The sequence below is a fragment of the Trichomycterus rosablanca genome, chromosome 10 (genome assembly GCF_030014385.1).
Source record: "Trichomycterus rosablanca isolate fTriRos1 chromosome 10, fTriRos1.hap1, whole genome shotgun sequence".
NCBI classification, from domain to species: Eukaryota; Metazoa; Chordata; class Actinopteri; order Siluriformes; family Trichomycteridae; genus Trichomycterus; species Trichomycterus rosablanca.
Window position 1 is genome coordinate 6623651 of NC_085997.1, and position 117140 is coordinate 6740790.

Consider the following 117140-nt stretch of genomic DNA (forward strand, 5'->3'; position numbering starts at 1 on the left):
AATCACACGCACACTACACACACACACAACAGAACCACACACATAAACACACACTCGCACGCATGCACACTCATACACGCACACTCACAAACTCCTTTGCATGCATGGTCACACATGCACAAACTAATACTCAACTCTAACATGCATGCATACATACACACACACTTAGACTGTGACACGTAACTACTTGCATACACACTTATACACTAACTTACATGCACATACACTAACATACACACACTCACAAACACAGATTCTGACACACAATCACGCTTCTCACACACACAGGCGCATGCTCACACACACATACACACTTAACTGCACACATACTTACACTGGCACAAAATTACTCACATTTTATATATATACGCACTCACACGCACTCACATGCACATACACTCACTCACACCCACATGCACACAGAATACACACACTTGTACACATGCACAGGCACTTGCTCACACACGCACTTGCACATGCACAACACGACCACACACACACACACACACGATCAACACAGTTTGTTCGCTGGACTCTTGACAACTTAAATACATACAACTACTGTATTGTACTACTGTGAGTGTATTACTTGCATCTTCGCACAATAATGAATTTGCACAAGTTTGTGCATTTTTGCATCTTACTCCTGTTAAAGCTCTGCTGCTATAACAAACCCTACGCTGCTAACTGCATATCAGAAGATGTCATCTTCCTCACCTACCACTTACTTACTTAGTACCATGTAGTGACCAATACTTGTGTCTAGTCTCGTCTCCCCTAATTACTTTTTAGTACAACCTCTGGCAAACAAAATGGAGGAGCTGCGACTGTGGACCATAACACGTGGGTGGATGGCGGAGTGTAACATCATGATTGAGACGGAGACGTGGCTGAACTGTAACGTGGAGCTGGATGGACGAAGCATGTTCAGAGCGGACAGAGTGGCAGTAAACTCCGGTAGGAATCGAGGAGGAGGTCTGTGCATTCATGTAAATAAATCAAGGTTTACAGACTCAACTGTAACTGAAAGTCATTGATCTGCCAATCTAGAGTATCTGATGATTAGGTGTAGACCGTCTGATCACCTTTCATTGTTCCAGGTGTGTGGCACACACACTCCTAAATACACCTAATCATCAGAGTGTGGCACACTCAGCAAACGTGTGAAAACAAAGAGAGTTAAAGTGTGGCCAGACGGAGCCATCTCCTCTCTACCACTTTCATAACACTGATTGGAGCATTTGAAAAAGTTAAAAAGTGTTTCTTCAGCAACTGTTTCTAACCATTCATTATTTATTTTTTTACTAAAAATGATTCATGTACAGTGTATCACAAAAGTGAGTACACCCCTCACATTTCTGCAAATATTTCATTATATCTTTTCATGGGACAACACTATAGACATGAAACTTGGATATAACTTAGAGTAGTCAGTGTACAGCTTGTATAGCAGTGTAGATTTACTGTCTTCTGAAAATAACTCAACACACAGCCATTAATGTCTAAATAGCTGGCAACATAAGTGAGTACACCCCACAGTGAACATGTCCAAATTGTGCCCAAATGTGTCGTTGTCCCTCCCTGGTGTCATGTGTCAAGGTCCCAGGTGTAAATGGGGAGCAGGGCTGTTAAATTTGGTGTTTTGGGTACAATTCTCTCATACTGGCCACTGGATATTCAACATGGCACCTCATGGCAAAGAACTCTCTGAGGATGTGAGAAATAGAATTGTTGCTCTCCACAAAGATGGCCTGGGCTATAAGAAGATTGCTAACACCCTGAAACTGAGCTACAGCATGGTGGCCAAGGTCATACAGCGGTTTTCCAGGACAGGTTCCACTCGGAACAGGCTTCGCCAGGGTCGACCAAAGAAGTTGAGTCCACGTGTTCGGCGTCATATCCAGAGGTTGGCTTTAAAAAATAGACACATGAGTGCTGCCAGCATTGCTGCAGAGGTTGAAGACGTAGGAGGTCAGCCTGTCAGTGCTCAGACCATACGCCGCACACTGCATCAACTCGGTCTGCATGGTCGTCATCCCAGAAGGAAGCTGACGCACAAGAAAGCCAGCAAACAGTTTGCTGAAGACAAGCAGTCCAAGAACATGGATTACTGGAATGCCCTGTGGTCTGACGAGACCAAGATAAACTTGTTTGGCTCAGATGGTGTCCAGCATGTGTGGCGGCGCCCTGGTGAGAAGTACCAAGACAACTGTATCTTGCCTACAGTCAAGCATGGTGGTGGTAGCATCATGGTCTTGGGCTGCATGAGTGTTGCTGGCACTGGGGAGCTGCAGTTCATTGAGGGAAACATGAATTCCAACATGTACTGTGACATTCTGAAACAGAGCATGATCCCCTCCCTTCGAAAACTGGGCCTCATGGCAGTTTTCCAACAGGATAACGACCCCAAACACAACCTCCAAGATGACAACTGCCTTGCTGAGGAAGCTGAAGGTAAAGGTGATGGACTAAACCCAATTGAGCACCTGTGGCGCATCCTCAAGTGGAAGGTGGAGGAGTTCAAGGTGTCTAACATCCACCAGCTCCGTGATGTCATCATGGAGGAGTGGAAGAGGATTCCAGTAGCAACCTGTGCAGCTCTGGTGAATTCCATGCCCAGGAGGGTTAAGGCAGTGCTGGATAATAATGGTGGTCACACAAAATCTTGACTCTTTGGGCTCAATTTGGACATGTTCACTGTGGGGTGTACTCACTTATGTTGCCAGCCATTTAAACATTAATGGCTGTGTGTTGAGTTATTTTCAAAAGACAGTAAATCTACACTGCTATACAAGCTGTACACTGACTACTCTAAGTTATATCCAAGTTTCATGTCTATAGTGTTGTCCCATGAAAAGATATAATGAAATATTTGCAGAAATGTGAGGGGTGTACTCACTTTTGTGATACACTGTATATATATATATATATATATATATATATATATATATATATATATATATATATATATATATATATATAATGTGAGTAATTTTGTGCCAGTGTAAGTATGTGTGCAGTTAAGTGTGAGTGTGTATGTATGATGTATGTGTGTGTGAGCATGCGCCTGTGTGTGTGAGAAGCGTGATTGTGTGTCAGAATCTGTGTGTTGGTGTATATATGTCTATGTGCAAGTGTTTGTGGATTTATGTGTGTGTGTGTGTGTGTTTGTGAGTGTGTGTATGTTAGTGTATGTGCATGTAAGTTAGTGTATAAGTGTGTGTGTGTGTGTATGCAAGTAGTTACGTGTCACAGTCTAAGTGTGTGTGTATGTATGCATGCATGTTAGAGTTGAGTATTAGTTTGTGTACATGTGTGACCATGCATGCAAAGGAGTTTGTGAGTGTGCGTGAATGAGTGTGCATGCGTGCGAGTGTGTGTTTATGTGTGTGGTTCTGTTGTGTGTGTGTGTGTAGTGTGCGTGTGATTGTGTTGGTGCGTGTGTGTATTTGTTTGTGGTGTGCATATAATTTAGTGTTAGTGTATGTGTGTGTGCATGTGTGTGTGTTTGCATGAGTGTAACTGTGTTGGTGTGTGTATGTATGTGTGTGTGTCAAAGTCAATCCTGTGTGTGTGTGTGCCAGAGTCCATCATGTGTGTGTGTGTAACACACACAGACACAATAAAGACTCAGGAACATGAGAAATCTGCAAACCCAATTAGAATAAACCAAATTGCACAAAGACTCAGAACTAAATAGCTGAATGATTGGGAAACTGAAACTAATGTCCAGAGTAAAATGCAGTGTTATTTGGCCCTTAGCAGACACTACAGTACAGCACATTATCTGAGCACAGTATCCGACCCTAAATTAAGAAACACCCTGACGAGGTACAGACTGAGTGCACACGACCTGGCCGTGGAGACGGGGCGACACACCCGGTCCTGGCTGCCCCGGGAGGAGAGGCTGTGCCAGCACTGCACTCTCAGTACAGTAGAGATGGAGCTGCACTTCCTCACCCAATGCACCAAATACCACCACATCCGGTCCCAATTCTTCCCCTACTTCAACTCCCTCCCAGACCCCGACAAACTGCCCCACCTTCTGGGGGAGCACAGAGAGAGCTGCACTCTTTTATCCTGGATTAGGCCATCTACCAGTAAAGCAAATGAGGGAGATGTATCAGTATCAGTTGTTTGGTTATTAAAAAGCGTGCACAATATGGCCTTGTTTTTGCCTGTTTTTCATTTATTTATGCAATTTGATAATTTGAGTTATTTGATTAGATGTGTATTGATTGTGTTAACAAAAAAATATACAAGTTAAATATCCTACTGTGTTTTTTTTTTTTTTTTTTTTTTATTAATAATTTTGGTGATGGGTGCCCTTTTTTTTGCTTGAGCACCTGCCCCCAAAAATGTCTGTGCACGTGCCTGCTAATCAGCCATAACATTAAAACCACCTCCTTGTTTCTACACTCACTGTCCATTTTATCAGCTCCATTTACCATATAAAAGCACTTTATAGTTCTACAATTACTGACTGTAGACTGCTCACTCTGTTTTTCAATGGTCATGACCCCCACAGGACCACCACAGAGCAGGTATTATTTAGATAGTGGATGATTCTCAGAACTGAGAATCAGGGCAGTGGTTCATTATTCCTGGTTCAGTCGATTAAGACTCCCATGAAGTCATCCAAATATCAAAGCATCCCCACACAATCACACTTCCACCACCTGGTGGAATGATGGATGTTCTTATTGTTTCTTATTATGGAATACATTCATTCATTCACTGCCTGTTTTATCCTGGTAATGATCACTGTGAGTCTTTTTTGTTATCAAAAAAACTTCAAAAAGTAAATAAAAAAGATAACAATAATATCATTTCAGTTATATCAATAGCAGCGATCAAACTAAGAAATAAAACTCTGATGCATTTTAATACTGTAGCATTATAAGTTCATGCGTTTCTGTCAAAACAAAACAAAAAAGGTATGTAAATAAAACAGTTTGAGAGTAAATAGGGCGTTAATGACATGGTAACACTGACAGACTGGCCTAAAGATTGATGCTGCAAAGAATTTCGCCTTAATTTTATCTTTTCAGATTCTGAGTTGCTGCCAAATGATCATAATGTTTCTGCACTGGAGAATGCCGGCATCGATCCCACTACCTCTCGCATGCTAAGCGAGTGCGCTACCATTTGAGCTAATTCCCCTTACGAAGACCCCACCTTTACTAATGTACTAACAGAGCGTTGATGCTGCATTATAAAGTCAGGGTGCAAGTGTTTAAGCTCAGACTCAGCTTTATAGTCATTCTATTATATAATATTACAGTTTTTCTCAATTGCTTTGGTGCATTTCTCTGATCAGAATTAAAATTCTCATAACTGTTAGTTCAGCCTCCACAAGATTTAGTCATTTGTGCACATCATAGTAGCAGTTTCTCATTCCTTCCAACAAATTGCAAATGCTTTTGGACATGCATCAATTGCTTCCATACAATTCTCTGCTGTTTTATAACATTATCATTTGCTATGTCATGTCAGTCAAAATGAACTATACTTATGAATGCTGAATAGTCATTCCTTATGAAACTAATAGTCCTCATTTCATTGCTTGAATCATTACATACAAAAATGTTGAACTAGTTGTCAAAATCAGTATGTTGTATGTTCCAATTCAGTTCCAATATGTACTGCAAATTGTTTACAGTTGTGCACAGCTCTACCCAAAGGGTGTTTCTTATGTTTGTTGTAAATAAGTTTGTACTTTGCTTTAGCACAATGCTGTGAACAAATTAGAATTGCAAAGAGCATATGCAGTAAAAATGTGAAACATACGTATTGAGTGTCTTGTACTCATTTACCTCACTAAATACAGTAATGTGTAACTTAACTGTAGATTTCAAATGGGTGTGCTAATAGTGTATAGTGCTGTCTTGAGCATTTTCAGGTAGTGTCACCATGATCTGACTTTTTTGCATTGGAAAACACTTACAGAGTGAACTGTCACAATGAAAACATGACAAAGCCATTTGACTATCTTGTTCGTAAACAATGGTGTCAGGACTATTTATTTTGATGACACTGACACTTTCATTGTCTATCCATTTTGACTATCCATTTTGAGCAAGTGACACGCTTTTGCAGGTTATAAACTAGGTTTTGCAGTTTGTACTAATTGTTTTGAGAAATGCACTTACTGTTGTGCAAATGTTAATAGTAATGTGAGAAATGCACCAAAGCGACTGAGAAAAACTGTAACTGTATTCATATTATGCCGTCTAGTGGACGATTGAATAGCCTACAACAAGCACAAACCGGGTTTGAGTTCGTAACAAATAATTCAGTCAGTTAAAATGCCTGGACCTAATACACTCATACCAGAGAAGACACACTCTAACACGCTAGTGACGTTACAGTGCTAAGAATGGTCCACCCAAAAAACATTATTTGGTCAGTTGGAGTGCTCATATGGGGCTCCCTTTCTATTGCTATATGGTTTACAGCCTAGTGACAAAGTGTACAGTGCAGCAAATGGGTTACAGATTAAGGAGGTCGTACAAATCTTAGTACGTGGTGTGGGGTGAGGATGGTATTATTCCTACCGTGGCTAGTCAGGATGGCCGAGCGGTCTAAGGCGCTGCGTTCAGGTCGCAGTCTCCTCTGGAGGCGTGGGTTCGAATCCCACTTCTGACAGCACATACTTCATACAAATTTATGTCATTAACCCTCTACCATACATAATAATGTGAAAAGATATAACAGTTCGTACAAATCTTAGTCCTAGTTTGTCTTAGTTTTCTATTACAAAAACATCCTTTACCCTTTGTAAATTTTAATGGATTAACAGAGCGTTGATGCTGCATTAAGTAAGAGTGCAACGTGTTTAATCTCACGTACTCTTTTCTATATTATTTGGTGCTTTTATACCATCACAAACTCAGTTTATTTAAAACGTTCATCCCAGCTTTTAGGACAAACTGAAAAAAGATCAGCAGTTCAGCAGATGAAAAACCAACAAAACGTCACGTACCGCTACTTAAAAAAAAAAAAAAAAAAGTCGTTTCAGATAAAATTCCGAGACACAAATTACAAGTTATTGCGTGTTTGCCAATTTCAAAATCAAAAATTATTTTTAAAAAATCTAAAAAAAAATTAAAAAATTATTTGAGTGAAAATTTAGCGTAAATGTCGTTGTAACATTCTAAATTTTGATGCTGTGTTTCAGTGAGCAATGACGCAACAAGCTTCATATTACGTGATGCCTTAAATGATCATAACATTTCTGCATTGGAGAATGCGGGAATCGATCCCGCTACTTTTTGCATGTTAAGCGAACGCTCTACCATTTGAGCTAATTCCCTCTTCTATGAACCCATTTTACCCTTTGCAAATTGTAATGTACTGACAGAGCAGAGCGTTAATGCTGCATAACTGTCTGTACCACTGACAGACGGACTTAAGGGTTGATGCTGCTTTATATAAGGGCCAAAATAGTGCAGGATATACCAAATGTTTAGTGCAGTTAAAAAAGTCTCAGTCAGCCGACAGTGCCAACATGCAGCCATATTTGGGGATGAGATCTTTTATGAAGCGCATTCTCTTGTAGGAGATTCTTCTGTTCTTCTTGCAGTGCTGCTGAAGGGTTTTCTTTTTGATGGTTGGGGGGGGGGGTGTTTGTGATTATATGTAACTGTAATAGCTTACGTGCCTTTGCATCTTTGATCCCATTTTGAAGGTATAAAGCATGAGCTGTCAGAATGGGAATTCGAACCCACGGCTCCAGGGGAGACTGCGAGCTGAACCATCCTGACTTGCTTGCACATTACCAATGCCAATTTTCCTCAACACCCCCACATGGCCTAAGATTTGAACTGCAAGCTGCTTGAGTCACAGCAACAAGGCGCCGAGCAACTAATAGGCAAAGTTTTGCTCGAGTCCAATCATAAAGACCAATTCCCATTCCGGGAGTCAAACCCAGGCCACCTGGGTGAAAACCAGGAATCCTGACCGCTAGACCATATGGGAAACTGCAAGGCTCAGCACCGGCTGACGCCAGCATCAGCCACTTCATTCCGCTCTGCCAAGTCTTTGTCACCTTGACAAGACCTGCATTGTTGGATCTGGGGTACAGAGAACCATACACAAGGAGTTTGAGAGAAAAAAATTGAAAGAGAATAGAAACCTTCGAAGCACGGCATACAAAACGACATTGCCGTGATCCGGATTCGAACCGGGGTTGCTGCGGCCACGGCTTCCCAGCGGTCTGCCACTGGTGGCTCACGTCAACTGCTTCCTGATAGACTGCAGTCATAGTTCCAACAGGACAAGCTGCTTGAGCTACAGCAACAAGGCGCCGAGAAACTAACAGGCAAAGTTTTGCTCGAGTCGGGAGAAAACCAGGAATCCTGACCGCTAGACCATATGGGAACTTCTGGCACATGTGAGTCTGCGGTCGTGACTTTCCTGAAACTCCGGCCTCATTTCTGTCTCTTGACTGAAGAGAGAATAAAAACCTTCGAAGCACGGCATACAAAAAGACAGTGCCGTGACCCGGATTTGCTGCGGCCACAACGCAGAGTACTAACCACTATACGATCACGGCTTCCCTGCAGTCTGCCAGCGGTGCCTCACGACTGCTGCCCCCTGATAGACTGCAGTCATAGTTCCAACAGAACAATGTGCTTGAGCTACAGCAACAAGGCGCCGAGGAACTAACACGCAGAGTTTTGCTCAAGTCCAATTCCCATAGCCTGGTGCCAGCATCAGCCACTTCCTGCTCCCTGGTAGACTGCAGTCATAGTTCCAACAGAACAAGCTGCTTGAGCTACAGCAACAAGGCACCAAGGAACTATTCGGCAAAGTTTTGTTCGAGTCCAATCATAAAGACCAATTCCCACACCAGGAGGTGAACCCGGGCCGCCTGGGTGAAAACCAGGAATCCTGACTAGACCATATGGGAAACCGCAAGGCTCTACACCGGTTGACGCCAGCATCAGCCACTTCTTTCCACTCTGACAAGCCTTTGTCACCTTGACAAGACCTGCATTATTGGATCTGGGGTACAGAGAACCATACACAAGGAGTTAGAGAGACAAAAAAAAGCCATAAGGTAACCGAGCCAGCCAGGAGTGGAACCTATAATCTTCTGATCCGTAGTCAGACACGTTATCCATTGCACCACTGCTTAGACCAATTCCCATACCGGGAGTCGAACATGGGCTGTCTAGGTAAAAACCAGGAATCCTGAGCGCTGGACCGTATGGGGAACTGCAAGGCACAGCACTGGCAAAGACAAAGAAAGGGAAGCGCTTCAGTCCGATTTAAACACTTTTGAACCAACGGTCGCTGTGTCGCGGCGCCTGGGATTAGTTCTGCTGGCAGACAAAGCTATTTCTCCATAAATCAGGGCCTGAACAGAGAAACCGACCGACGTTGAGGTGATTCGGCTCTGGACACTCCCCTGCAGTTTTCCTTCAGTGGACAGGTACATGTTTTTCAGGTGCTCACTTGTTGGCTTCGCTACCCTGTTTAATTCGTTTCTACTAATAATTGATAGTGTAGCACCTAAGCTTGCTAATAACAGTAACAAAAAGGCACTAACATTTAACTAGGTTTGAATAGCAGTATACCTTGAAATCATGAGAGATGTTAAGGTGAAGTTAAACAGCTAACACATTTATTGCCACACAAGCAATGAAATATCACATATAGCGCTGCAAAAAAACCTTAGAAATAAAGAAATAAATAAGCTCTTACAAATAGGAATTATGTTAAGAGATCTTTAATTCAATACCACTCCTTATATTTAAAGAGGTATAGATTCAAAAATTAAGTTCTAGTCCTTGAATGTGTGTATTAAAGGTATTTTCCTATGGCTGTTTTACCCAGGTAGAGTAAATAGTGTGAGTAGGTTCTTATCTGGTCCTGGGCAAAAACTGTTATATATCCGGAGTCTTCTGTAAACAGTCTTAACGGTAGGCCACACTGCTTCTACGACCATCAACAGTTTCACAGGGCTGGGCTCGCCATCACAATTCTCCAAGTTTTTCTGTGCGTCTAAGAAAAACCAATCTACACAGATAGTGCAGAACAATGAATGCTCCTATTCTTTTATGTTCCCTAAAATGAGATCTCTAAGTTATTTTCTTCATTTCAGAACATCTTATGACATGTACAAAAACTAAGGATGCACCTTGACTACAAATGATTAATTAACATTCATACATCACAGCAACATTGACATTTAACATGTAAGGAATTACTGTACATCACTTCAGTATTGGTATTTTAGCACTGACTAATGAATTACTACTCTTTTCCAACTTTTTAGCTGTAACATGTGCAATTATCCCTTTAACATGAATTTGAATTGAACCATCACTAAACTCCATTAATATGTACATTATGATAACCAAAATATGTTCAATCATAGCACAGTTGTGCTGTAAATAATTAAGATGTATCAATCTAACCAAACTGAATGACTTAACAGAATATGTGCACTGTGCCTTTACAGCTCCACCACGCTATTAGTAATTCTAGCTAGCGATTAGCATAGCTATACTTTTAAATCATTTCCACAAGCATTAAAGAACATTCTCATAACTCCAATTGGTTTTTTATTCCTTCCATTTCTAATGAAAAGCGTATGAACTCAAAAGAAAGGTGTACTCTCCCTTTACAGAAGCTAGCTAGGCTATCAGAACAAACTCACGGAAGTTTCAAACACTTATTACTTGACAGAAAACCGCCTCCCTCACGTTCATAGCTGGAATTCTGGTTAAAAAAAAATCCAGTTCATTAGCTCTAATATATGCTAAAAGTCAATATTTGAAACCATTATGTAGTAATTTTTACCGAATATTGCTCAGCTGGTCTGCAGCAACCTCTCAAGATCTCTCAAGCCAAAAAGGGAAAAACTAACGAAGGTAAAGTCTTTTTCTACCACTGCGCCCTCTTTTGGGGACGACAAGTAATTACACCTCTTAAAGGACTTTTGAGGTTTTAGTAGCTCCATATTTCATATGGGTTACAATAGCATACGCTTCAATCAGGCTCTAAATCTCTGGTTTCCACCTACCATTCAATCATACGCTAATTTTATGTTATAGTTCGCCTACAGATTTATACTTCTATCATTACCACTTAGTTATGCCATTTACTTTTTAACTGTCATTGTATCAGTGGCGATTTATCTAAGACTAAAATGTCAAAAATTAAATGGTCAAATATGTACAGTTGTGTTAACATTTCATTGACTACAAATGCACGTTCATCTTGAAGACGAGTTTGTTCGGAATCAGCTACTTATCACAAATCGACTGACTCGATTTTGTTAACTCCCGGAGCGTCAATGCATTTGCCCGTAGAAGCTGAGCGTCTCTTCACTTCAATGGGGCTGCATGGAACGTTTTTTTTTCATTGCTTCGAAACTCGCCGGTCATTGGATAAATGCCACGATTTTGTCCCGCCCCCGGACGCTGAGCGTCTCTGGGGGTGAATGGAGCTGTGGGCGGGTCTGGACACTGAGCTTCTGCAAGATGATTGGAGGATCAGTCGAATGGCTGAATCCCGTTTTGATTGACAGCTATTTTGAGATCTACACGTCACTTAATCACTGGGAGCTTCAGTCCCATCGTGGATTTTGCGAGTGAAGTCGAAAGATAAACTGCAACCCATTTCTTGGTATTTGCTTGGTGAAATTACTTGACCATTTCCGTTGTTCATTGTGTAAATAATACACACTCATAGTATCTGTTTCAGGACACTGGTCAAGTCCCTGAAAAAGACGCCTACTTGGTACGATAGGATCACAGGCCATTTTCTTGAAAAGGAACGGAGGGCAGAATTTAAGTATAAATAAATTGACAAATTTTATGATGTAAGCCGACAATGAGCTTCCCCTCTTTGAAAGACCAGCAGCCGCCACTGCATTGTATGTGTTATGTTTTGTTAGTTTAAGAAACATTACAACGATTCAAAACTTAGCGCTGTGGTTTTAATTACCTCGGTGAGAAAAATAATCGGCTTTATGTACTTACCCCAACAGAAAGGGACTGATATGTTATGAATTAGGTTTTTTAAAACAATTTAGCCTAACCAAACAACTAAATGTTGGTTGTGCCTCGTGAAGCTATTAATTATAAAAAAAAATAATTACATGCAAATCTCTCTTTTACGCTACAATAAAGACCACTTCCCATACCCATAGAGAGACCAAAAAGGCATAAGGTAACCAAGTCAGCCAGTAGTCGAACCTAGACTGACCTGATTTTTGATGCTGAGTTTCAGTGAGCAATGACGCAACGAGTTCATATTTCGTTTTGCCTTCAAGTGTTTCAGCTCATGTACTCTTTTCTGTATTATGTGTTGCTTTTAAACCATCACAGACTCAGTTTATTTAAAACATTTATCTCAGCCTTTAGGATGCTGTGTTTCAGTGAGCAATGACGCAACGAGTTTCATATTATGTGATGCCCTTAAATAATCATAATGTTTCTGTACTGGAGAATGCGGGCATCGATCCCGCTACCTCTCGCATGCTAAGCGAGCGCTCTACCATTTGAGCTAATTCCCCTGACGAACAAACCACCTTTACCCTTTGTAATGTACTAACAGGGCAGAGCGTTGATGCTGCATTATGTAAGGGCCAAAATAGTGCAGGATATACCAACTGTTTAGTGCAGTGCAAGAACTGAAATTATTATGTATGTAATTTAACATAAAATATGTGCCTATTAATATCTAAAACTCAGTGCATTATTAGGCTGCACATAAATATAGATTTAAACTGTCCTCTATTTACTACAGTCTGTATCTAGTTGGTGTGGAGAACATGTTACACATACAGTGTGCTATTATTTCAAGCTGATCAAGTACATGCTATTTCACTTAGAAACATCTCACAAAGTACAAATTCTTCAACCTTCTAAACAAAACCATGTAGTATGGGACATAATGCAGTAATAAACTACTCGCCCGAACAGGGACTTGAACCCTGGACCCTCAGATTAAAAGTCTGATGCTCTACCGACTGAGCTATCCAGGCTCCTCACAAGAATATGAATTGAATTACAAACTTTAACATAAGTTGTCCCGTAGAACTTCAATTAATATCAAATGTTTTATACCTGTTTCGGCTCTCTTGAAGGCGATTATATAAAGTTTTAGGTGAAGTATGTTGCTGTTTACACACACAAAGAAAAACATCTGTGGAGGAGAATTTTGCAGGTAGATTACAAACAGAATCCTTTCTTTCACCTTTTCCCTGTATCAATTGCACGATTGTTTTTCAGTTCTTAAATGTTATGCGCCATAAAAAATCCATAAAAATCAAATTGAGTTAGCCAAGAACCTTGAATTATACTAAAGAGTTCTTCAAGTAGAAACAGTTCTAGCAAGAACACAAAAAACCCTAAAGAAACACTTCTTAAGACTTCTTAGTCTTAGTTTTTTATTAATTCAAATGCCATTCATTATTTCAAATGCCATTAATAATTTATAATCACTGATTTGTGAGATATCAGCAGTAGTAGGTCATGTTTAACTGGTTTAATATTGTTTAAGCGCTGATTATCGGCTGTTTTTCGTGAGTATGTTGGGCGGTTTTCCATGCATTTTGGCGGACTTTGAAATGCGCAATCTGGCAACCCTGGCTGAACCGTTCATTCATATGTTGGAGCGATGTATGTTTGTATGCTAGAATATAAATAACATCTTTTACAAACTGCTGTCTATTTACATTGACATTTTCCCTTCTGTCTAAACCTTGAAATTGGGTTTGTAAAAGTAAGCGATACTGTGGATAATATATTTAATGAGCTGAACTAACTGAGAGAAGCGCGTATAACCACAATTTCTAAACAAACACAGTATCCGCTGCTGCAGTCTCTACACAAACTTTTCTGCACTGAAATCGCAAGGACACATTTTATGGATATTACGGTAATGCGCTGAAAAACGCGTCCTACAGTCATGCAAGTACATACAAAGCACATACAACAGTGTGTGAGTTTACACTAATCAGCCATAACATTAAAACCACCTTCTTGTTTCTACACTCACTGTCTATTTTATCAGCTCCACTCACCATATAGGAGCACTTTGTAGTTCTACAATTATTGACAGGACCACCACAGAGCAGGTATTATTTGGATGGTGGATCATTCTCAGTACTGCAGTGACACTGACATGGTGGTGGTGTGTTAGTGTGTGTTGTGCTGGCATGAGTGGATCAGACACAGCAGCGCTGCTGGAGTTTTTAAATACCGTGTCCACTCTATTAGACGGTCCTACCTAGTTGGTCCACCTTGTAGATGTAAAGTCAGAAACGATTGCTCATCTATTGCTGCTGTTTGAGTTGGTCATCTTCTAGACCTTCATCAGTGGACATAGGACGCTTCCCACTGGGTGCTGATGGCTGGATGTTTTTGGTTGGTGGACTATTCTCAGTCTAGCAGCACTGCTGTGTCTTATCCAGTCATACCAGCACAACACACACTAACACACCACCACCTGAATTTCCTGCATAAATCTGTTCCATAAAATATTTTCTGCCTTACTCAGCTCTCTGCTTCCTTGTATAGAAATAGGCTAAAAACCGGGTGTAGTAAGTCCTGCTGTCCACAACAAAGGACATTGGATAAATGTTTTGTAGAGAAAGGGTTAAAATTGCTGTACATTTCTGTAATCTTTATAAACTGAAGTTACGACTCATATTGAACGAAACTGATCTCTTACTTTGCTTATTTCCATGAAATGTGAAATATGACATGGCAGCCATTTTTAAAAGAAAGTTCATGAGCTGCTTGCCACACACCCACAAATGTGACATTAATAAAAAGCTCAGGATGTACTCTATAAAATACAGTACTACTCAAATGGATTGCATAAACGGTGCTTGAGTTAGAGATCTCGGACACATGTCAAGTCAAATTTATTTATATAGCGCTTTTTCCAATGAACATTGTCTCAAAGCAACTTTACAGAATCCAGGCCGAAGGGCGAGAGTGGCAAGGAAAAACTCAGGAAGAAACCTTGAGAGGAACCAGACTCAGCAGGGACCCATCCTTCTTGGGTGGCCTGGAGGATACTTTAAATAAAAAGGATTTACACAAATCATACAAACACAAAATTAAATTGAACTGAAAGTTGTAACTAGCAAAAAAATAATGTAAGTTCTTCATTGTTCAGTCCAGTCTGTGATAAAGTCTGTTGTACGTTCTGGACATTTTTGGTGCAAACACGCCAGGTCCCTGTCACATCTAGTAGGAGCAGCATTGTTGGCACTGCAGTCTTTAACCTCGAGAGGGTGAACAGGTTTCCGTCAGAACCACCTCGGGTTAAAACAACAGAAGATGTTGTTACAATGTGAAATCGTTAGGAGTAAAATATCAGAGAGTTTTACAGGTTTAGACTCTAGCACCCCTAACTATTACAGCATAACTAGGTTTGCTTGTTTAGTTTGAAAAGACCAATCAACAGTCTGAGTAAATAAACACAGCATAACTAGGTTTGCTTGTTTAGTTTGAAAAGACCAATCAACAGTCTGAGTAAATAAACACAGCATAACTAGGTTTGCTTGTTTAGTTTGAAAAGACCAATCAACAGTCTGAGTAAATAAACACAGCATAACTAGGTTTGCTTGTTTAGTTTGAAAAGACCAATCAACAGCCTGAGTAAATAAACATGTTTTCAATCTAGACTTGAACATAGAGACTGTGTCCGAGTTCTGACAGCGGATCTCCCTAAGTTTGAAGCAGATCTGTGATGGAAATGTTGTGTTTCAATAAACAATAAAAGTTATCAGGAGCAATTTCTTGGAAAGACTCCAAAAGGGGTTACCAAAAGTACAGTTGTTTTACATCAGGGCTGCCCAATACGTCGATCACGATCTTATAGTCAATCGCACAGTGCATCCCTAAGTAAAAACTGTCATTACTTCAACATGCCATTACCAACACATAACTTGTTGTGATGGTAAAGACACTTAGTGATGGTAAAAACAGGTTATTAGTTTCACCATCACTATCTTATTAACTGTTTAATAATTAAAGCTAATTAAAGCTAAATAAGCATAATGGTTTTATTATACAAGGCAGCGCATTAATTTTCACTGATTAGTCAATATGGCCCACAAGATATCAGCAGAGATCCAGTAAAATATCAGTAATTACATGAAAAAGAAAAATTAAGCTTAAAGCAATATCACAACCTTCAAAATGGGAACAAGGGAGCATCGTAAGGGGAATTAGCTCAAACGGTAGAGCGCTCGCTTAGCATGTGAGAGGTAGCGGGATCGATGCCCGCATTCTCCAGTGCAGATACATTATGATTATTTAAGGGTATCATGTAATATGAAACTCGTTGCGGCATCGCTTAATAAAATGCGGCATCAAAAATTTGATCAGGATTTAAGTGAGTCTTTAAGGCAACAAAAAGTATGTGGGAATTAATATCTAAAACTCAGCGCATTATTAGGCTACACATGAATATAGATTTAAACTGTCCTCTATTTACTACAGTCTGTTAGAAACAACTAGTTGGTGTGGAGAACATGTTACACACACAGAGTGCTATTATTTCAAGCTTATCAAGTACATGATATTTCACTTAATAACATCTCACAAAGTACAAATTCTTCAACTTCGTAAATACAGCATGTAGTACAGGACATTACCGCTTACCTAATGCAGTAATAAACAACTTTTAGATTAAAAGTCTGATGCTCTACCGACTGAGCTATCCAGGCTCTGCAAGCTGCTTTAATCCTCACAAGGATGTGACTTGAATTACATACATTAGTTGTATTCCACACAGGTCAGCATGCGACATCGTTTTAATTTATAACTGTATTCATATTATGCCATCTAGTGATCGATTGAATAGCCTACAACGAGCACAAACAGGGTTTGAGTTCTTAACACATAATCCAGTCAGTTAAAAACCCAACAAGAAGGCTGTACCTAATACATTCATACCAGAGAAAACACACCCTAACATGCTAGTGGCGTTACAGTGCTAATAATGGTTCACAAATGGTCCAAAATCATTATTTGGTCAGTTGGAGTGCTCATATGGGGCTCCCTTTCTATTGATATATGGTGTGGTGTCAACGGTACCCAAGCTAGTCAGGATGCGGTCTAAGGTGTTGCGTTCATGTCACAGTCTCCCCTGGAGGCGTGGGTTCAAATCCCACTTCTGACAGCGCATGCTATACACAAATTTACATCTTTAACCCTCTACCATACATAACAATCTGAAAAAATATAGCTTCAGTGAGCAATGAGGCATTGACTTTCGTATTACATGATGCCATTAAATTATCACAATGTTTGTACACTGGAGAATGCGGGCATAGATCCCGCTACCTCTCACATGCTAAGCAAGCGCTCTACCATATAAGCTAATTCCCCTTACGAAGGACCCTTTGTAAATTGTAATGTTCTAACAGTGTTGATGCTGCATTATGTAAGGGCCACAATAGTGCAGGATATACCAACTGTTTAATGTAGTGCAATTACTACAGTCTGTTTGAAACAGCTGGGCTTACAACTAGTTGGGGTGGAGAACATGTTGCACATACAGTGTGCTATTATTTCAAGCTGATCAAGTACATGCTATTTCACTTAGAAATATCTCACAAGGTACAAATTCTTCAACTTTCTAAATAAACCATGTAGTACAGGACATTATCTCTTACCTAATGCAGTAAGAAACAAATCGCCCGAACAGGGACTTGAACCCTGGACCCTCAGATTAAAAGTCTGATGCGCTACCGACTGAGCTACCCGGGCTGTAAAGATCCGTGCTGTCTCTCTTGAAGGTGATTATATAAAGTTTTAAGTGAAGTATGTTGCTGCTTACACACACAAAGAAAAACATCTCGGGAGGAGAATTTTGCAGGTAGATTACAAACAGATTCCTTTCTTTCACCTTTTTCCTTTTTTCCTGTATCAATTGCACGATTGTTTTCCAGTCATTAAAATGTTATGTGCATTTATATGTGGCAAGAGAAAAAAAAATCCATAAAACTCAAACTGAGTTAGCAAAGAACCTTAAATTATACTAAAGGGTTCTTCAAGTAGAAACAGTTCTACCAAGAACACAAAAAGAACCCTTAAGAAACACTTCTTAGTGCTACATACATTAGTTGTATTCTAGAGGTCAGCATGCGATGAAACTGTGATAGAAACAGACATCGTTTTACTTTATACAACAGTTAGTTCCTTACAATCTGATTGGTTGAGAAGCGTTCTAACCGTGCTGATATTCGTGATAACAGCACAGCCTTTTCACACCACAACTGTATTACTCTGCTGACGCGTTGCCAGTAACGACAAGCTTCATGCACACAAACGCGCACGCAGGCGACACAGACCTTTTTCCCGATCGCGTTTTAAATCCGTTATCTGATATACAATCTAGCGCACTGTGTAGGGAACATAAATCAGTTGTCTAATTTACTGTCTAGTGCACTATGTAGGGAACATAAATCCGTGATCTGATACACAATCTGGTGCACTATGTAGGGAACATTAATGTGTTTGTAACGCGAACAGTTAGTTTAATAGCCCAGTTAGCAGCTCCTAAAAGTTCTGTTATCACCAATATCCTTTGGTGTGTGCAAGAGGTTTTTTTTTTTTTTTTTTTCCCTTCGGAGGTTCTTGCCTTTTTCTTCTTGTTGTTCTTACCTCCCTGAAATGAGTTTTTGCAACTTGGGATGTCTGCTTTGTAGTGTTAAACTTTACATTCGTTGTGGAACTACTTTTTGGCGGAAGGTATTGTCAATATTAAAGCATATTTATTATGAAATTCAGGGCTTCTTTGATTTATTTTCTTTCTTTATTTTGTAAAAACTGTTGTATAAAAGCAATAGAACACTTGAGGTCGTGTGTTATCGCGAATAACACGCGTGCCTGCGACCGAATCACAGCCGTGATGTTATTCGCGATAACACACTCCCTCTCGTGTTCTATTGCTTGAGTCTAACGCAATATTAACTGTATTCATATTATGCCATCTAGTGATCGATTTAATAGCCTACAACAAGCACAAACAGGGTTTGAGTTCTTAACAAATAATCCAGTCAGTTAAAAACCCAACAAGAAGGCTGTACCTAATACACTCATACCAGAGAAAACACACCCTAACATGCTAGTGCCGTACAGTGCTAACAATGGTCCACCCAAAAACATTATTTGGTCAGTTGGAGATCTCATATGGGGCTCCCTTTCGATTGATATATGATTTACAACCTAGTGACAAAGTGTACAGTGCAGCAAATGGGTTACAGTCAGTACATTTACTATACATAATAATGTGAAAAGATTAAGCAGTTCGTACAAATATTAGTCCGTGTGGGGCGAGAGGTGGTGGTGATGGTACCCAAGCTAGTCAGGATGAGGTCTAAAACGCTGAGTTCAGGTCACAGTGTCCCATGGAGGTGTGGGTTTGAATCCCACTTCTGACTGCTAGTGCTTTATACACATTATGTCTTTAACCCTCTAAGACACATAATAATGTGAAAAGATTCAGCACTTTGTACAAATCTTTGGCCATGTGGGGGTGTTGTTGGTAATTGGCATTAAGAACTTGCAAGCATGTCAGGATGGCCGAGCGGTCTAAGGCGCTGCGTTCAGGTCGCATTCTCCCCTGGAGGCGTGGGTTCGAATCCCACTTCTGACATCTCATGCTTTATGCAAGTTTACTTCTTTAGAGGACACAGCCATCAGGGAATACAGTTTGCATGAACTTGGTGTACATGGTCTATGACAATGCTGAGGTAGGTGGTATGTGTCAAAGTAACATCCGCATGGATGCCAGGACCCTGGTTTCTGATTTCTAAAAATGTGAGAAATTTAAACGTATTCATTCTGATCATGAAGTATGTTTATTCAGCGTCTATTTACATTGTTACAGCAGTATTTTACAATTGAAATGTTCACATTATTTAAATGTATGTAAAGTACATTGTATACTAGCTGTTTACTTTTTTCCTAAGTAAAAACTGTCATTACCTCAACATGTCATTACCAACACATATCTTCTTGTGAGGGTAAAGACACTTAGTGATGGTAATAACAGGTTTTTAGTTTCACCATCACTATTTTATTAACTCTTTAATAATTAAAGCTAATTAAAGCTAAATAAGCATAATGGTTTTATTATACAAGGAAACATAAATTTTCACTGATTAGTCAATATGGCCCACAAGATATCAGCAGAGATCCAGTAAAATATCAGTAATTACATGAAAAAGAAAAGTTAAGCTTAAAGTAATATCACAACCTTCAAAATGGGAACAAAGACGCAAATGCACATAAGGTAGTAAAGTTACATATAATCACAACCCCCTTCCCCTAACCACCACCACCACAAGTCCAACAAAATCAAAGAGAGAATGCACTTCATAAAAGACCTCACATTGTTCATCCTAAATGCTAAGATCAACATTTAAATAAAGTGAGTCTTAGATCGTTTAAAAGCAACGCATAATATAAACAAGAGTACGTGAGTTTAAACACGTTGCACCCTCACTTTATAATGCAGCATCAACGCTCTGTTAGTACATTATACAGTTTGGTGGGTTCTTTGAAAGGGGAATTAGCTCAAATGGTAGAATGCTTGCTTAGCACGTGAGAGGTAGCGGGATCGATGCCCACATTCTCCAGAAACATTATGATTATTTAAGGGTAACATGTAATATGAAACTTGTTGCGGCATTGCTTAATGAAACACAGCATCAAAAATTTGGTCAGGATTTAAGTGAGTCTTTAAGGCAACATAAAATACGTGGGTATTAATATGTAAAACTCAGTGCATTATTAGGCTGCACATAAATATAGATTTAAACTGGGCGTAAGGCAAGGCAAGGCAAGGCAAGTTTATTTATATAGCACCTTTCATACACAGTGGCAATTCAAAGTGCTTTACATAAGGAAAAATTAAAAGCATTAAAACATTCCTGAGATCTAGAACCTCAGAAAGACTTCTTGCAAACATTTAGTTACAATTAAGACAACATGAAATTCAAACAAGAGAGATAAAAATTAAGAACATGAAAAATTAAAAGAAAATATTGTAAAATATACCCTACAATTTGGGAAATACGAAATTAAAACAAGAGAGATAAGCAATTAAAACATGAAAACTAAAAGAAAATATAGTAAAATATACACTACAATTTAGAATGTACACTACTCTATAAAAAGAATTATTAAGAGCATGAAAAACTAAAAGAAATAGGGTAATAGCAAAAATTTCGAGCTCAATCATAGGCACAAGAAAAAAGAAAAGTTTTTAACCTGGATTTAAACATTTCTACATTTGCGGAACATCTAATATCTCCTGGCAGTCTGTTCCAGTTATATGCAGCCCAACAGCTAAATGCTGCTTCACCATGTTTAGTTTGGACTCTGAGCTCAACTAGCTGACCTGAGTCCATGGATCTAAGAGATCTACTAGGTTTATATTCTCTAAACATATCTGAGATGTATTCTGGGCCGAACCCATTCAGTGATTTATAGACCAGTAGCAGCACTTTAAATTCTATTCTGTAACTAACCGGAAGCCAGTGTAGAGATTTTAGAACTGGAGTGATGTGCTCAGTTCTCTTCGTCTTAGTTAAAACTCTAGCAGCAACGTTCTGAATGAGCTGTAACTGTTTAATTGTCTTTTTGGGAAGTCCAGTTAAGTGACTATTACAATAGTCCACCCTACTGGAGATAAAAGCATGGATCAGCTTCTCTAGGTCTTGTTGGCACACTAGACCCTTGATTTTGGCTATATTTCTAAGATGGTAGAAGGCTGTTTTGGTGATGGTTTTAATATGGCTGGTGAATGTAAGATCTGAGTCTATTAGCACGCCAAGATTTCGGACTTGGTCTTTGGTTTTTAGAGCCCGGGAACTGAGGTGCTCACTGACACTAGACCTCTTTTCTTTGCTGCCAAACACCACAATCTCTGTTTTGTCCTTATTTAACTGTAAAAAATTCTGGCTCATCCAGTTATTGATGTCCTCCAGACACTGACACAGTGAATCTATTGGGCTGTAATCATCTGGTGAGAGAGCCAGATATATCTGTGTGTCATCTGCATAACTATGGTAATCAATGTTGTTAGCCTGTAGCATTTGGCCTAATGGCAGCATATAAAGATTGAACAGAAGAGGTCCGAGAACCGATCCCTGGGGGATTCCACATGTCATAGCCACCCTGTCAGATTCACAGCTGCCAATAGTGACGAAGTAACTCCGGTCTTCTAAATAAGACTTGAACCAATTAAGGACTGTTCCGGAAAGTCCAACACAGTTTTCCAACCTATCCAGCAGTATTCTATGATCTACAGTGTCAAAGGCAGCACTAAGATCCAGTAAAACCAGAACTGATATTTTACCTGAGTCAGTATTCAGCCGTAGATCATTTAACACTTTTATGAGAGCCGTTTCAGTGCTGTGGTGAGCTCGAAAGCCTGACTGAAATTTGTCAAAATAACCACTGGAATTCAAAAAACTGCTGACTTGATTGTAAACAACTTTCTCAATGATCTTAGCTATGAAAGGAAGATTTGAGATCGGCCTGTAGTTGTTTAACACAGACGCATCCAGAGTTCTCTTTTTTTAGGAGTGGCTTAATGGCAGCTGTTTTCAGTGACTTTGGGAAAACGCCTGATGCTAGTGAGCCATTAACTATTTGTTGCAAATCAGTTTTTACAGAGTTAAAAATAGTTTTAAAAAATTCAGATGGCAGTATGTCGAGACAACATGTCGATGATTTAAGATGCTGAACTGTTTTCTCCAGAGTTTTTTGGTCTATTGTATTAAATTGTGACATAATAGTCATGTTATTTTTAGGTGTCTGTAGGGGCGGCATGGTAAACGTATGCACGTATGCGTACAACTAGTTGGTGTGGAGAACATGTAACACATACAGTGTGCAATTATTTCAAGCTTATCAAGTACATGATATTTCACTCAATGATATCTCACAAAGTACAAATTTTTCAACTTTCTAATTAAACCACGTAGTACGGGACATTACCGCTTACCTAATGCGGAAACAACTCGCCCGAACAGGGACTTGAACCCTGGACCCTCAGAATAAAAGTCTGATGCTCTACCGACTGAGCTATCCAGACTCTGCAAGTGGTTGTAACTTTAACAAATGTTGTCCTGTAGAACAGTTCCAGAAAGAACACCCAAAAAACCTTTAAGAAACACTTCTTAGTACTACATACATTAGTTGTATTCCACACAGATCAGCATGCGACATCGTTTTAATTTATAACTGTATTCATATTATGCCATCTAATGGACGATTGAATAGCCTACAACGAGCACAAACAGGGTTTGAGTTCTTAATAAATAATCCAGTCAGTTAAAAACCCAACAAGAAGGCTGTACCTAATACAATCATACCAGAGAAAACACACCCTAACATGCTAGTGCCGTACAGTGCTAACAATAGTCCACCCAAAAACATTATTTGGTCAGTTGGAGATCTTATATGGGGCTCCCTTTCTATTGATCTATGATTTACAGCCTAGTGACAAAGTGTACAGTGCAGCAAATGGGTTACAGTCAGTACATTTACTATACATAATAATGTGAAAAGATTAAGCAGTTCGTACAAATCTTAGTCCGCGTGGGGCGAGGGTGGTGGTGATGGTACCCAAGCTAGTCAGGATGAGGTCTAAAACGCTGTGTTCAGGTCACAGTGTCCCATGGAGGCGTGGGTTTGACTGCTAGTACTTAATACAAATTTATGTCTTTAACCCTCTAACATACATAATAATGTGAAAAGATTCAGCACTTTGTACAAATCTTTGACCATGTGGGGGTGTTGTTGGTAATTGGCATTAGGACCTTGCAAGAGTGTCAGGATGGCCGAGCGGTCTAAGGCGCTGCGTTCAGGTCGCAGTCTCCCCTGGAGGCGTGGGTTCGAATCCCACTTCTGACATCTCATGCTTTATACGAAGTTACTTCTTTAGAGTCAACAGCCATCAGGGAATACAGTTTTCATCAAAGGGTGTACATGGTCTGCAACAATGCTGAGGTAGGTGGTACGTGTCAAAGTAACATCCACATGGATGCCAGGACCTTGGTTTTTCATCTCTAAAAATGTGAGAAATTTAATCATGTATTTATACTGATCATAAAGTATGTTTATTCAGCGTCTATTTACATTGTTACAGCAGTATTTTACTATTTAAATGTTCACATTATTTTAATTTATGTAAAGTACATCGTATACTAGCTGTTTACTTTTTTCCCTAAGTAAAAACTGTCATTACCTCAACATGTCATTACCAACACATAACTTGTTGTGATGGTAAAGACACTTAGTGATGGTAATAACAGGTTTTTAGTTTCACCATCACTATCTTATTAACTGTTTAATAATGAAAGCTAATTAAAGCTAAATAAGCATAATGGTTTTATTATACAAGGAAATGCATAAATTTTTACTGATTAGTCAATATGGCCCACAAGATATCAGCAGAGATCTAGTAAAATATCAGTAATTACATGAAAAAGAAAAGGTAAGTTTAAAGCAACATCAAAACCTTCAAAATGGGAGCAAAAGTGCATCGTAAGGGGAATTAGCTCAAATGGTAGAGCGCTCGCTTAGCGTGCGAGGTAGCGGTATCGATGCCCGCATTCTCCAGTGCAGATACCTTATGATTATTTAAGGGTATCATGTAATATGAAACTCATTGCGGCATCGCTTAATCGCAGCTTCAAAAATTAGATCATGATTTAAGTGAGTCTTTAAGGCAACAAAAAATATGTGGGTATTAATATGTAAAACTCAGCGCATTATTAGGCTGCACATAAATATAGATTTAAACTGTCCTCTATTTACTACAGTCTGTTTGAAACAACTGGACGTACAACTAGTTGGTGTGGAGAACATGTTACACATACAGTGTGCTATTATTTCAAGCTTATTGAAATACATGATATTTCACTTAGAAATATCTCACAAAGTACAAATTCTTCAACTTTCTAAATAAACCATGTAGTACGTGACATTACCGCTTACCCAACACAGTAAGAAACAACTTGGCCAAACAGGGACTTGAACCCTGGACCCTCAGATTAAAAGTCTGATGCTCTACCGACTGAGCTATCCAGAATCTGCAAGCAGCTTTAATCCTCACAAGGATGTGACTTGAGAGGCCGTGCGTTACTGTGATTTTAGCACGGGGATGACGTTTTTGGCACGACGCGAAGCGGAGCCAATCAGATTTTAGGACCGGAACTATCCGTTTTATAATACAAATTATAAAACGGATAGTTCCGGTCCTAAAATCTGATTGGCTGAGCCGCGTTCGAAGCCGTTGTAAAATCCCCGATAAACGCACACCTATGACCACCTCACATCATTCCATATTAATACTCCACTGAAAAGAAAAAATTGTTATGTTCGCCCTCATGTTGCCTAGCAACACTGTTAATCGAACTACCTTGCGTCGCGGAAGAATGCTTTATTGTAAGTTTATACTCAATAAATACATTTATGAATTAAACATTGTTGTATTTATTGTATTTTATAGTGACCGCCGTTTTATAAAAGCAATAAGCCACTCGAGACCGTGCGTTACTGCTATGATTTTAGCACGGGAAAGAAGTTTTAGGCACTCCGCTTCGCAAAAACGCCATTCCCCGTGCTAAAATCACAGTAACGCACGGCCTCTCGTGGCTTATTGCTTTACTTTAACATACGTTGTCCTGTAGAACAGTTCCAGCAAGAACACAAAAAAAAAACCCTTAAGAAACACTTCTTAGTACTACATACATTAGTTGTATTCCACACAGGTCAGCATGCGACATCGTTTTACATTTACATTTTACATTTTCAGCATTTAGCAGATGCTCTTATCCAGAGCGACTTACAGAAGTGCTTCCAAAGTGAAAATTTAATTTCGTTTAGTTAGGTAAACAAGTTTAGTTAACTAAATTAAGTTTAGGTAAACAACAGTCGAAGAACACAAATCTGCTAAAACCTGTTAGAACCAAAGTGTTTTTTTTTTTTTTTTTTTTTGGAAATGGAAAAGGATGGAACAAGATGTTAGTAAATAAGTACAAGTCAGCTTAAATGCTTAGTAAAGAGGTGGGTTTTTAATCGCTTTTTAAAGACAGCAAGAGACTCAGATGTTCGGACGGACAGAGGAAGTTCATTCCACCACTTGGGCACTAGAACAGAGAAGAGCCTTGATGCTTGTCTTCCTTTAGTCCTGGATGGAGGCTCAAGTCGAGCGAGACTGGTAACTCGGAGGTTGCGTGGTACAGAGCGGGGTTTGATTAGACCACGAAGGTAGCTTGGGGCTGGTCCATTTTTGGCTTTGTAGGCGAGCATCAGTGTTTTAAACTGAATGCGTTCAGCTACAGGAAGCCAGTGAAGAGAACGCAGCAGTGGGGTGATGTGGCAGTGTTTGGGCTGGTTAAAAACCAGACGGGCAGCTGCATTTTGAATGAGCTGCAAGGGTTTAATAGTGGACATGGGAGCTCCTGCCAGAAGGGAGTTGCAGTAGTCCAACCGTGAGATTACAAGTGATTGCACCAGAATCTGGGTAGCTTTCCTGGAGAGAAATGGCCGAATCTTCCTGATGTTGTACAGGAGGAACCGGCACGATCTTGTCATGTTGGCTAAATAAGGAGAGAAGGTCAGCTGGTTATCCAGGACAGCACCAAGACTTCTTACCTTATCAGATGGTCTGATCTGGGAGTCATCCAGAGAAATGACTAGGTCCTGGGTTGGAGACTGATCTCCAGGAATAAGCAACACCTCTGTCTTGCTGGGATTAAGTTTTAGATGATGAGCTGACATCCATTGTGAGATATCTCGCAGACATGCTGAGATGCGAGCTGAGACTTGTGTGTCTGAAGGAGGAAATGACAGAACGAGCTGAGTGTCATCTGCATAGGAGTGGTAGGAGAAGCCATGGGAGGCTATGACCTTACCCAGAGAGCGGGTGTAGATAGAGAAAAGAAGTGGGCCAAGTACAGAGCCCTGAGGAACACCGGTTGAGAGAGTGCATGGGGGAGATATGGATCCCCTCCATGACACTTGGTAGGAGCGCCCTTCGAGGTAGAAGGCCATCCATTGCCATGCTGAACCTGTTACACCAAGGTTTGAGAGTGTGGACAAGAGAATGCTGTGATTCACGGTGTCGAAGGCTGCGGAGAGGTCAAGAAGAATAAGGACAGATGACAGTTTGGCTGCTTTGGCTGCATGAAGCTTCTCAGTGCTGTTTCCGTAGAATGCGCTGCCTTGAAGCCAGACTGGTACGGATCGTGGAGGTCATTCTGAGTGAGAAAGGCAGATAGTTGGTTATAGACAGCACGTTCAAGAATCTTTGACAGAAAAGAGAGGAGTGAGACAGGTCTGTAGTTGTTAATGTCTGTAGTGTCTAGTGTAGGTTTCTTAAGAAGGGGAATGACCTGAGCCTTCTTAAAAGCAGTAGGGACGGCACCTGATGTCAGGGAGTTGTTGATGATGGGTGTGATGAAGGGGATTAGGTCCTGTGAGATGTCTTTGAGGATGGTGGATGGTATAGGGTCGAGTGTGCATGTAGTGGGATTGCTGGATGAGAGGAGCTGTGCAACCTCATCCATGGTGAGTGGGGTGAAGCTGGTGAGTGTGTTGGTGGGTTGAGGGTCAGTTGAAAGTGGGTCAGTCGGAGAGAAGGATTGATTGATTTTGTCAATCTTGTCCTGAAAGAATGTTGCAAAGTCAGTAGCAGTAAGAGGGGCAGATGGGGGAGGAGGAAGAGGGTTCAGAAGAGAGGAAAAGATAGCATGAAGCTTACGTGGGTCAGCAGAAGATTGTTCAAGCTTGGCTTTGTAAAAAGATGTTTTTGAAGCAGTCACGTCAGATGAGAACCTGGACAGCAGATCGTGGTAGGAGTGGAGATCAACACCAAGCTTAGATTTTCTCCACTTTCTCTCAGCTGCCCTTAATTCTCTTCTGTTGCTGCGCAATGCATCTGAAAGCCAAGGAGCAGGGTGAGAAGGTTTTCCTTGTTTAAGGGTAAGAGGACAGAGCTGATCGAGGACAATATTAAACCAGTTAAACATGGCCTACTACTGCTGATATCTCACAAATCAGTGATTATAAATAATGAATGGCATTTGAAATAATAAAAAACTAAGACTAAGATTTGTACTAACTTTTGTATCTTTTCACATTATTATGTATGGTAGAGGGTTAAAGAAGTAGATTTGTATAAATCATGAGCTGTCAGAAATGGAATTCGAACCCACGCCTCCAGGAGAGACTGCGACCTGAACACAGCGCCTTAGACCACTCGGCCATCCTGACCTGAATGCACATTATGAAAGACAATTTTCCTCAACACCCCCACATGGCCACAGATTCGTACGAACTGCTGAATCTTTTTACATTATTATGTATGTTAGAGGGTTAAAGACATAAGTTTGTATAAAGCACTAGCAGTCAGAAGTTCAAACCCACGCCTCAATGAGAGACTGTGACCTGAACGCAGCTCGTTAGACCGCATCCTGACTAGCTTGGGTACCATCGACACCACCCTCGCCCCACACGGACTAATATTTGTACGAACTTTTCACATTATTATGTACAGTATATGTACTGACTGTAACCCATTTGCTGCACTGTACACTTTGTCACTAGGCTGTAAACCATATTTCAATAGAAAGGGAGCCCCATATGAGATCTCCAACTGACCAAATAATGTTTTTTGGATGGACCATTGTTAGCACTGTAACGGCACTTGCATGTTAGGGTGTGTTTTCTCTGGTATGAGTGTATTAGGTACAGCCTTCTTGTTGGGTTTTTAACTGACTGGATTATTTATTAAGATTATTTATTATTTTTTAAGAACTCAAACCCTGTTGTGCTCGTTGTTTGCCTATTAGTTCCTCGTTGCCTTGTTGCTGTAGCTCAAGCAGCTTGTTCTGTTGAAACTGTGACTGTAGTCTGTCAGGGAGCAGTGGCTGAGCATTGGGAAGCCATGCTCATATAGTGGTTAGTACTCTGCGTTGTGGCCGTAGGAACCCCGGTTCGAATCCAAGTCACGGCACTGTCTTTTTGTATGCCGTGCTTCAAAGGTTTCTATTCTCTCCTCTGGCAAGAGACCGAAATGAAAGTAATGAAAGCTTCAGGAAAGTCAGAACCATAGTCAAACAGGGGCCAGTGGCGCAATGGATAACGCGTCTGACTACGGATCAGAAGATTCTAGTTTCGACTCCTGGCTGACTTGGTTACCTTATGCCTTTTTTTTGTCTCTCTAACTCCTTGTGTATGGAGCACCAACAATGCATCCAACAATGGAGGTCTTGTCAAAGTGAAAAAGACTTGTCAGAGCGGAAAGAAGTGGCTGATGCTGTTGGAACTATGACTGCAGTCTATCAGGGAGCAGCCGACATAAGCCACCAGTGGCAGACTGCTGGGAAGCCGTGATCGTATAGTGGTTAGTACTCTGCGTTGTGGCCACAGCAATCCAGGTTCGAATCCGGGTCACGGCACTGTCCTTTCGTATGCCGTGCTTCGAAGGTTTCTATTCTCACCTTGTTCTAACTCCTTGTGTATGGTTCTCTGTACCCCAGATCCAACAATGCAGGTCTTGTCAAGGTGACAAAGACTTGGTAGAGCGGAAAGAAGTGGCTGATGCTGGCACCAGCCGATACTGAGCTTTGCAGATTCTGGCGTCAGCCGGTCAGGATTCCTGATTTTTACCCAGGTTTTTGACTTCCGGTATGGGAATTGGCCTTTATAATTGGACTCGAGCAAAACTCTGTGTATTAGTTCCTCGGCGCCTTGTTGCTGTAGCTCAAGTAGCTTGCAGTTCAAATCTTAGGCCATGTGGGGGTGTTGAGGAAAATTGGCATTGGTAACGTGCAAGCAAGTCAAGATGGCCAAGCAGTCGTTCAGCTCGCAGTCTCCCCTGGAGCCGTGGGTTAGAATCCCCCTTCTGACAGCTCATGCTTTATACCTTCAAAATGGGAACAAAGATGCAAATGCACATAAGGTATTACAGTTACAAATAATCACAAACACCCCACCACCACCATTAAAAAGAAAACCCTCCAGCAGCACTGCAACAAGAACAGAAGAATCTCCTACAAGTCCAACCAAATCAAAGAGAATGCACTTCATAAAAGACCTCATCTCCGAATATGGCTGCATGTTAGCACTGTCGGCTGACTGAGACTTTTTGAAGACTTACATAAAGCAGCATCAACCCTTAAGTCTGTCTGTCAGTGGTACAAAGACAGTTATGCAGCATTAACGCTCTGCTCTGTCAGTACATTACAATTTGCAAAGGGTAAAGCAGGTTCATAGTAGGGGGAATTAGCTCAAATGATAGAGCGCTCGCTTAGCATGTGAGAGGTAGCGGTATCGATGCCTGCATTCTCCAGTGCAGAAACATTATAATCATTTAAGGCATCACGTAATATGAAACTTGTTGCGTCAATGCTCACTGAAACGCAGCATCAACATTTACAATGTTACAATGACATTTATGCTCTATTTTCACTCAAATCATTTTTTAATTTTTTTAAAGATTTTTTAAAAATCATTTTTGATTTTTAAATTGCCAAACGCAATAACTTGTAATTTTTCAATTTTGAAATGTTTTTGGTTAAAGCAGCGGTACGTGACATTTTGTTGGTTTTTCATCTGGTGAACTGCTTTGTAAAAGATGAACAGCTGAAACTCACGACATCCCCTTTAAATGCAGCATCAACCCTTAAGTCAGTCTGTCAGTGGTACAAAGACAGTTATTATTTTTTTCAGTTCGTCCTAAAAGCTGGGATGAACATTTTAAATAAACTGAGTCTGTGATGATATAAAAGCACCGCATAATATAGAAAAGAGTACGTGAGATTAAACACGTTGCACTCCTACTTAATGCAGCATCAATGCTCTGTTAATCCATTAAAATTTACAAAGGGTAAAGGATAGTTTTTGTAATAGAAAACTAAGACTAACTAGGACTAAGATTTGTACGAACTGTAATATCTTTTCACATTAGTATGTATGGTAGTGGGTTAATGACATAAATTTGTATCAAGTATGTGCTGTCAGAAGTGGGATTCGAACCCACATCTCCAGGAGGGACTGCAATCTGAACACAGTGCCTTAGACCGCTCAGCCATCCTGACTAGCCAGGAAATGATTAATACCACTCTCACCCCACACGGATTGAGATTTGTACTAACTCCTTAATCTGTAACCTATTTGCTGCACTGTACACTTTGTCACTAGGCTGTAAATCATATATCAATAGAAAGGGAGCCCCACTTCAGCTGACCAAATAATGTTTTTTGGGTGGACCATTCTTAGCACTGTAACGGCACTAGCATGTTAGGGTGTGTTTTCTCTGGTATGAGTGTAGTAGGTACAGCCTTCTTGTTGGCTTTTTAACTGACTGGATTATTTGTTACGAACTCAAACCCGGTTTGTGCTTGTTGTAGGCTATTCAATCGTCCACAAGATTGAATAATATGAATACAGTTAATATTGTATTATATAATAGAATGATTATAAAGCTGAGTCTGAGCTTAAACACTTGCACCCTGACTTTATAATGCAGCATCAACACTGTCAGTACATTACAATTTCCAATCAAAGCCCACATTCTCCAATGCCGAAACATTATGATCACTTAAAGGCAACACATAATATGAAAGTCGTTGCTCACTGAAACGCTGCATCAAACATTAGGTCAGTCTGTAAGTTCTACAGTGACAGTTATGCTCTATTTTTACTCAAATCCTTTGGTTTAAAGACCTTTTTTGACTTGTTTAAATTGACAAATGTAGCGCCCCCTAGCACCCCTGGCTGTATTTGGAAAGCGCTGCCTGACTTCTTTTAATTGTTTAAGAAATCTCTTTCTTTGTGGTAATGTAAGGATTTAAAAGGGCCACTACTTATCAGTACTTACGGTTATTTTATATTTAAGCTATACTCTTATTTAAACCAAAAAAACTACTTCAATTACCCTATATATATGTGGTACTAACCTTGCACAAAAAAACCTGCGACTAACACCATTTACAGTAGCTGTATTAACATTATCCCTGACTCACATACCAAACTTGTATACGTTAATAATACTTAAACAAATTAACTATTTACTCATTTACACAATCATTAATATGCATTTCAAACCCCAATATATTTTACAAAAATGTTATAATACAATAAAAAAAAGGGTACCCAAAATTACCGTTGCAGGCCTGATCCAACCTAATAGTCCCAATCAGCACAGATCACGAAGTATATTTGGTCGGTTGTGGTGGAGCTGTCCACGTTCTTTGTTTACATGGATGAAACAGAAAAAATCCACCAGCCTTTCTCCTTTTGATCTTGGATGAATCAATCAGAGTTTATCCGATGCTTTTAATCCACTGTAATCGGCACAGCTGCTGAGGAAGCGTACTGCCTTCAATGTCCATGCGCGTAAACTCAAGAGACGAAGTTCACGGCTGATACAGCATAAACAATGTCACTAATCGACTGCAAGATGTTAATATAAGACTCACTGTCTGTTTGTCTTTACGCATCAAGAGAGATAAATCCTAAACAGGTGTTTTACCCGCTTCCATGACACTTTTTTCTTCTTTTCCACCCACTTTCTCCCACTCTTTTCCCGACCTGTGACAGTTCATGCTGATTGGCTTAAAATAAATCAAGGGAGGGCTATACATACACTTTACTTTAAACAGCATAAAACAGCCAGAACATTATTTACAGAACAAATAAGAACAACTTATTTACTAGTTATAAATTAACATAAACAAAATATTAGTAATCTCCAAATTTTAATTGGGCTACACAAACACACAATAACTTATAATTCTCCAATTTTGAAATGTCTCAGAGTTTTATCTAAAATGACTTTTTGTTAAAGTAGCGGTACGTGACTTTTGAATGGTTTTTCATCTGGTGAAACTACTTCATAGAAGATGAACAGCTGAAACTCACGACATCCCCTTTAAAATGCTGAAAAATGACATCCCCTTTAAAAAGCACGAATGCTGTTTTTTTACTTCAGCTCAGCATTTAATACCGTAATCCCTTCCAAGTTAGTCACTAAACTTGGAGATCTGGGTATTAACACCTCCGTTTGTCACTGGATTATGGACTTTCTTACCAACAGACCTCAGCATGTTAGGTCAGGCCACACCTACTCCATCACCATCTCACTCAATACAGGCGTACCACAGGGCTGTGTGCTGAGCCCATTCCTCTACTCCCTTTTCACCCACGACTGCAGGCCTGTGCATGGATCCAACTCCATCATTAAGTTTGCTGACGACACCACGGTGATTGGACTCATCAGTAACAACGATGAGACAGCCTACAGGGAGGAGGTACAGCATCTGGCCACATGGTGTGAGGACAACAATCTGCTCCTCAACAACAACAAAACTAAAGAGCTCATCGTGGACTTCAGGAGGGAAGGAGGAGGCACGCATGACCCCATCCACATAGACGGAATAGCTGTTGAACGTGTCTCCAGCTTCAAGTTTTTGGGGACCCACATTTCGGAGGACCTGTCCTGGACCACCAACACCTCCAGCTTGGCCAAGAAGGCTCACCAGTGCCTCTTTTTCCTGAGGACACTCAGGAAACACCATCTGTCTTCGGCCATCCTGGTGAACTTTTACCAATGTGCAATAGAAAGTATCCTGACCAGCAGTATCACAGTCTGGTATGGAAACTGCACTGTTGCAAACCGCAAGGCACTGCAACGAGTGGTGAAAACGGCCCAGCGCATCACAGGGACTTCACTTCCACCCATTGAGGACGTCCAGAGGAAACGCTGTCTGCGTCGAGCTCGCAGCATTCTTAAGGACTCCTCCCACACTGCACACAGACTATTTGCCCTTCTGCCCTCTGGCAGGCGCTTTAGGAGCCTCCGGACAAGGACTACTAGACTGAGGAACAGCTTTTTCCCCAGAGCTGTCTCCATATTGAACTCTGTCCCCCGTTAACCCCCCTGCCCCCCCCCCCCACACACACTACAAACATGATAATTTTTATCCTTTTTCCGCTTTGTATTTCACTGGTACATACCTCATTTGTACATAAATCTCATAAATACTGTATATATCTGTTTATTATGTTTTTACGTACTCATTCCTTGATCGTGTCCATAGCACCTTAATCACTTTAACCTGCATAGCACCTTAATATTAATCTGCACCTTAATATGTATATTGTTTATTCTGCACTTTCTGCTTATTGCACTTCTGGTTAGATGCTAAACTGCATTTCGTTGCATTGTACTTGTACATGTGTAATGACAATAAAGTTGAATCTAATCTAATCTAATCTAAAAAAATGCAGCATCAACCCTTAAGTCAGTCTATCAGTGGTACAAAGACAGTTTTGATTGGGTTTCGATCGTCCTAAAGGCTGCGATAAACAGAGTCTGTGATGGTTTAAAAGCAAGGCATAATACAGAAAAGAGTATGTGAGCTTAAACACGTTGCACCCTCACTTTATAATGCAGCATCAACGCTCTGATAGTACATTACAATTTACAAAAGGCTAAAGGGGGTTCATCGTAAGGGGAATTAGCTCAAACGGTATCGTGCTCGCTTAGCATGCGAGAGGTAGCTGGATCGATGCTCGCATTCTCCAATGCAGAAGCATTGCAAACTTTTAAGCACATTTTCCCGTGAGCTAAGTAGGGACTTGTAAATAACATTTAGACTTGTAACGCACTGTAGTTAAAAACATGGTCTTCATACTATTTATTTTGTTCTTCTGTCTGTGTAGGGTTTTTACCATGAAGTAAAATCGAGGGAATCTAAATGCAATTATCCATCCAACAATCCATTCAGTAGCTTTTAACTATTCATGCAAACGAATGACTTTTTATATTTCTATATTGCTCATTGTAGTACTTGTGTCTGCATGGACTTGAACATCACATGACTAAACATTAGGTAGAACTATAGAGACTTATTTACTGTCTTGCCCAAAAACAAACTGGCATAAAGTACTCGACGAGTACAACACACTGAACAATAAAATATAGATGACATACTATAGGCCAGTGAGGTGACTGCTGCTTCTGGGTGTGTAGTTTCTAAATGATCAAGTCAGCACAGGCACAAGCACTACAAGTATTTATAATAAAGTTTATGTTTAATATTGTGTATATACTGTATCCTTTCCCTCCGCCCAGAAATTCCCAGTAAAAAATGACCCACCACAACCCCGTCCAAGATAAAATGTTTGATGAAAATTAAATAAAATAAAAGAATATGCTGCACTTACACGCACCTGAGATAAATCTACTTTTGGTTTAAACTAGACTGTGCTGGTGTTATGTTGGGTTAGTCTGTAACTGAGCAACAGTGTATGCTACAATGACAACTATAACAATGGTTATCACTGCACACTAAGCTATTCAGTTTTTTGTGATTGTCATTTTAAGATAATACTGAATCAGTCATCAATAAGAGGTCAGTCAGGACACAGAAATAACTCATTATGTAAGGGCCAAAATAGTGCAGGATTTACCAACTGTTTAGTGCAGTGCAGTAACAAAACGGCTTTGTAAGGCAAGAACTGAACAAAAAAAAAAAAAGCATTTAATTTGACATAAAATATGTGGGTATTAATATGTACAACTCAGTGCATTATTAGGCTGCACATAATTATAGTTTCAAACGGTCCTCTTTTTACTACAGTGTGTTTGAAACGGCTGGGGGTACAATTTGTTGCTGTTGCTGTTTACACACACAAAGAAAAACATCTCTGGAGGAGAATTTTGCAGGTAGATTACAAACAGATTCCTTTCTTTCACCTTTTTCCTTTTTTTCTATATCAACTGCACGACTGTTTTCCAGTCCTTAAATGTTATGTGCATTTATATGTGGCAAGAGAAAAAAAAATCCATAAAAATCTAATTGAGTTAGCAAAGAACCTTGAATTATACTAAAGGGTTCTTCAAGTAAAAACAGTTCTACCAAGAACACAAAAAGAACCCTTTCAAAAAAACATTATTTGGTCAGTTGGAGTGCTCATATGGGGCTCCCTTTCGATTGATATATGATTTACAACCTAGTGACAAAGTGTACAGTGCAGCAAATGGGTTACAGTCAGTAAATTTATCATACATAATCATGTGAAAAGATTAAGCAGTTTGTACAAATCTTAGTCCGTGTAGGGCGAGGGTGGTGTTGATACTAACTCAGGTAGTTAGGATGGCCGAGCGGTCTAAGGCACTGCGATCAGGTCGCAGTCTCCCCTGGAGGCGTGGGTTTGAATACCACTTCTGACAGCTCATGCTTAATACAAATTTACATCTTTAACCCAATAAGATACATAACAAACTGAAAATATATAGTTTCAGTGAGCAATGACGCATTGACTTTGGTATTACGTGATGCCATTAAATGATCGCAATGTTTGTACACTGGAGAATGCGGGAATTAATCCCGCTACCTCTCGCATGCTAAGCAAACGCGATACCATTTGAGCTAATTCCCCCTACAAAGGACGCTTTGTAAATTGTAATGTACTAACAGAGTGTTGATGCTGCATTATGTAAGGTCCAAAATAGTGCAGGATACACCAACTGTTTAATGTAGTGCAATTACTACAGTCTGTTTGAAACAGCTGGGCGTACAACAAGTTGGTGTGGAGAACATGTTACACATACAGTGTGCTATTATTTCAAGCTGATCAAGTACATGCTATTTCACTTAGAAACATCTCACAAAGTACAAATTCTTTAACTTTCTAAATAAACCATGTAGTACGGGACATTACTGCTCTACCGACTGAGCTATTCGGGCTCTGCAACCTGCTTTAATCCCACAAGGATGTGACATAAATTACAAACTTTAACATACGTTGTCCTGTAAAACTTTCAAGAATTTTAACAATTAATATAAAAAGGTTTTATTGCCAAAAGTATTCACTCGTCTGCCTTCACACGCATATGAACTTGAGTTCACCCTAACACGCTAGTGACGTTACAGTGCTAAGAATGGTCCACCCAAAAAAACATTATTTGGTCAGTTGGAGTGCTTATATGGGGCTTTCTTTCCATTGATATATGATTTACAGCCTAGTGACAAAGTGTACAGTGCAGCAGATGGGTTACAGTCAGTAAATTTACCATACATGATAATGTGAAAAGATTCAGGAGTTTGTACAAATCTTAGTCCGTGTGGGGCGAGGGTGGTATCTGGGGTACTCCAGATAGTCAGGATGGCCGAGCGGTCTAAGGTACTGCGTTCAGGTCGCAGTCTCCCCTGGAGGCGTGGGTTCGAATCCCACTTCTGACAGCTCATGCTTTATACAAATTTACATCTTTAACCCTCTACCATACATAATAATGTGAAAAGATATAACAGTTAGTACTAGTTAGTCTTAGTTTTTTATTATTTCAAATGCCATTAATAATTTATAATCACTGATTTGTGAGATATCAGCAGTAGTAGATCATGTTTAACTGGTTTAATATTGTTTAAGCGCTGATTATCGGCTGTTTTTCGTGAGTATGTTGGGCGGTTTTCCATGCATTTTGGCGGACTTTGAGATGCGCAATCTGGCAACCCTGACTGAAGCGTTCATTCATATTTTGGAGCGATGTATGTTTGTATGATAGAATATAAATAACATCTTTTACAAACTGCTGTCTATTTACATTGACATTTTCTCTTCTGTCTAAACATTTTTGGAATTGGGTTTGTAAAGATAAGGGATACAGTAGATAATATATGTAAAGAGCTAAACTAACCGAGAGAAGCGCTAACGGTGTTGGAAGAGTCTAAAAGAGTTTGGAACATAGTCGTATCATCATAGCAGTACCACACAGTTTTGTCCGTAGCATCCGAAAATATCCAGAAGCTAATATACACAAACTTTTCTTTACAAAATAAACTTACCTTGTTAATAAAGTATGACCACAATTTCTAAACAAACACAGTATCCGCTGCTGCAGTCTCTACACAAACTTTTCTGCACTGAAATCGCAAGGACACATTTTATGGATATTACGGTAATGCACTGAAAACGCGTCCTACAGTCATGCAAGCACATACAACAGTGTGTGAGTTTACACTAATCAACCATAACATTAAAACCACCTCCTTGTTTCTACACTCGCTGTCTATTTTAGTGAGGTGAATTGGAATGTGGAGTTTGCATGTTCTCCCCGTGTCTGCATGGGTTTACTTCGGTGCTCCGGTTTCCTCCCACAGTACAAAGACGTGCAAGTGAGGTGAATTGGAGACACTGAATTGTCCATGACTGTGTTGGATATAAACTTGTGAACTGATGAGTCTTGTGTAATGAGTAACTACTGTTCCTGTCATGAATGTAACCAAAGTGTAAAACATGACGTTATAATCCTAATAAACAAACAGACATTTGATTTGACAGCCAGTTATTGATTACATGCAGATGTTGATACAACTACTAGGCTACTTATATATAATATATATCAATATATATATTATATGTTATGCAGTGATAGCTCAGTGGTTAAGGTACTGGACAAATAAACAAAAGGTTGCTGGTTCAAGCCCCACCACCACCAAGTTGCCACTGTTGGGTCCCTGAGTAAGGCCCTTAACCCTCAGTTGCTCATTGTGTAAGTTGCTTTGGATAAAAGTGTCTGCTAAATGCTATATATATATACTGTATATATAGTTAAACATTCCGGACCTTTGCTTCAAGAAATTTTCCCTAACTGGACCTCTTCAAATTTTAGTTGAATACCCCTGTTCTAGACCTTCATCAGTGGTCAGAGGACACTGCCCACAGGGTGCTGTTGGCTAGATGTTTTTGGTTGGTGGACTGTTCTCGGTCCAGCAGTGACAATGAGGTGTTTAAAAACCTGCAGCGCTGCTATGTCTTATCCACTCATACCAGCACAACACACTAAGACACCACCACCATGTCAGTGTCACTGCAGTGTTGAGAATGATCCACCACCCAAATAATACCTGCTCTGTAGTGGTCCTGGGAGAGTCCTGACCATTGAAGAACAGCATAAAAGGGGGATAAAAAAGCATGTAGAGAAACAGATGGATTACAGTCAGTAATTGTAGAACTACAAAGTGCTTCTATATGGTGGAGCTGATAAAATGGACAGTCAGTGCAGAAACAAGGAGGTGGTTTTAATGTTATGGCTGATCGGTGTATACTCACCATGTATGCGTGGCTTTCCTCCGGGTTTGAAAACGTGCCAGTAGGTGTAATTGCTGCTCTAAATTGCACCTGTATGTGTGAGTGAGTGGATAAATTAGTGTGTGATGCTTTGCGATGGTTTGACGCGCCCTGTCCAGGGTGTATTTTTGTCTTGAGCCCCGTGTTCGTGACACTGGACCCACGCTTGCCCTGTAATGCTGAATATCAATACAGGCAAATGAAGCGCATTTAAAAAAGCTTTAAAGCATTCTTGAAAAATGATGAGACCAACCTTTTTAAAAAGTAGATCCCGATGACCTGTTGACTGAAATAGTAGATCCCAAGCCACAGAAGTGTGGGCACCAGTTTTCCATTGGCTACGTTTTAACAAGACGTACCAAGAATGGCCTGTAGATGGCGCACTGTGGTCGTTTTTAAAAGCAAGCCAATTATGCCACCGAACTTAAATATGTACAATACTTTATAATGTATCAATTGTAACAGTATCAAATAATAAAACATTATAAAAAATTATAAGTTTATGCGTTTCTGTCAAAACAAAACAAAAAAGGTATGTAAACAAAACAGTTTGAGCGTAAATAGGGCGTTACTGACATTGTAACACGGACAGACTAGCCTTATGGTTGATGCTGCAACGAATTTTACCGTAATTTCATCTTTTCAGATTGCAAAATGATCATAATGTTTGTGAACTGGAGAATGTGGGCATCGATCCCACTACCTCTCGCATGCTAAGCGAGCGCTCTACCATTTGAGCTAATTCCCCTTACACAAAACTTTCCTTTACCCTTTGTAAATTGTAATGTACTAACAGAGTGTTAATGCTGCATTATAAAGTGAGGGTGCAACATGTTTAAGCTCACGTACTCTTTTCTATATTATGCGTTGCTTTTCATTTAAATGTTATGTGCATTTATATGTGGCAAAATAAAAAAATCCATAAAAATCAAATTGAGTTAGCAGAGAACCTTAAATTATGCTAAATGGTTCTTCAAGTAGAAACAGTTCTACCACCCAGCTAGCAGTGTACTATCGGGCCACATGTGGGTGAGGTGCGGGACATCTGGCGTACTGTCGGACTCGGGTGACGTCATTAGGGCCGAGTCTGGGCTGATATCTGTAGTAAGAGAAGCGGCTGAGTTCTGTATAACCGAACTCGGGCCACGTTCAGCATGAGGTATGTGGCCCACTATAAATATCAGAGACTCGGACCGATACCGGTAACTGTCTGGAAAACGATAATTGATAATTGATATGCTCTAATGACTGAGACATGAACGACAAAAATGATTAGGGGAAATAGTGCAGGTTAATACGGAGACAGAAGAGATTAAATAAGTAATGTTTTAAAGACGACTGGACTGGAATAAACTTTATAATGAATAAACTCTGAATGAGGAACATGAAGGGGTGAAAGTAAGCTGAGGTAAAAACCACCGAAGAAGAAGACGATGAAGATTCCCGCTCTTTTCTCTCACCGCCGTGCGCGAGCTCTCACCCGCCTCAGTGTCCTGCTTCATTCTGTAAGTATTTCAATTTAATCTTATATTTTTGTATATATATATATCACTCAGGTGTAGTTAAAACTGTTAATTATATATAAGTTTTTCTATCGAATGCTATAGTAAAATGTAATTGTATTTTTACAATATAAAAATTATTTTTATGCTTACTTTAGCTAGCTAACTAGCTACACTTTTTCTCACATAGCTAACATTCTTTAATGATAAACGTAGCCCTCATACAATCGCTCTGACATACCTAAGTATTTTAATATTAGTAATGCGCGTTGTTTGGCGTATTTTACAAGCCGATGTGAGTAACTGTGTTTGTAAATGGCGCGGCAGGTCTTCGGTACTGATACTGCCAATGGTAAGAAAATTTTATTTTAGTATGGTGAAACCTAACAAGCACAAACTAATCGTTTATTGATACGTTAATATTAACCTTGGAACGTCTCCAGAGTTAATGGGTCAATTTGGTGCTTTTTTTTTTTTTTTACCTAAATCCTTATAATTATACATAAAACTTGCTAACGTGTTCTGTGCATCAAGAGCTTGTCCATATTGGCCTCTGATAATGACACTCAGCAGAGAACACAACTGCAGACAGTATTTCATGAACTGTAGTAAGCCCAACTCCAGGAAAGTTATTGCTGATGCATATAAAACAACTTGCCTCTTGTAGATTTAAATTCAAAGTATGCATATGTTGATAAACTGAAGATTTTTGTACTGATGTTGTTAACCTCCAGCTACTAGACAACCAACTAATGCGACATCACCACCCAATGTGCCAGAAAGAACTCTAGGTACATTCTTGTTAAACATTTTCTGTTTTCTAAATAAATGCATATTTCACGTGTTATGCCTTGCTTGAATATGATGTAGAAATTCTGATCTATCGACTACACTGCAGCGTAAACAGGAAATGTTCATCTTTCTTTAGGCATCACACCACCACCCCTGTTTCCACCACCTCAGCTCCGAACAACATTGATGGTAAATACCCCAGCAACCCGACAAATGCAGAGCGAGGCAGATGCATGTAAGCAGCTTTAAATTCAAACGAATGCAAGAAAAGTTGGTAAAATGCTATTATTATTATTATTATTGTTATTGTTATACTCCAGCTACTAGTCAAGCCACTGATGCTGGGACAATACCACCCAATGTGCCTGAAAGAACTCTAGGTACATCATTCTTGTTAATCATTTTAAATTAAATTATAATATACTGACTATATTGCAGTGTTAACAGGTTAATTGTTTATCTTTCTATAGGCATCACAGCACAAACACCTCAGCTACCGACATCACTTAGGTTAAATACCCCAGCAAGGAGACAACTGCAGATCGAGACAACCACACGTAAGTAGTTCTAATTGAAAATAGATTCTAAAGAATGTGTAACATTCAGGAGTGAGCAAGCTTTTTTCTTTTTGCTTAAAATATAATACACTAGTTTGTTAGAGAGTAATGTTTGCTGACACACCAGTCTCCATCAGGCCTAAATGTGGGGTCAGCACTGATTACATTCTTGAATCCATTCCTTTTTGGGACATAGGGACATGTGCTAACAGTCTTAATATTTAATAGCTGTGCAGATCGAAATTCTCACTCAGCTTGAAATAATCAAGCAGCAACAGGCCCAAATCCTGCTGTTACTACAAAAACAAAACTCTATGGGTGCTATGGGTACAGACCAGACAGAAGTGGTGGCGATAGCAGCAAAGTTTCCCATTAAGGACAGGAGTGGTCTTACCACACTAGAGCAGGAGCTTCGTGAAAGCCCAGCCATCAAAGAGAAAGCAGTAAGTAAATACAGTACGAAAGTGATTTATTTGCCACTATGCTTGTACACAGCAGAATTGGTCCATTCGCATTCGACCCATCCATGTAATGAAACACACACATTGTGTGTGTGTGTGTGTGTGTGTGTGTGTATATGTATGTGTGTGTGTGTGTTTATATATATATCTACATATTACAATATATATATACCGTACCACCGTGCCGTCCTATATACAGTGTATCACAAAAGTGAGTACACCCCTCACTTTTCTGCAAATATTTTATTATATCTTTTCATGGGACAACACTATAGACATGAAACTTGGATATAACTTAGAGTAGTCAGTGTACAACTTGTATAGCAGTGTAGATTTACTGTCTTCTGAAAATAACTCAACACACAGCCATTAATGTCTAAATGGCTGGCAACATAAGTGAGTACACCCCACAGTGAACATGTCCAAATTGTGCCCAAAGTGTCAATATTTTGTGTGACCACCATTATTATCCAGCACTGCCTTAACCCTCCTGGGCATGGAATTCACCAGAGCTGCACAGGTTGCTACTGGAATCCTCTTCCACTCCTCCATGATGACATCACGGAGCTGGTGGATGTTAGACACCTTGAACTCCTCCACCTTCCACTTGAGGATGCGCCACAGGTGCTCAATTGGGTTTAGTCCATCACCTTTACCTTCAGCTTCCTCAGCAAGGCAGTTGTCATCTTGGAGGTTGTGTTTGGGGTCGTTATCCTGTTGGAAAACTGCCATGAGGCCCAGTTTTCGAAGGGAGGGGATCATGCTCTGTTTCAGAATGTCACAGTACATGTTGGAATTCATGTTTCCCTCAATGAACTGCAGCTCCCCAGTGCCAGCAACACTCATGCAGCCCAAGACCATGATGCTACCACCACCATGCTTGACTGTAGGCAAGATACAGTTGTCTTGGTACTTCTCACCAGGGCGCCGCCACACATGCTGGACACCATCTGAGCCAAACAAGTTTATCTTGGTCTCGTCAGACCACAGGGCATTCCAGTAATCCATGTTCTTGGACTGCTTGTTTTCAGCAAACTGTTTGTTGGCTTTCTTGTGCGTCAGCTTCCTTCTGGGATGACGACCATGCAGACCGAGTTGATGCAGTGTGCGGCGTATGGTCTGAGCACTGACAGGCTGACCTCCCACGTCTTCAACCTCTGCAGCAATGCTGGCAGCACTCATGTGTCTATTTTTTAAAGCCAACCTCTGGATATGACGCCGAACACGTGGACTCAACTTCTTTGGTCGACCCTGGCGAAGCCTGTTCCGAGTGGAACCTGTCCTGGAAAACCGCTGTATGACCTTGGCCACCATGCTGTAGCTCAGTTTCAGGGTGTTAGCAATCTTCTTATAGCCCAGGCCATCTTTGTGGAGAGCAACAATTCTATTTCTCACATCCCCAGAGAGTTCTTTGCCATGAGGTGCCATGTTGAATATCCAGTGGCCAGTATGAGAGAATTGTACCCAAAACACCAAATTTAACAGCCCTGCTCCCCATTTACACCTGGGACCTTGACACATGACACCAGGGAGGGACAACGACACATTTGGGCACAATTTGTACATGTTCACTGTGGGGTGTACTCACTTATGTTGCCAGCCATTTAGACATTAATGGCTGTGTGTTGAGTTGTTTTCAGAAGACAGTAAATCTACACTGCTATACAAGCTGTACACTGACTACTCTTAGTTATATCCAAGTTTCATGTCTATAGTGTTGTCCCATGAAAAGATATAATGAAATATCTGCAGAAATGTGAGGGGTGTACTCACTTTTGTGATACACTGTATATATATACAGGTCCTTCTCAGAAAATTAGCATATTGTGATAAAGTTCATTATTTTCCATAATGTAATGATAAAAATTAAACTTTCATATATTTTAGATTCATTGCACACCAACTGAAATATTTCAGGTCTTTTATTGTTTTAATACTGATGATTTTGGCATACAGCTCATGAAAACCCAAAATTCCTATCTCAAAAAATTAGCATATCATGAAAAGGTTCTCTAAACGAGCTATTAACCTAATCATCTGAATCAACGAATTAACTCTAAACACCTGCAAAAGATTCCTGAGGCTTTTAAAAACTCCCAGCCTGGTTCATTACTCAAAACTGCAATCATGGGTAAGACTGCCGACCTGACTGCTGTCCAGAAGGCCATCATTGACACCCTCAAGCAAGAGGGTAAGACACAGAAAGAAATTTCTGAACGAATAGGCTGTTCCCAGAGTGCTGTATCAAGGCACCTCAGTGGGAAGTCTGTGGGAAGGAAAAAGTGTGGCAGAAAACGCTGCACAACGAGAAGAGGTGACCGGACCCTGAGGAAGATTGTGGAGAAGGGCCGATTCCAAACCTTGGGGGACCTGCGGAAGCAGTGGACTGAGTCTGGAGTAGAAACATCCAGAGCCACCGTGCACAGGCGTGTGCAGGAAATGGGCTACAGGTGCCGCATTCCCCAGGTCAAGCCACTTTTGAACCAGAAACAGCGGCAGAAGCGCCTGACCTGGGCTACAGAGAAGCAGCACTGGACTGTTGCTCAGTGGTCCAAAGTACTGTTTTCGGAAATCAAGGTGCCAGAGTCTGGAGGAAGACTGGGGAGAAGGAAATGCCAAAATGCCTGAAGTCCAGTGTCAAGTACCCACAGTCAGTGATGGTCTGGGGTGCCATGTCAGCTGCTGGTGTTGGTCCACTGTGTTTTATCAAGGGCAGGGTCAATGCAGCTAGCTATCAGGAGATTTTGGAGCACTTCATGCTTCCATCTGCTGAAAAGCTTTATGGAGATGAAGATTTCATTTTTCAGCACGACCTGGCACCTGCTCACAGTGCCAAAACCACTGGTGAATGGTTTACTGACCATGGTATTACTGTGCTCAATTGGCCTGCCAACTCTCCTGACCTGAACCCCATAGAGAATCTGTGGGATATTGTGAAGAGAAAGTTGAGAGACACAAGACCCAACACTCTGGATGAGCTTAAGGCCGCTATCGAAGCATCCTGGGCCTCCATAACACCTCAGCAGTGCCACAGGCTGATTGCCTCCATGCCACGCCGCATTGAAGCAGTCATTTCTGCAAAAGGATTCCCGACCAAGTATTGAGTGCATAACTGAACATAATTATTTGAAGGTTGACTTTTTTTGTATTAAAAACACTTTTCTTTTATTGGTCGGATGAAATATGCTAATTTTTTGAGATAGGAATTTTGGGTTTTCATGAGCTGTATGCCAAAATCATCAGTATTAAAACAATAAAAGACCTGAAATATTTCAGTTGGTGTGCAATGAATCTAAAATATATGAAAGTTTAATTTTTATCATTACATTATGGAAAATAATGAACTTTATCACAATATGCTAATTTTTTGAGAAGGACCTGTTTATATATTATAATATAATATATAATATATATATTATAATATGCACACACACACATACACTAGTGAAGTGAACACAAATGCCTAGAGTGATGAGCAGCCTCCACAGCACCCAGGGAACAATTCGGAGTAAGGTGCCTTGCCCAAGGGCACTTCAGCCGTATCATGACTGGGCTTTACCGGGAATCGAACCGGGGACCTTCAGATCACAATGCCGGTTCCTTAAGCCCATGACTGCCCTAATATCAGGGGTGGGAAGCCTTTTTTGTTCGTATTATGATTGTGTTCTAGTGCTTCTTTTTTTTAGATTTCACATCTGATCACTACTTTTATCTTTTTTAAAAGAATTGTAAATTAGCTTACACAATGTCAACTTATTGCTGTTTTGCTTCAGATAAACTATTTTGGCATCATCGGGGGTACAAATGTAAGAGATACGACATGGCGTACTCTTCAGAAGATGATTTCAAATGACCTCGCTAGATCAATGAACTGGAAAGGGGCCAATGGAAAGGTCTCATTCAGCGACTCATGTTTACGAGAAATAGTCAATCGTAAGTACACTGATTAATAATCACATAAAAGACAGTGTCATGTTCAGGAGGGACAAACTACATAACATATTGTAGATCTCAGTTTTCCTGAGGGACAGGTGGGATCTATAGCACTTTCTTACCCAGGGGCCCTTTACTGTCATAATCTGACCATGAGGACTCTCCTAATTTCAAGTACTGTTTTTAAGTGATAGATATTTGCCTAACATGTCATGTTTCTCTATTTTAGAGTCAGTGAGAAAAAATGTTGTGTGCGCAGAAGCCACAGATGTAGCCATTGAGTCAGTGGTAAAAAGATGGCTACATCTGGCTCCAGATAGAGATGGAGGGAGAAAGGAGAGGGCAAGGAGACAATAGGAGGTAATTTCTGCATTACATACCTCTCTACTATATTTCAAACAGTTGAATGGGTAGCTGATTTGTAGAGGCATGCAGTCGATGTCGATGTATAGTGACCTGTTTTCTTAAACAACAACAACAAAAAAACATTTTAAAAAAAATTAAAAAGGGGAAGCTTGCCACCAGTCAAAAGTCAGTGTAGACTTGTGTCTGTACTCTCACTGTACAACCACAATTGAATTATAGATTAGATGAGATTTATGTCCATTAGAAAACTGATTCACTGCTCCTGCATTTTACAGCTCCAGTGAAAGACTAGAAGAACTGGTAAGATATGGAAGATACGGCCTGATGTGGAAGAGGAAATGCAGCTCTACAAACAGGAAAAGTCATTCCATTTGATTCTAATTTACAGCACATGGTAGCGGTCACTAAAAAGGAAATGGTTTAGTCCCCATGGTTTAGTAATCCATTCTCTGTTTATAAACTGTACCCGTTAATTTGTAATCCGTACTCCTGATTTTGTAAAATACCCGTGGATTTGTGAAATATAATCTCAAATTTAAAATTAGAAACCTTATTTTGTAAACTTTACCCAGGTTTATATATGTTTGTTATAGCATAGCATGCTCTAAGTTTATACTAGTACAGGTTTTTATTATACACACATATGGCTCTGCTCTCATAAATTATAATTAATGTGGAATAAAATCTGTTTTCTACTTAGTAAACATAATATATGTATAATGTGATATCTATCTGTCTGTCTGTCTCTATCTATCTATCTCTCCATCTATCTATATATATGTCTATATATATCCATCTATCTATATATCTGTCTATCTTATCTCTCTATCTATAGATATCTAACTATTTCTAACTCTGTCTCTATATCTGTCTATCTATATATTTGTCTATATATCTATTTCTATATCTATCTCTAACGCTATCTATCTATCTCTCCATCTATCTAGATATGTATGTCTATATATCTGTCTATATATCTGTCTATATATCTAGATCTATCTCTCTATCTATTTGTATATGTACAGGTCCTTCTCAAAAAATTAGCATATTGTGATAAAGTTCATTATTTTCCATAATGTAATGATAAAAATTAAACTTTCATATATTTTAGATTCATTGCACACCAACTGAAATATTTCAGGTCTTTTATTGTTTTAATACTGATGATTTTGGCATACAGCTCATGAAAACCCAAAATTCCTATCTAAAAAAATTAGCATATTTCATCCGACCAATAAAAGAAAAGTGTTTTTAATACAAAAAAAGTCAACCTTCAAATAATTATGTTCAGTTATGCACTCAATACTTGGTCGGGAATCCTTTTGCAGAAATGACTGCTTCAATGCGGCGTGGCATGGAGGCAATCAGCCTGTGGCACTGCTGAGGTGTTATGGAGGCCCAGGATGCTTCGATAGCGGCCTTAAGCTCATCCAGAGTGTTGGGTCTTGTGTCTCTCAACTTTCTCTTCACAATATCCCACAGATTCTCTATGGGGTTCAGGTCAGGAGAGTTGGCAGGCCAATTGAGCACAGTAATACCATGGTCAGTAAACCATTCACCAGTGGTTTTGGCACTGTGAGCAGGTGCCAGGTCGTGCTGAAAAATGAAATCTTCATCTCCATAAAGCTTTTCAGCAGATGGAAGCATGAAGTGCTCCAAAATCTCCTGATAGCTAGCTGCATTGACCCTGCCCTTGATAAAACACAGTGGACCAACACCAGCAGCTGACATGGCACCCCAGACCATCACTGACTGTGGGTACTTGACACTGGACTTCAGGCATTTTGGCATTTCCTTCTCCCCAGTCTTCCTCCAGACTCTGGCACCTTGATTTCCGAAAACAGTACTTTGGACCACTGAGCAACAGTCCAGTGCTGCTTCTCTGTAGCCCAGGTCAGGCGCTTCTGCCGCTGTTTCTGGTTCAAAAGTGGCTTGACCTGGGGAATGCGGCACCTGTAGCCCATTTCCTGCACACGCCTGTGCACGGTGGCTCTGGATGTTTCTACTCCAGACTCAGTCCACTGCTTCCGCAGGTCCCCCAAGGTCTGGAATCGGCCCTTCTCCACAATCTTCCTCAGGGTCCGGTCACCTCTTCTCGTTGTGCAGCGTTTTCTGCCACACTTTTTCCTTCCCACAGACTTTCCACTGAGGTGCCTTGATACAGCACTCTGGGAACAGCCTATTCGTTCAGAAATTTCTTTCTGTGTCTTACCCTCTTGCTTGAGGGTGTCAATGATGGCCTTCTGGACAGCAGTCAGGTCGGCAGTCTTACCCATGATTGCAGTTTTGAGTAATGAACCAGGCTGGGAGTTTTTAAAAGCCTCAGGAATCTTTTGCAGGTGTTTAGAGTTAATTTGTTGATTCAAATGATTAGGTTAATAGCTCGTTTAGAGAACCTTTTCATGATATGCTAATTTTTTGAGATAGGAATTTTGGGTTTTCATGAGCTGTATGCCAAAATCATCAGTATTAAAACAATAAAAGACCTGAAATATTTCAGTTGGTGTGCAATGAATCTAAAATATATGAAAGTTTAATTTTTATCATTACATTATGGAAAATAATGAACTTTATCACAATATGCTAATTTTTTGAGAAGGACCTGTATATATATGTGTGTGTGTGTGTGTGTGTATATATATTGTGGCGCCGGCGAGCAGGAAGGATAGCGTCAGGGCCGCGAGTGAGCTGCCCTTGGCAGTTCTCTCAGTGGTTTAGGACAGACACTCATTCACACACACATACATTCATACAACAGACAAACATTTAAGCTGCCTATCCAGCCCTCACCGCAGCCACGCAGGCCCCTTCACTGGGATACACGCTGACGGTAAGCCTGGATACCACGGCCGCAAGGCTTTCTGGGTAAAGCCCGTGCCGGCCCCTCCCACTGGCGACGCTACACAATATATATATACAGGGGTTGGACAAAATAACTGAAACACCTATCATTTTAGTGTGGGAGGTTTCATGGCTAAATTGGACCAGTCTGGTGGCCAATCTTCATTAATTGCACATTGCACCAGTAAGAGCAGAGTGTGAAGGTTCAATTAGCAGGGTAAGAGCACAGTTTTGCTCAAAATATTGCAATGCACACAACATTATGGGTGACATACCAGAGTTCAAAAGAGGACAAATTGTTGGTGCACGTCTTGCTGGCGCATCTGTGACCAAGACAGCAAGTCTTTGTGATGTATCAAGAGCCACGGTATCCAGGGTAATGTCAGCATACCACCAAGAAGGACAAACCACATCCAACAGGATTAACTGTGGACGCAAGAGGAAGCTGTCTGAAAGGGATGTTCGGGTGCTAACCCGGATTGTATCCAAAAAACATAAAACCACGGCTGCCCAAATCACGGCAGAATTAAATGTGCACCTCAACTCTCCTGTTTCCACCAGAACTGTCCGTCGGGAGCTCCACAGGGTCAATATACACGGCCGGGCTGCTATAGCCAAACCTTTGGTCACTCGTGCCAATGCCAAACGTCGGTTTCAATGGTGCAAGGAGCGCAAATCTTGGGCTGTGGACAATGTGAAACATGTATTGTTCTCTGATGAGTCCACCTTTACTGTTTTCCCCACATCCGGGAGAGTTACGGTGTGGAGAAGCCCCAAAGAAGCGTACCACCCAGACTGTTGCATGCCCAGAGTGAAGCATGGGGGTGGATCAGTGATGGTTTGGGCTGCCATATCATGGCATTCCCTTGGCCCAATACTTGTGCTAGATGGGCGCGTCACTGCCAAGGACTACCGAACCATTCTGTAGGACCATGTGCATCCAATGGCGGTGCCGTGTATCAGGATGACAATGCACCAATACACACAGCAAGACTGGTGAAAGATTGGTTTGATGAACATGAAAGTGAAGTTGAACATCTCCCATGGCCTGCACAGTCACCAGATCTAAATATTATTGAGCCACTTTGGGGTGTTTTGGAGAAGCGAGTCAGGAAACGTTTTCCTCCACCAGCCCTACACCATACTAATAAATTATTGTGGTCTAAAACCAGGTGTTTCAGTTATTTTGTCCAACCCCTGTATATATATATATATATATATATATATATGTATATATATATATGTATATGTATATATATATATACATATAAATATATATATATCGTGATTTAGGTTTGTGTATACTGCAGTTGCCATTTTTTTATAGAGACATTGTATTGTAATGTATGTAAATCGTTATTTAATAAAAGCAGTCATTTTCCATGTAACCTGATTCTGTTTTCTGAGGGAAGGATTGGCAGACAGGGTGGGATAGGATGGGGGGATACTGGTAATAAGCCGAAACTGGGCCGAGTCAGGTACTTACGGCATACATCTGGCTCAAACTAGGCCGTATTATGGCTTGCCGGTCGAGGGCCGACTCATTTGAGCCGTATCTCAGCCGTAACACTCGGCCGAGTCCGGGCCGAGTTATTCCCAGACTCGGGCCAGAAATATCGGGCCGCGCTGCGGCCGTGATTCACAACCGAGACAACGCCGACTCGGCGCGCCGGCATCGGGCCGACTGGTTTTTTTCCGGCATGCGCGATTCGGGCCGCTTGTGGGCCGATACAATTTTGCTAGCTGGGCAAGAACACCTAAAGGAACCCTTAAGAAACACTTCTTAGTGCTACATACTGTACATCAGTTGTATTCCACACAGGTCAGCATGCGATTAAACTTTGCTCGAAACAGACATCGTTTTACTTTGTTACTGTATTCATATTATGTCATCTAGTGGACAATTGAAAAGCCTACAACCAGCACAAACAGGGTTTGAGTTCTTAATGAATAATAATTAATCTTAATAAATAATCCAGTCAGTTAAAAACCCAACAAGAAGGCTGTACCTAATACACTCAGACTAGAGAAAACACACCCTGACATGCTAGTGCTGTTACAGTGCTAAGAATGGTCCACCCAAAAACATTATTTGGTCAGTTGGAGATCTCATATGGGGCTCCCTTTCTATTGATTTTTGGTTTACAGCCTAGTGACAAAGTGTACAGTGCAGCAGATGGGTTACAGTCAGTACATTTACAATACATAATAATGTGAAAAGATTAAGCAGTTTACGGGTTCGAATCCCACTTCTGACAGCTCATGATTTAAACAAATCTACTTCTTTAGAGGACACAGTCATCAGGGAATACAGTTTTCATCAAAGGGTGTACATGGTCTGCAACAATGCTTAGGTAGGTGGTACGTGCCAAAGTAACATCCACATGGATGCCAGGACCCAGGCTTTTGATCTCTGAGAAACTGAATCATGTATTCATCCTGATCTTGCTCTGATTATTGTTGCAGCTCTGCTGTAGGGTTATTTTTTTGGTGTTTGTGGTGGTGGGGTCTTTGTTCCCATTTTGGTTTATTTAGTATATGATGTACTTTACATCCATTTAAATATGTACTTAAATACTTAAATATCCATTTAAGTATGTTTATTCAGCGTCCATTTACATTGTTACAGCAGTATTTTACGACAAAAATTGAAATGTTCACATTATTTAAATGGATGTAAAGTACATCATTTACTAAATAAACCAAAATGGGAACAAAGACCCCACCACCACCACAAACACCAAGAAAATAACCCTCCAGCAGAGCTGCAACAAGAACAGGACAATCTCCTACAGGTCCAACAAAATCAAAGAAAAAATGCACTTCATAAAAGACCTCACATTGTTCGTCCTAAAGGCTAAGATCAACGTTTTAAATAAACTGAGTCTGTGATGGTTTAAAAACAACGCGTAATATAGAAAACAGTACGTGAGCTTAAACACGTTGCACTCTCACTTTATAATGCAGCATCAACGCTCTGTTAGTACATTACAATTTACAAATCCTAAAGGAAGGTTCTGTGTAAGGGGAATTAGCTCAAATGGTAGAGCGCTCGCTTAGCATGCGAGAAGTAGTGGGATCGATGCCCACATTCTCCAATGCCGAAACATTATGATCACTTAAAGGCAACACATAATATGAAAGTTGTTGCTCACTGAAACGCTGCATCAAACATTAGGTCAGTCTGTAAGTTCTACAGTGACAGTTATGCTCTATTTTTACTCAAATCGTTTGGTTTAAAGACCTTTTTTGACTTGTTTAAATTGACAAATGTAGCGCCCCCTAGCACACCTGGCTGTATTTGGAAAGCGCTCCCTGACTTCTTTTATTTGTTTAAGAAATCTCTTTCTTTGTGGTAATGTAAGGATTTAAAAGGGCCACTACTTATCAGTACTTACGATTATTTTATATTTAAGCTATACTCTTATTTAAACCGAAAAAACTACTTCAATTACCCTATATACAGTATATATGTGGTACTAACCTTGCACAAAAAAACCTGCGACTAACACCATTTACAGTAGCTGTATTAACATTATCCCTGACTCACATACCAAACTTGTATACGTTAATAATACTTAAACAAATTAACTCTTTACTCATTTACACAATCATTAATATGCATTTCAAACCCCAATATATTTTACAAAAATGTTATAATACAGATTCACTCAAATTGCCATCAGTAATATTCAAAACATTATCAATCTCTCCTAAGTTAGGTAAATAACTAACTAAAAAAAGGGTACCCAAAATTACCGTTGCAGGCCTGATCCAACCTAATAGTCCCAATCAGCACAGATCACGAAGTAGCCTATATTTGGTCGGTTGTGGTGGAGCTGTCCACGTTCTTTGTTTACATGGATGAAACAGAAAAAATCCACCAGTCTTTTTCCTTTTGATCTTGGATGAAACAATCAGAGTTTATCCGATGCTTTTAATCCACTGTAATCATCACAGTTGCTGAGGAAGCGTACTGCCTTCAATGTCCATGCGCGTAAACTCAAGAGACGAAGTTCACGGCTGATACAGCATAAACAATGTCACTAATCGACTGCAAGATGTTAACATAAGACTCACTGTCCGTTTGTCTTAACGCATCAAGAGAGATAAATCCTAAACAGGTGTTTTACCCGCTTACATGACACTTTTTTCTTCTTTTCCACCCACTTTCTCTCGCTCTTTTCCCGACCTGTGACAGTTCATGCTGATTGGCTTAAAAATAAATCAAGGGAGGGCTATACATACACTTTACTTTAAACAGCATAAAACAACCAGAACATTATTTACAGAACAAATAAGAACAACTTATTTACTAGTTATAAATTAACATATTAGTTATGCCCAAATTTTAATTGGGCTACACAAACACACAATAACTTATAATTCTCCAATTTTGAAATGTCTCGGAGTTTTATCTGAAATGACTTTTTATTAAAGTAGAGGTACGTGACTTTTTAATGGTTTTTATTCTGGTGAAACTGCTTCATAGAAGATGAACAGCTGAAACTCACGACATTCCCTTTAAAATGCAGCATCAACCCTTAAGTCAGTCTATCAGTGGTACAAAGACAGTTTTGATTGGGTTTAGATCGTCCGAAAGGCTGCGAGTCTGTGATTGTTTAAAAGCAAGGTATAATACAGAAAAGAGTATGTGAGCTTAAACACGTTGCACCCTCACTTTATAATGCAGCATCAACGCTCTGATAGTAAATTACAATTTACAAAAGGCTAAAGGGGGTTTTAAAGGTGCTTTAAAGGTGAAGGCTGTTGCTGTTTACACACAAAGAAAAACATCTCTGGAGGAGAATTTTGCACGATTGTTTTCCAGTCATTAAAATGTAATGTGCATTTATATGTGGCAAGAGAAAAAAAAATCCATAAAAATCAAATTGAGTTAGCAAAGAACCTTGAATTCTACTAAAGGGTTCTTCAAGTAGCAACAGTTCTACCAAGAACACAAAAAGAATCCTTAAGAAACACTTCTTAGTGCTACATACATCAGTTGTATTCTAGAGGCGACCGAATCACAGCCGTGATGTTATTCACGATAACACACTCCCTCTCGTGTTCTATTGCTTGATTCTAACGCAATATTAACTGTATTCATATTATTCCATCTAATGGACGATTGAATAGCCTACAACAAGCACAAACAGGGTTTGAGTTCTTAATAAATAATCCAGTCAGTTAAAAACCCAAAAAGAAGGCTGTACCTAATACACTCATACCAGAGAAAACACACCCTAACATGCTAGTGCCGTTACAGTGCTAACAATGGTCCACCCAAAATCATTATTTGGTCAGTTGGAGTGCTCATATGGGGCTCCCTTTCTATTGATATATGATTTACAACCTAGTGACAAAGTGTACAGTGCAGCAAATGGGTTACAATCAGTAAATTTACCATACATAATAATGTGAAAAGATTAAGCAGTTCGTACAAATGGTGGTGTCGATGGTACCCAAGCTAGTCAGGATGAGGTCTAAAACGCTAAGTTCAGGTCACAGTGTCCCATGAGGCGTGGGTTTGAATCCCACTTCTGACTGCTAGTGCTTTATACAAATTTATGTCTTGAACCCTCTAACATACATAACAATGTGAAAAGATTCAGCACTTTGTACAAATCTTTGGCCATGTGGGGGTGTTGTTGGTAATTGGCATTAGGACCTCGTAAGCATGTCAGGATGGCCGAGCGGTCTAAGGCGCTGCGTTCAGGTCGCAGTCTCCCCTGGCGGCGTGAGTTCGTATCCCACTTCTGACATCTCAAGCTTTATACAAAGTTACTTCTTCAGAGTCAACAGCCATCAGAGAATACAGTTTGCATGAAAGGGTGTACATGGTCTGCAACAATGCTGAGGTAGGTGGTACGTGTCAAAGTAACATCCACATGGATGCCAGGACCTTGGTTTTTGATCTCTAAAAATGTGAGAAATTTAAACATGTATTCATCCTGATCATAAAGTATGTTTATTCAGCGTCTATTTACATTGTTACAGAAGTATTTTACAATTGAAATGTTCACATTATTTAAATGTATGTAAAGTACATTGTATACTAGCTGTTTACTTTTTTCCCTAAGTAAAAACTGTCATTACCTCAACATGTCATTACCAACACATAACTTCTTGTGATGGTAAAGACACTTAGTGATGGTAATAACAGGTTTTTAGTTTCACCATCACTATCTTATTATCTCTTTAATAATTAAAGCTAATTAAAGCTAAATAAGCATAATGGTTTTATTATACAAGGAAACATTAATTTTCACTGATTAGTCAATATGGCCCACAAGATATCAGCAGAGATCCAGTAAAATATCAGTAATTACATGAAAAAGAAAAGGTAAGTTTAAAGTAATATCACAACCTTCAAAATGGGAACAAGGGAGCATCGTAAGGGGAATTAGCTCAAATGGTAGAGCGCTCGCTTAGCATGTGAGAGGTAGCGGGATCAATGCCTGCATTCTCCAGTGCAGATACATTATGATTATTTAAGGGTATCATGTAATATGAAACTCGTCGCGGCATCGCTTAATGAAACGCAGCATCAAAAATTATGATCAGGATTTAAGTGAGTCTTTAAGGCAACAAAAAATATGTGGGTATTAATATCTAAAACTATCTAAGCCTATTATTAGGCTACACATAAATATAGATTTAAACTGTCCTCTATTTACTACAGTCTGTTTGAAACAACTAGTTGGTGTGGAGAACATGTTACACACACAGAGCGCTATTATTTCAAGCTTATCAAGTACATGGTATTTCACTTAATAACATCTCACAAAGTACAAATTCTTCAACTTTCTAATTAAACCATGTTGTACGGGACATTACCGCTTACCTAATGCAGTAATAAACAACTCGCCCAAACAGGGACTTGAACCCTGGACCCTCAGATTAAAAGTCTGACGCTCTACCGACTGAGCTACCCGGGCTCTGCAAGTTGCTTTAACCCTCACAAGGACGTGACTTGAATTACAAACTTTAACATACGTTGTCCTGTAGAACAGTTCCAGCAAGAACACCAAAAAAAACCCTTAAGAAACACTTCTTAGTACTACATACATTAGTTGTATTCCACACAGGTCAGCATGCGACATCGTTTTACTTTCTAACTGTATTCATATTATGCCATCTATATTACGGTGGCCCGCTGAGTTAAAACACAATAACATTTACAAAACAAACAAAAGCTGACAACACAACAACAATAAGGAAAAACGCAAATATATTAAGAGACAACACAAATTCTTTAAGGTGGAACGCAATTACATTAAGGGAGAACACAACGAAATTAAGGAAACACGAATACACACTACACTACATCTAGTGGTCGATTGAATAGCCTACAACCAGCACAAACAGGGTTTGAGTTATTAACAAATAATCCAGTCAGTTAAAAACCCAACAAGAAGGCTGTACCTAATACACTCATACCAGAGAAAACACACCCTAACATGCTAGTGCCGTTACAGTGCTAAGAATGGTCCACCCAAAATCATTATTTGGTCAGTTGGAGTGCTCATATGGGGCTCCCTTTCTATTGATATATGATGTGGTGTCAACGGTACCCAAGCAAGTCAGGATGCGGTCTAAGCTGCTGCGTTCAGGTCACAGTCTCTCATTGAGGCGTGGGTTTGAATCTCACTTCTGACAGCTCATGCTTTATACAAATTTACATCTTTAACCCTCTACCATACATAATAATACGAAAAGATACTTCTAACATTTTACATTTACATTTTCTGCATTTAGCAGACGCTCTCATCCAGAGCGACTTACAGAAGTGCTTCCATAGTAAACATTTTATTTCTCAAGTTTTAGTAAACAACAGTCAAAGAACACAAATCTGCTGAAACATGTTAGAACCAAAGTGTTTTTTTTTGGAAATGGAAAAAAAATGTTAGTAAATAAGTACAAGTCAGCTTAAGTGCTTAGTAAAAAGGTGGGTTTTTAATCATTTTTTAAAGACAGCAAGAGACTCAGATGTTCGGACAGACAGAGGAAGTTCATTCCACCACTTGGGTGCTAGAACAGAGAAGAGCCTTGATGCTTGTCTTCCTTTAGTCCTGGGTGGGGGCTCAAGTCGAGCGAGACTAGTGGCTCGGAGGTTGCGTGGTACAGAGCGGGGTTTGATTAGACCGCGATGGTAGCTTGGGGCTGGTCCATTTTTGGCTTTGTAGGCGAGCATCAGTGTTTTAAACTGAATGCGTGCAGCTACAGCTCATGCTTTATACAAATTAACATCTTTAACCCTCTACCATACATAATAATGTAAAAAGATTTGTTTCAAGATTGTTTCAAAGTTATTGCATGTTTGTCAATTAAAAAAATTAATAAAGGTCTTTAAACTAAACGATGAATGAAAATAGAGCGTAAACTGACCTCATTTTTGACGCAGCGTTTCAGTGAGCAATGACGAAACAAGTCTTACATTACGTGTTGCCTTTAAACGATCATAATGTTTCTGCATTGGAGAATGCGGGCATCGATCCCACTACCTCTCGCACGCGAAGCAAGCGCTCTACCAATTGAGCTAATTTCCCTTATAACAAATTCTCCTTTACCCTTTGTAAATTGTAATGTACTAACAGATCATTGATGCTGCATTATAAAGTGGGGGTTCAACGTGTTTAAGCTCACGTACTCACGTTTATCGCAGCCTTTAGGACGAACTGAACCAAATCGTAACTTTGTACCACTGACAGACTGTCTTAAGGGTTGATGCTGCATTATGTAGGGGCCAAAATAGTGCAGGATATACCAACTGTTTAGTGCAGTGCAATAACAAAGCAGCTCTGTGAAGCAAGTACTAAAATTATGATGCATGTCATTTAACATAAAATACGTGGGTATTAATATCTAAAACTCAGTGCATTATTAGGCTGCACATAAATATAGATTTAAACGGTCCTCTATTTACTACAGTCTGTTTAAAACAACTAGTTGGTATGGAGAACATGTTACACACACAGAGTGCTATTATTTCAAGCTCATCAAGTACATGCTATTTTACTTAGAAATATCTCACAAAGTACAAATTCTTCATCATTCTAAACAAAGCACGTAGTACGGGACATTACCGCTCACCTAATGCAGTAAGAAACAACTCGCCCGAACAGGGACTTGAACCCTGGACCCTCAGATTAAAAGTCTGATGCTCTACCGACTGAGCTATCACAAGTGTGACAATTGCACTTGCAACCTCTTTGACTTCTATTGGAAAATGCAGGTAGAAATTGCATAGGTAGTTGCTCGTTTCGATCTGCACCTTAACTAGTGGTAGCGTGGCCGAGTGGTCTAAGGCGCTGTATTAAGGCTCCAGCCTCTTCAGGGGCTCGAGTCCCACCACTGCCAACTCATGCTTTTCATTTTTAAAAGAAAGTTCGTGAGCTGCAATCAAATGGATTGCATAAACGGTGCTTGAGTTAGAGATCTCAGACACATGTCAAGTCAAATTTATTTATATAGCGCTTTTTACAATGAACATTGTCTCAAAGCAACTTTACAAAATCCAGGACCAACAGACCAAAAACCCCTATTGAGCAAGCCGAGGGCGACTGTGGCAGGGAAAAACTCAGGAAGAAACCTTGAGAGGAACCAGACTCAGCAGGGACCCGTCCTTCTTGGGTGGCTTGGAGGATACTTTAAATTAATAGGATTTACACAAATCATACAAACACAAAATTAAATTGAACTGAAAGTTGTAACTAGCAAAAAAATAATGTAAGTTCTTCATTGTTCAGTCCAGTCTGTGATAAAGTCCGTTTTAAGTTCTGGACATTTTTGGTGCAAACACGCCAGGTTGCCGTCACATCTAGTAGGAGCAGCATTGTTGGCACTGCAGTCTCGACTTGCAGTCTTTAACCTCGAGAGGGTGAACAGGTTTCCGTCAGAGCCACCTCGGGTTAAAACAACAGAAGATGTTGTTACAATGTGAAATCGTTAAGAGTAAAATATCAGAGAGTTTTACAGGTTTAGACTCCAGCACTTTAACAGGTCAACGTGATTGACATGAAATGTGGCCACTGTTTTTGTAAATTTGCAGATTGCCTCCACCTAGTGGACATTTTAAGAAATGCAATATATTACAGGTTAGAACAGGGGTGGGGAACCTCCGGCCCGTGGGCCGTATACGGCCCCCCCGCTCAATCAAATGTGGCCCGCCATATATTTCCTAGATTTTATTGTCTGGGCTTTATGCAATTAATTAAACTTTAGACGATACAACAGACATAACAAATACGAGTTATGTTGCCACATACTGGTTGCGTGTTGCCACGACATCATTGCCCCAAGATATTCCACAGCTGGTCAAGACCAAACATTCACAACCGTCACATTGAAATTATGATAAGGTAAGTCTGAGATCAAATATAAACACTACATACCATCAGCATCATGTATTTATAAAGCCTATATTAATTTGGCTCTATGTTGCGTCATTGTAGTCTGTGGCCCGTGACCAGATATGTAATTATTAATCTGGCCCTCAGTGGGTATAAGGTTCCCCACCCCTGGGTTAGAACATGACATTAAAACAACCTCTTTGTTTCTAAACTCACTGTCCATTTTATCAGCTCCACTTACCATATTGAAGCACTTTGTAGTTCTACAATTACTGACTGTAGTCCATCTGTTTCTCTACATAATTTTAAAACCTGGAGAACGAGGGCATTGATCTCACTACCTCTTGCATGCTAAGCGAGCACTCTACCATTTGAGCTAATTCCCCTTACAAAGAGCCGAGTAGGCACATTTTTGCTCAAGTCCAATCATAAAGACCAATTCCAATACCAGGAGTCGAACTCCGCCGCCTGGGTGAAAACCAGGAATCCTGACCGCTAGACCATATGGGAAACTGCAAGGCTCTGCACCGGCTGACACCAGCATCAGCCACTTCTTTTCGCTCTGCCAAGCCTTTGTCACCTTAACAAGACCTGCATTGTTGGATCTGGGGTACAGAGAACCACACACAAGGAGTTAGAGAGAAAAAAAGGCATAAGGTAACCGAGCCAGCCAGGAGTCGAACCTAGAATCTTCTGATCCGTAGTCAGACGCGTTATCCATTGCGCCACTGGCCCCTGCATGAGTGTGGTCATGACCTCCCTGAAGCTCCAGCCCCATTTCTGTCTCTTGACCGAGGAGAGAAGCACGGCATACAAAAAGACAGTGCCATGACCTGGATTCGAAACGGGGTTGCTGCGGCCACAACGCAGAGTACTAACCACTATACAATCAAGCTTCCCAGTGGTCAGCCACTGGTGGCTCATGTTGACTGCTCCTTGATAGACTCCCTCATATACCGGGAGTCGAATGCAGGCCACCTGGCTAAAAGCAGTTTAGAGTCAAGTGTATTATGCTAGCAGGGGCCCCCAAGGGGGATAGGTCTCAACTGAGGTGCCAGACTAAACGTACAGCCCAATGTCGGCAGCAGGACGTTGCGTGATGGAAGCAAATTATCAATCTCTTATCAATCTCGTATTGACAAAGGCTACAACACTGATCCAGTGTGGCTCCTCACAGGTACCACATTACTGCGCAGGAGAAAGGCCTGGCAATCTACTTCCGTACTATGCCAAGAAAACTTGATGTAGCGTACAACTAAAGGAATGCGATATAGTGCTGGAAGATGCGCCCCTAGGTCGAAAGGCACTCAACAAGCTACTGGGGAAGAGCCGATGGTCGTCTTGAGTAGGATCAATGCTTATGATGCGCCAGAATCAAAGCCGCAAGGTCGTCTTGGTGCTGATGTCGCTTGGTCGAAAGGGAAGATCAAATCAGATATATCATCAGACTAGGAACTTGGAATGTACGAACCATGAACCAAGGCAAACTCGACATTGTCAAAGCCAAAATGGACAGAACAGGACTTGATTTACTCAGAATTAGTGAACTAAAGTGGACTCAATCCGGACATTTCCAGTCAAACGAACATTGGGTCTACTATTCTGGAAATGATAACCAAAGACAAAATGGCGTTGCCTTTATTCTTAATCGAAGACTGGCCAATACTGTCCTGAAGTACAACACAGTCAGCGATAGAGTCATCTCGATACGACTACAAGGAGCACCAATCCATGTCACAGTCATACAAGTCTACTCACCAACAACAGATGCCAAGGAGGAGGACGTTGAACTATTCTATGAACAAGTTCAAGAGGAAATTGACAGGACGCAAAATCAAGACTTACTCATTATCATGGGAGATTTTAATGCCAAAGTGGGCCATGGCAACGAGGAACTGTTGTTGGAAAGTTTGGACTTAGCAAACGAAATGAAGCTGGAGAAAGATTAATTGACTTTTGTACAAAAAATCAACTGTCCATCATGAACACTTTCTTTCAACATCACAAAAGGAGACTCTACACATGGACATCACCAAATGGGGCCTATAAGAATCAGATTGACTACATATGTGTTTGCCAAAGATGGAGGTCGTCTATCATTACCGTGAAAACACAGCCAGGAGCTGACTGTGGAACTGATCATGAACTTTTAACATCAAAAATTAGAGTCAAGCTGCACAAACGGACTAGACAACAGGCTGTTCCTAACTTTGACTTGACCAAAATACCTGAAGTTTTCTGGAATAGTCTGCACAACCGGTTCACATCTCTGGACACGGATGAAAATAAGCCTGAGGAACACATATAAAGACTATTATTACCGAAGAAGCTAGCAAGTCAATAAACAAGAGACAGAAAAGACCCCAGCAGCCGTGGATAACAGAAGAGACTCTAAAGATCATTGAAGAAAGACGAAGGGCAAAGGCAAAAGGTAACAAGCAGGCCAGGGACAACATCAGTAAAAGACTAAAGAGAGCCATTCGAACAGACAAAGAACTTTATTACCAAAAGATATGTACAGAGACAGAAAGTGAACATCTGAAGGGAAAGACCAGGAAGGTATACCTAAAGATCAAAAAGATACGACGAAAGTTTCAACCAAGAGTGGGCATGCTAAAAGACGCCAATGGGAACAAACTAACTGAGCCAGAACAGATCAAGAAAAGATGGAAAGAGTACACGGAGCACCTCTATAAGAACGACTCAGTGATATGGGAAGAAATGGAGACTGGCAATGATAGAGAGCCAAACATCCTGAAAGATGAAGTCATCGCTGCGATTACACTTCTGTCAAACAACAAAGCGCCTGGATGTGACAATATTCCACTGGAGCTAATAAAGTTTTCTGAAGCAGCAATTGATGTAATCACATGCCTGTGTCAACAGATATGGACAACTGGTAAATGGCCCAAGGACTGGACAAGATCAGTGTTTATTCCTATTCCGAAGAAGGGAGATGTTACTGACTGTGGAAACTATCGTACTATTGCGCTCATACTTCATGCCAGCAAAATACTACTGAAGATCTTACAAAGACGGTTGCAGCCTTACTTTGACAGAGAGCTGCCGGAGGAACAAGCAGGATTCAGGAGGGGCAGAGGTACAAGAGATGTGATTGCTAACATTAGGTGGATAATGGAAAAGGCCAAAGAATACAACAAGGAGATTTATTTTTGCTTCATTGATTACAGTAAAGCCTTTGACTGTGTTGATCACCAGAAACTTTGGATTACCATGAAGGATATGGGTGTGCCGAGCCATCTGATCAGCCTCATTAGGAACCTTTATACCGACCAAGAAGCAACAGTCTGAACAGAACACGGCGACACAGAATGGTTCAAAGTAGAGCAGGGCGTCAGACAAGGATGCATCCTGTCGCCATTTCTCTTCAATTTGTAGAGACTGCAGTCATAGTTCCAACAGAACAAGACGCTTGAGCAACAGCAACAAGGCGCCGAGGAACTAATAGGCAAAGTTTTGCTCAAGTCCAATTCCCATACCTGGAGTCAAACCCGGGCTGCCTGGGTGAAAACCAGGAATCCTGACTGCTGGACCATATGGGAAACTGCAAGCACAGCACTGGCAAAGACAAAGAAAGGGAAGCGCTTCAGTCCGATTTGAACAACTTTGAACCAACGGTCGCTGTGTCGCAGAGCCTGGGATTAGTTCTGCTGGCAGACAAAGCTATTTGTTCATGAATCAGGGCCTGAACAGAGAAACCGATCGACGTTGAGGTGATTCGGCTCCGGACCCTCCCCTGCAGTTTTCCTGGTACGCAGAAGCCATTTTCAGGAAGGCTGGACTAACTGAAAAAGAAGAAGGAATTAAAATTGCTGGACGAATCATCAACAATCTTAGATATGCAGATGATACAACTCTGATAACAACAAGTGCAGATGGAATGAAGGACTTATTACGGAGCATCAAGCTGGAAAGCTCGAACATGGGGCTGTTACTCAACACAAAGAAGACAAAGATATTGACTACTGCCAGATACGACCGGGACACATTTGAGATGGATGGCGACGAACTGGAATTTGTAAAGGACTACAACCTACTCGGAGCGTTGATCACTCAAGATGCGGAAACGACACCGGAAATCAGACGGAGAATAGGTATGGGGAAATCAACAATGAAGTCACTGGACAAGGTCTTCAAATCGAGGAACATTTCACAATTGACGAAAATACGCCTTGTACATAGTTTAGTCTTCTCTGTGGTAACGTACGGATGTGAAACCTGGACGATAAAGAAACAAGACAGAAGAAGAATCAACGCCTTCGAAATGTGGTGTTGGAGAAGGATGTTATCAATACCTTGGACGGTCAGAAGAACAAACAAATCAATTTTGGAACAAATCAAGCCAGACATGTCACTTGAATCAAGGATCACTAAGCTACGACTTGCCTACTTTGGACACATCATACGAAGAGAGCGATCACTGGAGAAGGACATCATGGTCGGAAGAATAGAAGGAACAAGGCGAAGAGGAAGACCAGCAACTCGATGGCTCGACACAATCACAGTAACGGCAGAGAAGACCCTGGCGGACCTATCGTTCATCCATCAAGTCGCCATGGATCGAGATCGAGCCGAAGGCCAATAAAAAAAAAAAAAGACCATATGGGAAACAGCAAGGCTAAGCACCAGCTGACGCCAGCATCAGCCACTTCTTTCCACTCTGACAAGCCTTTGTCACCTTGACCAGAGCTGCATTGTTGGATCTGGGGTACAGAGAACCACACACAAGGAGTTAGAGAGACAAAAAAAAAGGCACAAGGTAACCAAGCCAGCCAGGAGTAAAACCTAGAATCCCCTGATCCGTAGTCAGACGCGTTATCCATTGCACCACTGGCCCTTGTGGAACCGCGGTCATGACTTTCCTGAAGCTTCGGCCCCATTTCTGTCTCTTGCCTGAGGAGAGCATAGAAACCTTCCAAGCATGGCATACAAAAGGACAGTGCTGCGACCCGGATTCGAATCGGGGTTGCTGCGGCCACAACGCAGAGTACTAACCACTATACGATCACGGCTTACCAGCGGTCAGTCACTGGTGGCTCATGTCGGCTGCTCCCTGGTAGACTGCAGTCATAGTTCCAACAGAACAAGACGCTTGAGCAACAGCAACAAGGCGCCGAGGAACTAATAGGCAAAGTTTTGCTCAAGTCCAATTCCCATACCTGGAGTCAAACCCGGGCTGCCTGAGTGAAAACCAGGAATCCTGACTGCTGGACCATATGGGAAACTGCAAGCACAGCACTGGCAAAGACAAAGAAAGGGAAGCGCTTCAGTCCGATTTGAACACCTTTGAACCAACGGTCGCTGTGTCGCAGAGCCTGGGATTAGTTCTGCTGGCAGACAAAGCTATTTGTTCATGAATCAGAAACTGAACAGAGAAACCGATCGACGTTGAGGTGATTCGGCTCCGGACCCTCCCCTGCAGTTTTCCTTCAGCGGACAGGTACACGTTTTTCAGGTGCTCACGATGAATTGTTGGCTTCGCTACCCTGTTTAATTTGTTTCTACTAATAATTGATAGTGTAGCACCTACGCTTGCTAATAACAGTAACAAAAAGGCAGATTGGATTGGAATGTTTGTTGGGTTGATTGGAATGTTTGTTGGGTTGTTCGGTGAGAGACGTCGTTTCTAAAGAAGATAAAAAAGTTTCACCCTTATCTTTAGAGTCTTTTATGTCGTCTTCTTCCTCCACTTCTTGTGTTCCACAAGACGACGGAAAAGACTCTAAAGATAAGGGTGAAACTTTTTTATCTTCTTTAGAAAATGTATCAAATACAGGGACACAGGAACACCCTACAGTTATGCAGCCTAAAAAAAGACGTAAAAGTACAGAATCGTCAGAAAAAAGTGTAAATAAAAAAGCAAAAAGTAAAAGGTCACAAAAAAACAAACAAACAAAAAATGTTTATTAAATTAACAAAACATAACATATAATACAACACAACATATAACATATAATACAACACATATACCTGGTGTTCATGTGAATTGCACATATAACATTGCTGCGATTGTCCTTGATATGTTATTTTGCCGTTGTAGGGTCCCATTGATATCGAGTTTGGAATCTGCATTAAACTTCCATTCGGGTTCAATTTCAGTTTAACTTTGTATCGCCGTATCCCATACCAAAGTCCGAACTGGTCAAGTGGTTTAAAGACAGGTTGTATGATTACACAAAACCTTGAGATATACTGTTCAATGTCTTCATCGGAAACTCTCCCTGTCCAGAACTTAACATATATATTTTAATGTTCAGTGGGGTTGCACAATCCAGCTCCCAATCCTTCCAAAATCCTTGGCTTCCTCCATTGTTAAAGATTTAAACAAAGTGTTGTAGAGCACACTCTTGGTGAAAGATCAACTCGTAGTCTTTTTTATTGGGAAGTGAGATAAATGAATAAATGTCTGTGACGTTTAGCCATTGACTTTGCATTAGATGAGCACCGATAGTTGATCTGTTTGGAGCTTCATCTTAGCCTACATACCGGATTATGGCCCAATATTTTCCCGTTTGAGAAGTAAAAGTTCCAGTTGATCCCATAGTGGCCTTTATTTAGGTATTTCTCACAGTTTTGACGAAAAGGTGTCAAAGAAACAGCGTAATGCCACCTTGCCTCTTCCTGACATTGTTACTGCTCTCGTCGAGATGAAGCAAGTCAATCTAAAGCATGTGCTGTCAGAAGTGAGATTTCAACCCACACCTCCAGTGGACTATGAACTGAACACAGCGCCTTAGACTGCTCGGCCATCCTGACTCAGTACATTTACCATACATAATAATGTGAAAATTTTAAGCGGGTCGTACAAATATTAGTCCGTGTGGAGTGAGGGTGGTGTTGATTGTAACTCAGCTAGTCAGGATGGCTGAGCGGTCTAAGGCGCTGTGTTCAGGTCATAGTCTCCACTGGAGGAGTGGGTTCAAATCCCACTTCTGACAGTACTTGCTTTATACAAATTCATGTCTTTAACCCATCATGTCAATTGAAAAAAATAAAAACTTTGGATGCTGTGTTTCAGTGAGCAATGAGTTTCGTGTTACGCGATGCCCTTAAATGATCACAATATTTCTGCACTGGAGAATGCGGGCATCAACCCGGCACGCTAAGCGAGCGCTCTATTATTTCAGCTAATTCCCCTTACAAAGAACCCAACTGGAAAATTTTTGCTCAAGTCCAATCATAAAGACCAATTCCAATACCAGGAGCCGAACTCTGGCAGCCTGGGTGAAAACCAGGAATCCTGACCGCTAGACGATATGGGAAACCGCAAGGCTCTGCACCGGCTGACACCAGCATCAGCCACTTCTTTCTGCTCTGCCAAGTCTTTGTCACCTTAACAAGACCTGCATTGTTGGATCTGGGGTACAGAGAACCACACACAAGGAGTTAGAGAGAAAAAAAGGCATAAGGTAACCAAGCCAGCCAGGAGTCAAACCTAGAATCTGCTGATCCGTAGTCAGATGCGTTATCCATTGCGCCACTGGTCCCTGCATGATCGCGGTCGTGACCTCCCTAAAGCTCCAGCCCCATTTCTCTTGACCGAGGAGAGAAGCACAGCATACAAAAAGACAGTGCCATGACCTGGATTCGAACCGGGGTTGCTGCGGCCACAACGCAGAGTATTAACCACCATACAATCACAGCTTTCCAGCGGTCAGCCACTGGTGGCTCACGTTGGCTGCTCCCTGATAGACTTCCTCATACACCGGGAGTCAGGCGCAGGCTACCTGGCTAAAAACGAGGAATCCTAACCGCTAGACCATATGGGAAACCGCAAGGCTCAGCACCCGCTGACACCAGCATCAGCCACTTCTTTCCGCTCTGACAAGCCTTTGTCACCTTGACCAGAGCTGCATTGTTGAATGTGTGGTACAGAGAATCCTACACTCATCCAACTTATTTCCTCTGACAAGCCTTTGTCACCTTGACAAGACCTGCATTGTTGAATCTGGGGTACAGAGAACCATACACAAAGAGTTAGAGAGACAAAAAAAGGCACAAGGTAACCAAGCCAGCCAGGAGTCAAACCTAGAATCCTCTGACCCGTAGTCAGACGCATTATCCATTGCGCCACTGGCCCCTGTGGAACCACGGTCATGACTTTCCTGAAGCTTCAGCCTCATTTCTGTCTCTTGCCTGAGAAGAGCATAGAAACCTTCCAAACATGGCATACAAAAGGACAGTGCCATGACCGGGGTTGCTGCGGCCACAACGCAGAGTACTATACGACCACGGCTTCCCAGCGGTCAGTCACTGGTGGCTCACGTCGGCTGCTCCCTGGTACACTGCAGTCATAGTTCCAACAGAACAAGACACTTGAGCAACAGCAACAAGGCGCCGAGGAACTAATAGGCAAAGTTTTGCTCAAGTCCAATCATAAAGACCAATTCCCATACCGGGAGTTGAACCCGGGCCGCCTGGGTGAAAACCAGGAATCCTGACCGCTAGACCACATGGGAAACTGCAAGCACAGCACTGGCAAAGACAAAGAAAGGGAAGCGCTTCAGTCCGATTTGAACAACTTTGAACCAACGGTCGCTGTGTCACGGAGCCTGGGATTAATTCTGCTGGCAGACAAAGCCATTTGTTCATGAATCAGGGCCTGAACAGAGAAAACGACCGACGTTGAGGTGATTCGGCTCCGGACCCTCCCTTGCAGTTTTTCTTCAGCGGACAGGTACACGTTTTTCAGGTGCTCACGGTGAATTGTTGGCTTCGCTACCCTGTTTAATTTGTTTCTACTAATAATTGATAGTGTAGCACCTACGCTTGCTAATAACAGTAACAAAAAGGCACTAACATTTAACTAGGTTCGAACAGCGGTATACTTTGAAATCATAAGAGGAGTTAAGGTGAAGTTAAACAGCTAACACATTTATTGCCACACAAGCAATGAAATATCACATACAGTGCTGCAAAAAAAACCTTAGAAATAAAGAAATAAAATAGCTCTTACAAATAGGAATTATGTTAAGTGCAAGAGATCTTCAATTCAATACCACTCCTTATATTTAAAGAGGTATAGATTCAGAAATTAAGTTCTAGTCCTTGAATGTGTGTATTAAAGGTATTTTCCTATGGCTGTTTTACCCAGGTAGAGTAAATAGTGTGAGTAGGTTCTTATCTGGTCCTGGGCAAAAACTCTGATATATCCGGAGTCTTCTGTAAACGGTAGGCCACACCGCTTCTACGACCATCAACAGTTTCACAGGGCTGGGCTCGCCATCACAATTCTCTACGTCTTTCTGTATCTGTGTACAATTCTGTGTCTTTCCTTGCCACAGTCGCCCTCGGCTTGCTCAACAGGGGTTTTTGTATCTGTTGGTCCTGGATTTTGTAAAGTTGCTTTGAGACAATGTATATTGTAAAAAGCGCTATATAAATAAAGTTGACTTGACTTGACTTCTGTGCGTCTAAGAAAAACCAATCTACACAGATTGCAGAACAATGAATGCTCCTATTATTTTATGTTCCCTAAAATGAGATCTCATTAAGTTCTTTTCTTCATTTCAGAACATCTTATAACATGTACAAAAACTAAGGATGCACCTTGACTACAATTGATTAATTAACATTCATACATCACAGCAACATTGACATTTAACATGAACATCCCTTCAGTATTGGTATTTTAGCACTGACCAATGAATTACTACTCTTTTCCAACTTTTTAGCTGTAACGTGCAATTATCCCTTTAACATGAATTTGAATTGAACCATCACTAAACTCCATTAATATGTACATTATGATAACCAAAATATGTTCAATCATAGCACAGTTGTGCTGTAAATAATTAAGATGTATCAATCTAACCAAACTGAATGACTTAACAGAATATGTGCACTGTGCCTTTGAGGCTCCACCACGCTATTAGTAATTCTACTTGCTAACTAGCCACTAGCAAGCGATTAGTATAGCTATACTTTTAAATCATTTCGACAAGCATTAAAGAACATTCTCATAACTCCAATTGGTTTTTTATTCCTTCCATTTCTAATGAAAAGCGTATGAACTCAAAAGAAAGGTGTACTCTCCTTTTACAGTGGCTAGCTAGGCTATCAGAACAAACTCACGGAAGTTTCAAACATTTATTACTTGACAGAAAACCGCCTCCCTCACGTTCATAGCTGGAACTCTGGTAAAAAAAAAAAAAAAAAACAGTTTATCAGCTCTAATATATGCTAAAAGTCAATATTTTAAACCATTATGTATTATTTTGTAGCGAATATTGCTCAGTTGGTCTGCAGCAACCTCTCAAGATCTCTCAAGCCAAAAAGGGAAAAACTAACGAAGGTAAAGTCTTTTTCTACCACTGCGCCCTGTTTTGGGGACGACAAGTAATTACACCTCTTAAATGACTTTTGAGGTTTTAGTAGCTCCATATTTCATATGGGTTACAATAGCATACGTTTCAATCAGGCTCTAAATCTTGTTATAATCTAAATTATTATTGGGCATTACAATATTGGTCTAAAACATTTTGGTATTCAAGGAATGTGATTGGAGTTGTGCCAAACCGCCACGTGGCATAAAACCGGTTAGAACTGGCTGAGTGGAAGCCTGGAACAAAAGGCATACCTTATATGGAGTAGTACTACACCTGGCCACTAGGGGGTGGTGGTAAACTATAAATAACAACTGTGCGCTCTACTCGAGGTCTGTTGTATTCTTCACTTAGACGGAGAGGCTTCAGAACGCAGCTGCTTGTGACCTGGAAGACGAACCAACCTTTTCTGAATAAAACTTTTAAAGAACGTCACCTTGCCTTCTGATGAATTCGGATCGATTCTAACAAAAGATCCACGACAATAAATGGTAGCAGAGGATGGTTTAAAATCGATTAATTAGTGTTCATTGGAGAAATCAGGAGGACTGCAGAGGTCGACGGGACCAGATTGGGTCCAGGATCGTGAGAATTCGAAATCTGCCAGACTCAAAAGGGTACCCGACTAAAAAGGTAAGGGCGATTTAAGTCCTCATTTAGATGCAATCAAATATTTAGTTCTGAGTCTGGTATGTTGAGAATTCTCTCGTAGATAATTAGAAATAATTACTGATAGGCGTGGTTCCTCTTTCACTAGCAAAGGTATGGTGGGCATGCCCTGACTCCAGGTGAGTCTAAAGGATCCAGTGTGGTTAGAGTCCATGCCCGTTTGGTTAGAGTCCAAACGCAAAGCCTGGTACCAGGTCAGTTGGTTCGAGTCCAACTGTGAAAGCCTGGATGGGTCCAGGTCGGTTGGTTAAAGTTCAACCGTTTGTGTGGCAAGTTTCTTCTGGTCAGTTTTGAGCAGTCGGTCCTGAAAACCAATATAGCAATTGCTTTGTGGAATAATCATTGGAATTGATTAAGTTTCCTATTGCATTGTTAGTAATTGGTTAGTAAAGTCAGTGAGGCTAGAACTGGTCAGGGAAACTATTTACCAGTGTCTTGGTTATGGGTATGTTGTTTTAGTTGTTGTATAGGATTTGTATAGTTTCCTGTTTCTGTGTGCTCTGTTCTATTTTCTCTATTTTTCTATTCTTCTAACTCTCTCTAAAAAAAAAGGTGGTGACCCAACCCCCGACACAAATACTAGATTGGCGTATGTGAAAATTGCTAAACAGGGTGTAAGCGATGCAAAAACTGAATTGAAGAAAGCTAAAGGGTTGAAAAAAATGTACTGTTAAAAGGGTTTTAATATCTGCTGAAAATGATTTAGCTCTGACACAGATTATAGTCCAACATATGAATCATATTTGTTTAAGCGTGAGTTCTGCCCCCGCTGAGAATCACACACACACACCCACTGAGGAGAAACAGGAAGTAACCAATTCAGCACAGATGGCTCCGCCCGACACAGCTGTGCTGGACTGCGCCCCTCCCCCATATGTAGCGTCAGCCATTCCTGAGCAGACGACTACCCCCCTCCCGTCTCTCACTCTCACACATACCTCAAATACCACAGGAACAGGTGAGACTGGCCATGAAGAGCCAAAATGTACTAGAACTGGTAGCCCTGTGTCTAGGGGGAAACTACAATGTTGGGACGAACTAGAACCCCTAGTGGACATGGGCTTTACTAATGAACAGAGTAATGAGCTTGGGGTAGGACAATTCCCTGTGGTAGTGACAGGAAATGGATTGATTACGTTCCATGGTCGCACAGAGACATGCAAGCTCTAGCAGAGGACTTACCTCCTCTGTCTAAAGGGGCATCTCCATGGATCAGTACCTTTGAAAAGTTAACGGCAGCGGACACATTAGCCCTAGGGGACATAAGGGCTATCATAAAAAGGACGAGTAATGACTCAACCCGGCAGGCTATAGAGGTAGCTCTGAGATTGGGAGCTGTACCAGATGATAGGTTGTTCAATCAACACAGGAATGCAGCATGGGGACAGTTAAGACAATTGTTGCCAGCTTCAGTGGACTATCAGGCGCTCAAGGGAATGGCTAGGAAGGAGAATGAGGATCCTAGGGAATTTTTGGAGCGTGCTGCTAGGACTTGGAGATCTTCTACTGGAACTAGACCTGATTGCAATCATGCTACACAGACCCTTTTTAGACAAGGAGTAATGGGATGCTTACCAAAGCCTGTACAAGAAAAGCTAGAGGATGTGGTAGGGTTAGATCAGATGGATGAGCAGATGTGGAGCACACAGGTTGTTCATTATTTGACAAAACATGACAGAAAAATTAAAGACTCCGAAAATGTTGATAAAAATGTACTCATGAAACTGAATAAGCTTAAAGAAGCAGATGGTGTCAAGTGAAACTCCTGAAAGTTGCAGCACTCAAGACATTTCTAGGACGGAGGGTTTCCAGCAAGGGTCACTCCCTGACTGCTGACACCAGAGTTTGCATCCTGAATCACCCGAAGCCAACTACCGTGAGTCTTTTTCTGTCTTTTCTTGGCTTGACAGGTTATTCCAGGAATTACATTCCTAATTACTCAGGCTTGGTTGCACCTTTGAGGGCTGAAATTACCAGGTTAGGTCAAAGAAACCTAACAGCCAAAGTAGAGTGGAATTTATTGAATTAAAACAGCAGCTGACCTTAGCCAGTGACCTACAACAACCGAAATACTCTGACCCTTTCTATTTGGATGTTTCTGAAAAGAATGGCATTGTAAATGCAGTTCTTTTTCAGAAAAGGGGGAGTGGTGTCAGAGCTGTACTCTTGTACCATAGCTCAAGATTGGACCATGTGGTAACAGGTCAACCAGGTTGTGTCAGATACCTAGCAGCATTGTCTACAGCAATTACCAAAACAGCACATTTGGTCATGTGTCATCCTCTTATTGTCAATACAAGTCATGGTGTGACTGCATTTTTGATTTCCACAGCCTTTACCCTGTCAAGAGCGAGAAAAGACAGAATCAATAGTATTCTCACTCAACCTCATATCTCATACACTACAGGGAAAATGGTGAACATGACTGAAGGTCTGAATTCCGACCCTGATGCAGAACCACATTGCTGTGAGCAAATTACACAAAAACTGTTGAAGTGTAGGGAAGATTTGGAAGACACTCCTTTAGAGGACCCTGACTTGACTCTATTCTGTGACGGATGCTGTTACAAAGGGGACAAGGGACTTGTAGCCTCATATGCAGTAGTCAAGCAGACTAATGAGGGTTTCATCCCTGTGGACTCAGGAATCATTAAACAACCAGCGTCTGCCCAATTGGCTGAGTTAGTAGCAATCACCAAAGCATTGGAGAAAGCTGCTGATCAAACAGTTAACATCTACACAGACTCAGCTTATGCCCATTCTGCGTTGCATCTAGATGGGCCGCAGTGGATAAGGAGAGGACTAGTGACTGCACAAGGGACACCCATCAAGCATGCAACACAGATTTTTCAGCTGTTGAAAGCAGTAAATAAACCAAAGAGAGTGGCTGTGATTAAGTGTAAGGGTCATTCAAAAGAGCCTGGACTAGTGACACTAGGTAATGATGCAGCAGATCAGGCAGCAAATAAAGCGGCAGGATACATTAGCCAAATAGTGGTGTTGGCGTCAGAAAACTTGCCTGAGCTAAAAGAAGAGCAGGTAAGGGAAATGCAGGAAAAGGCAGGAGCTAGTGTAGTGGAAGGACTGTGGAAAAGTAAGGAAGGATTGATTGTGGCACCATCACATTTGCTCACACTGTTGATGAAAGAAGCACATGGTCCAACACATGTAGGTACGTCCAACATGCTTGACAGTCTGATGCAAAATTGGTGGCATCCACACATTAGGGATATGGTGAAGAGGTTCGTGGTTGACTGTGAGGTGTGTCAGAGCTACAATCCAAAACCAGGGTATAGAGTGACTGCAGGACGGTTTCCTGTCCCTGAAGGACCCTTTAAAGAAATTTGCATCGATTTCACTGATATGGGGGTGGAACACCGAGTGAACGGCTATCGTTACATCCTAGTCATGGTAGATAGATTCACTAGGTGGGTTGAAGCAATCCCAGCCAAAAAGGAAGACTCTAAAACGGTGGTGAAATGGTTAAAAACAGAACTAATACCCAGATATGGAGTTCCCACTGTGATTCGTTCAGATAATGGGGTTCAGTTTAATAATGCCAAATTGCAGGAGGTGGAAAAAGCTTTGGGGATAACACACAGATTTGGAGCTGTGTACCATCCCCAGTCCCAAGGGCTGGTGGAAAGGGCCAATAACACCATCAAGACTAAACTGGCCAAAACTTGTCAAGGCTCCAAATTAAATTGGGTTGAGGCTTTGCCCCTGGTGTTGATGTCCATGAGAGCATCGCCCAGGAGTGACACTCACTTCTCCCCACACCAATTGTTAACTGGCAGACCCATGTCAGGGCCACCTAGAGACAGGGTGGTGAACAAGGCACTGGATTTGTGGGATGAAGAATTGGACAGCTACATGAAAGCCTTAACCAAGCTTATTTCCAGCATTAATCAACAGGTTAGGCCCAAGGACAAGAAGAAGGAGCCAGAACCAGAACCAAAGGTAAAGGTTGGACAGTGGGTAAGAACCAAGGTTCACAAAAGGAAGTGGGACAGCCCAAGGTGGACCGGTCCGTGGCAAGTGACAGAGGTCACCTCACATGCTGTGAAAGTCAAGGGTAAGAAAGGAAATCTGTGGCACCACATCACACATTGTACCCCTGCAGATCCACCAAGCAGAACCAGTGAAGAGACCAGAGAAGACCTGAGCAAGAATCTGCCCCTTTTCTGGCATGAGACAGAATTACCAGAGAAACTTGGAGTGAAGGACTTGACAACAGCTCCTGTGGGTAAATGCACAATACACAGTGAAAAGGGAGTGACAGTGTTTAATTTGGTGACTAAAACTCACTCAAAGGACAAACCAACATTGCAGAACTTCATCTTAGCTGTGCAACACCTGGCCGACTTACTTAAAACCCTAGAAGTACCTGAATTAGGCATTCCTAAATTGGGTGGTGGCCTGGACAGACTTGATTGGCGTACAGTCCGACCAATTTTGCAGGCTTTACTACAGGACACAGGCACTAAGGTTACTATTTTCTATAGGGAATAGAGAACTAACTGCCTGACTAACACAATGCCTTTTTATCCACTAACAGATCCGTTTAATCAGGCTTTGAAACGATCAGGATGTGGATGGATTACCATGACCATTTTAGCAATATTGACCATATTATTGGTGGGTTTCATATTCCCACTCAGTACAAAGGGGGATCAAGCACTAAAACTAAAACAAGATAACGATAATCTAGCTAGAGTCAGGAGAGCCCGACAGGTACCACCCATAAGGCAAGATGGGAACAACAAGGTAGCAACCATTCCATATGGGAATTCCAGCACTGCAAATATACCGATGAAAGATGATGGGGAAAAGGTAGTAGTGGTGGCAAGAGCAGAGTTGACTTGGAGGGACCAGCTGGCTATTGAAACAGGTTATGAAGAGACCAATACTTGGCTGGAGTGGATAAGGTACACAATAGGGGAACTGGGAGTGAAAAACTGTTTTGTATGTGCGGCAGCAAAACCCACATTAGCTACTCGCCCTGTTAAATCGGAAAACCTGACGTGTCTGACTTCTCTATTCACCGATGAGCCCAGGAATGACACAAATTGTAGAGAACAGGGTAAACTATTCCCAATCACGGAGCAACCAACTCCCACTAGCATAAAGGCATACAAAGGTGAGTATATTTGCTTTAAATCAGACAAAACCGGTGAAATAATTCATAGGGGCAATTTCCCTGGGGGTTGGTGCAATGAAACAATTCCCCTAGGGGATGATGGCATATATAATGATTACAAACTGTTCAATCAAACTTCTGCAAGAGCTGACCTTTTGTGGTTATGTGGGGACATGAAGGTCAGAAAAAGGCTGTCTGGCGTCTGGAGAGGGGAGTGCGCTTTGGTGTATTTGATTATGCCTTTCAAAATCTATCATCAAGAAGGCGTGGAGGACCCTGCAGATGTGATGAGACATCACCGCCAGACCAGAGAGGAGGATCTTTTGACAAAACTGTCTGGATAGATGGAATTGGAGTGCCGAGAGGAGTTCCTGATGAGTTCAAGGCTAGAGACCAGATTGCTGCAGGCTTTGAGAGTGTATTCTTCTGGTGGTCCACAATAAACAAAAATGTAGATTGGATTAACTATTTGTATTATAACCAGCAGAGATTTGTGAATTTCACTGTCCAGGCAGTGGAAGGACTTAGAGATCAATTGGACAAAACCTCACTAATGACTGTCCAAAATAGAATGGCACTATATATGTTGCTGGCAGATAAAGGAGGTGTCTGTCACATGATTGGAACCACCTGCTGCACCTTCATACCCAACAATACTGCCCCAGATGGAACTGTTTCCAGAGCCTTGGAGGGGCTGAAGGCTCTCTCAAAGGAATGGAAAGAGAACTCTGGTATCGAAAATTGGTTCACTAAGTGGATGGAGAATTTCTTTGGCTCATGGAAAGGAGTAATAACTCAATTGGCTATGGCAGTTTGTGTGGGATTGGCTATCCTAGTGGTGTGTGGATGTTGTTGTGTGCCATGCATAAAGACCCTGATTGTGAGATTCATCAACACCGTGATTCAAAAGGGGGCAGCAGCAGGCGAAGTCCAGGAAACTGTACTCTACATACAAACCGATGGGCCAAAAGAAAACTTAAAGAATGAGGAAGATCAGGAGTACTGGATTTAACTTCAATGTTGAGTGTTTGTCTGTCTCGTTTGTAAATATTCTTCTGTCTAGATTGCTGATCGATGGATGACACCAAAGGGGGACCCCAAGAAGCAAGAATAGAAGAAAATGTCGTAAATTAATGTTTTGTGTGTATTTAGCTACAATACAACATATATAGGGTAAAGGACATATTGATAGTTTAAGTAAATAGTAATGTTAAGTTGCAAAATACATAGGCACATATTTGATTAATGTAATCCTTGCATGATTGGTGATGGTTCAAGTTGTCCAAAAGGAGATCACTGAGATCAAAAGGGGGACCATGGATTTCCTGTCAACAAAAAGATATCATCATCAACACATAAGGGAATTTAGCTTACTTTGAAGATGTAACACATATAGGGAAGTCTCTAAAGGACTATACATTTTGAATTTCTTTCCTATCCGGTTGCTGAAAGGTCCAAGTAAGCTTTGATTGTGTAACTATAGCCTTCTGAAGCTCTTTGTTGAAGTGAATGCAATGTTTTGCATTCAAAGGGGGAATTGTTATAATCTAAATTATTATTGGGCATTACAATATTGGTCTAAAACATTTTGGTATTCAAGGAATGTGATTGGAGTTGTGCCAAACCGCCACGTGGCATAAAACCGGTTAGAACTGGCTGAGTGGAAGCCTGGAACAAAAGGCATACCTTATATGGAGTAGTACTACACCTGGCCACTAGGGGGTGGGGGTAAACTATAAATAACAACTGCGCGCTCTACTCGAGGTCTGTTGTATTCTTCACTTAGACGGAGAGGCTTCAGAACGCAGCTGCTTGTGACCTGGAAGACGAACCAACCTTTTCTGAATAAAACTTTTAAAGAACGTCACCTTGCCTTCTGATAAATTCGGATCGATTCTAACAAAAGATCCACGACAATCTCTTGAATCATATGCTAATTTCATGTTATAGTTCGCCTACAGATTTATACTTCTATCATTACCACTTAGTTATGCCACTTACTTATTAACTGTCATTATATGTGTTATGTTTTGTTAGTTTAAGAAACATTACAACGATTCAAAACTTAGCGCTGTGGTTTTAATTACCTCGGTGAGAAAAATAATCTGCTTTATTTATTTACCCCAACAGAAAGGGACTGATATGTTATGAATTAGGTTTTTTGAAACAATTTAGCCTAACCAAACAACTAAATGTTGGTGGTGCCTCGTGAAGCTATTAATTATAAAAAAATAATTAAATGCAAATCTCTCTTTTACGCTACAATAAAGACCACTTCCCATACCCATAAAGAGACCGAAAAGCCATAAGGTAACCAAGTCAGCCAGTAGTCGAACCTAGACTGACCTGATTTTTGATTCTGCATTTCAGTGAGCAATGACGCAACGAGTTCATATTTCGTGTTGCCTTCAAGTGTTTCAGCTCATGTACTCTTTTCTATATTATGTGTTGCTCTTAAACCATCACAGACTCAGTTTATTTAAAACGTTCATCTCAGCCTTTAGGACGAACTGAAAAAAACAGTCTTTGTAACACTGACAGACTTAAGTGTTGATGCATTTTAAAAGGGAATGTTGTGAATATCAGCGGTTCATCTTTTACCAAGCAGTTCACTTAATAAAGAATCAAAAGGTCACGTAACGATACAAAAAAGTGGTGTTAAAAATCCAAGACATTACAAATTTCGAAAATTAAAAGTTATTGCATGTTTGTCAATTTAAAAGTCAAACAAAACGATTACTTACAGAGCCTAAATGTCTTTGTAACACTTACTGACTGACCTGATTTTTGATGCTGCGTTTCAGTAAGCAATGACGCAACGAGTTTCATATTACGTGATGCCCTTAAATGATCATAATGTTTCTGCCTTGGAGAATGCGGGCATCGATTCCGCTACCTCTCGCATGCTAAGCGAGCGCCCTACCATTTAAGAAGAAACCACCTTTACCCTTTGTAATGTACTAACAGAGCAGAGCGTTGATGCTGCATTATGTAGACAAAATAGTGCAGGATATACCAACTGTTTAGTGCAGTGCAATAACAAAGCAGCTCTGTGAAGCAAGGACTGAAATAATAATGCATGTAATTCAACATAAAATATGTGGGTATTAATATCTAAAACTCTTAGATATTGCATTATTAGCATTATTAGGCTGCACATGAATATAGATTTAAACGGTCCTCTATTTACTACAGTCTGTTTGCAACAGCTGGGCGTACAACTACTTGGGGTGGAGAACATGATACACATATAGCGAGCTATTATTTCAAGCTGATCAAGTACATATTTCACTTGAAAATATCTCACAAAGTACAAATTCTTCAACTTTCTAAATAAACCATGTAGTACAGAACATTACCGCTTACACAACGCATTAATAAATGACTTGCCCAAACAGGGACTTGAACCCTGGACCCTGATGCTCTACCGACTGAGCTATCCGGACTCTGCAACCTGCTTTAATCCTCACAAGGACGTGACATAAATTACAAACTTTAACATACGTTGTCCTGTAAAACTTCAATTAATATAAAAAGGTTTTATTGCCAAAAGTATTTACTCATCTGCCTTCACATGCATATGAACTTGAGTGAAATCCCATTCTTAATCCAAAGGGTTTAATATGATGTCGGCCCACCCTTTGCAGCTATAACAGCTTCAACTCTTCTGAAAAGGCGTTCCACTTCTTAGTGCTACATACATCAGTTGTATTCCACACAGATCAGCACGCAATGAAACTTTCCAACGCAATATTAACTGGATTCATATTATGCCATCTAGTGGACGATTGAATAGCCTACAACAAGCAAAAACAGGGTTTGAGTTCTTAAGAAATAATCCAGTCAGTTTAAAACCCAACAAGAAGGCTGTACCTAATACACTCATACCAGAGAAAACACATCCTAACATGCTAGTGCCGTTACCATTACAAGAATGGTCCACCCAAAAAACTTAATTTGGTCAGTTGGAGTGCTCATATGGGGATCCCTTTCGATTGATATATGATTTACAGCCTAGTGACAAAGTGTACAGTGCAGCAAATGGGTTACAGTCAGTACATTTACCATACATAATAATGTGAAAAGATTCAGGAGTTCGTACAAATATTAGTTCGTGTGGGGCGGGAGTGGTGTCAACAGTGTCCAAGTTAGACAGAATGGTTTAGCAGTCTAAGGCACTGTGTTCAGTATGCAGTATTCGCTGGAGGGGTGGGTTCAAATCCCACTTCTGATAGCTCATGCTTTATACAAATTTATGTCTTTAACCCTCTACCATACATAATAATGTGAAAAGATTAAGCAGTTTGCACAAATCTTAGTCGGTGTGGGCGAAAGTGGTATCAATGAAATCCCAGCTAGTCAGGATGGCCGAGTGGTCTAAGGCGCTGCGTTCAGGTCGCAGTCTCCCCTGGAGGCGTGAGTTCGAATCCCACTTCTGACAGCTCTTGCTTTATACAAATTTACTTCTTTAACCCTCTACCACACATAATAATGTGAAAAGATACAAAAGTTCGTACAAATCTTAGTCCTAGTTAGTCTTAGTCTTAGTTTTTTATTATTTCAAATGCCATTCATAATTTATAATCACTGATTTGTGAGATATCAGCAGTAGTAGGTCATGTTTAACTGGTTTAATATTGTTTAAGCGCTGATTATCGGCTGTTTTTCGTGAGTATGTTGGGAGTTTTTCCATGCATTTTGACAGACTTTGAAATGAGCAATCTGGCAACCCTGGCTGAAGCGTTTATTCACATGTTAGAGAGATGTATGTTTGTATGCTATCTTTTACAAACTGCTGTCTATTTACATTGACATTTTCTCTTCTGTCTAAACATTTTTGAAATTGGGTTTGTAAAAGTAAGCGATACTGTGGATAATATATTTAATGAGCTGAACTAACTGAGAGAAGCGCTAACGGTGGTGAAAGAGTCTTAAAGGATTTGGAACATAGTCGTATCATCATAGCAGTACAACACAGTTTTGTCCGTAGCATCCGAAAATATCCAGAAGCTAATATAAAAAAAACGTTTATTTTAATAAACTTACCTTGTTGAAAAAAGTATGACCACAATTTCTAAACAAACACAGTATCCGCTGCTGCAGTCTCTACACAAACTTTGCTGCACTGAAATCGCAAGGACACATTTTACGGATATTACGGTAATGCACTGAAAACACGTCCTACAGTCATGCAAGCACATACAACAGTGTGTGAGTTTACACTAATCAACCATAACATTAAAACCACCTCCTTGTTTCTACACTCACTGTCTATTTCATCAGCTCCACTTACCATATTGGAGCACTTTGTAGTTCTACAATTATTGACATGAGCACCACAGAGCAGGTATTATTTAGGTGGTGGATGATTCTCAGCACTGCAGTGACATGGTAGATATAAAGATATAGACATACTTTATTTGTCATATATACATAGTACAATGAAATTCTTTCTTCGCATATCCCAGCTTGTTTGGAAGCTGGGGTCAGAGTACAGGGTCAACCATCGTACAGCACCCCTGGAGCAGACAGGGGCCTTGCTCAAGGACCCAACAGTGGCTGCATAGCAGAGCCTGGATTTGAACCGCCAATTCTGGGTAATAGCCCAAAGCTCTACCCACTAGGCTACCACTGTGGTGGTCATCTTCTAGACCTTCATCAGTGGTCATAGGACGCTTCCCACAGGGTGCTGTTTGCTGGATGTTTTTGGTTGGTGGACTATTCTCAGTCCAGCAGTAACAGTGTTTAAAAACTCCAGAAGCGCTGCTGTGTGTGTCTTATTGCAGGGAAGACACACACACCCATAGGGCAATTCAGTGTCTCCAATTAACCCCAGGAAACCCACACAGACACTGGAAGAACATGCAAACTCCACACAGAAAGGACGCAGAGCGGCCCGCCTGGGGATTGAACCCAGGACCTTCTTGCTGTGAGGTGACAGTGCTACCCACCAAGCCACCCCTTAAATCTGACTCTCTTGCATACATTTGTAATAAAATCTTGTCTTACTTAGCCTTCTGCTTCCTTGTATAGAAATAGGCTAAAAACAGGGGGTAGAAAGTCCTGCTGTCCACTGCAAAGGACATTGAATGAAATTGCTGTACATTTTTAAATATTTTGAAACAATTTGATTATTAGGAAAAGATTACAAGAAAGATCATGAGCTGCCACACACCCACAAATGTGACATTACTAAAAAGCCCAGGGTGTACTCTATAAAGTACAGTAGTACTCAAATGGATTGCATCAATGGTGCTTGTGTTAGAGATCTCGGACACATGTTCCCACAGGGGACAAAAATTAATTGCTCTGTCTCAGAAGGATATGTTAATTAAAGCTCATAATGTCACTCATTACAGTTTAATTTAGAAATACAAGATCTGATAACTGACCTTACAAATTTTGAAGCAGATCTGTGATGGAAATGTTGTGTTTCAATAAACAATAAAAGTTATCAGGAGCAATTCCTTAGAAGGACACCAAAGGGGTTACCAAAAGTACAGTTGTTATACATCAGGTGTGCCCATTACGTCGATCGCGATCTACCAGTTGTTCGCACAGTGCATACTGGTAGATCGCACCTCATTCTAACAGGTCAGCGTGATTTACATGAAATGTGGCCACTGTTTTTCTAATTTGCGGTTTGCCTCCACCTCCACCTAATTTATTACAGGTTAGAACATAACATTAAAAAAACCTCTTTGTTTCTAAACTCACTGTCCATTTTATCAGCTCCACTTACCATATAGAAGCACTTTGTAGTTCTACAATTACTGACTGTAGTCCATCTGTTTCTCTACATAAATTTAAAATCTGGAGAATGCGGGCATCGATCCCGCTACCTCTCGCATGCTAAGCGAGCGCTCTACCATTTGAGCTAATTCCCCTGATGAAGGACCTTGTAATGTACTAACAGAGCATTGCTGCGTCATTATGAAAGGGCCAAAATAGTGCAGGATATGCCAACTGTTTAGTGTAGTGCAATAACAAAGCGGCTCCGTGAAGCAAGAACTAAAATTAAGATGCATGTAATTCAACATAAAATATGTGGGTATTAATATCTAAAACTCAGTGCATTATTAGGCTGCACATAAATATAGATTTAAACTGTCCTCTATTTACTACAGTCTGTTTGAAACAGCTGGACGTACAACTAGATGGTGTGGAGAACATGTTACACATACAGTGTGCTATTATTTCAAGCTGATCAAGTACATGCTATTTCACTTACAAACATCTCACAAAGTACAAATTCTTCATCATTCTAAATAAACCATGTAGTACGGGACATTACCGCTTACCTAATGCAGTAAGAAGCAACTCGCCCAAACAGGGACTTGAACCCTGGACCCTCAGATTAAAAGTCTGATGCTCTACCGACTGAGCTATCCAGGATCTGGAACCTGTTTTAATCCTCACAAGAATGTGACTTATATTACAAACTTTAACATACGTTGTCCTGTAGAACTTCAAATAAAATAAAATGTTTTTATTTCTGTTTCGGCTCTCTTGAAGGCGATTATATAAAGTTTTAGGTGAAGTATGTTGCTGCTTACACACACAAAGAAAAACATATCAGGAGGAGAATTTTATGTTATGTGTATTTATATGTGGCAAAATAAAAAAAATCCATAAAAATCAAATTGAGATAGCAGGGTAATTCCTACTATTCGGTGCCATTTCAGGTTGGTAACTTTCTATAAAAAAGTGCAAAACCTTTCATGGTTTTATCATTTTATCTGAAGGAGGGCTTGTTAAAGTATAAGAAATATATGTTGGTCCAGCTCAGGATATTATACTTTAATAATTTTGACCAAATTTTTTGCATGTGACGTAGGACAAATGTGCCCCCTGTTACAGGACATTCTCTTCTCTATTAATAAGTGTTTTAAATGCAGTTATTTTAATATTTATATTTTCTAAAAGCTTAAATGTCCCTCAATTTATCCTGCAATTTTTTTTAAAGAACGTTTTTATAAACAAGCTTTATATAAAAAAAGATACGTTGTTTTTAAAGGCACAATGTAATTTGAATACATTTCTTTTAGCATAAAAAGGAATTTCAATGGAATTTGGCTCCATTTTTAAATTATTTCATTTTACAGATTCATTCCCTCCAGGTAACCACAAAGATATGCATAATAATTGTTGATTTTATTTAATTAATATAAAAAAAACACACAGGTAACAGGGTGGACAGACGAGAAACAGGGTGGACAGGACGTAACGGGGTGGACATCATACAGTTACCAACAGTAAATTTCATTAAAAAGAAGCAACTTGTGTCCCCCACCCTCATCCCCCACCTTCAACCATCAAATGTACTGAACACCTAAAGTAATTATCAGGAAAATTTTTCAGTCTAGTGCTCTCATATACAGTGGGGAAAATAAGTATTTAATCCCCTGCTGATTTTGTAAGTTTACCCCCTTACAAAGACTTGAACAGTCTGTAATTTTTATCGTAGGTACACTTCAACTGTGAGAGACAGAATCTAAAAAATAATCCAGAAAAAAAACATTAAATAAAGGTTATAAATTAATTTGTATTTAATTAAGGGAAATAAGTATTTGATCCCCTACCAACCAGCAAGAATTCTGACCCCCACAGACCGGTTATGTGCCCATGAGGCACACAAATTATTCCTGTCCCTGTATAAAAGACACCTGTCACAGAATCAGTTTCTTCCATTCAAATCTCTCGACCACCATGGGCAAGACCAAAGAGCTATCAAAGGATGTCAGGGACAAGATTGTAGACCTGCACAAGGCTGAAATGGGCTACAAGACCATCAGCAAGAAGCTTGGTGAGAAAGAGACCACTGTTGGCGCGATAATTTGAAAATGGAAGAAATACAAGATCACAATCAATCGCCCTCACTCTGGAGCTCCATGCAAGATCTCACCTGGTGGGGTAAGAATGATTCTGATAAAGGTGAGGTCAGCCCAGAATTACACAGGAGGAGCTTGTCAATGATCTCAAGGGAGCTGGAAGCACAGTCACCAAGAAAACCATTAGTAACACACTTCGCCGTAATGGATTGAGATCCTGCAGTGCCCGCAAAGTCCCTTTGCTGAAGAAGGCTCATGTACAGGTTCATCTGAAGTTTGCCAATGAACACCTGAATGATTCAGAGAAAGCTTGGGAGAATGTGATATGGTCAGATGAGACCAAAATTGAGCTCTTTGGCATCAACTCCACTCGCCGTGTTTGGAGGCAGAGAATGCCCAGTGGGGATGGTGTTCTTGGGGTCATATCCAGCATTTCTCTGCTCCCAGCTCCCTTGAAATCATTGACAAGCTCCTCCCGTGTAATTCTGGGCTGACCTCACCTTTCTCAAAATCATTCTTATCCCACGAGGTGAGATCTTGCATGGAGCTCCAGAGCAAGGGCAATTAACTATGATCTTGTATTTCTTCCATTTTCGAATTATCGCACCAACAGTGGTCTCTTTCTCACCAAGCTTCTTGCTGATGGTATTGTAGCCCATTTCAGTCTTGTGCAGGTCTACAATCTTGTCTAAATGAAAAATTTAGAATTTGTTTGATTTTTATTACTTATATTTGTAAATGAATTTGAGAAAACATGATTGGGGACATGGCAGTTAAGCCTACTTGCACTAAAATCAGAGTGTTTTTTTTTTTATTAAATAATCCTGGGAACACTTCATTGTTTTCTATGGTGGAGGGGGGTTAATCATGTAAGACAAGCTTATAGAAATAAGTATTAGCCTATTTTTACACAAAATATACCATATTACATCATGGGGACTCAAATGGCACCGAATGCTAGGAATGACCCAGCAAAGAACCTTGAATTATACTAAAGGGTTCTTCAAGTAGAAACAGTTCTAGCAAGAACACAAAAAACCCTAAAGAAACACTTCTTAAGACTTCTTAGTCTTAGTTTTTTATTATTTCAAATGCCATTCATTATTTCAAATGCCATTCATAATTTATAATCACTGATTTGTGAGATATCAGCAGTAGTAGATCATGTTTAACTGGTTTAATATTGTTTAAGCGCTGATTATCGGCTGTTTTTCCTGAGTATGTTGGGCGGTTTTCCATGCATTTTGACGGACTTTTAAATGTGCAATCTGGCAACCCTGGTTGAAGCGTTCATTCATATTTTGGAGCGATGTATGTTTGTATGCTAGAATCAGAGCGGTAGAGAGAACAGAGTGGCGACACTCCCATAGGGAACCGTTGGAAAGGGGGCGGGACATTTTTTCTGCGCAGCTTCCGGGTTGTGGAGCTCTGTATAGTTCCAAACATCCCATAGAGCCCCATTCATTTCCACTACTTATCAAACATTTTTAGCTGTTTGTTGCTTTGTTTTAAACAAAATAATGAATTTGATGTCATTAATATACTTAATACTGTTATTGTTTAGCATTTGCTCAGCACTAAATGTTACATGTTTATCTTAATTAATAGGTATAACTGAATTTAGCTTAGTCAGCTAAGCTAAATTATTGACACGAGTCTTTTCACCTAAAATTGATTAATTAAAAGTTGATTAATCAAGAGTCTTGTTACAGAAATGATAATAAAACATCAGAGCCATAATAAATCATGCTACTTTTACTTTCATACTTAAGTACATTTGAAGGTAAATTTAGTTTAGTACTTTAGTGGAGGTATTTTTACTTTTACTACTACTTTTACTGGAGTAATATGTTACCTTGGATATCTCTACTTCAACTCAACTACATGGTTTGTGTACCTTGTCCACCACATACATTAGACAAAATGAACTAGTGCATATTAATTATGAATTAATTCATGTATTACATGTAGGAATAAATTATTACTTACTCATGAAATAGATGAATGAATGCTATGTCATGTACATGCACTATAATGTTACAGGTACGGTAGTGTATTTATGAACCTGTTCATTCAGTGCAGGTAAACCTTATGAATCCAGCCACATGGCTTAGTGTTTAACCAAAATGATTATTATTATGAATCCTCAGGAAAGTGAAGGGAGATTAGTTTATGTAAAAAACAAAACATCAAAAACTGTTTAAACTACTTAATGATATCGCATTATGTAATGTATGCTAATATAATGTACTGTGTTAACAAGAACGACCTATTAAGTCATTATAAACATCAATTCTCCACTTTATATACCAAATTGACATTAAAGCAGATGCAGTAAATGTAAAGGCAGTTGAAAATACCCAGAAATTGTACAAATGTTTATTATTTACTGTTTAATATTTCACTCACTGCTGCCTGTCCCATATGAGAACATGACAGCGCCGGGTTTGTTTGGAACTATTGGAGGGTTACATGAACCACGTGACCGCGTGGCGGCGAGATCAAGGAGTGTCGCAACTCTCTCTATCTACGGCTCTGGCTAGAATATAAATAACATCTTTTACAAACTGCTGTCTATTTACATTGACATTTTCCCTTCTGTCTAAACCTTGAAATTGGGTTTGTAAAAGTAAGCGATACTGTGGATAATATATTTAATGAGCTGAACTAACTGAGAGAAGCGCTAACGGTGGTGGAAGAGTCTAAAAGGGTTTGGAACATAGTCGTATCATCATAGCAGTACAACACAGTTTTGTTCGTAGCATCCGAAAATATCCAGAAGCTAATATACAAAAAAACTTTTATTTTAATAAACTTACCTTGTTGAAAAAAGTATGACCACAATTTCTAAACAAACACAGTATCCGCTGCTGAAGTCTCTACACAAACTTTTCTGCACTGAAATCTCAAGGACACATTTTATGGATATTACGGTAATGCACTGAAAACTCGTCCTAGTCATGCAAGCACATACAACAGTGTGTGAGTTTACACTAATCAGCCATAACATTAAAACCACCTCCTTGTTTCTACACTCACTGTCCATTTTATCAGCTCCACTTACCATATAGAAGCACTTTGTAGTTCTACAATTACTGACTCTAGACTGCTCACTCTGTTCTTCAATGGTCAGGACCCCCACAGGACCACCACAGAGCAGGTATTATTTAGATAGTGGATGATTCTCAGCACTGAGAATCAAGGCAGTGGTTCATTATTCCTGGTTCAATCGATTAAGACTCCCATGAAGTCACCCAAATGTCAAAGCATCCCCACACAATCACACCTCCACCACCTGGTGGTAAGATGGATGTTCTTATTGTTTCTTATTATGGAATACATTCATTCATTCACTGCCTGTTTTATCCTGGTAATGATCACTGTGAGTCTTTTTTTCAAAAAAACTTCAAAAAGTAAATAAAAAAGATAACAATAATATCATTTCAGTTATATCAATAGCAGCGATCAAACAAAAAAATAAAACTCTGATGCATTTTAATATTGTAGCATTATAAGTTCATGCGTTTCTGTCAAAACAAAACAAAAAAGGTATGTAAATAAAACTGTTTAAGAGTAAATAGGGCGTTAATGACATTGTAACGCTGACAGACTGGCCTAAAGATTAATGCTGCAACGAATTTCGCCTTAATTTTATCATTTCAGATTCCGAGTTGCTGCCAAATGATCATAATGTTTCTGCACTGGAGAATGCAGGCATCGATCCCACTACCTCTCGCATGCTAAGCGAGCGCTCTACAATTTGAGTTAATTCCCCTTACGAAATCCCCACCTTTACTAATGTACTAACAGAGCGTTGATGCTGCATTATAAAGTCAGGGTGCAAGTGTTTAAGCTCAGACTCAGCTTTATAGTCATTCTATTATATAATACAATATTAACTGTATTTATATTATTCAATCTTGTGGACGATTGAATAGCCTACAACAAGCACAAACCGGGTTTGAGTTCGTAACAAATAATCCAGTCAGTTAAAAAGCCAACAAGAAGGCTGTACCTACTACACTCATACCAGAGAAAACACACTCTAACACGCTAGTGCCGTTACAGTGCTAAGAATGGTCCACCCAAAAAACATTATTTGGTCAGTTGGAGTGCTCATATGGGGCTCCCTTTCTATTGATATATGATTTACAGCCTAGTGACAAAGTGTACAGTGCAGCAAATGGGTTACAGATTAAGGAGTTTGTACAAATCTTAGTCCGTGTGGGGTGAGGGTGGTATTAATCATATCCTGGCTAGTCAGGATGGTCGAGCGGTCTAAGGCGCTGCGTTCAGGTCGCGGTCTCCCCTGGAGGTGTGGGTTTGAATCCCACTTCTGACAGCACATACTTGATACAAATTTATGTCATTAACCCTCTACCTAGTGCTGGACAATAATTCGATATATATCGCGATAGAAAATGTTTCAATAACGGTGATATGATTTTTAAACAAATTCGATCGATATGCATTACGTCAGCGCGCTTTGCCCGTGTTACTTTTTTGCGGAAGCATTTCTGCTCGCAGGTGTTCCCACAGGGACGCAATTCAACAGCGCACCTCAAGTGAGTAGTTCTCCATCAAAACAGTGCAGTTACACACTCAACATAAATGTCAACCACCAACACAATTACAGAAGAAGTAGTACTACTGAGTACTAATACTACTGAGTACCAATACCAGTTATTACTACTACTTCTTATTAGTTGTGCCGCGCTACGAATAACGACCTGTAATTAGTTAATCTATTTAGAGTTCTAAAATACATATGCTAGTTTAAGGTCATTTGATAACTGGACATGCACATTTCTTTTATTTCTTCTTACCGGTGTCCAGTAATAGACATAATCTCCTTTGACTCCAGACCGGCATCAGACAATCTCTGAACTGCTGTGGCTCGCAAGCAGTGGTTGGTGTACATGCGGCTCGTACCAGCCTCTCTGCATATCCGTGGAAGCATAGTTGCAAGCTGATTCACTCCCAGAGGACTGGCGATGTACCACACTGCATCTGCTGAACACGCTGACTTTTTGGGATGTAAATAAAAGGCTGGCGCATTCATGCATTTTGCTCAGATATTTTTCTAATGTTGCAACTGGGCATAGGCTGTCTCCGGGTTTGGCAAACATGAATCCCCTATAGTTTTCACGGTCTCGCTCCATAACGTCTTTGTGGTTTTTTGTTTCTTCATTAAATGACAGCGTGCAGTATTTTGTGCCGTTTTCATCTGTTTTGATATCAAATGACTCTTTTGTAAGTGATCTGTTGCCCTCCTTACCTCGCCGCCCAAAATGAAGTTGGATATCGAACCAAACTTTGTTCAGGAGTCCTCTTGGATGGTTGGGATTACATGCGTTAGATTCCCTGATCATTTTCTCATCTGCGGGTGAAATCGATGGATGATGGGTCGTTTTATCTCTGCCTGCGCGTCTGATTGTTTTAATTGTTCCGAGGAAGACGTTGTTTGCAGGCTTAAAAGGGTCATTCTTTAAACACCAGGAACGACTAAGTGGAGGTTCGTTAAGGTACCTGTTGAGCCCGGTGCGCAGTCCGAGATAACTGCTGATACTATAGGGCTCACCTTTTGCGGCACGGATGCATAGAAGTGTCGAAGTATTAAGTTCAGCTCAGCCTTTTCAATTGTCGCCAAATTAACCTGAATGTAATTTTGTAACAGCCAGTCTGTAAAGCACTTAGTAGCCCATCTTGTTTGCCGAATTGTATTCTGTTCGTTTCTCGTCAATTCCAGCGTAATCAGCTGTTCTTCTGTCACTGCAGCCGACCTAACAGCGTTAACCGAAACAGAATTTGATGTGCGTTTGCTTTCACACTCTTCTTCAGAGTCTGACCAAACAGGCTTCAGGTCGAATGTAATCTGAAAGTCATCCATTGTATCAATTTCTGGATGCGCACTAATGAGCACTAATAGATGAGTATCTAATAGACTATCATAATAGTATGAGCACTAATAGACCTACAAAACAACCGGTGGCTTGTGTGCGTGAAGCTTGTCGTTATGGCAACGCGTGAGCGGAGTAATACAGTTATTGTGTGAAAAGCCCGTGCTGTTATCACGAATATCAGCACAGTTAGAACGCTTCTCAACCAATCAGATTGTAAGGTCGGAACTACCTGTTGTATAATGCTGCATAACTGTCTTTTATACCACTGACAGACGGACTTAAGGGTTGATGCTGCTTTATGTAAGGGCCAAAATAGTGAAGTTCAAAAAGTCTCAGTCAGCCGACAGTGCCAACATGCAGCCATATTCGGGGATGAGATCTTTTATGAAGTGCATTCTCTTTGATTTTGTTGGACTTGTAGGAGATAGTTCTGTTCTTGTTGCAGTGCTGCTGGAGGGTTTTCTTTTTAATGGTGGTGGTGGGGTGTTTGTGATTATATGTAACTGTAATACCTTATGAGCATTTGCATCTTTGTTCCCATTTTGACGGTATAAAGCATGAGCTGTCAGAAGGGGAATTCGAACCCACGGCTCCAGGGGAGACTGCGAGCTGAACGACTGCTTGGCCATCCTGACTTGCTTGCACGTTACCAATGCCAATTTTCCTCAACACCCCCATATGGCCTAAGATTTGAACTGCAAGCTGCTTGAGCTAAAGCAACAAGGCGCCGAGGAACTAATACACAGAGTTTTGCTCGAGTCCAATCATGAAGGCCAATTCCCATACAGGAAGTCGAAAACCTGGGTAAAAATCAGGAATCCTGACCGCTAGACCATATGGGAAACTGCAAGGCTCAGCACCGGCTGACGCCAGAATCAGCCACTTCATTCCGCTCTGCCAAGTCTTCGTCACCTTGACAAGACCTGCATTGTTGGATCTGGGGTACAGAGAACCATACACAAGGAGTTAGAGAGACAAAAAAAGAGAGAGAATAGAAACCTTCAAAGCACGGCATACAAAAAGACAGTGCCGTGACCCGGATTCGAACCGGGGTTGCTGCGGCCACAACGCAGAGTACTAACCACTATACGATCACGGCTTCCCAGCAGTCTGCCACTGGTGGCTCATGTCGGCTGCTCCCTGATAGACTGCAGTCATAGTTCCAACAGCATCAGCCACTTCTTTCTGCTCTGACAAGTCTTTTTCACTTTGACAAGACCTCCATTGTTGGATGCATTGTTGGTGCTCCATACACAAGGAGTTAGAGAGACAAAAAAAAGGCATAAGAGTAACTGAGCCAGCCAGGAGTCGAACCTAGAATCTTCTGATCCGTAGTCAGACACGTTATCCATTGCGCCACTGGCCCGTTTGACCACAGTTCGACTTTCCTGAAGCTCCAGCCTCATTTTGGTCTCTTGCCCGAGGAGAGAACAGAAACCTTCGAAGCACGGCATAGAAAAAGACAGTGCCGTGACTTGGATTCGAACCGGGGTTGCTGCGGCCACTATACTAACCACTATATGAGCATTGCTTTCCAGCGGTCAGCCACTGCTCCCTGATAGACTGCAGTCACAGTTCCAACAGAACAAGCTGCTTGAGCTACAGCAACAAGGCAACGAGGAACTAATAGGCAAACAACGAGCACAACAGGGTTTGAGTTCTTAAAAAATAATAAATAATCTTAATAAATAATCCAGTCAGTTAAAAACCCAACAAGAAGGCTGTACCTAATACACTCATACCAGAGAAAACACACCCTAACATGCAAGTGCCGTTACAGTGCTAACAATGGTCCATCCAAAAAACCTTATTTGGTCAGTTGGAGTGCTCATATGGGGCTCCCTTTCTATTGATATATGATTTACAGCCTAGTGACAAAGTGTACAGTGCAGCAAATGGGTTACAGTCAGTACATTTACTGTACATAATAATGTGAAAAGTTCGTACAAATATTAGTCCGTGTGGGGCGAGGGTGGTGTCGGTGGTACCCAAGCTAGTCAGGATGCGGTCTAACGAGCTGCGTTCAGGTCACAGTCTCTCATTGAGGCGTGGGTTTGAACTTCTGACTGCTAGTGCTTTATACAAACTTATGTCTTTAACCCTCTAACATACATAATAATGTAAAAAGATTCAGCAGTTCGTACAAATCTGTGGCCATGTGGGGGCGTTGAGGAAAATTGTCTTTCATAATGTGCGTTCAGGTCAGGATGGCCGAGTGGTCTAAGGCGCTGTGTTCAGGTCGCAGTCTCCCCTGGAGGCGTGGGTTCGAATCCCACTTCTGACAGCTCATAATTTAAACAAATCTACTTCTTTAGAGGACACAGTCATCAGGGAATACAGTTTTCATCAAAGGGTGAACATGGTCTGCAACAGTGCTGAGGTAGGTGGTACGTGTCAAAGTAACATCCACATGGATGCCAGGACCCAGGCTTTTGATCACTGAAAATGTGAGAAACTGAATCATGTATTCATCCTGATCTTGCTCTGTTTATTGTTGCAGCTCTGCTGGAGGGTTATTTTGTTGGTGTTTGTGGTGGTGGTGGTGGTGGGGTCTTTGTTCCCATTTTGGTTTATTTAGTATATGATGTACTTTACATCCATTTAAATATGTAATTAAATACTTAAATATCCATTTAATTATGTTTATTCAGCGTCCATTTACATTGTTACAGCAGTATTTTACGACAAAAATGGAAATGTTCACATTATTTAAATGGATGTAAAGTACATCATATACTAAATAAACCAAAATGGGAACAAAGACCCCACCACCACCACCACCACAAACACCAAGAAAATAACCCTCCAGCAGAGCTGCAACAAGAACAGGACAATCTCCTACAGGTCCAACAAAATCAAAGAAAAAATGCACTTTATAAAAGACCTCACATTGTTCGTCCTAAAGGCTAAGATCAAGGTTTTAAATAAACTGAGTCTGTGATGGTTTAAAAACAACGCATAATATAGAAAAGAGTACGTGAGCTCAAACACGTTGCACCCTCGTTTTATAATGCAGCATAGAATAGAAGAATAGAATCTTTATTGTCACTATACACAAGTACAATGCAATTTCGAGTGGCATCTCTCCAATAGAGTAGCAGCAGTAGAAGAAAGACAGTAGTAGTAATCACAAAAAAAAGAAAGAAAAATAAAAATCTTTGCACTTTTAAGTGAATTTACATTTTTGCTTTAAATATTAAATACTAACTGTGCCAATAATCCATTGAGCTGTTTTCACTACGCGATGCAGATCCTTACACTCGGCGGCAGTGCAGCTTGAATACCACTCTGTGAAATTGCTGGTCAGAATACTTTCTATTGTGCTCTTGTAAAAGTTTACTAGTAGGTTCTGCCATAGTTTGGCCTTTTTCAGCTTCCTGAGAAAGAAGAGTCTTTGTTGAGCCTTCTTAATCAGGTGTGAGGTGTTAACGGTCCACGTCAGCTGGTCAGACACGTAGACTCTGAGGAATTTCAGGCTTTTCACCATCTCCACCTTGTTTCCATGGATGTGCAGGGGGAGGTGGTTTATCTCCTTTGTTCTTCGAAAGTCAATGACGATCTCCTTTGTCTTAGAGGTGTTAAGAGCCAGGTTGTTTAATGTACACCAATCAGACAAGTGAGCTACCTCCTGCCTGTAGGCCATTTCCTGATTGTTGGAGATCAGTCCAACTATAGTTGTGTCATCTGAAATTTTAATTATTCTGTTGGAATTGTGAATGGTGGTACAGTCCAGTGTAAAAAGTGTGAAAAGCATAGGGCTTATCACACAACCCTGCGGCGTTCCTGTGTTTAGGATGAGGGTGGAGGAGGTGTGGTTGCCAATTTTGACCTTTTGTGGACGTCCAGTGAGAAAATCCATAATCCAGGTGCACATTGAGGAATTCAGGCCCAGGTTCACCAGTTTGCTGACCAGTTTATTGGGGATGATCGTGTTAAATGCGGAGCTGAAGTTCACAAATAAAATCCTTTATCGTTCAGGTCGCAGTCTCCCCTGGAGGCGTGGGTTCGATACAGCTACAGGATGATCAAACCTGAGCTTGTGTCCCATGCCCAATCATGAGAATTGCCTGGTTATTTAAGTGGCGCAGCCCACGGGACTATGCAAGGCAGGGGGTGTCCTCTTCCCCGAGTCAAGCCTAGCACTAATCGTATACCTTGTTCATCCTCCTCCTGGAGGGTTGTGACCTGGGTTCTCTAATGGGATGGGGTGTGGGGGGAATTAGTGAGCGGGTCCTGTCGATGCTCTTTGAGCCCAGCAATGGTCCTTCCGCTTGATCCATATCCACTGGCTGCTTCTTTCGGCCGCTTCAGAGACTGATCTAATTGTTTGTCGTAGAGCCTGTCCATGGATGCCAAGTTCTTTCAGCAGCCAGCAGCATCTGCTGCCAGTTCTGTGTGGCGCAGTTTCTTGCGCTCATAGGCCTCTTCTGTTTAATTCTCCCATGGAACTGTGAGCTCTGTGATGTATACAGACTTCAATGAAGGGGACCAGAGCACCAAGTCTGGCCTAAGGGTGGTGCACAACAGGGTTTGAGCTCTTAAAAAATAATAAATAATCTTAATAAATAATCCAGTCAGTTAAAAACCCAACAAGAAGGCTGTACCTAATACACTCATACCAGAGAAAACACACCCTAACACGCTAGTGCCGTTACAGTGCTAACAATGGTCCACCCAAAAAACATTATTTGGTCAGTTGGAGTGCTCATATGGGGCTCCCTTTCTATTGATATATGGTTTACAGCCTAGTGACAAAGTGTACAGTGCAGCAAATGGGTTACAGTCAGTAAATTTACCATACATAATAATGTAAAAAGATTAAGGAATTTGTACAAATATTATTCCTTGTGAGGCGAGCATGGTATCTGTGGTACTTTAGCTAGTCAGGATGGCCGAGCGGTCTAAGGCACTGCGTTTAGATCGCAGTCTCCCCTGGAGGCGTGGTTTTGAATCCCACTTCTGACATCTCATGCTTTGTACAAATTTACATCTTTAACCCTCTACCATACATAATAATGTGAAAAGATACAAAAGTTAGTACAAATCTTAGTCTTAGTTTTTATTATTTCAAATGCCATTAATAATTTATAATCACTGATTTGTGAGATATCAGCAGTAGTAGGCCATGTTTAACTGGTTTAATATTGTCCTCGATCAGCTCTGTCCTCTTACCCTTAAACAAGGAAAACCTTCTCACCCTGCTCCTTGGCTTTCAGATGCATTGCGCAGCAACAGAAGAGAATTAAGGGCAGCTGAGAGAAAGTGGAGAAAATCTAAGCTTGGTGTTGATCTCCACTCCTAACACGATCTGCTGTCCAGGTTCTCATCCGATGTGACTGCTGCAAAAACATCTTTTTACAAAGCAAAGCTTGAACAATCTGCTGCTGACCCACGTAAGCTTTATGCTATCTCTTCCTCTCTTCTGAACCCTCTTCCTCCTCCCCCATCTGCCTCTCTTACTGCTACTGACTGCAACATTCTTTCAGGACAAGATTGACAAAATTAATCAATCCTTCTCTCCGACTGACCCACTTTCAACTGACCCTCAACCCACCAACACACTCACCAGCTTCACCCCACTCACCATGGATGAGGTTGCACAGCTCCTCTCATCCAGCAATCCCACTACATGCACACTCGACCCTATACCATCCACCATCCTCAAAGACATCTCACAGGACCTAATCCCCTTCATCACACCCATCATCAACAACTCCCTGACATCAGGTGTTGTCCCTACTGCGTTTAAGAAGGCTCAGGTCATTCCCCTTCTTAAGAAACCTACACTAGACACTACAGACATTAACAACTACAGACCTGTCTCACTCCTCTCTTTTCTATCCAAAATTCTTGAACGTGCTGTCTATAACCAACTATCTGCCTTTCTTACTCAGAATGACCTCCACGATCCGTACCAGTCTGGCTTCAAGGCAGCGCATTCTACGGAAACAGCACTTGTAGCTGTTACTGAGAAGCTTCATGCAGCCAAAGCAGCCAAACTGTCATCGGTCCTCATTCTTCTTGACCTCTCTGCAGCCTTCGACACAGTGAATCACAGCATCCTCTTGTCCACTCTCTCCAACCTTGGAGTAACAGGTTCAGCATGGCAATGGATGACCTCCTACCTTGAATGGCACTCCTACCAAGTGTCATGGAGGGGATCCATATCTCCCCCATGCACTCTCTCAACCGGTGTTCCTCAGGGCTCTGTACTTGGCCCACTTCTTTTCTCTATCTACACCCGCTCTCTGGGTAAGGTCATAGCCTCCCATGGCTTCTCCTACCACTCCTATGCAGATGACCCTCAGCTCGTTCTGTCATTTCCTCCTTCAGACACACAAGTCTCAGCTCGCATCTCAGCATGTCTGCGAGATATCTCACAATGGATGTCAGCTCATCATCTAAAACTTAATCCCAGCAAGACAGAGGTGTTGCTTATTCCTGGAGATCAGTCTCCAACCCAGGACCTAGTCATTTCTCTGGATGACTCCCAGATCAGACCATCTGATAAGGTAAGAAGTCTTGGTGCTGTCCTGGATAACCAGCTGACCTTCTCTCCTTATATAGCCAACATGACAAGATCGTGCCGGTTCCTCCTGTACAACATCAGGAAGATTCGGCCATTTCTCTCCAGGAAAGATACCCAGATTCTGGTCCAATCACTTGTAATCTCACGGTTGGACTACTGCAACTCCCTCCTGGCAGGAGCTCCCATGTCCACTATTAAACCCTTGCAGCTCATTCAAAATGCAGCTGCCCGTCTGGTTTTTAACCAACCTAAACACTGCCACATCACCCCACTGCTGCGTTCTCTTCACTGGCTTCCTGTAGCTGCACGCATTCTATTTAAAACACTGATGCTCGCCTACAAAGCCAAAAATGGACCAGCCCCAAGCTACCTTCGGGGTCTAATCAAACCCCCGCTCTGTACCACGCAACCTCCGAATCACTAGTCTCGCTCGACTAAAGGAAGACAAGCATCAAGGCTCTTCTCTGTTCTAGCACCCAAGTGGTGGAATGAACTTCCTCTGTCTGTCCGAACATCTGAGTCTCTTGCTGTCTTTAAAAAACGATTAAAAACCCACCTTTTTACTAAGCACTTAAGCTGACTTGTACTTATTTACAAAAAAAAAATTTCCATTTCCAAAAAAAAAAATAAACACTTTGGTTCTAACAGGTTTCAGCAGATTTGTGTTCTTTGACTGTTGTTTACTAAAACTTGAGAAATTAAATGTTTACTATGGAAGCACTTCTGTAAGTCGCTCTGGATGAGAGCGTCTGCTAAATGCAGAAAATGTAAAATGTAAATGTAATTATAGATTTAAACGGTCCTCTATTTACTACAGTCTGTTTGAAACAGCTGGGCGTACAACTAGTTGGTGTGGAGAACATGTTACACATACAGTGTGCTATTATTTCAAGCTTATCAAGTACATGCTAGTTCACTTACAAACAACTCACTAAGTACAAATTCTTCATCATAATAAACAAACCATGTAGAACAGGACATTACCGCTTACCTAATGCAGTAAGAACCAACTCTCCCGAACAGGGACTTGAACACTGGACCTCAGATTAAAAGTCTGACGCTCTAGCGACTGAGCTATCCGGGCTCTGCAAGACATTTCAATCCTCACAAGGATGTGTCCACAAGGATGTGACTTGAATTACAAACTTTAACATACACTGCCTGGCCAAAAATAAAAGTCACCAAAAAACCCTTAAGAAACACTTCTTAGTACTACATACATCAGTTGTATACCACAGAGGTCAGCATGCCATGAAACTTTGATAGTAGATTCAAGATTCAAAGTAGCTTCATTAATAACAGACATTTATTTATTTATTAGTAACGGACATCGTTTTACTTCCTAACTGTGTTCATATTATGCTATCTAGTGGACGATTTAATAGCCTACAATGAGCACAAACAGGGTTTGAGTTCTTAATAAATAATCTTAATAAATAATCGAGTCAGTTAAAAACCCAACAAGAAGGCTGTACCTAATACACTCATACCAGAGAAAACACACCCTAACATGCTAGTGCCGTTACAGTGCCAAAAACATTATTTGGTCAGTTGGAGTGCTCATATGGGGCTCCCTTTCTATTGATACATGGTTTACAGCCTAGTGACAAAGTGTACAGTGCAGCAAATGGGTTACAGTCAGTAAATTTACCAAACATAATAATTTGTGAAAAGATTAAGCAGTTTGTACAAATATTAGTCTGTGTGGGGTGGGAGTGGCGTCAACAGTGTCCAAGCTAGACAGAATGGTTTTAGCAGTCTAAGGCACTGTGACAGCTCATGCTTTACACAAATTTATGTCTTTAACCCTCTACCATACATAATAATGTGAAAAGATTAAGCAGTTTGTGCAAATCTTAGACCATGTGGGGCGAGGGTGGTATCAATGGTACCCCAGCTAGTCAGGATGGCCGAGCGGTCTAAGGCGCTGCGTTCAGGTCGCAGTCTTCCCTGAAAGCCTGGGTTCGAATCCCACTTCTGACAGCTCATGCTTTAAACAAATTTACATATTTAACCCTCTACCATACATAATAATGTGAAAAGATATGCCATTAATAATTTATAATCACTGATTTGTGAGATATCAGCAGTAGTAGGTCATGTTTAACTGGTTTAATATTGTTTAAGCGCTGATTATCGGCTGTTTTTCGTGAGTATGTTGGGCGGTTTTCCATGCATTTTGGCGGGCTTTTAAATGCGCAATCTGGCAACCCTGGCTGAAGCGTTCATTCATATTTTGGAGCGATATATGTTTGTATGCTAGAATATAAATAACATCTTTTACAAACTGTCTATTACATTGACATTTTCTCTTCTGTCTAAACATTTTTGGAATTGGGTTTGTAAAAGTAAGCGATACTGTGGATAATATATTTAATGAGCTGAACTAACTGAGAGAAGCGCTAACGGTGGTGGAAGAGTCTAAAAGAGTTTGGAACATAGTCGTATCATCATAGCAGTACAACACAGTTTTGTCCGTAGCATCCGAAAATATCCAGAAGCTAATATACACAAACTTTTCTTTAAAAAATAAACTTACCTTGTTAATAAAGTATGACCTCAAAATCAAAACAAACACAGTATCCGCTGCTGCAGTCTCTACACAAACTTTTCTGCACTGAAATCTCAAGGACACATTTTATGGATATTACGGTAATGCGCTGAAAAACGCGTCCTACAGTCATGCAAGCACATACAGCAGTGTGTGAGTTTACACTAATCAACCATAACATTAAAACCACCTCCTTGTTTCTACACTCACTGTCTATTTTATCAGCTCCACTTACCATATAGAAGCACTTTGTAGTTCTACAATTATTGACATGACCACCACAGAGCAGGTATTATTTAGGTGGTGGATGATTCTAAGCACTGCAGTGACACTGACATGGTGTTGGTGTGTTAGTGTGTGTTGTGCTGGTATGAGTGGATCGGACACAGCAGCGCTGCTGGAGTTTTTAAATACCATGTCCACTCACTGTCCACTCTATTAGACACTCTTACCTAGTTGGTCCACCTTGTAGAGACAGTCAGAAACGATCGCTCATCTATTGCTGCTGTTTGAGTTGGTCATCTTCTAGACCTTCATCAGTGGTCATAGGACACTTCCCACAGGGCGCTGTTGGCTGGATGTTTTTGGTTGGTGGACTATTCTCAGTCCAGCAGTGACAGTGAGGTGTTTAAAAACCTGCAGCGCTGCTATGTCTTATCCACTCATACCAGCACAACACAGGAGAGTCCTGACCATTGAAGAACAGCATAAAAGGGGGATAAAAAAGCATGTTGAGAAACAGATGGATTACAGTCAGTAATTGTAGAACTACAAAGTGCTTCTATATGGTGGAGCTGATAAAATGGACAGTGAGTGTAGAAACAAGGAGGTGGTTTTAATGTTATGGCTGATCGGTGTATACTCACCATGTATACGCGTGGCTTTCCTCCGGATATGAAAACGTGCCAGTAGGTGTAATTGCTGCTCTAAATTGCACCTGTATGTGTGAGTGAGTGGATAAATTAGTGTGTGATGCTTTGCGATGGTTTGACGCGCCCTGTCCAGGGTGTATTTTTGTCTTGAGGCCACTGTTCGTGACACTGGACCCACGCTTGCCCTGTAATGCTGAATATCAATACAGGCAAATGAAGCACATTTAAAAAAGCTTTAAAGCATTCTTGAAAAATGATCAGGCCAACCTTTTTAAAAAGTAGATCCCGATGACCTGTTGACTGAAATAGTAGATCCCAAGCCACAGAAGTGTGGGCACCAGTTTTCCATTGGCTACGTTTTAACAAGACGTACCAAGAATGGCCTGTAGATGGCGCACTGTAGTCGTTTTTAAAAGCAAGCCAATTATGCCACCGAACTTAAATATGTACAATACTTTATAATGTATCAATTGTAACAGTATCAAATAATAAAACATTATACAAAATTATAAGTTTATGCGTTTCTGTCAAAACAAAACAAAAAAGGTATGTAAACAAAACTGTTTGAGCGTAAATAGGGCGTTACTGACATTGTAACATGGACAGACTAGCCTTATGGTTGATGCTGCAACGAATTTTACCGTAATTTCATCTTTTCAGATTGCAAAATGATCATAATGTTTGTGTACTGGAGAATGTGGGCATCAATCCCACTACCTCTCGCATGCTAAGCGAGCGCTCTACCATTTGAGCTAATTCCCCTTACACAAAACTTTCCTTTACCCTTTGTAAATTGTAATGTACTAACAGAGTGTTAATGCTGCATTATAAAGTGAGAGTGCAACATGTTTAAGCTCACGTACTCTTTTCTATATTATGCGTTGCTTTTCATTAAAATGTTATGTGCATTTATATGTGGCAAAATAAAAAAATCCATAAAAATCAAATTGAGTTAGCAGAGAACCTTAAATTATACTAAATGGTTCTTCAAGTAGAAACAGTTCTACCAAGAACACCTAAAAAAACCCTTAAGAAACACTTCTTAGTGCTACATACATCAGTTGTATTCCACACAGGTCAGCATGCGATGAAACTTTGCTCGAAACAGACATCGTTTTACTTTCTAACTGTATTCATATTATGTCATCTAGTGGACAATTGAATAGCCTACAACCAGCACAAACAGGGTTTGAGTTCTTAATGAATAATTATTAATCTTAATAAATAATCCAGTCAGTTAAAAACCCAACAAGAAGGCTGTACCTAATACACTCAGACTAGAGAAAACACACCCTAACATGCTAGTGCCGTTACAGTGCTAAGAATGGCCCACCCCAAAACATTATTTGGTCAGTTGGAGATCTTATATGGGGCTCCCTTTCTATTGATTTTTGGTTTACAGCCTAGTGACAAAGTGTACAGTGCAGCAGATGGGTTACAGTCAGTACATTTACAATACATGATAATGTCAAAAGATTAAGCAGTTTACGGGTTCGAATCCCACTTCTGACAGCTCATGATTTAAACAAATCTACTTCTTTAGAGGACACAGTCATCAGGGAATACAGTTTTCATCAAAGGGTGTACATGGTCTGCAACAATGCTGAGGTAGGTGGTACGTGTCAAAGTAACATCCACATGGATGCCAGGACCCAGGCTTTTGATCTCTGAGAAACTGAATCATGTATTCATCCTGATCTTGCTCTGTTTATTGTTGCAGCTCTGCTGGAGGGTTCTTTTTTTGGTGTTTGTGGTGGTGGGGTCTTTGTTCCCATTTTGGTTTATTTAGTATATGATGTACTTTAAATCCATTTAAATATGTACTTAAATACTTAAATATCCATTTAAGTATGTTTATTCAGCGTCCATTTACATTGTTACAGCAGTATTTTACGACAAAAATGGAAATGTTCACATTATTTAAATGGATGTAAAGTACATCATATACTAAATAAACCAAAATGGGAACAAAGACCCCACCACCACCACCACCACCACCACAAACACCAAGAAAATAACCCTCCAGCAGAGCTGCAACAAGAACAGGACAATCTCCTACAGGTCCAACAAAATCAAAGAAAAAATGCACTTCATAAAAGACCTCACATTGTTCGTCCTAAAGGCTAAGATTAACGTTTTAAATGAACTGAGTCTGTGATGGTTGAAAAACAACGCGTAATATAGAAAAGAGTACGTGAGTTTAAACACGTTGCACCCTCACTTTATAATGCAGCATCAACACTCTGTTAGTCAGTGGTGTATAGTAACGAAGTAATAATACTTCGTTACAGTACTTAAGTAGTTTTTTGAAGTACTTGTACTTTACTGGAGTATAAAAACTTTCACTTTTACTCCACTACAGTGTATCACAAAAGTGAGTACACCCCTCACATTTCTGCAAATATTTCATTATATCTTTTCATGAGACAACACTATAGAAATAAAACTTGGATATAACTTAGAGTAGTCAGTGTACAACTTGTATAGCAGTGTAGATTTACTGTCTTCTGAAAATAACTCAACACACAGCCATTAATGTCTAAATAGCTGGCAACATAAGTGAGTACACCCCACAGTGAACATGTCCAAATTGTGCCCAAAGTGTCAATATTTTGTGTGACCACCATTATTATCCAGCACTGCCTTAACCCTCCTGGGCATGGAATTCACCAGAGCTGCACAGGTTGCTACTGGAATCCTCTTCCACTCCTCCATGATGACATCACGGAGCTGGTGGATGTTACACCTTGAACTCCTCCACCTTCCACTTGAGGATGCGCCACAGGTGCTCAATTGGGTTTAGTCCATCACCTTTACCTTCAGCTTCCTCAGCAAGGCAGTTGTCATCTTGGAGGTTGTGTTTGGGGTCGTTATCCTGTTGGAAAACTGCCATGAGGCCCAGTTTTCGAAGGGAGGGGATCATGCTCTGTTTCAGAATGTCACAGTACATGTTGGAATTCATGTTTCCCTCAATGAACTGCAGCTCCCCAGTGCCAGCAACACTCATGCAGCCCAAGACCATGATGCTACCACCACCATGCTTGACTGTAGGCAAGATACAGTTGTCTTGGTACTTCTCACCAGGGCGCCGCCACACATGCTGGACACCATCTGAGCCAAACAAGTTTATCTTGGTCTCGTCAGACCACAGGGCATTCCAGTAATCCATGTTCTTGGACTGCTTGTTTTCAGCAAACTGTTTGCGGGCTTTCTTGTGCGTCAGCTTCCTTCTGGGATGACGACCATGCAGACCGAGTTGATGCAGTGTGCGGCGTATGGTCTGAGCACTGACAGGCTGACCTCCCATGTCTTCAACCTCTGCAGCAATGCTGGCAGCACTCATGTGTCTATTTTTTAAAGCCAACCTCTGGATATGACGCCGAACACGTGGACTCAACTTCTTTGGTCGACCCTGGCGAAGCCTGTTCCGAGTGGAACCTGTCCTGGAAAACCGCTGTATGACCTTGGCCACCATGCTGTAGCTCAGTTTCAGGGTGTTAGCAATCTTCTTATAGCCCAGGCCATCTTTGTGGAGAGCAACAATTCTATTTCTCACATCCTCAGAGAGTTCTTTGCCATGAGGTGCCATGTTGAATATCCAGTGGCCAGTATGAGAGAATTGTACCCAAAACACCAAATTTAACAGCCCTGCTCCCCATTTACACCTGGGACCTTGACACATGACACCAGGGAGGGACAACGACACATTTGGGCACAATTTGGACATGTTCACTGTGGGGTGTACTCACTTGTGTTGCCAGCTATTTAGACATTAATGGCTGTGTGTTGAGTTATTTTCAGAAGACAGTAAATCTACACTGCTATACAAGCTGTACACTGACTACTCTAAGTTATATCCAAGTTTCATGTCTATAGTGTTGTCCCATGAAAAGATATAATGAAATATTTGCAGAAATGTGAGGGGTGTACTCACTTTTGTGATACACTGTACATCTTCTAAAGAAATTGTGTACTTTTACTCCGTTACATTCGCTGTATGTAAATTCGTTACTCGTTACTACAAAATGAAAGTTAAATGATGTGAGATGTGTGACGGACTCAGGGCTCTAGAGTGCGACCAATTTGGTCGCACATGCGACCTAATTTCTCAATGGTGCGACTAAAAAAAATCTCAGGTCGCACCGGTGCGACCAGGCGTCCAAGGGAAAAAAAAAACAACAGACACACATTAGGCCAATATCATGGTCTAAACCAATCAGAGATAGTGAAGGGCGGGACAATATTGTAGCGGTGATATGTGAGCGACATTCAGCTCAGCCAATCAGAATGCAGCACCAGGTTTATACACGTGCGTTCGGACGTTCTGCCGTAAGTTTAGTTTTGTATATGAGACTCGCCGGATGTCCCCAGAATGGAAGTTCGGGTTCTGGAGCTCGGCGGTGTAAAGTGTCGTAACGCTCACTTAAGTCCTGACTAAACAGTTAAAGTGACTCGACCCTGCCGTGTGCCTTTATTCCCACACCTCCACCACCGCACAGCAAAAGACCCGCAGCATCCCCACCGGACAGCGGCTAGGTGAGCCGACCCTCTACAGTAGCAAGGGGCTAATGCTAGCGGTAAAGTGCCGCGATAGTGAAAGTAAAAACACGACAATATTTTCGTTAAGTAAAATATAAAAATAACTAAAAGACCAAAATATATTACAATACATGTAGTCAAAATACGCAGTGAGTGCACCGCAAGCGATTTTGGGAATCTGTGTAAAAGATCCAGTAAAGCCGATAATATAATGCACTGCATTTAAGATTACACTCTGTAACACACACACAAACACATACATATAATTTTAAATATACACACACATATAAATAGATATACACACATACATACACATTTACTTTATTATTTTTATAATTTTTATAAGTGTGCTATAATTAGTCTGTAATACTATAATTAACTGTAAAGAAGACAGTGGCCGGCAATAGTATATTTGTGACTGGTTCTAATACATTTCGAATTGAAAGGCTGAAAAAGCCCAATGCATCTATAAAACACATTACATGCCGCGATAAATGCACTGCCCAAGTGTCCCCTCTCCCCACTGCCCTTCATTGTCAGGCAGCAGCAAACAGATCATCAGACGAGGCCATGTTGACCAGATTGTTAGTTATTTCCAAGTCAATATTGCCTGTATGGACAGTGATTTAAAAAAAAAAAAAAAAAGTGAACCTGTAAAACTGCGGTGTTAAATGCGATGCGGTCGAAAATTTGCAAAATTTGCAAAATTTGCACCTAAGAAAAAAAGTTAGGTGCACCAGTGCAACCAGTGCAAAACGTTAGTCTAGAGCCCTGGGACTGCACGCTGGTTTGGTGAATCTGCGCTTGTGAGTTAAACACATTAATGCGCATGTGCAAACGTTCTCTAAAAGCCATCAGAGTTTTCTAGATGTGCGTCGTTCACCCAAAGACCCGCAAATATGGAGATTTCAGAAGCTCCAACACACTGATGTAAGTTAACAATGATTAACAAAGTAAAGCTGCAGCATCAGCGTTTTTTTTTTCATATTATTAGCATTAACATTTTTCAGATATCTACCTACCACTTTCACCGATTACATTCGAACCACAAATAAAACGTTTCATAAATCATTACATTTGTTTGGAATTCATTGACTGCAAAACTCATGAAGACACGTCCATTATTTTTAAAAACTCGCCTACGGACAAATATTTCCTCAGATAACTTCTGTATTAGACCGGTGGAGGAGAGATTAATGGTGCTGAGTGGTGAGGAACATGCAGCACGTCTTTAACCTTTAATGCTCTCAACAAGAATTCAACTTATCCAACTTATTATTAATGATTTTTCAGCTGTTGGCTTCAAGTTAGAAATGGTGTTTTCTTAAAGTAAGAATACCAATATTTTTTTTGTTCAACACATGCCATTCAGTGAGTAGATACAGCCCAAAAAAGATGATTTAAATACAACTTATTTTACTCAAATATTTTGATTTAAAATAATGGTTGAACAGATCATTAAAGGGATAAAAGTGCCACACGTTGTTAAACTCTCTTGAGTTTTGCTTTAAATGAATTATGCCAAAATTATTTTTTTGTTATTAAAATATACTACCCAAATAAAAAAATGGGACAGTATAGAAAATGCAAATAAAATAGATGCAGTGTTTCTTACATTTACATCAACTCACATTCTAAAAACGTTGGAACAGGAACATTTAGGGCTAGTAATAAGTTAAAAAACAACTAAATAATGTCATGATTTCAAACAGGTGATGTCAACAGTTGATTATGATCATGAATTGGCACAAATCATGTTCAGATGAAAGGAAGAAAACAGGTTAATTGTTAAGGTGGTTTACAGGCTTAAAAGAACAATCTTTATATTTAAAATGACCGCTTCCATTTATACTAACAGCATTTACTTTTACTTCTACTTTTAATACTTAAGTACATTTAATATCAAATTACTTTTGATACTTAAGTACATTAAACATCATATACTTTTAGACTTTTACTTAAGTAATATTCTAAAAGGTGACTTTTACTTCTATCAAAGTAAATTTCTGGTAAGATACTTGTACTTTTACTCAAGTATGGCCTTCCAGTACTTTATACACCACTGCTGTTAGTACATTACAATTTACAAATCCTAAAGGAAGGTTCTGTGTAAGGGGAATTAGCTCCAATGGTAGAGCGCTCGCTTAGCATGCGAGAGGTAGTGGGATCGATGCCCACATTCTCCAATGCCGAAACATTATGACCACTTAAAGGCAACACATAATATGAAAGTCATTGTGTTGTTGCTCACTGAAACGCTGCATCAAACATTAGGTCAATCTGTAAGTTTTACAGTGACAGTTATGCTCTATTTTTACTCAAATCGTTTGGTTTAAAGACCTTTTTTGACATGTTTAAATTGACAAATGTAGCGCCCCCTAGCACCCCTGGCTGTATTTGGAAAGCGCTCCCTGACTTCTTTTATTTGTTTAAGAAATCTCTTTCTTTGTGGTAATGTAAGGATTTAAAAGGGCCACTACTTATCAGTACTTACGATTATTTTATATTTAAGCTATACTCTTATTTAAACTGAAAAAACTACTTCAATTACCCTATATATATGTGGTACTAACCTTGCACAAAAAAACCTGCGACTAACACCATTTACAGTAGCTGTATTAACATTATCTCTGACTCACATACCAAACTTGTATACGTTAATAATACTTAAACAAATTAACTATTTACTCATTTACACAATCATTAATATGCATTTCAAACCCCAATATATTTTACAAAAATGTTATAATACAGATTCACTCAAATTGCCATCAGTAATATTCAAAACATTATCAATCTCTCCTAAGTTAGGTAAATAACTAACTAAAAAAAGGGTACCCAAAATTACCGTTGCAGGCCTGATCCAACCTAATAGTCCCAATCAGCACAGATCACGAAGTATATTTGGTCGGTTGTGGTGGAGCTGTCCACGTTCTTTGTTTACATGGATGAAACAGAAAAAATCCACCAGTCTTTTTCCTTTTGATCTTGGATGAATCAATCAGAGTTTATCCGATGCTTTTAATCCACTGTAATCGTCACAGTTGCTGAGGAAGCGTACTGCCTTCAATGTCCATGCGCGAAACTCAAGAGACGAAGTTCACGGCTGATACAGCATAAACAATGTCACTAATCGACTGCAAGATGTTAATATAAGACTCACTGTCCGTTTGTCTTTACGCATCAACAGAGATAAATCCTAAACAGGTGTTTTACCCGCTTACATGACACTTTTTTCTTCTTTTCCACCCACTTTCTCTCGCTCTTTTCCCGACCTGTGACAGTTCATGCTGATTGGCTTAAAAATAAATCAAGGGAGGGCTATACATACACTTTACTTTAAACAGCATAAAACAACCAGAACATTATTTACAGAACAAATAAGAACAACTTATTTACTAGTTATAAATTAACATATTAGTTATGCCCAAATTTTAATTGGGCTACACAAACACACAATAACTTATAATTCTCCAATTTTGAAATGTCTCGGAGTTTTATCTGAAATGACTTTTTATTAAAGTAGAGGTACGTGACTTTTTAATGGTTTTTATTCTGGTGAAACTGCTTCATAGAAGATGAACAGCTGAAACTCATGACATTCCCTTTAAAATGCAGCATCAACCCTTAAGTCAGTCTATCAGTGGTACAAAGACAGTTTTGATTGGGTTTAGATCGTCCGAAAGGCTGCGATAAATAGAGTCTGTGATGGTTTAAAAGCAAGGTATAATACAGAAAAGAGTATGTGAGCTTAAACACGTTGCACCCTCACTTTATAATGCAGCATTAACGCTCTGATAGTACATTACAATTTACAAAAGGCTAAAGGGGGTTAATCGTAAGGGGAATTAGCTCGAATGGTAGAGTGTTCGTTTAGCATGCGAGCGGTAGCTGGATCGATGCTCGCATTCTCCAATGCAGAAGCATTGCAAACTTTTAAGCACATTTTCCCATGAGCTAAGTAGGGACTTGTAAATAACATTTAGACTTGTAACGCACTGTAGTTAAAAACATGGTCTTCATACTATTTATTTTGTTCTTCTGTCTGTGTAGGGTTTTTACCATGAAGTAAAATCGAGGGACCATCGAACAATCCATTCATTAGCTTTTAACTATTCATGCAAATGAATGACTTTTTATATTTATATATTGCTCATTGTAGTACTTGTGTCTACATGGACTTGAACATCACATGACTAAACATTAGGTAGAACTACAGAGACTTATTTACTGTCTTTACAAATTGGCATAAAGTACTCGACGAGTACAACACACTGAACAATAAAATATAGATGACATACTATAGGCCAGTGAGGTGGCTGCTGCTTCTGGGTGTGTAGTTTCTAAATGATCAAGTCAGCACAGGCACAAGCACTACAAGTATTTATAATAAAGATCATTTTATGTTCAATATTGTGTATATACTGTATCCTTTCCCTCCGCCCAGTAAAAAATGACCCACCACAACCCCGTCCAAGATAAAATGTTTGATGAAAATTAAATAAAATAAAAGAATATGCTGCACTTACAAGCACCTGAGATAAATCTACTTTTGGTTTAAACTAGACTGTGCTGGTGTTATGTTGGGTTAGTCTGTAACTGAGCAACAGTGTATGCTACTGTCACCCGGTGGGTCGTGGTCCACCGACGACAAGAATTTTGTGACTATATCAGTTTATACTTCAATGTTGCTAACAACGCCACCTTGGAGTTTAACGAGCTCTAGGAGCTCAAATTCTAGTATTTATAACAAGGGTTTTATTTAAGTCTAAGCAAACACCATGTTTTAAGACCACAGGTTCTTTTTAATCTGGGGTGCGAGCAGTCAAGATGAACCACCACAATTTCCTAATTTATAAAAGAATAATTTTATTGACCATACAAATTTAATTCACATAGAGGACCAATATAACATTACTTTTCTCATTAGGCTAAATACTTTAAAATACTAGGGTAATTTATACTCGCTGTTTACTATGACTAGGCTAGGGTTACCTCCCACACAACCCCCCAACACACACAAATCAATACAAAACCAACACCTGCACATCAATCAAAAGAAAATCAAAAACACACACTACCTACAAATCACACACAATTAAACTACTAGAAGAAAAGAAACCTAAAAAGTCAGTTTCCTAGTACTCTTAAAAGTGTTCAGTCAGAAGAAGGAAGGAAAATCGTTGGGCGAAACCCCCTCATCCACAGGGGGACCAAATCTGTGTCTTCACGAAGCAAACCCCGCGGACGCGACGCGGCTCAATGTCCCTCTCTCTCCTCCACACTACTTCTCCTCCACGTGCTTCACGGTAACAACCGGCTAGGAGAGAGACAAGAGAACAGACCGCAGTATTCTGGCCAATACACGGGCATGCAGCAGTACGTCTTCGTTGCTATTCACTCAAGCAAACACCAGCCGAGTTCAATACGTAACATTCCCACCCACCCTTACGTCATCGGAAGATAATACTCACACTCTGCCCGGGAGTGGTAACAACCAGCCCCCAGTGTAAGTCTTCCAAGGCCTGGGTGAAATGTAACACGACAGCAGCCTCCGGTGCAGCTCCTCCACGCTCCTCTTCCGGTGCGTCTCGACCCTTTCGTCTCACCCGCACGCCGGTCACTCGTGGTTCCAAGTCGCTTCCACACCGATCCCGAAGCTCCGTCTCTGCGGCTCCAGTCGCCAACTTCACACGCCACTGCACTGCTCCTCCGTCACTTGAATGGCCAGATCAGCTCGGTCACGCCGCGTTCCGGGTAATGCGCTGCTATCCCACTCCGGGAAGCGGAGCCGCTGTCACGGCCAACCCCGCTCCTCTCGCTTCCTGGCTTCTTTTTCTCTTTCCCGTCTCTCCTGTGTCTTTATCCAAACCAACAGGTTAGCCCCACCTCCCAACCATTCCCATTGGTTGCTCAGTTCATGGAACACAATCGTGATCGGCCGCCGTCGCCGTCCATCAAGCCTTATTACGACAGCAAGCAGTCATTAATTAGGGAGAGAGTCTCAATCCCACAAACACCAATTTCACCCCTGTGACACCCCCCCATGGTAGAATATAGCCAGTCCCTGGCAATCCCCATCCTTATTCTCTAACAGCAATGGGAGGTACTCAAATTCACTCTGACTCAACACCTACAACCTACTTCCCTTCATCAGCCTGCTCCATCTGCTGAAAAAAAAAATCACCAAATCTCCCTCATTAATAATGATGGGTTCGCTATCGATACCTGCAATTTGCGAATGCCTCTTGGGGAACCAAAGAACAGTTTTCAAAAGCATTCCAGTGTACAGCCCTTTTCCTTTCCACCCTTTCCAGGCTTCAACTTGTACACCAACTTCGGTTTCTCCCACCTACTCAAATACCACATAAGCTGTAGAATCAATTTCTTCATCTACTGCAACATACGTTTAACTCTTATAGGCAAATTATTCCGTTGGGGACCATTTGGCATTTAGCCAGACTGGACCCATCTAATTACCTCTTGACGATCAAAATCTCTCGGTTTGACCAGCCATTTCTCATACCCTCCTTGACCACTTCCTACATCTGACTGGACAGCCTCCTGGCTATTACTTCTCCACAGACGACTCAGCAGCAGTAGCACCCCTAGGAAGTCTCAACAAAACGTCAACATTCACACTTCCCTTACCAGCACGATACTTTACCTCAAAATCAAAGAACGACAATTGGGCCACCCATCGCTGTTCTGTCGCACCCACATGAACTGGCATAATCATTTTACCAAAAACAACAATTGCAATGGCCACTCGAACAACTCGCAACACCCAGATCCTGCCGACTGACGCCAAAATATGTCACCCGGTGGGTCGTGGTCCACCGACGACAAGAATTTTGTGACTATATCAGTTTATACTTCAATGTTGCCAACAACGCCACCTAGGAGTTTAACGAGCTCTAGGAGCTCAAATTCTAGTATTTATAACAAGGGTTTTATTTAAGTCTAAGCAAACACCATGTTTTAAGACCACAGGTTCTTTTTAATCTGGGGTGCGAGCAGTCAAGATGAACCACCACAATTTCCTAATTTATAAAAGAATAATTTTATTGACCATACAAATTTAATTCACATAGAGGACCAATATAACATTACTTTTCTCATTAGGCTAAATACTTTAAAATACTAGGGTAATTTATACTCGCTGTTTACTATGACTAGGCTAGGGTTACCTCCCACACAACCCCCCAACACACACAAATCAATACAAAACCAACACCTGCACATCAATCAAAAGAAAATCAAAAACACACACTACCTACAAATCACACACAATTAAACTACTAGAAGAAAAGAAACCTAAAAAGTCAGTTTCCTAGTACTCTTAAAAGTGTTCAGTCAGAAGAAGGAAGGAAAATCGTTGGGCGAAACCCCCTCATCCACAGGGGGACCAAATCTGTGTCTTCACGAAGCAAACCCCGCGGACGCGACGCGGCTCAATGTCCCTCTCTCTCCTCCACACTACTTCTCCTCCACGTGCTTCACGGTAACAACCGGCTAGGAGAGAGACAAGAGAACAGACCGCAGTATTCTGGCCAATACACGGGCATGCAGCAGTACGTCTTCGTTGCTATTCACTCAAGCAAACACCAGCCGAGTTCAATACGTAACATTCCCACCCACCCTTACGTCATCGGAAGATAATACTCACACTCTGCCCGGGAGTGGTAACAACCAGCCCCCAGTGTAAGTCTTCCAAGGCCTGGGTGAAATGTAACACGACAGCAGCCTCCGGTGCAGCTCCTCCACGCTCCTCTTCCGGTGCGTCTCGACCCTTTCGTCTCACCCGCACGCCGGTCACTCGTGGTTCCAAGTCGCTTCCACACCGATCCCGAAGCTCCGTCTCTGCGGCTCCAGTCGCCAACTTCACACGCCACTGCACTGCTCCTCCGTCACTTGAATGGCCAGATCAGCTCGGTCACGCCGCGTTCCGGGTAATGCGCTGCTATCCCACTCCGGGAAGCGGAGCCGCTGTCACGGCCAACCCCGCTCCTCTCTCTTCCTGGCTTCTTTTTCTCTTTCCCGTCTCTCCTGTGTCTTTATCCAAACCAACAGGTTAGCCCCACCTCCCAACCATTCCCATTGGTTGCTCAGTTCATGGAACACAATCGTGATCGGCCGCCGTCGCCGTCCATCAAGCCTTATTACGACAGCAAGCAGTCATTAATTAGGGAGAGAGTCTCAATCCCACAAACACCAATTTCACCCCTGTGACATACAATGACAACTATAACAATGGTTATCACTGCACACTAAGCTATTCAGTTTTTTTGTGATTGTCATTTTAAGATAATACTGAATCAGTCATCAATAAGAGGTCAGTCAGGACACAGAAAGAACTCATTATGTAAGTGCCAAAATAGTGCAGGATATACCTACTGTTTAGTGCAGTGCAGTAACAAAACAGCTTTGTAAGGCAAGAACTGAACAATTAAAAAAAGCATGTAATTCGACATAGAATATGTGGGTATTAATATGTACAACTCAGTGCATTTTTAGGCTGCACATAATTATAGTTTAGTTGGTGTGGAGAACATGTTACACATTCACTATGCGATTGTTTCAAGCTGATCACTTAGAAATATCTCACCAAGTATAAATTCTTTAACTTTCTTAACAAACCATGTAGTACGGGACAATGCCGCTTACCCAACACAGTAAGAAACAACTCACCCCAACAGGGACTTGAACCCTGGACCCTCAGATTAAAAGTCTGTTGCTCTACCGACTGGGCTGTAAAGATCCGTGCTGGCTCTCTTGAAGGCGATTATAAAAAGTTTTAGGTGAAGGTTGTTGCTGTTTACACACAAAGAAAAACATCTCTGGAGGAGAATTTTGCAGGTAGATTACAAACAGACTCCTTTCTTTTACCTTTTCCCTTTTTTCCTGTATCAATTGCACGATTGTTTTCCAGTCATTAAAATGTTATGTGCATTTATATGTGGCAAGAGAAAAAAAATCCATAAAAATCAAATTGAGTTAGCAAAGAACCTTGAATTATACTAAAGAGTTCTTCAAGTAGAAACAGTTCTACCAAGAACACAAAAAGAACCCTTTCAAAAAACATTAATTGGTCAGTTGGAGATCTCATATGGGGCTCCCTTTCGATTGATATATGGTTTACAACCTAGTGACAAAGTGTACAGTGCAGCAAATGGGTTACAGTCAGTAAATTTACCATACATAATAATGTGAAAAGATTAAGCAGTTCGTACAAATGGTGGTGTCGATGGTACCCAAGCTAGTCAGGATGAGGTCTAAAACGCTAAGTTCAGGTCACAGTGTCCCATGAGGTGTGAGTTTGAATCCCACTTCTGACTGCTAGTGCTCTATACAAATTTATGTCTTTAACCCACTAACATACATAATAATGTGAAAAGATTCAGCACTTTGTTCAAATCTTTGGCCATGTGGGGGTGTTGTTGGTAATTGGCATTAGGACCTCGCAAGCATGTCAGGATGGCCGAGCGGTCTAAGGCGCTGCGTTCAGGTCGCAGTCTCCCCTGGAGGCGTGGGTTCAAATCCCACTTCTGACATCTCATGCTTTATGCAAGTTTACTTCTTCAGAGGACACAGCCATCAGGGAATACAGTTTGCATGAACTGGGTGTACATGGTCTGCAACAATGCTGAGGTACAGTAGGTGGTACGTGTCAAAGTAACATCTGCATGGATGCCAGGACCCAGGTTTTTGATCTCTAAAAATGTGAGAAATTTAAACATGTATTCATCCTGATCATAAAGTATGTTTACTCAGCGTCTATTTACATTGTTACAGCAGTATTTTACAACTGAAATGTTCACATTATTTAAATGTATGTAAAGTACATTGTATACTAGCTGTTTACTTTTTTCCTAAGTAAAAACTGTCATTACCTCAACATGTCATTACCAACACATATCTTGTTGTGATGGTAAAAACACTTAGTGATGGTAATTACAGGTTTTTAGTTTCACCATCACTATCTTATTAACTATTTAATAATTAAAGGTAATTTAAGCTAAATAAGCATAATGGTTTTATTATACAAGGAAACATTAATTTTCACTGATTAGTCAATATGGCCCACAATTCTCCTTTACCCTTTGTAAATTGTAATGTACTAACAGATCTATGATGCTGCATTATAAAGTGGGGGTTCAACGTGTTTAAGCTCACATACTCACATTTATCGCAGCCTTTAGGACGAACTGAACCAAATCGTAACTTTGTACCACTGACAGACTGTCTTAAGGGTTGATGCTGCATTATGTAGGGGCCAAAATAGTGCAGGATATACCAACTGTTTAGTGCAGTGCAATAACAAAGCAGCTCTGTGAAGCAAGAACTAAAATTATGATGCATGTCATTCAACATAAAATATGTGGGTATTAATATCTAAAACTCAGTGCATTATTAGGCTGCACATAAATATAGATTTAAATGGTCCTCTATTTACTACAGTCTGTTTAAAACAACTAGTTGGTATGGAGAACATGTTACACACACAGAGTGCTATTATTTCAAGCTTATCAAGTACATGCTATTTTACACAAAGTACAAATTCTTCATCATTCTAAACAAAGCACGTAGTACGGGACATTACCGCTCACCTAATGCAGTAAGAAACAACTCGCCCGAACAGAGACTTAAACCCTGGACCCTCAGATTAAAAGTCTGATGCTCTACCGACTGAGCTATCACAAGTGCGGCAATTGCACTTGCAACCTCTTTGACTTCTATTGGAAAATGCAGGTAGAAATTGCATATGTAGTTGCTCGTTTCGATCAGCACCTTAACCAGTGGTAGCGTGGCCGAGTGGTATAAGGTGCTGGATTAAGGCTCCAGTCTTTTAGGGGGCGTGGGTTCGAGTCCCACCGCTGCCAACTCATGCTTTTCGTTTTTAAAAGAAAGTTCATGAGCTGCAATCAAATGGATTGCATAAACGGTGCTTGAGTTAGAGATCTCAGACACATGTCAAGTCAAATTTATTTATATAGCGCTTTTTACGATGAACATTGTCTCAAAGCAACTTTACAAAATCCAGGACCAACAGACCAAAAACCCCTATTGAGCAAGCCGAGGGCGACTGTGGCAGGGAAAAACTCAGGAAGAAACCTTGAGAGGAACCAGACTCAGCAGGGACCCGTCCTTCTTGGGTGGCTTGAAGGATACTTTAAATTAATAGGATTTACACAAATCATACAAACACAAAATTAAATTGAACTGAAAGTTGTAACTAGCAAAAAAATAATGTAAGTTCTTCATTGTTCAGTCCAGTCTGTGATAAAGTCCGTTTTAAGTTCTGGACATTTTTGGTGCAAACACGCCAGGTTTCCGTCACATCTAGTAGGAGCAGCATTGTTTGCACTGCAGTCTCGACTTGCAGTCTTTAACCTCGAGAGGGTGAACAGGTTTCCGTCAGAGCCACCTCGGGTTAAAACAACAGAAGATGTTGTTACAATGTGAAATCGTTAAGAGTAAAATATCAGAGAGTTTTACAGGTTTAGACTCCAGCACTCTAACAGGTCAACGTGATTGACATGAAATGTGGCCACTGTTTTTGTAAATTTGCAGATTGCCTCCACCTAGTGGACATTTTAAGAAATGCAATATATTACAGGTTAGAACAGGGGTGGGGAACCTCCGGCCCGTGGGCCGTATACGGCCTCCCCGCTCAATCAAATGTGGCCCGCCATATATTTCCTAGATTTTATTGTCTGGGCTTTATGCAATTAATTAAACTTTAGACGATACAACAGACATAACAAATACGAGTTATGTTGCCACATACTGGTTGCGTGTTG

The 117140-nt window shown here is 40.7% G+C and overlaps 1 long non-coding RNA gene and 18 other non-coding genes across 19 annotated transcripts; 10 read left to right on the plus strand and 9 right to left on the minus strand.

The window, feature by feature from the left end:
* The first annotated feature begins 6565 nt into the window (after positions 1-6565).
* trnal-cag (transfer RNA leucine (anticodon CAG)) lies at positions 6566-6648 on the plus strand. The gene has a single exon. It is a non-coding gene; the product is annotated as a tRNA-Leu (tRNA).
* A 5811-nt stretch (positions 6649-12459) lies between these two features.
* On the minus strand, positions 12460-12532 carry trnaa-agc (transfer RNA alanine (anticodon AGC)). Its single transcript has one exon. It is a non-coding gene; the product is annotated as a tRNA-Ala (tRNA).
* Positions 12533-12930: 398 nt separating this feature from the next.
* Positions 12931-13003, minus strand: trnak-uuu (transfer RNA lysine (anticodon UUU)). Its single transcript has one exon. It is a non-coding gene; the product is annotated as a tRNA-Lys (tRNA).
* Positions 13004-23829: 10826 nt separating this feature from the next.
* On the plus strand, positions 23830-23912 carry trnal-cag (transfer RNA leucine (anticodon CAG)). The gene has a single exon. It is a non-coding gene; the product is annotated as a tRNA-Leu (tRNA).
* Positions 23913-37178: 13266 nt separating this feature from the next.
* On the plus strand, positions 37179-37261 carry trnal-cag (transfer RNA leucine (anticodon CAG)). Its single transcript has one exon. It is a non-coding gene; the product is annotated as a tRNA-Leu (tRNA).
* A 2563-nt stretch (positions 37262-39824) lies between these two features.
* Positions 39825-39897, minus strand: trnaa-agc (transfer RNA alanine (anticodon AGC)). The gene has a single exon. It is a non-coding gene; the product is annotated as a tRNA-Ala (tRNA).
* Positions 39898-41250: 1353 nt separating this feature from the next.
* Positions 41251-42430, plus strand: LOC134321748 (uncharacterized). The gene is made up of 5 exons (XR_010013895.1): positions 41251-41442; positions 41580-41678; positions 41764-41823; positions 41914-42000; positions 42229-42430. It is a non-coding gene; the product is annotated as an uncharacterized LOC134321748 (long non-coding RNA).
* Positions 42431-56469: 14039 nt separating this feature from the next.
* On the minus strand, positions 56470-56542 carry trnak-uuu (transfer RNA lysine (anticodon UUU)). The gene has a single exon. It is a non-coding gene; the product is annotated as a tRNA-Lys (tRNA).
* A 4076-nt stretch (positions 56543-60618) lies between these two features.
* Positions 60619-60691, minus strand: trnar-acg (transfer RNA arginine (anticodon ACG)). Its single transcript has one exon. It is a non-coding gene; the product is annotated as a tRNA-Arg (tRNA).
* Positions 60692-68364: 7673 nt separating this feature from the next.
* On the minus strand, positions 68365-68436 carry trnae-uuc (transfer RNA glutamic acid (anticodon UUC)). The gene has a single exon. It is a non-coding gene; the product is annotated as a tRNA-Glu (tRNA).
* A 12033-nt stretch (positions 68437-80469) lies between these two features.
* trnal-cag (transfer RNA leucine (anticodon CAG)) lies at positions 80470-80552 on the plus strand. Its single transcript has one exon. It is a non-coding gene; the product is annotated as a tRNA-Leu (tRNA).
* Positions 80553-82925: 2373 nt separating this feature from the next.
* Positions 82926-82998, minus strand: trnaa-agc (transfer RNA alanine (anticodon AGC)). The gene has a single exon. It is a non-coding gene; the product is annotated as a tRNA-Ala (tRNA).
* Positions 82999-91872: 8874 nt separating this feature from the next.
* Positions 91873-91944, minus strand: trnah-gug (transfer RNA histidin (anticodon GUG)). The gene has a single exon. It is a non-coding gene; the product is annotated as a tRNA-His (tRNA).
* Positions 91945-92138: 194 nt separating this feature from the next.
* trnar-acg (transfer RNA arginine (anticodon ACG)) lies at positions 92139-92211 on the minus strand. Its single transcript has one exon. It is a non-coding gene; the product is annotated as a tRNA-Arg (tRNA).
* An 835-nt stretch (positions 92212-93046) lies between these two features.
* trnal-cag (transfer RNA leucine (anticodon CAG)) lies at positions 93047-93129 on the plus strand. The gene has a single exon. It is a non-coding gene; the product is annotated as a tRNA-Leu (tRNA).
* Positions 93130-95727: 2598 nt separating this feature from the next.
* trnal-uag (transfer RNA leucine (anticodon UAG)) lies at positions 95728-95810 on the plus strand. The gene has a single exon. It is a non-coding gene; the product is annotated as a tRNA-Leu (tRNA).
* An 11639-nt stretch (positions 95811-107449) lies between these two features.
* trnaa-agc (transfer RNA alanine (anticodon AGC)) lies at positions 107450-107522 on the plus strand. The gene has a single exon. It is a non-coding gene; the product is annotated as a tRNA-Ala (tRNA).
* A 7285-nt stretch (positions 107523-114807) lies between these two features.
* Positions 114808-114890, plus strand: trnal-cag (transfer RNA leucine (anticodon CAG)). The gene has a single exon. It is a non-coding gene; the product is annotated as a tRNA-Leu (tRNA).
* A 1247-nt stretch (positions 114891-116137) lies between these two features.
* On the plus strand, positions 116138-116219 carry trnal-aag (transfer RNA leucine (anticodon AAG)). The gene has a single exon. It is a non-coding gene; the product is annotated as a tRNA-Leu (tRNA).
* Positions 116220-117140: the final 921 nt, after the last annotated feature.